Source organism: Dendrobates tinctorius, unplaced genomic scaffold, assembly GCF_039654945.1.
Source record: "Dendrobates tinctorius isolate UK_male_01 unplaced genomic scaffold, ASM3965494v1 ptg000003l, whole genome shotgun sequence".
Lineage (NCBI taxonomy): Eukaryota > Metazoa > Chordata > Amphibia > Anura > Dendrobatidae > Dendrobates > Dendrobates tinctorius.
In genome coordinates, this window is record NW_027361671.1 from 15,063,133 (window position 1) to 15,207,311 (window position 144,179).

Genomic DNA, 144,179 nt, shown 5'->3' on the forward strand with positions numbered 1-144,179 from the left:
GTTATGGTCAGGAGGATAATTCCTGGGTCTCTGCCTCTGATATTCATGCCAAAAGATTGGTGCGTGCCTTTCATCGGGCTCACCCTGATCGCCCTGGTAGCGTTGTTGAGGGTTCGGTGACCCCTCCTCAATGGGGGGGTACTGTTGTGAGTTCATTTTCCCCTCCGTCACTGAGGCCTGGTGAACTCCCTATTCTAGTGAAGGAAGGTAGTGAGCCTGATTATCAGGCACCTGGGACTAATGAAGACGATTGGCTGAGTGGAGTCACTGACTGGATTTAAGGCAGCCTACGCCCTTTCTGCCCTGCGGGTGATTTCTCTGTGGACTCTTGGACACCAGTCTGATTCCTGCTCTCCTAAAGCTAAGTTGTCTGTTTTGCCTTTTTGCATTTAAGATTTGTTTTTGTTTTTCTTGCTTTTTGGATTCTGCCACTCCCTGCTGGAGTGTGCAGTGTTCCGTGAGCTCTGTCTTCTGAAAGTACCTGAGTGCTGATTTAGTTTTTGAAGCTTAGTTGCTTCAGGGCCATTTTTTATATCAGCTTGTTGGCTTTTGTCTCTGATAGGGTTTTTACTAAGGAATAAATTCTTGGACTTTCAAGTGCGCTGCCAGACAAATTCCATAACCACACCAGGTTAAAAAAGTTAACCCTTTAATCCCTATGCGTTTTGAAGCATAACACTTCTTCTTCAGGGGTTGACATATCTGATATGTCAACCCCTGAAGAAGAAGTGTTATGCTTCGAAACGCGTAGGGATTAAAGGGTTAACTTTTTTAACCTGGTGTGGTTATGGAATTTGTCTGGCAGCGCACTTGAAAGTCCAAGAATTTATTCCTTAGTAACTGCGTTGCGGTTCCTTTGTGGACCGTTGGACGTGCAGCAGGCTGACATACTATACAGGCTTTACTTTTTCTTTGAAAAGGTGAGTATAAATACTTTAATTATTTATACGTTATACCCAGATAAGACCCTATTGCGCTCTTGTCTCAACCTTTTAGTTATACGATTTCTGATAGGGTTTTGGCAGATTGCAGACAGCAGCCTTCCTATCCGTTCCTATCTAGGTAGTTTTTGGGCCCCGTCTTTGCTCAGCCTGTCTTTCTGTCTGTGTAAGTGTTTTCATCTTGCTTCACCGTCATTATATGTGGGGGGCTGCCTATTGCTTTGGGGTCTGCTCTGGGGCAGTTAGATTTCCCCTTTCCTTCTTTAGGCCTATGTATCTCTCCGGCTGTGATCGAGGGGTCTAGGTCATCGTAGGAACCCCCCATGGCTACTGCTAGTTGTGTTGACAGGTTCAGGGGTCTGCAATCTGATAGTTGCCAACTTCTCTGGCTTTCTGGACTTAGCTAGCATTTCTGTTTTGCCTCCTACGGTGACTCAATCATAACAGTTAGCGGCACAGTTTTGGTCGAGGGATGGTTTTTTAAGTAGTGGATGTATGATGGCATACTTACATGAGGAGGGAAAAATACCAGAAGAGAGAGAGGTTAAATATTTTAGTTAGGTGAGGGGTGACTGCAGGGGAAAAGGACTGGAGGAGATGTGACGGAAATGGGTCACTGGTGCAAGTAGTTGGGCGAGAAGATGCAAGGAGCCTGCTTACTTCTTCTGTGACTGGTTCAAAATCAGAGAGTGAGCTAGATGCAGTGGGGGAGGGAGGACAGTGCATGGTATGAGGTGATTGGGAGATAATTTCCTGTAGGATCTGGTCAATTTTTTCTTTGAAGTAATTGGCCAGATCGTCAGCTCGGAGCTCCGTGGTTGGGGCCTGTACTCTTGGATTGAGTAGAGAATGAAAAGTGTCAAAGAGATGTTTCGGGTTATTGGACAGTGAGGTGATGAGGGTGTTGAAATAGGCTTGTTTGGAGAGGTGAAGGGCAGTGTTGTATGTTCTAAGCATAAACTTAAAATGGATGAAATCTTCGTGTAGATTGGATTTTCTCCACAGACGTTCGGCGCACCTGGAGCACCGCTACAGGAAACGTGTTTGCACCATGTGCCAGGGTTGTCGCCGTCTGCGTTGAGGTGTTCTATTTATAGGGGGTGCAAATTCATCCAGGGCACTTTGAAGTGTTTCATTGTAATGCTTCAATGCAGAATCAGGACATGAGAGGGAGGAGATAGGGGCCAATGAAGACTGCAAGTTCTTCATAAGTTTCTGGGTGTTAATGGCCTGTATGTTTCTATAAGTCTGGACAGTGGGGGTGACCTGAGCAGCCTGGCAGTTCTTTATAGAGAATGAAAGAAGATTGTGGTCAGAGAGCGGGAGAGGGGAGTTTGCAAAATAATCCACTGCACAAAGCCGAGAGAAGACCAAGTCGAGGGAGTTTCCGTCTTCATGCATTGGAGAATTAGTAAGCTGCAAAAGGCCAAATGAGGAGGTTAGAGATAAAAGGTGAGTAGCAGATGGTGAGAGGGGAAGAGCAATGGGGATATTGAAATCTCCCATGATGAGGGTAGGGATGTCACAGGAGAGAAAATGTGGAAGCCAAGTGGCAAAATGATCCAGGAACTGATGGGAGGGGCCGGGAGGACGATATACCACCGCCACTTGCATGGAGAAGGGGGTGTAGAGTCTGAGGGCATGGACCTCAAAAGAAGGGAAGACTAGTGAGGGTAGTTGAGGGATAACCTGAAAGGTACATTTTGGTGATAGGAGCAGACCAACGCCTCCACCTGCTCTATTGTCTGATCTTGGGGTATGAGAGAAGTGTAGCCCCCCGTATGAAAGAGCAGCAGCGGTAGTGTTTGACTGCTGGATCCAGGTTTCAGTAAGAGCCAGGAGGTTAAGAGAATTAGAAAGGAAAAAGTCATGGATGAAGGAGAGTTTGTTACACACTGAGCGAGAGTTCCAAAGTGCACAAGTAAGAGAGACAGATGGCATGCAGGAAATATTAATAAGATTAGAGGGGTTTCTAAGTGTAGCAGTCGGGGGATTTGACTTTCTATAACATGGGGGACCAGGGTTGGGAGCAATGTCTCCTGCGACTAGGAGAAGGAGGATAGAAAGAGTGAGCAGATGGTTAAATGATTTGTGAGAGCGTCTCTTATGTTGAATGGGGGGACTGACTGGATCTGTGCAATTTAACAATGTGAAAAGAGCGTGAGTGCTATACATAGGAGAGGAAAGGAGCGAGGGGCCGATATGGATGGAGTGTAGAGAGTTAATGCCAGGGCGGTGGATGTGTGTGAATGCAGCGGCCAGAATAAAAATTACACAAATGCATATGGTATATATTTGTTGTACTCCAAATGTACAGGGAGTAGATGTATATAAATGTCTTACCTGTCTCCTGCCCTGTCTAACTGCCATGTTATAACTGCCAGTAGTACTTTGATACATGTACTTCGATTACATGTGCATAAATGCCCCCTGCATAAATGCTCCCCCTACCTAGGTCTGAATATATTGAATATATAGGAGGTTAAGGCTAAGATTTTTTTTTTTTTTTTGCTCTCTCTCTTCTCGTTAATCAATCACACTAAATTGAGACACCAGGACCCAATAAAGTGTTGTGGTCAAATAAACACATGTCCAGCACTACATGGATCATAAAGCACTTTGAAAAGTTTCTTGACCTCACAACATAAGGGGACAAGCAGAGTAAGTTGAAAAAAAAACTATATACCAGATATAAGCTTGCATAGTTGAAACACATAGATAGCATTCAGGATTAACTGCTTGCTGACATTGAATGGAGACACAGGAGTGGATTCAGAGCAGGGATTGGAAAAGCTGGTTACCAGATATAAGCTTGCATAGTTGAAACACATAGATAGCATTCAGGATTAACTGCTTGCTGACATTGAATGGAGACACAGGAGTGGATTCAGAGCAGAGATTGGAAAAGCTGGTTACCTGTATGAAGAGAATAGAGATGCGTGTCACATTCATCCATGTTATAACTGCCAGTAGTACTTTGATACATGTACTTCGATTACATGTGCATAAATGCCACCCCTGCATTATAACGCCCCTGGTGTTATAAAGTATTCTAATTTACTGAGATAATGACTTTTGGGATTTCATTGGCTGTAAGCCATAATAATCAACATTAACAGAAACAAACACTTGAAATAGATCACTCTGTTTGTAATGACTCTATATAATGTATATAAATTTCACTTTTTGTATTGAAGAACTGAAATAAATGAACCTTTTAATGATTTTCTAATTTTGTGAGATGCAGCTGTAGTTGATAAGACAATGTTTAATTGATTTAGTAGTTTTACAAAATAATGGCTAAATTTGGCTGCACCTGTGTGCATGTTATGAATAAAGTCTTAGGCTACTTTCACACATCAGGTTTTCGGCGTCAGGCGCGATCCGGCGTCGTGCCGGAGCGCCGGATCCGGCAAATATTTCATAAAACCGGATGTGACGGATCCGTTTTTCTGCCGGATCCGTCTTGTTCTTCACAGACAAAACCGGATCCGTCTCATCCGGTTCATCCGGTTTTTGTTCCGTTTTTTGACGGACTACGCCGGATCCGGTTTTTAAAATTGACCCTTGTGGCCTTCTGAACGGGATTGGCTACTGAAAAACTATATATAGCGTGTTCCTACAGCCCTTCTTTGACAGGATGGAGAGGAGAAAGTGCAGGTTGGAGAGAAGAGCAAGTGACTAGCGAAGATGGATGTTGTCATTGGAAATACTTTGAAGAATTTGGCGGATTTTACAGCGGAGGCGAATCGTTTGAGGGTGATTGTTCTGGATTAGGAGAGAGCGAGACAGCAGCGCATCAGGCATCGTAGACGACGTTTGTGGATCCACCCCATCACAGCCAAGAGAATGACGCGTGGGGTCTATTCTACACTCTGCATGGACCTTAGACGAAACCCGGAGAAATTTTTTGGATATGTTAGGATGAAAATGGAGAATTTTGATTACTTGGTGGAGCGCATTGCACACCTCATAACAAAAGCGGACACCTATTGCCGCTTCTCCGTTTCACCCGCAGAGCGTCTGATGGTGACTTTAAGGTAAAGCCACATTTATTGGATGTGCTCGCATCAGAGCACAGTTTCACTGCAATCTTGTTGGTGGTAGTTTGTATCTCCAAGTGTTATAGCTGAGTTTTGGTATGTAATGCTGTGATTTTAAACTAATTGATTGTTTTTTAATTCCCCACAGATTTCTTGCAACTGGAGAATCCCTTTCGTCACTGCATTTCCAGTACAGACTCGGGATTTCCACCATATCTGGAATAGTGAAGTACACATGCCGTGCACTGTGGGACTCCTTAGCTGAAGAGTTTTTACCAGAGCCCACAACAGAGAGGTGGATTGAAATTTCAGAAAAGTTTCAACAGATATGTCAGTTTCCCAACTGCTTGGGCGCTGTGGACGGGAAACATATCCGCATTGTAAAGCCAGCCGGATCGGGATCGGAATATTTCAATTACAAGAAATATTTTTCCATTGTCCTCATGGCCATCGCTGACGCGGAATACAAATTTATTGCTGTTGATATTGGGGCCTATGGCCGCTCCAATGACTCTCAAGTTTTCAAACTGTCTGCCATGGGGCGTAAACTGTATGGAAACACCTTCCAGTTCCCACCCCTTAGACCGCTGCCGCAAACATCTGGTCCACCTATGCCATTTGTCTGTGTAGGGGATGAAGCCTTCCAGCTGTCAGAACACCTTTTGAAACCGTACTCTAGCAGAGGATTGTCAAGAACAAAACGCATTTTTAATTACCGCCTCACAAGAGCAAGAAGAATGGTTGAATGTACCTTTGGTATTCTGACAGCCAAATGGCAGGTCCTATTGACTGCGATCAACCTCAAGACAGAAACTGTGGACGAGGTGATCAAAGCTTGCGTGGTACTCCACAATTTTGTTATCTGCAAGGAACCCATTTCCATTGAGGACACCTCTGAAGAAACCACCTTGCAAGATTACCATGACCTTACCACTTGAAGTTCTGTGACGGTTTCAGTAATGAGGGACAATTTTGCACTATACTTTATGTCACCTCAAGGCAGAGTACACTGGCAGGATGACAGAGTGTGAAAGATTTGTGCCCTTAACCAAACTTGTGTACGAACAGTATATACCTTTGCCAACCAAAGTTGGTTATCTTGTCATGGTCTTACTATTTTTACCTTTAGGCCACAGGTGTGTACCTGGTTGTGTTTTATGCAAAGTATTTCACCTTTTAACAAAAGTTGTGTACATTGTTAGGAAATCACCAACAATAAACACAACTTTTTAGGTGAAATACTTTGCTTCCAACACAACCAGGAACACAACTGTGGCAAAAAGGTAAAATTTACCCACAGTTATATACCAGGTTTTGAATACCTTTTGACCTTTGAAATTATTTAACCTTTTTTTGTAAACATATTTCGCCGCAGAAAGAAATGAGAGACAACCATTGTAAAAGTAATTTAACTTTTATTTGAAATTTTTTTTTTTTTTGTAAAATGTTTTTAAAGTTAGTTAAAAAAACTTTTTGAATAAATGTTTGAAAACAAACAAATGGGCATTTTTATTAAAAAAAAACATTACAACTCGGTGTAGTGTGGGGTGGAAATACTGCTGGAGGGGCTGCGGGACACTTCGACACTGGGAGTGTGGAGAGAGGACTGGGATCGTGGTGGGGAAGGAACAGTTAGAGGTGAAGGTGTGGAAAAAGCTACAGAATGGGTGGACATGTGGGAGGCAGAAGAGGTGGTGGGCGGTGGAGTGGAGGGTTGGGCAGGGACTGTAGGAACAGATGATGTTGATGGCAAGTTGTATGGGGAAGGAGTTTGGTACGGGGAAGGAGTTTGGTACGGGGCAGGTTGCTGGAAGTGGGGAGATGTCTGGTACTGGGGATGTTGCTGGTACTGGGGAGGTTGCTGGTACTGGGGAGGTTGCTGGTACTGGGGAGGTGGCTGGTGCTGGGGAGGTGGATGGTATGTAATAGGAGGGGGAGGATGGAAAGTGGCTGGAGGGGGTGCAGGTGGAGGAACTACTGTGGTGGGAGGAGGAGGTTGGGAGGTAACTTGCTGGAGAGCACCGTGGCATGAATGCATTACATGCATCTGCTGGGTAGGAGAGAGAGTTTCCATGCGCTCCACAACAGACCTGAAAAAGGTGTGGTTTGGCGAAGATCTTGCTTCTGAATGCATGGTTTGCAGAAGTGTCTTCACCTCCAGAATGCTGGAGTTGATCTGCTGAAAGCCTGCGGAGATTTGCTCTGACAAGACTTTTAAACAGTTCTGGAAAGATGCATTCAGATGCAAGAACTCTGGCGCATAAGTCTTTTCCTGACCCCTCTGCCGCTGCCGCCCAGTACCCGCAGGTGTACTAGAGGTGGCAGGGGCAGAAGGGTGGGGTAAAGGGAAAGCGATCTCCTCACCAGCAGCTTCATGTAATGTAGGCGGCCACGATGCTCCTGTGCTGGTGGATGGGACAGATGGGTCGAATGTGTGGGAAGGCTGGGAAGGTGCAGATGTACCGGGGCGGTCGAAGTGTCCCTCGGTGCCGGTCTCCTCAGGGATCGCCTCAGAAGGGTCCAACCGTGCAGGCTCCCGAGTGCTGCTCACCGTGCTGTGGAATAAAGAGAAAAAAAAACAATTAAAATAGTGACATGGTATGGCCCTGGCTGAAAAAAAAAAGTTACATCTAAACTTTTTTTGTCACGTGGTGTGTAATATTTACCTTCTGGTGACCATTGTATCCCGGAGGAACGACAGGGCTCGTGCGTACTTGTACTTGCTCCTGCGTCCTCCAGATCCACTCGGGGCCCGCATCTCTTTATTGAACTCCTTCTTGAAACGATCCCTCACAGACCGCCACCGCTTCACAATTCTCTCCCCTGAAACGAGAAGGGACAAAGTGGTTAGTATACAACATCAGTGTTTCCCAAACTCCAGTCCTCATGGTCCACAGGGGTCATGTTTTCAGGATTTCCAAAGTAAATAGAAATCCTGAACACATGATCCGTGGGGACCACGAGGACTGGAGTTCGGGAAACACTGGTTTAAATCAAGCAACCGGTACTGTATATACTTACGCTCTTTAATCTGGGCCCGAGCATCGAGGTCCTCCCAGCGGTCCACAAGGAGCGAACAGATTTCCTCCCAGAGTCGTCGGGTAACGATAAGGTCAGCATGGCGGCGGTCAGCCATATTCCAGAGCGGCTCCCTTTCTCTGACGAGATCGATGAGGTGGTCCACATCGATTCCTCCATCCTCACCGTCAGAGTCGGGAGCACGCTGTGAAGGCTGTTAAAGAAAAAGACAAAAATAACATAATTAGCCTCCACAAAAGAAATGAAATAAAAAGTGCAAAAAAACAAAGCAAAAATATTTATACTTACACGCTGGTGACCGCCGCGTTGCTGTCGCCGACGACCCTGGGAGGCACTGCGAGGACCTCTTGGCCGAGCACCAGATTGGGAAGACAAGAGAAGAAAACAAAAAATGTTACTGTATGTCTTTGCATGTAGGCATTTGTTTGCTGTGTGTGGTCTGCAGAACATTGTTTTCTATGTGTTGTGTGTAGTGTGATGTTGTGTTTCTGCGTTTGATGCAAAAATCTTACCAATTGTGAGCCCACTCCAAGTGTCTGTCCACCCCTTCCTTCTTCTTCTGGGAGCTCCTCTTCATCTTGTGATTCCTGTTTTGAAATAAAAGGCAATGAATAGACATATATTACAGAGATGATGGATTTTGGAAATAAAAACTTACCGTCAAACGCTGACGATGCGAGGGAGGGCTCCCAGAAGAAGATGTGCTGTCTTCCTGCTGGCCAGACTCCATGGCTGTGGGTGGTGTTGCTGCTGCCAGTGCTGCCATTGCTGCTGCTGCTGCTGCATCTCTTGGGCGGCTGTTGAATAAAGAGAAACAAAGGGGCAATGAATATCTTGATATTCCATGGCCCTAGTTTGGAGGAATGGGGGATTTAATAATTACCGTCTCTCATCTGCTGCTGGACTCCCCTCCCGTTGTTCAGCATGCTGCTCCATTTGGGGTGGTGGTGGTGGTGCTGATGGTGCTGCTGCAGATGTCGCCTGCCTTCTCCTGCACCTGGTTCTTGTCTTGGGTGGCATGTTGGGTGTGGCTGAGGGTCCCACTGTCTTGCTTTTATATATGTGTCTTGTGGGCAGAGCTACTGAGCATGCTCAGACCAAAAAAAACGGATCCGGCGCATTGCGACGCTCATAGGCTTTCATTGTGTGAAAAAGCCAGACGCGCCGGATCCGGCGTGTCCGGCTTTTTCGCCGGAGACAAAAAACGTTACAGTAGCCGTTTTTTCTAGACGCCGGATCGCGACACATTGCCGGATCCGGCGAAAACCGGATGAAATGCATGGCCATCCGGCTCGATCCGGCTCTAATGCAAGTCAATGGTGGGGAAACCGGATCCGGCATTGCATTTCGCCAGATCCGGTTTTTGTCAAAAGCGCCGGATCGCGCCTGACGGCGAAAACCTGATGTGTGAAAGAGGCCTTATATAAAATTCCACAGCTTGAAAAAAAGACTGTATTACAATGCCAGGCAAATTTGCACACCTCAGATAGACATATCAGACTGCAGTATATATGTTTATATATAATATATAAAGCTCAATGTGGGTGTGTGTGTGTGTGTGTGTGTGTGTGTGTGTATGTCCGGGATTGGCATCCGCACCGTCACAGCTACAGCCACAAAATTTGGCACAGTCACACGTCTGGACCCCAAGAGCGTCATAGGCTATGTTGTGAGGCAAAATTTTAACCCTGCGCGTTCCAATTCACTAAACAATTTTGCCCCTATCTATATAATGGGGAAAAAGTGAAAGGAAAAGTGTTGGAGGCAAATTGACAGCTGCCAGATGTGAACAAGGGGAACTTAAAGAATGAGAGCGATGGCGCCAAAGAGTATATACTGTACAGTTGCTAAGGTGGGGCCCTGACATGGGATACTCACAACACACAGGGATATGAACACACACACAAAATGCGCCACACACTACCACGTGCTTCAACACATATACCACCCTCAGCACACATTTCACCACACATACACCAACCTCGCCACATAAAAGTCGAAACACAAAAGTCGCCACTCAAAACTCACCACGCTGTCCCAGAGCTGTTTAAAAGATGAAAAATGAGCTGTGATTGGTTGCTATCAGCAAGTTTTCTTTGTAGACAGTTGTAACTGAGGCCTATTATTCTTATCATTTCCATGGTGTTATCGTGCTTCTGTAAAGCTGGGAATAACACAATTTAATACCGTGCCAACACAGACCACCCTGTGACACAGACTGCAGGGGGAGCCCAGTATCACACAGGATAGGATTAGATACACGGCTCAGCAGTCAGTATCACACAGGATAGGATAAGATACACAGCTCAGCAGTGAGTATCACACAGGAGAGCATTAGATACACAGCTCAGCAGTCAGTATCACACAGGATAGGAATAGATACACGGCTCAGCAGACAGTATCACACAGGATAGGATTAGATACACAGCTCAGCACACAGTATCACACAGAATAGTATTAGATACACAGCTAAGCAGACAGTATCACATAGAATAGGATTAGATACACGGCTCAGCAGTCAGTATCACACAGGATAGGAATAGATGCACGGTTTTTATGTGCAATATAATCATTATAATTTGTTATAGCTAACCACAGTTGGTTACTATACCCAGGCAACGCTGGGCTCTTCAGCTAATATATATATATACATATGTATATATAATCTAGATAGTATAATAATAATACGTTTTGAGTGGGATGCTGACTTTTATGCCATTGTGCTTTCATGTTGACACAAGAGGCTGCTCCGGGGGGCTTCTGAATGTACATAGGCCACTAACTGATTAATAGTGACCATGAATATTCATTGCTTTTCTGGAGATGAGTAACTGCATGCACGTATGTAATGAGAACATGTGGAAGAAGCAGTATGTTTTTGTATACATTATTCAGATATGTACCTAATGTTCAGTCTCGTTCCGGTGACTCAATACAAAAATGACTCATTTTATTTGTCCTCGTTACCACATTATGTCACCCAGAAATGTGACAGCTGTGGAAGGTCAAATATGCAAACATGCTATTACAGTCCAATTGTGCAATTTTTCTAATTTTCCGAGCAGTTTTCCAATACCTGTTTACCTGGCTTGAGCTGCACTGTTATATGTCTTTGTATTGGTCTAATACTAATGAGCCAAAAAAAGAGCATGAGATTCTACTTTAACTATCTCATTCACTCTGTGACTATATTTATGGATTGTAGTGTTGAGTACATAAATATTCTGTAAAAATTGCCCTTACACTGGAGGCACAATGCAAACTCTCAATTAATCCTATTACAATTTGTTTTTATATATATAGTCTGAGAACAGGCAGTAGAGAAAAAATGCCTATCAGCTCTCTCAAGGTCAGGTATAGATTCCGGATCCACAAATTCAAGGAGGGATGCACGGATGATGAACTGCCAGTTGGTTGGTCACATGCTTAAAACAAAATGAAAATCCAGCAATCGCAATGAAAGTCTAAAAATTAACATTTATTCCAAAAACTTTAAAAACATACTAGAAGTGAAAAAGGGAGTGAATAAAATCGAACAACTCTGGTTCCTATTCATAGCCTTTTTCATTTCTACTGGTAGGCCATGATTACGAACCAGTGTGGTCTGCAACTTGTCATCTATGTGATTTTACCCCTTATTCATTTCTAGTATGTTTTTAGGGTTTTTGGAATAAATGTGAATTTTTAAGCGTTCATTGCGATTGCTGGATTTCTATTTTTGCTTTAAATCTTGTCATATGAGCAGAGAGGCCTAGGGAAGTGATAATTTACACATCATGAGATGACTAGATGCATCTTAAACCTCTAACCTAAATGGATAAAAAAAGGAGGAGGTGCTTACCTCTAACATATAGCAAAGAGGAACTCTATACCTGGCATTTGACTTCTGAACTTTCGTCTGCCATGGTTTGGAAAACTTTGAGTCTTCCTAAAGTTTGTAGAGGTTTCATATTCCTATTGTAACTTTGGTTTTGTAAATATTCATGTAAAATATTTCTAAATATTTGTATGAAAATGTTTTTCACTATAAACATAGCATTTCCTCTTCTTGCCTGTTGCCTTGAAGAACCGACTCTCTATTTGTATCATTTTGTACTCACGCAGTGTTCTCTGTTCATGCCCCAATGAGAGACTCTACAAAATATGGAAACCATCACAAGAATTAATACACAAAAAGAAATAACATGTATTTGGATACAAGGCGCAAAACCGAGTTTAAGCAAAGCTGCAATCACAACCTCTCCAATCGCCTTTTAATTGTTATTCCGTTGGCATTAAAGACAAATAAATTGCCGAGCATATGATTATTTGTGGACGTGAAAGCTTCTAGTTATAGAAAAGGAAAAATACATATTTTTGTGAAAGTGGAGAGATAATTTGTACTAAAAGAATGCATATCCAGCCAGAACCCTCCCATTGGAGAAGGGAAAATTTAATGAGCTTTTAATGGAATGCAATGCTTGGAGTGGTAAATTATTTGTTAGTTCACGATGCAATCAGCATGCTGATTAAGGCTGCTTGTTTTTTTTTTTTTTAACTAAACTTAACTGAATGAAGACAGTTAGTCCTTGTACTTCTGCTTGGGGGGCTTTTGTGAAACAAATGGACTTCAGAATCCTGACTGTCAATAAAGGTGAGTGCACTTCAAATGTCATTAAATTACTAGTGATAAATATTTAAAATCATATTTATTTTTGCCCGGTGCTTTTCTTAAACCACATTTAAAGGAGCATTCCTCCCGGAGGAGGCCTTCATATAATGCATGTCATTTTAGCTCTCTCCTCTTAGCCCTTTTATTGTGATTTATAGCCGTTGCTTACATATAGAATACAATTTTACTCCATTGCATCAGTATTTGTTTGAGCCTCCGAATCTTACGTTTTACTCCCATTAAGACAATCATGGGCAACCTGCAGAAAGTAGTCAGCTATTAACATTTCTCCTCGTCTGATTTATCTACCGATAAGGGCTGGAAAAAAAAGAAATGGCAAACAACTTCTTTATACGTTGCCCAAGCATATATCAAATCCTTTTTAAAACACTCCACGGGAAAAAAAAAAGAAGCTGCATTAACATTAGAAAGGGAAGGAAAAATCTGCGGGCAGCTTATTGTTCACTCCTGTCTGTTGACTGTAAATAGCAAATCTTTACATGTTGCTTATTGTTACTCGGAAATACAAAGACGAGAATCTTAATAAAGGGTGTTGTCTCCTCTAAGATCTGTTTTTACTTTGTGTTTTCTTGCAAATATTTAAACGCACATACCCCTAATTCCCAAGGCATGGGGGTGATCATGATCACTGCTGTGTAGTCGTTAGTAAGGACAGTAAATAGGCACCCTTTATAACCCAATGAATAACTCACTTTCCTTTTACTACATGTTCCTGTTTATGACCCAGGAGGTTAAAAGCCGTTGACTGGCATTTGACTTCTGACCTCCTATAAATGTTATGTTATCAGTTCCTGCTTGTTAACTTGCATTCACTGCATCTCCCCGATGGCTGTCAGTTAGAGGATTTGATTATATTTCCTAATGGAGCTCCTCAGTCTCTTTGCTTTTGTTTTAGGGTGTGAAGTGTCATCTTGCTTGTTAACCTGAGATTTTTTTTTTCACCTTCTTGAAATAGACAGTTCATTTGAATCTTATCAGATTTATCTTAAGTATAGTATGTTTTTATCCTTTTATACATATAAATATATATTTACAATTAATTGCATGTTCATCTAACTGCATTATATTAATAATAATTTCTATTTCTATAGCGCCATCGTATTCTGCAGATTTTTACATCTACACTACTATTAATAAATATATTTGTATATGTGTGTATATATATAATTTTATTTCTATAGCGCCAACATATTCTGCAGCACTTTACATTTTAGATATACATACTTATTTAGATATATATACAGTATATATATGTATGTGTGTGTATATATATATATATATATATATATGCATTTCATGTCTAATATATATCCAATTGTACATGTGTGAATATGTGTGTATATGACTTTATATATATATATATATATTTATAGTTAAAATATATTTTATTGTACATGTACTTATGTGTATATATACATATATGTGTGTATATATATATATATATATACATATTATATTTATATTTAATATATATCTAATTGTAGGTGTGTGTGTATGTGTATATATATAAGGGCTTCTCACTAAATTAGAATATCATCAAAAAGCTAATTTATTTCAGCTCTTCAATACAAAAAGTGAAACTCCTATATTCTATAGCGTCATTACTGACAGAGTGATTTATTTCAAGTGTTTTTTTCTGTTTATGTTGATGAATATTGCTTAGAGCCAATGAAAACCCAAAAGTCATTAACTCAGTAAATTAGAATAATTAACAAAAAACACCTGCAAAGGCTTCCATAGCGTATAAAAAGGTCCCTTAGTCTGTTTCAGTAGGCTCCACAATCATGGGGAAGACGGCTGACTTGACCGATGTCCAGAAGGCAGTCATTGACACACTCCACAAGGAGGGTAAGCCACAAAAGTTCATCGCTAAAGAAGCTGGCTGTTCACAGAGTGCTGTATCCAAGCATGTTAATGGAAACTTGAGCGGAAGGAAAAATTGTGGTAGAAAAAGGTGCACAAGCAACCAGGAGAACCGCAGCCTTGAAAGGATTGTTAAGAAAAGGCCATTCAAAAATTTGGGTGAGATTCACAAGGAGTGGACTGCTGCTGGAGTCATTGCTTCAAGAGCCACCACACACAGACGTATCCAGGACATGGGCTACAAGTGTCGCATTCCTTGTGTCAAGCCTCTTATGACCAATATACAACGCCAGAAACGTCTTACCTGGGCCAAGGAGAAAAAGAACTGGACTGTTGCTCAGTGGTCCAAGGTGTTGTTTTCATATGAAAGTAAATTTAGCATTTCATTTGGGAATCAAGGTACCAGAGTCTGGAGGAAGAGTGAAGAGGCACACAATCCAAGCTGCTTGAGGTCTAGTGTGGAGTTTCCACAATCAGTGATGGTTTGGGGAGCCATGTCATCTGCTGGTGTAGGTCCACTGTATTTTATCAAGACCAAAGTCAGTGCAGCGGTCTACCAGGAAATTTTAGAGCGCTTCATGCTTCCCTCTGCTGACAAGCTTTTCGGAGATGGAAATTTCATTCTCCAGCAGGACTTGGTACCTGTCCACACTGCCAAAAGTACCAATACCTGGTTTACAAACAACAGTATCACTGTGCTTTATTGGCCAGCAAACTCGCCTGACCTTAACCCCGTAGAGAATCTATGGGGTATTGTCAAGAGGAAGATGAGAGACACCAGACCCAAAAATGCAGATGAGCTGAAGGCTGCAATCAAAGCAACCTGGGCTTCCATAACACCTCAGCTATGCCGCAGGCTGATCACCTCCATGCCACGCCGCATTGATGCAGTAATTGATGCAAAAGGAGCCCCGACCAAGTATTGAGTGCATTTACTGAACATACATTTCAGTAGGCCAACATTTCTGATTTTAATATCATGTTTTAAGCTGGAGTTATAAAGTATTCTAATTTACTGAGATAATGACTTTTGGGTTTTCATTGGCTGTAAGCCATAATCATCAACATTAACAGAAATAAACACGAAATAGATCACTCTGTTTGTAATGACTCTATCTAATATATGAGTTTCACATTTTGTATTGAAGAACTGAAATAAATTAACTTTTTGATGATATTCTAATTTATTGCGAATCACTTATATATACAATATATACATATATATCACGTCCCAGTTCATCTGTGTATTATATCATTACATTACAAGTCAACAGATTAAAAAGTAAATGATAAAATGTTTCAAATATAATAAAATGCCCAAATTTCAAAAAAGTAAGATTAAAAATGATGTTTGTAATAAAAAAAGTAATTTTTTAATTTCTTTTAACTGTTAAAAGTCCATCTACCCTACAGGACACTTGATATACATATGTTGTATCATCTCTTTAGAAAGACAGGTGTACTTTAGATTAGCTGAAATGCCAATTTCTTTAATTCAGACTAAAATTGCTGCTTTAATATTAATAGGGAACAGAAACTGCACAATGGAATAGAAAATATTAGATTTTTTGGCTTTTGTTTTGTTCCGAGATACGTATTGTGATAGAGATCATTAATAAGGAAATAGTGCTTGCAGCAATTAACGCCATGATTTAAATGGTATTATGCCTAATGTTGACTTGCAGTAATGAATGTATAATTTCCGATACTTCTGTCAGTACATATTTTCTACATTTTTGCATAGATGTGAGCTCTTTTTCTGCTGTAAACAATTGGTCTTTGTTTCATCTTAAATTGTTCATTCTTATGCTGAAGTATGGAAGTAATTAAGCAGGTTCAGTCCTGCAGTAATTCAGTAAGGATGAAGGTCTCCCATGCTTAAATGTTCATTACGTGTGTTGCTTAGTTAGTTTACTTTTGTGATTTAAAGTGAGTATTAATGTAATGTGAATACTAATGTTACTGTAGCATATATGAGATCAGTCTTTGATCAGCTTCTGAAAATTCGGTAAAGTCTTTGACATCTATTAATTCATTGATTTGTATTTATACAATAATATTTCTACTGTGATATATACATTAACTTGCATGTGTATATATATATGTGTGTGTGTGTGTGTGTGTATATATATGTGGTGTGTGTGTATATACATTATATATATGTGTGTGTAAATATATATCTATATATGTACGTGTATGTATAATTCATTGAATGCATACATTTATATATTATTACTATTCTTCTCATTATTATTATAGTAGTCCTCCTCTTCTTTACTGCTGAAATTGCATGCACATTATTGTTATTTCTCTCTGATGTCAGTGTTGGGGATTAATTAGTATGCCTCATCCTTTCATCTTTTCTTTTACTTACCCAGAATGAAAACAGCACTTTCTAATAGAGCAATTTATTTCTAGAACTGTCTTTAACTCTTTGCTGCCGTTTTTCTCCCTATCTCTTTGCATTATTCACTTTCTAAGATTTCATTGCATTCCTGTTTATCCTAAAACAAGGAAAATGCAACACAGGCATTGGCTAATATCCCCTTGATAAAAGAACATTATTTTATTGGTTGTATTGGAGTTTCTGTTTTATTTTTATTTTTTTATTAGCATTTTGTTTATGGCTTTTGAAAGTTTCGTGGACCTCTTTCTTCAATATGCAAATTTTGTAAATAGGAGGCATGGGAAAAAAATATATAGTCTAGACCTAGACAGGGTGCTGTCTAGATTTTGACTGACATTTTATGACCTCTCTTCCTCAAAGAAGGGGCAGAATGTTCCTTCTAAAACAAGAGCTCCCCATTCACAAAAAAAAAATAATTAAACCTTATTTTTTATATATTTTTTGTAGAAGCTTGACTTTGTGGGAGTTTTTGCTGTTACGCATTTTTCCTTGAAATTACTTTTTGTAAGTAGAAATGTAATCAGCAGACTCCCAATGACAATAAAACAGGGCTTGCAATAAGTGATCAGACTGTCCTGGTATTTGGAGAGGAAAAGTGACAACTTATTGGAAGTTCTCAAGGAATCATTTATATTTTACACTCCACTTGGCAGCTGATTTGAGATTGTCTGTTAGCATAACAAAGGCTCCGAGCATGTGAACTTCTGAAACCTTTTGACCTCTTTGCTGCTAGCATGAATAGCTCCCAGTCTTGCCTATACAGATTTCCCAAAGCTCCCCTGTTCGTGGCTAAATTGTTAATCAGGGTAATTTAATATAGTTTTCAATATGCCTCATCTCCTATTAGGAACGGTATTCAGAGTTTTTCTCCCTCCCCTACCCAGAAAAACAGCCCCCCTCGCCCTATTCAAATTGTAAGAGGGGCAGCTGCAGACAAACCCCCATGAACTATATGTGAAGGCAGGGCAGGAGAGGAAATTCTCACAACTAACACTTTTTCTCCTCGTACTTCAACGTAAACTCTGGATCCCAGACTATTTACCATAGTGCAAAACAACAAAAAACTGCATCTCCATGTCAAATAGCGCAAATAATAGGCCAGACTTCCGCAAACGCTACAGCAGTATCTCCTCCTCTCCTTTACACCACACACACCACACACACACACTTTCCAGACATAAGGCCATTTTATTGCAATTTATCACACACCAAAACAACTTTGGATCAATTCATATGCACATTAGTTTGGCTGAAAAGAGACCTTTTACAAATAAATTCATTTTAATCCAGTTAATACCTAAAAGCTCTCATATGGAGACATTCCGTATGGTGAAAACATCTATAAGGTCCCGATTTCAGGAAAATATGACTGATGACAAAAACGGTCAAAAGTGCATTTTTCTTTTTTTATTTTTAATGCTGAAATTAAGACAACTCCAGGCAGGTGTTTTCGTAGATGTGGATCTTTAAGAAATGGATTTTTGGCATAAATCAGGTTTACTCTAAACACAATCAATTTAGAAAAGTCATTTTAGAAAACAAAATTTTGAAACGCCTGTTTGCATTGTAGACAAGTGGTAATCCTGGTTCCCTACTGTGTTGATGATCTAGAAACTAAACTGCATTCATAATGTTTGTTCACTTAGATGTTTTGGACGTAAGAGTTTAAGTGCCTATTTTTATACCTTTTTTCCTTTTAGCGCTGCAGTTTCCCGTTTTGTCCCTTTGGATTAATTTAAAAGCAGCTTCTAGTTTCATTGGGTTGCATTAAAACTTGTACATTTTAAGTTTGTTTTCTTTGATATCTCACCATGTATAATAATTCTTGAGATTTGCCTAAGAAGAGAAAGATCTTAAAAGCTTAGGCTTCATATTGACATAGTATTTTTTTTATGTTTGGCCTAACTTGAAATATTTTTAATTCCTTCAGGGCTAACAAAATCACTACAAAATATCCCTCTGGAGAAATATGTTGCTAGAATTTTATTTCTACATGGTTATAATCAACAGCTTTGATGCATGACCAGCCAGAAACACAAACAGTTTCTCGGAAAGTTACTACATATATTAAAATTACTATTAGCATATTTATTTGGATCCAACATTTTCCATATCCTTGTACATAGATGTGGAAACATTTATGGGTTTTGATATGAAGATTTTGCCTACTGACTTGTTTTAACTATTTTTAAAAAATGGTTATTATTCAGAGCGTCGGATATCAAAGAGATCAGTGTGCAATAAGACAATGTATAATCCTAATATTCTATAATTCTCTACACTTACAGTGGGGAAAAAAAGTATTTAGTCAGTCAGCAATAGTGCAAGTTCCACCACTTAAAAAGATGAGAGGCGTCTGTAATTTACATCATAGGTAGACCTCAACTATGGGAGACAAACTGAGAAAAAAAAATCCAGAAAATCACATTGTCTGTTTTTTTTTTCATTTTATTTGCATATTATGGTGGAAAATAAGTATTTGGTCAGAAGCAAAATTTCATCTCAATACTTTGTGATATATCCTTTGTTGGCAATGACAGAGGTCAAACGTTTTCTGTAAGTCTTCACAAGGTTGCCACACACTGTTGTTGGTATGTTGGCCCATTCCTCCATGCAGATCTCCTCTAGAGCAGTGATGTTTTTGGCTTTTCGCTTGGCAACACAGACTTTCAACTCCCTCCAAAGGTTTTCTATAGGGTTGAGATCTGGAGACTGGCTAGGCCACTCCAGGACCTTGAAATGCTTCTTACGAAGCCACTCCTTCGTTGCCCTGGCGGTGTGCTTTGGATCATTGTCATGTTGAAAGACCCAGCCACGTTTCATCTTCAATGCCCTTGCTGATGGAAGGAGGTTTGCACTCAAAATCTCACGATACTTGGCCCCATTCATTCTTTCATGTACCCGGATCAGTCGTCCTGGCCCCTTTGCAGAGAAACAGCCCCAAAGCATGATGTTTCCACCACCATGCTTTACAGTAGGTATGGTGTTTGATGGATGCAACTCAGTATTCTTTTTCCTCCAAACACGACAAGTTGTGTTTCTACCAAACAGTTCCAGTTTGGTTTCATCAGACCATAGGACATTCTCCCAAAACTCCTCTGGATCATCCAAATGCTCTCTAGCAAACTTCAGACGGGCCCGGACATGTACAGGCTTAAGCAGTGGGACACGTCTGGCACTGCAGGATCTGAGTCCATGGTGGCGTAGTGTGTTACTTATGGTAGGCCTTGTTACATTGGTCCCAGCTCTCTGCAGTTCATTCACTAGGTCCCCCCGCGTGGTTCTGGGATTTTTGCTCACCGTTCTTGTGATCATTCTGACCCCACGGGGTGGGATTTTGCGTGGAGCACCAGATCGAGGGAGATTATCAGTGGTCTTGTATGTCTTCCATTTTCTAATTATTGCTCCCACAGTTGATTTCTTCACTCCAAGCTGGTTGGCTATTGCAGATTCAGTCTTCCCAGCCTGGTGCAGGGCTACAATTTTGTTTCTGGTGTCCTTTGACAGCTCTTTGGTCTTCACCATAGTGGAGTTTGGAGTCAGACTGTTTGAGGGTGTGCACAGGTGTCTTTTTATACTGATAACAAGTTTAAACAGGTGCCATTACTACAGGTAATGAGTGGAGGAAAGAGGAGACTCTTAAAGAAGAAGTTACAGGTCTGTGAGAGCCAGAAATCTTGATTGCTTGTTTCTGACCAAATACTTATTTTCCACCATAATATGCAAATAAAATGAAAAAAAACAGACAATGTGATTTTCTGGATTTTTTTTTCTCAGTTTGTCTCCCATAGTTGAGGTCTACCTATGATGTAAATTACAGACGCCTCTCATCTTTTTAAGTGGTGGAACTTGCACTATTGCTGACTGACTAAATACTTATTTTCCCCACTGTATACCACCTTGTATGACTGACTATAAGTACAGAATATCGAACAAAAATGGAAGATATTAGGGAAAATAAGTTTAGTACATTTAAGAAAAATCTCTTCATAGCGTTTGTGTGATCCACTTATTAACAGTTTAAGTAATACTTCTATTATGTGAATATCAGACATATTCGTCAAAAACTGTAAAATGGCTCTATACAATAGGTTATATAAGTAGACAAGGCACCAGAGACCATCAACTTACAGTCTACAAGAAAAGGGGTTTGTACTATAAAAACAAGGAATTGTGGCCCTACTGAACAAGCCAATATCAGCAAACAAGATTTATTTAAAATCTATAGATAAGTGCAAACTTGGTTTAGTGGACTAGCCTCCAAAGATCCAATATTTCAGTTCTCTTAGGCTAGTTTGAGACTAGCACGGTGCCACTAAGCCACTCCCCCTCTGGTCATCTCCGCCTAGTATCGCACATCGCTGCATGCGATCTGCACACCCTACCTTTAGCATAGGGTGTGCAGACCGTGCGCTGGCTGTATGCTAGTAGGATTTTGCATGCGCTGCGCCCTTTTGATGGTGCGCCGAGCGCACCAAAATGCAACATGGTGCGTTCGGCGAACGTCAGCACACCATCAAAAGGGCGCACGCAAAATCCTGCTAGCGCACGGCCAGAGCACGGTCTGCGCACCCTATGCTAAAGATAGGGTGTGCAGATCACATGCAGCGATGTGCGATACTAGGCGGAGATGACAGGAGGGGGCGCGGCAGGGGGCGGGGCTTAGCAGTGCCGTGCGCTGCTGGCAAAAATGCTAGTCTGAAACTAGCCTTAGATTATTATTATTACTTACCATATTTTATGGTAAGGAGAGAGTGGAGACAGAAAAAAACACACAAGAATGAGCTGTAGCATTAGCCAAGCATTTTGATGAACTTCCTCTAAGAACTGATTTTTGTAGAAACCTCTTTAATTTTTGTCAGCTTGTACGGAATGAGAGCAATATAAAGAAGAGGGACAGCATGAGAGATGTCTACCAGATTGGTAGGTTACAACAGATAAAAACAGTTATTGATACTTATCAAAGCAGAGCACAATGCTAGGCTTTAGGGATGAGCAAAAATGATTAAGGCTGTGTGCACACGTTGCGTTTTTTTGCACTTTTGCGCTCTTTTCCGCTGCGGAATCGCCGTGAAAATAAAAAAATGCATCCCATGCAATCCTATGGGATTCCGCAATGCTGTGCTAATGCTGCGGATTTTTTTCGCGAGCGTGACATCATCTCAGGTCCTTCGCGCAAAGCATTACTGGGACCGGAATATACCGGGAGCGTGGTGGACAGGCGGGAAGGACTCCGGCGGCTGTCGGATGGTGAGTATATCCCTATTTTTTATTTTTTTAAAATTATTTTTAACATCCTATCTTTTACTATTCATGCCGCATAGGCAGCATCAATAGTAAAAAGTTGGTCACACTTGTCAAGCACTATGCTTGACAAGTGTGACCACCCTGTCAATCACTTTTCTAAGCGATGCTTGAAATCACTTGGAATGCGCAAGCATTCTGCAAGCGAAAAACGCTTGCAAAATGCTTTTTTTCACAGGAAAAACGGATGCGAATTCGCATGCATTTTACCCGCAGCGGGAGTTGCGGAAATGTTGCAGAAATTTCCACAGCATTTCTGCAATGTGGGTACATAGCCTTATATGACCCTGTTCCAGTGACCACATCGATGGTAAGTGGTGCCAGACCAGAGCCCCAAGAACTTCCTCCTATCTGTTGGAATCCACGGTGTCCCTTCTGCTTAGTAGTGACGCTTCCACGTTAGGCGCGCATCACTCCATATCCAAGACATTGCGTCAGACCTGCAAATCAGGTAGGAGGAGGTTTGCAGGGCTCTGGTCCAGGGACTTGAAAATTACTTTGCTCATCTCACAAAAAAAAGTAATAATTACCATGGTACACTTACATAACATTGTTTAAATTATTTGCTTTTATGCAAAAAAATAAATTTTGGTTGAATTTTCAGAAAAAAAATAGCTCATTATTTTTGGCAGAAGTGTTTGCAATGCTGTTTGTTACACAGCTGTATACATCTGCTATTGACTCCTTTCAGAAATATGTATACAGATCTGAATTTTAATACACTTGTATTAAAAGTATAGTCAACTGTACTTCTCAACTGTACTTCTTAATTCTGTAGTCTACGCTGGAAAAAGCCTAGCGTTTGACGTCAGCTTTAGCAGAAGCGTGTAATCTACCCACAGGCAGTTTAAAATGACTGCATACTCATATGCACTCTCTCTCTACGTATACATATATTATGTACTACGTATACTTATATAATTGTTACTTGGTGTTATTCTGATATTTGTTATATTATTATCATACCGTACATTACCTGTGTGTATAATATATATTTATATATATATATGTATATTTTATACACACAGGTAATATACAGTGTGTGTGTGTGTGTGTGTATATATATATATATATATATCGACCATATATTGCCTGTGTATATAAAATATATATAGATTTTATACACACAGGTAATGAACGGTATGGAAATAATATAGCATAAATATCAGCATAATATCATGTAACAATAATAATGCCAGGTTTACTTTGTATTTGGAAGTTTGGATGTTTTCTAAGATTTTTTTATTATTAATTGTTCCAATAGAGCTCATATTAATATTTCTCAATCATATATTTTAAGCAGACTAGAATAGTAGCTATTTGCATTGATATTCTATTTAATGCCCAAGTAGGGATTCTAGATCAGGCTTTGTACTTATGGGTTGGACCATTGATTGCTTTATTTGCATAAATTTTCCTTTTGATTTTTTTTTTATATTTTGCTTTCTCTGAATGTCTTTTTCTCACGTAATATTCTTTCCAAGGTCTTTAAGAACATAAAGTACACATTTTGGGTTGGGCTGAGTATATTCAAATAAAGGAATAAAGGGATGTATATTTAAAATACCATTTGACAAGGAGAATGAGCGCAGACACCAGAACAATTACACCACGAGCCCTTTGGGACTGCCAGCACCAAATTTAGCCAGACTGAGAGAGCACTGTCTAGACATTCTCTTTTGTGTATCAGCTGTGTCTTTCTTTTTTTATTGTCCCATCTGATTGTAACAGTTCAAACTGCATATGGATCCCAAACATCACTGTCCTCGAAACCATATTTTACAATAAAAATTAAAAACCTTGACAAGGTGATAATTAAAAGCTGTCACTTTCATTGTAAATTACTATGGAATTATTATAGGGAGATACAGCTAGGAAGAACCATTGGACCTTTTTTGTTGATAATTACCAAGCAGAGGACCCCTGTTTAGTTTTTTTTCATAATATACAAATTTACAACGTATCTTGCAAATTATTTAGTAAACCTATACTTTATACCACATGGGACATATTTTTCTATATTTAATATTGTCTTTTGAATATATTTTTTTCTATTATTCTAATTTCATTCATCATGGTCTTAATATCACTATCTATATATATAATTGTCTGTCTGTAACCGAAATCCTGCGTTGCTGATTGGTCGCGGCAGTTAGGCCGTGACCAATCAGCGACAGTCGCTTAGTCGTCGTGGCAACACGGCCGCATCACTTATTGTACAGGCGCATTGCAGCCGTTAAAGGCATCACTGGTGTGTCGTTCATTACACAGGCACAGTCCTGTACATATACAATACATTAGCTCTGGGTGTAGCAGGAGTATATTAGGTAACAGCAGAACAGTGACTGCAGATCTGGGTGTAACTGGAGTACAATACATTAGGTAACAGTAGAACAGTGACTGCAGCTCTGGGTGTAACTGGAGGGATAGCTAATACTAGAGAAGAGAGAGAGGATTCAAAAAGATATAAATAAACTGGAGAAGTGGGCAGCAACTAACAGAATGGTTTTTAACAGGGAGAAATGCAAAGTACTACATCTGGGCAATAAAAATGAAAAAAGCATATACAGAATGGGAGGAATAGGGCTAAGTGATAGCACATGTGAAAAAGACTTGGGTATACTAATAGATCACAGACTGAATATGAGTCAACAGTGTGATGCAGCAGCAAAAAAGGCAAATGCAATTCTAGGATGTATTAACAGAAGCATACAGTCTAGATCACGTGAAGTTATTATTTCCCTCTACTCCTCTTTGGTCAGACCTCATCTGGAATATTGTGTCCAGTTTTGGGCACCACATTTTAAAAAAGACATCAACAAACTGGAGCAAGTTCAGAAAAGAGAGACCAGAATGGTGACCAGTCTGCAAACCCTGTCTTATGAGGAAAGGTTGCAGGATTTGGGAATGTTTAGTTTGCAAAAGAGAAGACTGAGAGGAGACTTAATAGCTGTCTACAAATATCTAAAGGGCTGTCACATTGTAGAAGGATCAACTTTATTCTCATTTGCACAAGGAAAGACTAGAAGCAATGGGATGAAACTGAATGGGAAGAGACACAGATTAGATATTAGAAAAAACTTTTTGACAGAGTGATCAATGAGTGGAACAGGCTGCCACGAGAAGTGGTGAGTTCTCCTTCAATGAAAGTCTTCAAACATAGGCTGGACAGACATCTGACTGGGATGATTTAGCGAATCCTGCTTTGAGCAGGGGGTTGGACCAGATGGCCCAGGAGGTCCCTTCCAACTCCACGATTCTATGATTCTATGATTCAATACATTAGGTAAGATCTTAACAGTGACTGCAGCTCTGGCTGTAACTGGACTACAATACATTAGGTAAAAGCAGAACAGTGACTGCAGCTCTGGGAGTAACTGGAGTACAATACATTAGGTACCAGCAGAACAGTGACTGCAGATCTGAGTGTAACTAGAGTACAATACATTAGGTAACAGCAGAACAGTGACTGCAGCTCTTGGTGTAACTGGAGTACACTACATTAGGTAACAGCAGAACAGAGGCTGCAGCTCTGGCTGTAACAGGAGTACATTAGGTAACAGCAGAACAGTGACTGCAGCTCTGGGTGTAACTGGAGTACACTACATTAGGTAACAGCAGAACAGTGACTGCAGCTCTGGGTGTAACAGGAGTACATTAGGTAACAGGAGAACAGTGACTGCAGATCTGGGTGTAACTGGAGTACAATACATTAGGTAACAGCCGAACAGTGACTGCAGCTCTGGGTGTAACTTGAGTACAATACATTTGGTAAGATCTGAACAGTGACTGCAGCTCTGGTTGTAACAGGAGTATAATACATTAGGTAAGAGCAGAATGGTGACTGCAGCTCTGTGTGTAACTGGACTACAATACATTAGGTAAAAGCAGAGCAGTGACTGCAGCTCTGGGAGTAACTGGAGTACAATGCATTAGATAACAGCAGAACAGTGACAGCAGCTCTGGGTGTAACTGGAGTACAATACATTAGGTAACAACAGAACAGTGACTGCAGCTCTGGCTGTAACTGGAGTACAATACATTAGGTAACAGCAGAACAGTGACAGCAGCTCCGGGTGTAACAGGAGTATAATACACTAGATGGTGGCCCGATTCTATCGCATCGGGTATTTTAGAGTCTCTGTTAAAATAAAAAATAGTTATATAATCACCTTCCGACGGCCCCCGGACTCTGTCCCTCCTCTCACCACGCGCCCGGCATCTTCCGGATCCAGTAATGCTTAGCGAGAAGGGCTGAAGAAGAGGTCACTCTTGCGAGAGCGCGATGCCATCAGCGGTGCTTCGTGCAAAGCACTACTGGAACCAGGAGATGCCGGGAGCGTGGAGAGGAGAGAAAGAGTCCGGGGGCCGTCGGAAGGTGAGTATATACAGTAACTATTTTTATTTTAACAGAGACTCTAGAATACCCGATGCGATAGAATCGGGCCACCATCTAGTAGATATATAATTCCATTTTTGAAAAAGTAAATATCTTTCATATCTTTGCTTAAGCTGCCAAGACATAATTACAAATCTTGATCTTGTATGAAAGGTACATATATTATACACAATTTATTGATTTGACAGTAGAATGGAATCTCCTTAACAATGAAAAATTCAATATCTTTAATGGAATAACAAAAGGTCATAATGACATAAAAAAGAACTGATCCTCTGCTACTCAGAGATTGCCCAGTCCCATGACTGTCTTTGCTTCTGACTGTAGTGATGGTGCCCCAACTCAAAGACGTGATCAGATGCAGCCAATATCTGCAGTTGCGGAACATTTATCCTCACAACTTCCATGTATGAGCATACCCTTAAATCTGGCCTAAATTGGGGTCCTATTTTAAAAAGATTTCCTTGTGGTTATGTGTGGAGAGGAAACTAGAAAAGCCTAAAAAGATGTAAACATGAACCACACATCTATTCAATGGCAGGATTAATCTTGGTGAATCAATCATTTATTTTTACAGAGTTAGATGATTTATAAGAGAGAATATTTATAACTACTTGTATTTTTTCCCAGACTAAAAAATTGTGCTAAACAAAGACATTAGGGACCCATATGCCTCACGCCTCATCCAGATGTCCCTTTTCACATACATGTTCTATCTGTATTGTTCACAGATAGAACATGTACCTATTTTAGTCCATGGGCCTGGTCATATAGCTGTGTATCTGCCAAAAAATCACTGAGACATATCCATTTTTTTATCCAACTCACGGATCAAAATTACCCATACATGTCTGTGGTTCAGCAAGAATGGGCAGCATGATAGATCAGTGGCTAGCACCATTTGCAGTGCTGGTGTCCTGGGTTCAAATTCAGCCATGGACAACATCTGCAAAGAGTTTGTATATTCTCCCCGTGTTTGTGTGGGTTTCTGGTACGTATATGTGAGATACTGATAGGGAATGATTGTGAGCCCCAGTGGGGATAGTGATGATGATGTCTATAAAGCACTGTGGAATAAATGGTGCTATATAAGTAGACATAAAGAAATAATAAATAATGATGCCAACTGTGCAAAGTGAAACACTGATGGTAATAACTAGCACACACCTATTACCATTAAATTGACTTGAGCTAATTTGGATTTAATGGAAAAATATCAAAGTTATATGTAAAATCAACCTTATTTTTGGACAAATAAGGCTGAATGGTGTATTACTTGGACTTTATCATTCTACAGAAATGTTTATTAGGGCTCACTTACACAAGGGTTTAAAACATCGCATTGCACTCTGACCAATGTTATTAAATGAGTCTGTGCTCATCTGCAAGTTTCTTCTCAGCTCGGATCGAACTGAGAAAAAACTTGGCTTGCTGCGATTGTCTGCAAGAATCAGATCATACTCACCAATGCAAGTCAATGTGTGCAAGACAAAAATCCCGTGACACAAGGACCATGCGTGTACCGTATCGATTTTTACTGACACATCTCAAAGGATACCCGACATTTCATCAGCTAAGAACAGCAAATTCACAACCCAAAAAAAGGATTGGAAAAGATAGAATAAATATATACCTATAGGTAGAATAGATAGATAGAAATATGTCAATGAGATATATAATCCATGCTTTACATGTGTAGGTTTCTCTACTTTTATTCAGCTAATAAATAAATGAAAAATATGGTGTGGGGTCCCCCCATTTTTAACAACCAACTAAAGGCAAGCAGAGAACAGCGGGCTGGTCTTATTATGCTTCCCAGCCTATTAATATCGGCAACCTGCTGTCTGCTTAACCTTTACTGGTTATTAAAAAGGGGACCCTAAGAAAATTGACATGGAGTCCCTCCTATTTTTGGTAACCATCAAAGGCTAAGCAGACAGCTGCAGGCTGAAATTAATAGGCTGGTAAGGACCACTGATATTGGCCCTTTTCCAGCCTAATTAGACCAACCCTTAGCCCTCACAGAAATGGTGCATCCATTTGATTCACCAATACTGGCTCTTTGCCTTGAAACTCCCCGATTGCCCTGGTACATTAGTACATTGGAAACCAGGGTAATGGTTTTGAGGTGGATGTCAGCTGTGTAATGTCTGCTGACATCAAGCCCTGGGATTAGTAATGGAGAGGCATCTACTAGCCACCTCATTACTAACCTCACAGTCAAAAGAAATAAACACACACACACAGAAAAGTCCTTTATTTTTAAAAATCACTCCTTGACAAGTTCCCTTTTTTTACCCATTTATTACCAAAGACAAAAATGGGGTAATAATAGGGGTGTCTAATAGAGCCCTCTCCATTACTAACCCCTGGGCTTAATGTAAGTGGATATTACACAGCTGACATCAACCCCAAATCCTTTACTCCTATTGACAATGCACCAGGCAATCAAGAAGAGCCGAAGCTAAGTGCCAGAATTGGTGCATCTAATGGATGCACCATTTCTGAGGCAGCTTGGAGTTGGTCCTACTATGCTGGGAAGGGGCCAATATAAATGGACCTTTCCAGCCTATTAATATCAGCTTGCAGCTGTTTGCTCAGCCTTTTCTGGTTATCAAAAATAATTTTTTAGGGTCCTCCCTTTTTAATAGCTGGTAAAATTTAAGTAGTCAGCTGTGAGCTGATATTAATAGGCTGGGAAACTCCATGGATATTGGTCCCTTTCCAGACTGAAAAGACCAGCTCACAGGTGTCTGCTTTCTCTTATTCTCTGGTTATTAAAAATAGGGGGACCCCACTTTTTTTTTACTTTTATTCCTATCTTATTCCTAATTTATTTTTTTAATGCTAGTACATTACTACATTTTATTCAACCCTTAGTTTTAGAGTCCTAAACAATTCATTCTGGAGCATTAGCCTAATAATCACTTCCAAAGATGACAAGCCTTCTTTACTATGAAACCTGGCAATCAGAGAAATAGCCTACCTCAGAAGCTGGTCACATACTTAAAAAAAAAGAAAAAAAGGTTTATGATTATTTTTTAGCAAGATAACTTAGATATGTACAGTTGTGGCCAAAAGTATTGACACCCCTGCAATTCTGTCAGATAATACTCAGTTTCTTCCTGAAAATGATTGCAAATTGTTTGGTATTATTATCTTCATTTAATTTGTCTTAAATGAAAAAACACAAAAGAGAATGAAGCAAAAAGTAAAACATTGATCATTTCACACGAAACTCCAAAAATAGACCAGGCAAAAGTATTGGCACCCTCAGCCTAATACTTGGTTGCACAACCTTTAGCCAAAATAACTGCGACCAACCGCTTCCGGTAACCATCAATGAGTTTCTTACAATGCTCTGCTGGAATTTTAGACCATTCTTCTTTGGCAAATTGCTCCAGGTCCCTGATATTTGAAGGGTGCCTTCTCCAAACTGCCATTTTTAGATCTCTCCACAGGTATTCTATGGGATTCATGTCTGGACTCATTGCTGGCCACCTTAGAAGTCTCCAGTGCTTTCTCTCAAACCATTTTCTAGTGCTTTTTGAAGTGTTTTGGGTCATTGTCCTGCTGGAAGACCCATGACCTCTGAGGGAGACCCAGCTTTCTCACACTGGGCCCTACATTATGCTGCAAAATTTGTTGGTAGTCTTCTGACTTCATAATGCCATGCACACGGTCAAGCAGTCCAGTGCCAGAGGCAGCAAAGCAACCCCAAAACATCAGGGAACCTCCGCCATGTGTGACTGTATGGACCATGTTCTTTTCTTTGAATGCTTTTTTTTTCTCCTGCAAACTCTATGTTGATGCCTTTGCCCAAAAAGCTCTACTTTTGTCTCATCTGACCAGAGAACATTCTTCCAAAACGTTTTAGGCTTTTTCAGGTAAGTTTTGGCAAACTCCAGCCTGGCTTTTTTTATGTCTCGGGGTAAGAAGTGGGATCTTCCTGGGTCTCCTACCATACAGTCCCTTTTCATTCAGACGCCGACGGATAGTACGGGTTGACACTGTTGTACCCTCGGACTGCAGGGCAGCTTGAACTTGTTTGGATGTTAGTCGAGGTTTTTTATCCAACATCCGCACAATCTTGTGTTGAAATCTCTTGTCAATTTTTCTTTTCCGTCCACATCTAGGGAGGTTAGCCACAGTGCCATGGGCTTTAAACTTCTTGATGACACTGCGCACGGTAGACACAGGAACATTCAGGTCTTTGGAGATGGACTTGTAGCCTTGAGATTGCTCATGCTTCCTCACAATTTGGTTTCTCAAGTCCTCAGTTCTTTGGTCTTCTTTCTTTTCTCCATGCTCAATGTGGTACACACAAGGACACAGGACAGAGGTTGAGTCAACTTTAATCCATGTCAACTGGCTGCAAGAGTGATTTAGTTATTGCCAACACCTGTTAGGTGCCACAGGTAAGTTACAGGTGCTGTTAATTACACAAATTAGAGAAGCATCACATGATTTTTCGAACAGTGCCAATACTTTTGTCCACCCTCTTTTTTATGTTTGGTGTGGAATTATATCCAATTTGGCTTTAGGACAATTCTTTTTGTGTTTTTTCATTTAAGACAAATTAAATGAAGATAATAATATCAAATAATTTGTGTTTGCAATCATTTTCAGGAAGAAACTGAGTATTATCTGACAAAATTGCAAGGGTGTCAATACTTTTGGCTACAACTGTATGTGAATGTACAAAATTCTTGTTCTGAAATTTATTCCAGTCTCTCAGAGAAATTTTCTTTTAGCATTCTTCTAGATTAATAGAGGGAGCAAAATACTACAATATCTACTCATACCTAGTAGAACTTTATTTAATTCATGGATATTAGTTTTTCTTTCAGACATACTATAAACTAACTATGTAACTGTTAGGGCTCCACTGGGGAAGTGAATCCACTAAGTGGCAGATTGAGTTGTACACATGGACAGATGGTGATGACAAAAGCAACAAGGACCAGGCCCATGGGCTATGATAGATGGCTTCAGAGCTAGGAAAGCTAGGAAAGCAGTTGAAGTCTCATTGGTGGTTGGTCGTCAGCTGCTCTGGTGATGTGGCATCTCCGAATTGGTCCACAGGCAAGGCCCTGTCTGACTGGACATGTGTGGAACATATAAAAGGTTCTTTGGGGTGCATGCTGGAGTGCTAATATCATTTGTGTTATGTGTGTGAGTGGACACGCTACCACTCTATGTGCATGTGTGCGGCTACTATAACGGCGATTGCGTGTCTAGGTAGGCATTGTAGGGTGGGAACTCCTGCTTGACTTAGCATCTGATTCTGGTCGTGTGTGCGGTTAGCACAGCTGAGTTTCAGAGCAAGCACAACCACCAGCCTAGACTTCCCTAGGGAGTAGCTATAGGGACCCCAACTAGCATCATATTTGCTTTACTCCTGTGTCATCTAACAGGGTATTGCTCTAAGAGCTCTGTTGTATAGTACCGCTTTGTGGAGGAACAGAACTAGGTTCTTTGCGCTCTGTTCACACTGAGTGACATTTAACTCAGTGTGTTTATAGTACTTGCACGCAGTCTCGCTCCTCCATTGTTCACTAGCTGCGGTTTAACATCACTGCATAGTGGACCCAGGGTTGCAATTGCACTTTTCATATTTTATATTTAGTGCGATCTGCAAATCCTAACAGATTTCCATGTTTAAGTAAATATTTATTTTCAATTATCAACCATTGTTTCTCTTTTATGCCTTCTCTAAGTGTATGAATAAATCAACAACTGGGTATTACCAAACTCCCATATCAAAGAGATATGGTCGTACATAGTCTGACATGTCAGCAATATTTTGCAAGTGTGTAGACACACTCCTCCCATATTTGTTAACACTAAGTTGACTATTTATTAATTTTCAGGAGGAATAACATGGAAAGAGATCAACTTTTAGTGGTATGAAAGAGAATCTAAATACATGCAAAAATAGACTTGTCAAGAGAGCTGACAGGATGTGGAGAAATTTGGTGCTTATGTGGTTTAGTGCAAAATCTCCGAAAAGTCTCTCGAATATCACGGGTCATTAAAGGAGTTATCCTTGACTTTGCTTATTTTTTACTATGAGGCTAAGAACTTACAGGGAGGTAGTTGTGAACTACATACCTGTTTGGCCCGGCACTGATCTCTCCAGGCTTAGAATGGTCACAAACTAGCAATTCTGCTGTTACATTTGACCTCACATTAGCAGAGCAGCTCTTCCTTTTCTGGTCTTTGTTGATGGGGCATCACTGCTTACGACAAATGACATTGGCAGTGGCGCCCTGTCAACAAAGCAGAGTGGAAGAGAAGAAGCTGCTATATCAAAGTGAAGTCACAGGAAGCTGCAGAATCGCTGGCAGGAGTGGTCCTTGACTACTTTGAGCTGGAGGATATCAGCACCATGCAAAACAGACAGGTAATTAGCAACTACCTGCCCATAAGTTCTTATCTACAAAGGGGAAAATATGCAAAGTCCCAGATAACCCTTTTAATCCAATTGGATTTCTCATATGGGCTAAAGGAGCCTTTTGGCCTGTCCAAGGCTCTATGGTCCTAATGAGACTGCAACTCCTGTGCCTACTATAGTTACTCCAATGATGCTCCTCTTCAACAGCTCTTGCTAAATGCTCTCAGATAATTGTTCCGAGTCCTCACTGATAAAGTTTAACTTACACAAATAAACTCAATGCTTATTAGAACATGACTAGTATTGCTTGAAGAAATAGACAGTAAAATAAGGATCATAATTTATTTCAAATATTTAATTAGGATCACACACTGAATATATGTTTAACTCATTAATAACTCAGCTCATTTGGGCCTTTAGAACGCAGCATTTTATTTTATGTTTGCTTCTTTTATCTCCACGTTTTTATCTTTTTTAAATGTTTCTGTTGATATAGCCATGTAAGGGGCTTGTTTTGGGACCTGCCCTGATATGACTTTTTTAGAGAAACACCAAGAAACAGATATTTTGCCATTAATTTGTTGATTTTGTTTTTACAGCAGCATAAATAGAACAATAACTTTATAACTCTCGGTCATTATGATTACAGCAATACCAAATATATTTAAAAACCTTACACAATTAATACTTCATCTTTTTATGTTGCAACATTCTAAAATACACAGCATAATTTTTTAGCAACATATCTCTTTGTTACAGCACAAGATGAATTTTTTTTTCGCTACCACTCAATGATATGATTTTTTGATAACTTTTATTTTGGTTTTTTTTTTAAGCAGATAAAACCAAAATGAGAAATTCTAGCATTATTCTTAATTTTTAAATTATGCAAAAAAATAACATAATTTAATACTTCACTTTATTACTGATCTGAGGATATTAATTATGTCTACATTTTATTTTTATTTTTCTCATAATGAAGCATTTTGATGGAAAAAAAATCTTAATTTTTTTTTTTACTTTCAGTTTATCTTTGTTCCCTATAAAGCTTATTGACCTTTTACTTTACAGTCTTTTAAATCCTACTCATAAGATTTGAACAATAGGTCACCTATATATAAGGTTTGATATTTGTTAGAGATTTCACGATCCGCATAAATGTGCAAAAAAAAATAAAGATGCAATTAAAACGCAAAACAAAATCATAAATACACGCATTTAAATAATTATATGAGGTATATGGAAATTATATTTTTTTCACCAGTAGTGGTAATAAACACAGTCTTTGTCAGTGCATCTTTCCTGCAACAAGTTGGTCTGCATAGTATACCCAAGATGAGCAAGAGAAACTGGAAAGACAAGAAGTTCAATAGGGTCTTACCCAAGAAGGAGCAGGGAGACAAAAGGCAGTTTTGCTCACCTGTGGAGGTTGTAAAGTCATTGTGGTTTGTCCGGATGAAGAAGTGTGTCACTTTGAAAAGCATCAACCGCTAAACCACATTTCTACATGTCTCCTCTCCTGCTCATCACTGGACTTCTGGCAGCGCAGATATTAACCCACTCGTCTCCAGCCTTAGTTGTTTTCACAAGAGACACGTCATGCGCTCATTATCATAGGCAGAGTTTCAATTTGGTGCAAATAGTCAATGGCAGCAAACTGATTTTATAGCAAATGGCCATAAAGTAGCCACATAGAGCGCCAAATGCTTCGTGTGTTGTATTGATACACCACATTATGGCATTTGAGGCAACATGGCTTTTTTGTCATATCGATGATTATAAATCTAGAGACATACGTGTGTACAGTCCGGCCACTCAGGCTTCTATGGGTACAATAGTAAGGCTCCATGCAACTTTAAGCTACTATGGATCTGTAACACGTTCATGTTTTTCCTATCTTCTTTTCATGCCATACAATACTGCATTCCATAGAAATAAGACAGAATATTTGTTACCGTTTGTTAAAAATGTTGCACCTAATGCTACATTCATACATGTGTGCCTATTTTAGATCCCTTCAAGACAAACTGTTTGTCTCTCATCTGCTATCTGTATTGCCTCTGCTTTGCATCATGGCCCTTTCTTTTTTCACAAACTGAAGCAGTGTGGCTCTGTGTGCTGTCTGCGAGAAAAACTACCAGCATACAGACATGTCACATGGATGTGAGAATGTAACCTTAAAATCAGCTTTTGACATTTCCATTTGGCATACAATTACATATGTTCCTCTATGCATTTGGCATATACATCAGGACCTACTGCCAAATGGGACCTGAGAGAACAATGTGTAAAGGACCTAAACCACACATGCAGGTTCAATTTATTAGACCCACATTGGTCTTAATTTTACACCATTAACAAATCTGCCATGAGCCAGAGTAAATGTCTAAATCATCCTTAAAGGGCCCGTTCCACATAGCGATATCGCTAGCAATATCGCTGTAACGTCACTGATTTTGTGACGCAGCAGCGATATTGCTAGCTATATCACTATGTGTGATACTTACCTCCGACCGGCTCCCCCGCTGGTTATCGCCTATCGCGCGAGAACGTCCTGGTCCATTTCACGTCGGGCACTTCCTGTGGCGCCGACGAGCGACGCGTGGATGCGGGCGGGAGGACGTCAGGATCGCCGCGTCTGACAGGTAAGTAGCGACCCCCGACCGCTGCTATGTCGCTGGTGTGATCTGCCTGTTTGACAGCTCACTAGCGACCACTTAGCGATGCACCAGCGATCCATATCATTGTCGGGATCGCTGGTGCATCGCTAAATGTAACGGTACCCTAACTCCTTAACCCCTGGAGCTTATTTTGATTTTGCATTTTCATTTTTTGCTCTCCTTCTCAGAACCATAACTTTTTTATTTTTCCGTCAATACTTCCATGTGAGGGCTTGTTTTTTGCGGGACGAGTTGTACTTTTGAATGACACCATTGGTTTTACCATTTTTATGTTCTAGAAAACTGGAAAAAAAATTCCAAGTGCGGTGAAATTGCTAAAAAAGTGCAATCCCACACTTGTTTTTTGTTTGGCTTTTTTACTTTGTTCACTAAATGCTAAAACTGACCTGCCATTATGATTCTCCAGGTCCAGGTCATTCCAAGTTCATAGACACCAAACATGTCTAGGTTCTTTTTTATCTAAGTGGTGAAAAACATTTCCAAACTTTGTTAAAAAAAAATTGCCCCATATTCCGATACCTGTAGCATCTCCATTTTTTGTGATCTCGGGTTGGGTGAGGGCTTATTTTTTGCATGCTGAGCTGACGTTTTTATTGATACCATTTTGGTGCAGATACAATCTTTTCATCGCCCATTATTGCATTCCAATGCATTGCCAAAAAATGTAATTCTGGCGTTTTGACTTTTCTCGCTACTACCTTTTAGTGATCAGTAGAGTTGAGCGATACCGTCCGATACTTCAAAGTATCGTATCGGATGGTATCGGCCGATCTTTAAAAAAAGTATCGGTATCGCCGATTCCGATACCGGAAGTCCCATTCAAGTCTATGGGACTTCCGGTATCGGAATAAGAAAAAAAGTCCCTAGTCTCACTTTATGCCATTGCTGTGTGGGAAATTCCCACACAGCAATGGCATAAAGTGAGACTAGGGACTTTTTTTTTTTAAGTGGCGGAGGAATACAGTGCGGAAGGATACCTACCTTCCGTCATTGGATTCCTGCAGCCCGTAGAGAACGGCAGCATCATCTGATGCTGCAGTTCTCTACCCAAGATCGTCGTGGGACACACTCGTGGACTGCTTCGGATCGTGGGTGAGTATTTTTGTGGTTTGTTATGTTAATATTTATCCCGGAATAGACAATGGCTTCGGGGAACAATGTGACAAGTATTGGTAAGTATGTTACTCTATGTTATATGTACTGTATGTCTATGTATGTATTGTATGAATGTATTGTATGTATGTAGTATATATGTGGTATGCATGTAGTATGTATGTAGTATGTATGTAGTATGTATGTAGTATGTATGTAGTATATATGTAGTATGTATGTAGCATGTAGTATGTAGCATGCATGTAGTATATATGTAGTATGTATGTAGCATGTAGTATGTATGTAGCATGCATGTAGTATATATGTAGTATGTATGTAGCATGTAGTATGTATGTAGCATGCGTGTAGTATATATGTAGTATGTAGCATGTAGTATGTATGTAGCATGCATGTAGTATGTAGCATGTAGTATGTATGTAGCATGCATGTAGTATATATGTAGTATGTATGTAGTATGTATGTAGCATGCAGTATGTATGTAGTATGTATGTAGCATGCAGTATGTATGTAGTATGTATGTAGTATGTATGTAGTATATATGTAGTATGTATGTAGCATGCATGTAGTATGTATGTAGTATGTATGTAGCATGCAGTATGTATGTAGCATGTATGTAGTATGTATGTAGTATATATGTAGTATGTATGTATGTAGTATGTATGTAGCATGCAGTATGTATGTAGCATGTATGTAGTATGTATGTAGTATATATGTAGTATGTATGTAGCATGCATGTAGTATGTATGTAGCATGCATGTAGTATTTTTTTTTTTTTAACATTTAACACATTAGCCGGTTGATGGGACTACTACTGTCCCATCATTGGCTAATGTGTCAATCACTGTCATGGTAGCAGGCATCGCCCGATGGGACTTGTAGTCCCATCGGACGATGCTTGCACAGACCCCCGGACATCAGCACAGCCCCCCGGCAGGCCGGCACAGCCCCCCAGCAGGCCGGCACAGCCCCCCGGCAGGCCGGTACAGACCCCCACAGGGTGCACAGACCACCGGCAGGCCGGCACAGCCCCCCGGCAGGCCGGCACAGACCCCCGGCAGGCCGGCACAGCCCCCCGGCAGGCCGGCACAGCCCCCCGGCAGGCCGGCAGAGACCCCCGGAAGGCCCGAAATGACGGCGCATCATGATGCGCACACACCGCGCATCATGATGACGTCAGGCCGTCAATCAACTGAACTTCCGATTCCGATGCCGAATTCCGATATTGAAAAAATATCGGAAGTCGGTATCGGAATTCCGATACAGCAAGTATCGGCCGATACCCGATACTTGCGGTATCGGAATGCTCAACACTAGTGATCAGGTTAATTTTTTTTTATTGATAGATCGGGCAATTCTGAATGCAGCGATACCAAATATGTGTATGTTAGATTTTTTTATTTTTATATCTTGAATAGGGCAAAGGGGGGATGATTTGAACTTTTATTTATTTTTTTTTTTAAATATTTTTAAAAACATTTTTTTTATTTTTGGCATGCTTCAATAGTCTCCATAGGAGACTAGAAGCTGTCATAACCTGATCGGCTCTGCTACATAGAGGCGATGATCAGATTGCCTCTATATAGCAGAATTGTTCACTTGCTATGACCGCCAACCACTGGGTGGCGCTCACAGCAAGCCGGTACTGATAACCATAGAGTTCACCAGAAGACCTCTGGCTGTCAGGCCAACGAATCGGTGAACCGTTATCACGAATGGGCAGGTTTCCAACCCATTGGCCAGAAACGCGAGTTAAATGCCGCTATCAGAGTTTAACTAGTTATTAGCTGCGGGTGGATCACAATTCCACCCGCGGCTAATGCTGGCTCATGTCAGCTGTTCAAAGCAGCTGACTTGTTCCAGGAAAGATGTGGGCTCACCGCTGGAGTGCACATGAAAGGGAGGGAGTCCAACATCGGCGTAAATATACGCCCAATGTTGGAAAGGAGTTAATATGGGTAATATGCCAATTGATTTATCAAATGCCTTATCTTTTGGGGCACAAATACAGGCCAAGGGTTTTTCACGCATTTCATGGTTCAAAAAATGCATAAATAAAATATAATGGATGTCCATCTAAAATAGAGTTCTCAGTGCTGATGCAATGATTGTCATATAATTTGAATCGCCAGACACAAAGTGATAGCAGTCATATATAACCCAATCGGATAAATGACACACAGTGTGGAGGGATACATACAAAATGACCATCAGTGCATATTGAGCATAAGAGCGATAGAGAGCCAAATTCACCTGAGAGATTCTTGGTGACGTCTCCTCACCCTGATGTGTGTTTCACCGCTGGCATCTTCCGGGGGCATGGTTAGGTGAGGGGCAGTGGTGTATTTAAGTGAGGTGGTAGCCAATATGAGTGCCGATGTTATCTGATCATAGAATGAGATTGTCGATGCATAACACTGGTGCCGTGCCCCTTGGTATGTCATAGCTTCCTGGAAACTGCTCAGTGACCCGCAGGCTTGGAATGCAAGCAGTCACATCATAAGCACTCCCGGAAGCTTACCAGGGTCCGGGAAACCTATGTATGCGTACTGACCACAATAGCTCAGGTACCCATATGACATGTCCTGTATTATAATGGACCAATACTAGTGCCTGGTTAGTATTAAAGTGCTAATATGCAAGAATAATATCCATTTTCATATCCATATGTACGTGTTTGGCCAAGTATTTAAAGGGCTCAGATACAGCTTTAAAGAAGGCGATTAATTTTATTACAATAATTAAATGATTACAGGAAATAGTATATATTGCATACACTTTTGCATAATATAAGTCACAAAGGTAAAGTACTTACATTGCACACTACATAAGCAAAAAGCAAAACTTCACCAGGAATAGCAATGTCATCTGTTCGGAAACATCAACCATGAGAAGCAGAATGTTAAAGACAGAGAAATTCCTGGGATATCCACACTTTAGACCCACAAGGGCGTCCCCTCCAGTCTGCAGGTTCACAGGCTTCTGTCTTAGCTGCAGTCTTCCCCAGATTATGTATTGCTTAGAAAAAACAATGCTTGCGCAACCAAGTGTTACACGAACTCCAACAAATTCTATTTGTCCAATATAATATCTCTCTTGTGAGTGGCCAGCTCTTCAGATGTTAAACTACATTGAACAAAGACATCACCAGATAAGACATGCCAGAGACTCCTGGTACTAGATATTCCACTATATTGTAAACACGACATTTCTCACCAAACATTAAACTATGCAACAATTTTAAACATACACTTTCCCACTGAAGAATATAAACATACACCGTTCTCACCAAACAGCGATGAAAGAATTATGTGGTAATTGGGTGAGTAACATAAACATGCATATTCTCATTTAACCCTCCGTCAGGCGCAATATAGATTCTCCTCAGTTCATGCGCAATGTGCCTGACAAGCACAGGTCAGAAAACCACCTATAGTAGCTACATATTTCAATTTCAGGACTATAGAAGTAGTCAGTGACCTTCATAGGAATGTATTAAAAGAGATTACACCAAATCAGATGCAAAAAAAACCATTTATTAACCATAAACTTATTAAAACTAAAAGTACCACTTTTCGGTAGTACCGCCAAATAGGCTCCAGTTATCTTTACTTAACTATTGCTTAAATATAAAATTATGGAAAAAAACTTAAAGGATATTGCACTTAGATGTTACTTAATTATTTTCTACTCATCTTCAGTGGTTTCAATTGCAGCAGAAGCAGCACAGGTACACTTAGAAAAGCAAGGCTGGCAGACGAAAGTTGCATGGGAAAGGCAGATTGATTCTTTACATATTTTGCAGTCATATTTAGAAAGCCTTCTGAAACCAGATACAAATGAGCAGGTAGTACAACTGCGTCTTTTAGAAGGTGGTAGAGTCGGTGTTTGTTCTGGAACGTCCTTGGGACGATATCTCTTCAACCGGTGTTGCAGGGCAAGGGGCATTCCAACCGTCTTTGTACTTCTTAGGCTTAGCTCTCCACTCATCAGTTCATTAGCCAATTGTTTTAGGTACATTCTTCTGCGCATTTGTTTAAGTTCATTACCGAGGTGAATTACTTGTGAGTTGATGCCACCCACATTCAGCATTGTAAAGAAGATTACCATCGGCCAGCATTTGGTATTTCGACTTACATTGAAATTGCCACACATTTGGTCAGCAGTGTCAACGCCGCTTTTGGTCAAATTATAAAAAGTTATGATTTCTGGTTTCCATAGCTCCCCAGACTCTGGATCAATGGTGTAATCATTATGTAATGAAGAGACCAAAATCACATTTTTCCTCTCGCGTGGGATGTAAGAAACTAAAATCTTTCCATTACTGAACCCAAACATAGTGCTATACTGTTGTTTGCCTTTTGTATATAGAAAATCTGGCGGCAACTGCCTTTTGTTTTTTCTAACAGTTCCCACATATGACAGCTTTTTCGTTTTTAAAAAATCAATCAGATCAAAGTCAGTAAACCAGTTGTCAGCAGTGATATTTTGACCAGATCCAAACATTGGCTCAGCAATTCTCTTTACCACATCACTAGGCTTGTTGCTCACATTGAAAGGACCTGGTGGCTGTCTTCCACAATAAACTTCCATGTTCATAGTGTACATCATCCTTGCATCAACCATGGCAAAAATTTTAATTCCATATTTGTTTGGCTTTGATGGTATATATTGCTGAAAACCACATCTTCCACGGAAACCTGGAAGCATCTCATCAATAGTGAGGTTTTGCCCCGGGCAATAGCTTTTTTGACAATTCATAATAAATTGTTGAAATATGTCCCGAATTGGTGCAAGCCGGTCATAACCTTTTCGTTCTGTCCAGGTACTTCGATCATCGAAACGGAGGCAACGGATCAGGACTTTGAATCGTTTCAGATTCATCACAAGGCTGAATTTTTCGATGCCATCACCGTCTGTCCCCCACAGCTCCTCTAAACTTTGCCTATTTGCTCTGAAAGCACCAGCTAGGTATAACAAGCCAATAAATGCCTTGAGTTCAATCACATCAGTGTTTTTGATGTCCCTCTCTCTGGAGAATTGCTCTTTGATTGTGTCAATATACTGGTTAGTGAACCGAACAATAGTTTCCAACATGCTATCTGTAATTAGATTACTCCAACATTCCACTGCAGTTTTAGCTTTTCTAGCACTTCCAATAACTCCAGGAAGGTGTGTAATAATATTGTGGGATTCTCTGCGCTGTTTGTTCTTGGGTGCCTTTTTGTTCCACTTTGTATTTTTATCTTTGCCCAAATAATAAGCTAGATCTGTGTCTGTTTCCTCTGTATCAGTGTCATCACCATCCTGCTCTGTTCCAGAATCAGTGTTACATTCTGCTACCTCATCTTCAGATGAGATGTCACTAGATTCCTCTAAATCCTCAGTTACTGCTGGTTCTTCCTCATCATCTTCTAACAAAAAAATCTTCATTTCTTCTAAATGAAGGGGTTTAGATGAATCATACTTTTTTCTGGCCATTGCAGCAGAAAATCTGAAGCAAGAGAGAAAGAGTATGTGTTAGGGCGCAATGTGCCTTAGAAGCCACCCTCCTTTTGTCTAAGAAAACAGTACTTATGTACACTAACTTAGCATTAATCCTTCATAAAACAAGCTAAATACACAATCGTGATGAATAAAAAAAGAAAATACTAACCTTTCAATTTGTGTTAAAATCAGGCGCAATGTGCCTGAGGCTGGTTTCACATTTGCGTTTTTTAGCGCTGGAAAAAAACGCTAACCTGCGCATGCGTTTTTTCCCCTATCTTTAACATGGGTGCGCATACTTGCGCGCTTGTAAGCGCATGTATGCGATTTTCATGCGCTGCGTTTTTTTGGGGTGTGCGATTGGATTTTCCAGACGCATCATGTTGCATTTTTTGGCCCTGCAAAAAAGCGCATGCGCACATATGCGCACGTTTTGCGCTAAAAAGGGCCATTATAGCCTATGGATGCGCATATGTGCGCACTGGCATGCTCATGTAAGCGTTTTTTTGCATATGCGTTTTTTTTTTTTAACCATGGAATTTAGGGGTTTGAGTTAGAGTTAGGGTTAGTTAAGGGGGTTTAGGGTTAGGGTTAGGGTCAGGGTCAGGGTTAGGGTTGGGTTTTGGGTCAGGGTTAGGGTTTAGTATGGTTTGGTTAAGGGTTAGGGTCAGGGTTAGGGTCAGGATTAGGGTTAAGTATGGTTTTGTTAAGGGTTAGGGTCAGGGTTAGGGTTAGGGTTAGGGTTAGGGTCAGGGTTAGGGTTAGGGTTAGGGTCAGGGTTAGGGTTAGGGTCAGGGTTAGGGTTAAGTATGGTTTTGTTAAGGATTAGGGTCAGGGTTAGGGTCAGGATTAGGGTTAAGTATGGTTTTGTTAAGGGTTAGGGTCAGGGTTAGGGTTAGGGTTAGGGTTAGGGTCAGGGTTAGGGTTAGGGTTAGGGTCAGGGTTAGGGTTAGGGTCAGGGTTAGGGTTAAGTATGGTTTTGTTAAGGATTAGGGTCAGGGTTAGGGTCAGGATTAGGGTTAAGTATGGTTTTGTTAAGGGTTAGGGTCAGGGTTAGGGTTAGGGTTAGGGTTAGGGTTAGGGTCAGGGTTAGGGTTAGGGTTAGGGTTAGGGTTAGGGTCAGGGTCAGGGTTAGGGTTAAGTATGGTTTTGTTAAGGGTTAGGGTCAGGGTTAGGGTTAGGGTTAGGGTCAGGGTTAGGGTTAGGGTTAGGGTTAGGGTCAGGGTTAGGGTCAGGGTTAGGGTTAGGGTCAGGGTTAGGGTTAGGGTTAGGGTTAGTTAGGGTTTAGGGTTTGGGTTAGGGTTAAGTATGATTTGGTTAAGGGTTAGGGTCAGGGTTAGGGTTAGGGTCAGGGTTAGGGTTAGGGTTAGGGTCAGGGTTAGGGTTAGTAAAGTCATGGTTTGGGTAGTGTGAGGGGCCACCTAAAAATGTTGGAAAAAAACGCAAACGCGGTAAAAACGCGCTAAAAACGCATACAAACGCATAAAAACGCTGCGTTTTTTTCATGCATGCTCATAAAAATGCTTGAAAAAAACGCAGCAGTTGTATGCTTATGTATGCGTTTTTTCAATGCGTTTTTTTGCGGGAAAAACGCGCTGCAAAAAAAAGCAAGTGTGAAACTAGCCTGAGAAGCCAAAGTGTTGATATCTGCTCACTAGAAGGTCTGCTGAGTCACTGTGATATCAGGTTTCACAGAGCCTGTAGAGTCAGGAGATAACTAGGAGGGGTGGGGTTTTCTGATAAGTGGGCAAGGAGAGAGAAGTGAAACTAATTACTGTGTGCCTGTCAGATCTATTGCGCCTGACGGAGGGTTAATATTGATAGTTATACAGTCCTCAGGTGTTAGGAAAATTACAGAAAATGCAAGGCTAATATGAGCTGAACTGTTTACTGTCTAATATCTTAAAGGGGTCTTTAAAGACAGGCTACCAATATGGGTTCCCGATGTTCCTTATAATCTTAGCACTGCAATCCACCCTCGACCATTGGGAAACCATATATCATTTATATAAAATGCCATATCCTAAGAGAACAGCTTCAGCAGATAAGCAATACATTGATATGAGAGGATGAATACATTATATACAGCAGCATAAGGTAACATAAGCACAGATTATAGCAAATATTAAATATAGTGTAAATAACCAAAATCAGGCAACCAGGAAAATAACCAATCCCACCATTTAACTGGTCTATCTGAGACTGCATGTAAGGACTGGGACTGTATACCTGTTTTGTCTGCCCTTGCCCTTAGTTCGGTTGGATTCTGCCCTTACCCAAAATGGAGTTGCTGGCTTCACGGGGGCCATCTTGTTTCCTGTCTGATACTCCTTGTTTCCTGTCTGCTGTGTATATAAAGGAGCTCTGCGCTCTATACCTTGCTTGTGTATCTTGTTCTCTACTTGCTGCCAAGCTGGAAGGACTTGCAACCTGCTTGCCTCTTCTACTCTTTGGGATACCCTGCTTGTTTCTCGATCTACGTACCATGGAAGGACTCTGTTGCTTACACCCGCTCTGCACCCACCTCTGCTACAGTCTGCCCTTCATTAGGAGCCAGCTCAGGCTCTGGGCCCTGGATCCTGCATTGCTAGACTGGTACTCGCACCCTCGGTCTGTACTACTACATCTGCACACTTTTTGAGACTGTCTTATTTGCCTGCTTATCTGTAGAGTTGCAGTTTGCATCTCTCACCTGAAGTTCATATCTCTACAATAGATATATACATATTGAACTGTGATATACCGTGTTTGTCTTCTTTTCTGACCCACGTCATCGGGCTTCATAGAACTTTAGTATAAACTTATAACACTGCAAATCCTGGCAATGATCTGACAAGTTAAAACAACACATACCCTCAAACTCTTGAAATTATAACAAATGATCTATAGTTGCTCTATTCTATAAGATACCTTTCCTGTTATATCTACTAAGGCTCTGTCATGTCCGCCATGTTTGTCATGTCTGCCATGTCTGTTTTGTCTCAAGAACTCCTGGAGCGATGTGCATATCTTGTCTGCTGTCCTGCATGTTCACTAGAGCAGTGTGCACACTCACCTCATGTCTGAGCTGCAGGATGCCTGCGTTTCTGCTCTGCCTTCTGTGATCTTCTCATCATGTCTAGGAGTCCCTGATCATGTGTCCCTGCCTGGATCCTGCACTGTCTGGTTCTGCAATCATCTCGTCATGTCTGGAACGCTTATCATGTGACGTTTCCTAAAGATCCTGCACTGTCTGGTTCGGTAATCATCTCGTCATGTCTGGAACTATGATCATGTGACCTGTCTAGGTTTCAGCACTGGATCTGCAGTCGTCTCGTCGTGTCTGGAACTCTGATCATGTGACTGTGCTCTGTTATCCTGTGGATCTGAACCCGGAAGTGCTCCCCTGGTCCTGACCTGGAAGAGGAGGTGCTATGCCCTATATCAGGCCGCCCCTTCCTTTGCTCAGAGCCTGAGTACTGTGTAGTGTCCCTGCATGGCTGCTTGGTCTGTGGGGCGCTCCCTCTATTCTGTGCCCTTGCACTCTGCCCTGTCGTGCATCTCTGCACACGCTCCGTGCTCGTACTCCATCTCTTGTCCCGTGCCTTGTCTTATGCTTGTCTGTTGTGCCATGTTCGTCCTTGTCCTGCTTGGACTTGTAGTCCTTCTGTTATTCTCTGCCTTGCCTTTGCTATGCTCTGCCTTGTTCCTCCCTATGGTCTCTGCCTTTGCTTGCTCTGCCTCTCTCTCTCCCCTATGGTGCTCTGTAGTGCTCCCTGGCACACGCACCATTCCTTCTCTCTTTCCTCTTGTGCTCTTTTCCATGTCTAGTCCCAAGGCTCTCCCTTGGCCCGGCTCTGGGCTTCGGCCTACGCTCCGCTGCTAGACTCTTTCCTATTATGCTCTCTTGCACGTTTCTAGGCTAGTCCCAAGGTTCTCCCTTGGCCCGGCTCTGGGCTTCGGCCTACGCTCCGCTGCTAGCTCTGTTCTTGCTCTGATCTGATTCCGTGTTTCTGCCTATGCTTCCGTTCCTGGTTCTTTACTCTGCATAAGCTCTGCTTTGTTTCACGTCTTGTCTTCCCTTGCTCTTTCTTTGTATGCTCTTGCATGCTCCTGGCCTTCCTAGCCTCCTGTCTGTGCCTCAGCCGTGCCCGCCCTAGCCGTGCCCGCCTGCTTGTGCCTCAGCCGTGCTCGTCGGTCAGTGACAGCTGTGTCGCCTGCCATGCCTCAGCCGGGTTCGCTGGAGTCTTGCCCGTCTGTCAGTGCCGCAGCCCGATCAGCTAGCCAGTGCCCCAGCCGTGCTCTCTGTGCTCTCTTGCACCTCACGCTGTTTCCGCACTGTGCTCTGCGTGCTCTCTAAAGCACGCGCAGGCCCTTGCCTGCTCATGGCATACCTCCCCGTGCTTCTATTATAGTAAGCGCAGATTTGGCCATGTACCCTGTCGTGCCCTCTTGCACGCACAGGTCCTAACCTGGTCCTTGAACGCTGTCCCTGGCGTGCCTCTCTGCACGCGCAGGCCTCTGTCTCGCCTGGACCCTGGTGTGCCCCTTTGCACGCTCAGGACTCTATCTCGTACCTTGTGCCTTGGCGTGTCTCTACACACGCACCCTGTCTCGTGCCTTGGCGTGTCTCTACACGCACCCTGTCTTGTGCCTTGGCGTGTCCCCTACACACGCACCTTTGTCTCGCACCTAGCCTTGGACCTCGGCATGTTCCCTAACATGCACCAAGCCTGGAGATCTGTCTTGCCTCCTTGCCTGAAACCTGGTTTGCCTGCCGGATTCCCGTAACCTGCCGACCGTTGCCAGAGGTCCGGAACCAGATGACTGCGGCCTGATGTCCAGAGCTGATGTCCGCAGCCTGATGCCTGGACCCTGTCGGTCGTTGCCAGTAGTCCGGAGTCCGATGCCATCGCACCCCGTCTTGGATCCTGGCGTGTCCTAGCATGCATTCCTTCTAGGAACTCTTGTGTGATCCCTATCACGTATCCTGTCCTGGACCCTGGTATGTTTTCATGCACGTGTTATGCCTGGAACATTTGGCGTGCCCTTGCACGTATCCTGCCGTGATTCACTGTTTGTGCCCTGCACCTGATTGCCTGTTATGCCTTGCACCTGAATAAAGTGTGAATCCACGTTTGAGGAAGAAACTGTGTGACTTCACTTTATGTTTGGTATCCAGTCCGTCTTGTTGACAGACACTCAATAGTGTCTCCTTGAGCCGGCCGTCTGGTCCAGCAGTCGTGGTGGCTCACCCCCTTGGTCTTGCCCCTGACACTCCCTGTACAGGGGGTGGATTCTCACAAGGTAAGCTCGCCCTCGGCGGGTGGGTGCCATGACCCAGAGGGTCTACTCAAAAAATGGGCTCAGCAGGAGCTGAGTCCGTCAAAGGCTCTACTAGTAGTACCAATATGGGTTCCCGATGGTCATTAATATCTTAGCACTACAGTGCGGTGATAGAACAAACCAATGCAATTGCCTGTTTAAAATAATAAAAAGATTTATTATAGGTAAAGTGTCAATGTGCAAAAATTCCTACCAGTTCAATAAGTGCTATGATCAGGTACATTATAAAGTGATACTTACTATTATGCACCACCTCCTTAATTAAAATATATAATTTAAAGATATTTAGAAGCGAAATAACAAAAGGAAAGTAACATGGTGGAATATTCTATTAGTTGCTTACAATTCTCAGAGCATGTACTTAGAAGACAATATGACCTAACTTGGTCAAATGAAATGAATGTCAATATAGATTATCAAATGATCCCTCAACCAAGTAGACTGCTGAATAAGATTGCTACTATAAAATAAAATATTTTTAAACTTCAGTGATGAGGGGTGAATATGTTCATAAAGAAGTTTCTACATTACAGAAGTTTCTACATTACCGGGCTTGAATATCAATTATTGGACATCAATATACTGTAAATATAATTATGATTACAAATTACTGGGCATGGACATCAATATAAACTAGTATATAGGAGCCAGCAGCGTCGGGGTCAGGAGACGCCACCACGAATCTATCAGGTGAATTTGGATCTCTATCTCTTGTGAGGTAGCGCTGTCATTCACATAGAGGATCACTCGCTTGCAGCCACAAAACCAGATCTGGCACGGGATTTCCAAAAAACAATCATAGTCCCTTGGGTTTATTCAGCATCATAAACCATCACAGCAACAGAAAAAAGAATATAATCAGCATAGCATCCATTACAGAGTTTCCCTCTGTTATCCTGTAGTCATATAACTAGTTATGCACTGTTCACTGGGCAGGCCCCTAGCCCAAGTTATCTCACCCACGTCAGGGTTTCCTCATGCTGCTTCACCATGCCGCGCACGTTCATTCCCTCCAGGGAACTAACAGGCACACGTCGTCATTACTCACAGCCACTTCACAGGCTGTTAGCCAGGAAGCCCCATCTCAGCGGGACCTTCCACACTGGACCAACCGGGTCCCAGCATTCACCACATGTGACCTACCCTGGCCACCAAATATGGTCCGTAGCCATGCCCACTGGGTCACATGGTTATGACCTCATCACAGGTCCTTGAACCATTCATAGACACTTTTATCACAACGTTCTCAAACACACCCCCTGGGTGGGTTTGTAGGTAACTGGGCCGCCCATCTCCCCAGTTACCTGGAGACTTCTCCCTGACACATTGAAACAACACCTCAGCAATATCATTGCTGATCAACACATGCACATAAGTCTCCATCTCAAGGCCACCCACCTTGAGACACATAACGGTTCTTCAGGATTCTGCCACTTATCCTCTCTCTTGGGACATCCACACAGCGCCCCCTAGCGGACACAATGGTCACTACACCACACATGCTAAATATGCATTGATGGTCATTTTGTATGTATCCCTCCACACTGTTGTGAATGTGGCATTTATGCCATAGGGCCATATAGGACCGATTTTACTTTGTGTCTTGCAATATAAATAGAGCTTCATACACTTTTCTTTTTTCATTGAAATTTCTAACGGGGTATTGTTATATGGCAATCACTTCATTAGCACTGTGCACCTTATTTTAGATGACAGCAATCATATTTAATTTATGTACACTTTTGTGCTCAATATGCACTGATGGTCATTTTGTGTGCATCCCTCCACACTGCTATAGGGTTATTTATGACCACTATCACTTTGTGTCTTGCGATTGAAATTATATGGTAAACATTGCATCAGCACTGAGCACCTTATTTTAGATGGACAGCCATTATATTTTATTTATGCACTTTTTGAATTCGCCATTATTTCATTATAACTATACAATCCTAGATTTTAATTAATTTTTTGTCACCTTTTTCATATTACTACTTAGCCTTTTATGGGCAATAGGAGATATTATTAATATTAATTTTATTTTTAAGGTGATATTTGTGGTCTGGTGGCGTCTCCTTTTTGAGACATTCTGCTTTTTATTTTTTTATGTATTGCAATGTTTTAACCCCTTTCTGACATTTGACATACTATCCTGTCCATGAGCCCTGGGACTTAATGCCCATGGAAGGGATAGTACATCATGTGCAATCAGCCACGCTCACGGGGGAAGTGTGGCTGATCGCAGCCGGGAGTCAGCTGATTCTCACAGCTGACCCCCGTCACTAAGTGCCAGGAGCAGTAACGGACTGCTCCTGGAACTTTAACCCCTGGAAGACTGTGATCAAACATGATCGCAGCATTCCAGAGCCAGTAGAGGGGCTGCCTTTTGATCAGAGACCCCCACGTCATGATGCAGTGTCCCAATCGCTGCCATAGAGACCCTATGCCATCATGATGACAGCTGGGTCTCCAGAGCTGAGAGACTTCCTGTCATGCACAGTACATGTCAGGAAGTCTCTTAGGTTAGTGCATACAAGCTGCAGCGCTGACAGCTTCTATAGCATGCAGATCTAAATGCCATATAAGCGATCAGCCTGTGCAAAATGAGTGTCCCATAGTGGGACAAAGTGTAAAAGTAAGAATTAAGTAAAACAAATTTTTAAAATAATTGTAAAAATATTTTTTAAAAAAATTATAATAAAAAAGTCAATATTTATTCCATCAATACATAAATATTTAAATAAAAAAAATCTAAACAATAAAATTGCACATAATTAGCATCGCGGTGTCCGTAACGACCCGACCTATAAAACTGTCCCACTGGTTAACCCCTTTAGTGAACACACATCTAGATAAGTTCCTTAAGGGGTCTAGTTTCCAAAATGGTGTTACTTGCGAGGGGTTTCCACTGTTTTGGCACATCAGGGTCTCTCCAAACGCAACATGGCGTCCGATCTTAATTCCTGCCAATTCTGCATTGAAAAAGTCAAATGGTGCTCCTTCCCTTCCAAGCTCTGCCGTGCACCCAAACAGTGGTTTACCCCCACAGATAGGGTATTGGCATAATCAGGAGAAATTGCACAACAAATTTTGTGGTTCATTTTTTCTTCTTACACTTGTGAAAAGAAAAAAACTGATTCTGGTTTAAAATGTTTGTAAAAAAAGGTTAAATGTTAATTTTTTCCTTCCACATTGCTTCAGTTCCTGTGAAGCATGTAAAGGGTTAATAAACTTCTTGAATGTGATTTTGAGCAACTTGAGGGGTGCAGTTTTTAGAATGGTGTCACTTTTTGGTATTTTCTTTTATGTACGCCCCTCAAAGTGTCTTTAAATGTGATGTGGTACCTAAAAAAATGGTTTTGTAAATTTTGCTGTAAAAATGAGAAATAGCTGGTCAACTTTTAACCCTTATAACTTCCTAACAAAAAATTTTTTTTTCCAAAATTGTGGTGATGTAAAGTAGACATGTGGAAAATGTCATTTATTAAGTATTTTGTATGACATATCTCTCTGATTTAAGGGCATAAAAATTAAAAGTTTAAAAATTGTAAAATGTTTTTTATAAGTAAATGCAAGTCATATCGAAGAAATTTTACCACTAACATGAAGTACAATATGTTGCGAAAAAACATTCTCAGAATCAGCGGGATCCGTTGAAGCGTTCCAGAGTTATAACCTCATAAATTGAAAGTGGTCAGAATTGTAAAAATTGGCCTGGTCATTAAGCTACAAATTGGCTCTGTCACTAAGGGGTTAAGGTGGCCAGGTTTTTTACAGACAAAACATTCACAAGTTTCTCTTAGACTGTTTTTATATTTAGGGAAATCCTGTGTCTTTAATGCTGTTTCTGCTCTGGATTCATTACTGCTGCTTACATGCTGCGTATTTCTCTTGAATTCATCCACAAGTTTGCCTTTAACATACTCTAGTGTCAGCTTATCATCTGGCCGTGCATCTACTGCATTCACGAGTGTGTCATAACTCATTGGAAAACCATTTAATAGAAGGGAAGAAACATAAAAATAATTAATTTCTTCCCCAATACCCCTGAGACGCTCCACAATCTCTAGGGTGTTTCTTATATAGTCCTGCATATTCTGTCCATCACTTAGCTTAGACTGATACAGCTTTCTCATGAGATAACGCTTATTGCTGAGATTTGATTTTTCATGCACTTTCTATAATTTATACCACATCTCCTTTGCAGTTGCACACTTGCATATATGCACAATGTGATTATCATCTACACTGAGGGAGATCATGCTTTGTGCTTTCTGATCCTTCTCTAGCCAATCATCTGTAATGGATAAGGCACTTGTTCCTGAGTATATTTCCATGTACCTTCTCTTATGAGCAGCATCTTCACCTTGAATTTCCAGGACTGGTAGCTCTGGTTAGTGAGGCTTGGCTTTGAGAACTTGACAGGATTGCTGCTAGTGGACATCTTCTCTGTTGCTCTTTGCTGCTTTTGCTCTGGGCTTCTGTTGTTGTGTTAATCTGGGGTTCTGTGTCACTTTGGGCCCATGACCTGTTGGCAGTGGATTATTCGGGATAATCTCCAAGCATTTGACAACAGAGCTTCTTTAGTCAGGAACAATCAAGAACAAAATATGATAAGTTTAATAGATCGGGAATAAATCACTTGTGTGTCTCTAACTTTGCAGCATCTACAGCAGGCTGCTTCTCTCATACAGACACAGGGAAACAGGAAATACAGTCACATGCTATCCCTGTGTGAGCCACTAACTTTATGAACAGCATACAACTAAACACTCATAGACAGGAATGGAGTAGTTGCACCAAACATATTCCAACACATATAGGTGAGTAGATCAGATCAGGGTCACAAATAGTCCCATATAAGGGCAGAGAATCATATATTTATCCAAGAAAAATATCTAAGGGAACAGAAAATAATCCTCCGTTTCCCTGCTGGTCAGCGAAGGTTGGCACCGTAAGGGGAACGTAATGGTGCCCCCGCTCCACATGGACTAAATCTGTCTGACCCTAGAACGGAATCTCTCACGAAGACATCACATTTAAAGTGCTTAAAAGCATTACAAAGTCTCTGAACCTGACAATATAATCTTTATATGATCAGTGGGTGCCAAAATTATGTAGTTGATGCCACAGTTGTCTTTACTGACAAATTTTGTTGCCTCTTTGGAAGACTTCAGTAGGTGACACAAATCCCTCATCAGCTACATAATATAGTGTGTTACCACTTTGCACTGCTCTTACGGACTCTTCAAAATATGCAGCATCTAAACTGAGCAGTCTGTGATGTCACACCCCACTTTTCAATTTTTGACTTTCCACAAAAATTAAAATATCCAATAAATTTCGTTCAACCTCACAATTGTGTTCCACTTGTTGTTAATTCTTCACCAAAAATTTACATTTGGTATCTTTATGTTTGGAACATGATATGTGGGAAAAGTTTGAAAAGTTCCAGGAGGCCGAATACTTTTGCAAGGCACTGTATCTCTCTTGACCTGTCATACATGTGCATGCTTAGCCAAATGCTCATGTATTTTCAACAGTGAGAGGAGAAAGCCGCTTCCAGACTTCACTGGCAGCAAATTGTCTTCCTTGAAAACAAATGGAGTTGAAATTCTCATGGTCTGAAAGCCTCCAAGTACATAAGACGGTCAGCCGGTCAAATTGAAATCAGTAGGTTTGGCCAACTTTCATCTAGTAGATATAGATAGATTCTTGTAATCTATTCTTACAAAAAAAATTCCTATACCTGGCAAACGAGTAAATATTCTGGAAAGCAAATTGCCAGGTCATAAATGATACTGTGTACAATAACATCTTAGATTTTTTGGAACTTTTAAATCAAATTCTTTAAAACTGTATTGCCTGGTTTGTGGACATTTAGGAAATTTATATTTTGTACATCATTGATACATTTTAAGTATATCTTTCATTTAATTTACATTTCCTTGTAGACATGCCATTTGTCAAAGAAGACACTTCTGAATTCATCTGTGATTGCAATAGTGCATACAATGTTAAAGCCATTTGTCAAAAATGTTATAAGCATTGGTACTTAGCATGGGTACCCACATAGAGAAGTTTCACAGAGGTTACATTACTCGAAATCAGTCATTTTCTGTAAATCCACTGTTATTATCGCCAATCTATTTAATGGTTACAGTAGGAAAGTATCCTGCAAGTAAACTGTCAAATGGTCAATTTAATTAGGTTTTAATTGTAAAATTAAAAATTAACATATAATTTATATTTAAACATAATTTCCAGAATGCTTACTTTACTTAGAACAGAGTCAAACTATTCATGTAAAATAAATGCCTACTTGTATTAAAAAAGCCACAAACAACCATGAAAATATGAAATTCATGGGGCCCAACTCATCAAGCACTTTATACCAGTCTTCTAATGTTAATTTTTTCTACATTTCAAGCAGTTTATGTGCAATTCATAGAAAAAATAGCACAAAAAGATCTGAGTAAAATAAACAGGCTACGTGCCCATGATAAGTTTTTGTTGCTGCAGCTTTTCTGCACCATTTCTGCACTTGTTATGTAAATTTTGTTACCTTTCATTTTTTCATTGCTTGTTTTAAGTGCGTTCTTTTGCATGAAGTTTTATCGCATTATTGATGCTGCAACTTTTGCCTCTTGTTGGTATGTCTTGTTTTAAATAAAACTGCTTTGATTTTGATACCTCCTGGTATTTGGCCTCAACAAAATGTTCTTGCTACGGTCATGAACGAATTACATTTGCATTTGATGTGTTTCCTCCTCTGAAACGTACTAAAACCACATATGCATTTTTTAATTGCAGATTTTTTCGCATCTAATGCAAGTCTTTGGGGAAAATTCACTAAGAAAACTCAGCCCACCCACAAGAAAAAATGACGTGCGGATTTGAATAACGTACCGCAAGTCAGTTTACAATGAGTAAAAAATAAGCAAAATGGGCATAAGATTTCTATAAATCCCATCCACTTTGCTGGAACTATAAGATGCTGAGCTTTTGACACAGCAAAAATACACAACATCAAAAGCTTATCGTGGGCACGCAGCCTAAAGGTATGCTCACATTTCATTTTTCCACGTTTTTTGAGTGACTTCTCCTGAAAAAGCGCTTAAAAGAATTCCTATTTGTTTCAATCCAAAAACAACTTTCTGTTCATATTTTCAGGCCTTTGAGCCTCTTTTAAACTTTCAAAGTCAGTCGTTTAACCCTTTAGCAACCAGGGTATTTCCATTTTTGTGTTTTCATTTTTTGCTCCTCTTCTTCCCAGAGCCATAAGGTTTTTATTTTCTGTCAAATGGCCACATGAGGGCTTGTTTTTTGCCGGACAAGTTTTTCTTTTGAACTACACCACTGGTTTTACTGTATCATGTACCGGAACATGGGGAAAAAACTATGTATGGTGAATTTGCAAATAAAGTGCAATTCCATAATAGTTTTTTTTTTTTTTACCTTGTTCGCTAAATGCTAAAACTGACCTACTATTATGATTTCCAAGGTTATTTACAAGTTTGTAGATACCAAACATGTATAGATTCTTTTTTATTTAAGTGGTGAAAAAAAAATCCAAAGTTTGTCACAAGAAAAGGACAAAAAATCTCGCCACTTTCCGAGACTCATTTTTTTGGATCTGGGACTGGGTGAAGGTTTATTTTTTGCGATCCAAGCTGACATTTTTATTGAAACCATTTTGGGACAGACACAATGTTTTGATTGCCCATTACTGCATTTTATTGCAATGTTGCAACAACAAAAAAAACGTAATTCTGGCGTTTTCATTTTTTTCTTGTTACGCTGTTTACCAATTGGATTGATTCTTTTTATATCTTGAAAGATTGGGCATTTCTGATACCAAATATTTGCCACTAAGATGCACATCCAGTTTGCACTAGTTAAGTGCCGCTTTCAGAGATTAACAGCGGCATTTAATTAGTTTACAGCAGCAGGTGGATTGTGGTTCCACAAGCGGCTATTAGGGGCACATGATAGCTGATCAGACTAGCTGTCATGTGCTGGAAAAGGTGCGGGCTCAGTGTTGGAGCCCACACCAAAGAGGGAGAGGTGACCTATGATGGATATACACGTCACAGGTCGTTAAGGGCTTAAAAGAAGTGAGGTCCATTCTTGTGGTGTTTTCCACTAGGAAGGCTTTACATTGCAATAGAAGTAAATGGGAAGATGCCTGGGCACCTTCATTGCTAATTGCATTTAAAAAATAACTTAAAAATGCCAATGCAAAATGCTGGAAAGATGTTAGCCAAAAGTAAAACACAGGGAAAATGTCAGAAAAACAAGCAATTCCTGAAGCATGTTCCACTTGAAAACTGATATTTTTTCGAGAAAAAATGGGAATTTAAAATTTCTTACATATGCACGCTACATATTTTTCAGGCAGATTTCATCTGAAAATGCCTGGAAAAGTGATCAATAAACATAATAAATTATGAACATATGCACATCAATATTGTTTTACGTAGCTGTGCATATGTTCATAAGGCTGGAGTCACACTAAAGGTATGAAAAATCCATCCTAGTCTCCTTGCTGAGAGTCGCAGGAGGGTAATGCGAGTACAATCCGATTTCTCACATTTTTAACATGAGCTTTTACATACACCAATTCTCTGTCATTTACTCATCATTTTCAAAGGAAATATTCTTTAAAACACACAAGAGATGTATTACATACTTTAAATACAATTAGAATAGTTAGATATATAGATGTCAGTGACAAATACAATTACTACCGCATGTGTGCAAGTTACTGTACATGTATTTAATTAATAAAAGATTATTTTTTAGAAAAACATGGCAGGGGCTCCCACGCAATTTTTGTAACCAGCAGAGGGAAAGCCGACAGCTCAGGCAGATGTTTATAGTCTCTAAGATGCACCAATTCTGGCACTTAGCCTCGCTCTTCCCACTTGCCCTGTAGCGGTGGCAAGTGGGGTAATATTTGTGGGGAGTTGATGACACCTTTGCATTGTCTGGTGACATCAAGCCCCGAGGTTAGTAATGGAGAGGTGTCAATTTGGGGTCCCCGTTTTAATAGCTTGTAAAGACTAAGTATACAGTTGAGAGCTGATATTAATAGCCTGGAAAGCTCCATGGATATTACCCCTTCCCAGGCTATAAACATCTGCCCCCAGCCATCAGCTTTCCATCTGCTGGTTAAGAAAATTGTGTGGGAGGCCACCCCATTTTTTTCAGAAAAATAATCTTTTAATAATTAAATACATGTACAGTAATTTTCACACACACTGTACTAATATGCTTGTCACTGACATCTATGTATCTACCTATTCTGTATGTAATCCATCTCTCCTATCCTGTTGGCTCCTGCAGTGATTTTACAGAACATGGCAGATGAATTATCGGCTTTTCTTCTATCTATCTATCTATGCAATATAAATACATATATATGGTGTGTGTCACTGACATCTATATATCTATGTAGTCTATATGCACTGTATATATCTATGCTATCTATTCTATTCTAACCTGTCAGTGTGATTTTACTGTATGTGGCACATGAATTGCTGACTTTTCAAAGGACACTGGTGCATAAAAATCGAACAGCACTCGCATGGTCCGAGTGCTGTGCAATTTTTTTCTTGCACCTATAGGCTTGCATTGGCGAGTCTCGGCAATGTCTCGGCGACAATTGCAGCTTGCTGAGATTTTACAAACATTCTGGATACGCCTGAGAAAATAAACAGTGATGTGTGCTGCCCCACATATTAGCACTGGTCCGAGTGCTTTGCAATGTTTTCTAGCACAACACTCTAGCCAGTCATGGCTCTCGTCCAGCCATGTCTCAGATATCCCCACCATATCATAATTATGTTCCAACAACATTAACTCCAATTCCTCCATTTTGCAGGTGAGGCTTCTGGCATTAGTACACATGCACTTTATGTAGCTCTCTGTATCTCTATTCTTTCTTAAATTATTAACTGTTCTAACCCAACCCCCCATGCCACCCCCACCCCCAATTTCATTATTTGTGCCAAGGTCTCCATCTGCACTGTCTTCCCCTCCTATAAAAGTAATACCCTCCCCCGTCCCTAGTTTAAACACTCCTCCAACATTCTAGCCATTTTCTCCCCCAGCACAGCTACACCCTCCCCATTGAGGTGCAGCCCGTCCCTAGCATAGAACCTGTAGCCAACTGAGAAGTTGGCCCAGTTCTGCAGGAACCCAAAACCCTCCTTCCTACACCAATTCCTGAGCCACTTATTAACCTCCCTAATCTCCCGTTGCATCTCTGGCGTGGCACGTGCTACAGGAAGTATTTCCAAAAATACCACCTTGGAGGTCCTTATTTTAAGCTTACAGCCTAATTCCCTGAAATCATCTTTAAGGACCTTCCACCTACCTCTAACTTTGTCATTTGTGCCAATGTGCACCATGACCGCTGGATCCTCACCAGCCCCTCCAAGTAATCCGTCAACCCGATCAGTGATGTGTCGGACTCGAGCGCCAGGTAGGCAGCACACTGTTCGACGATCCCTGTCTTTGTGACAGATTGCCCTATCTGTTCCCCTAATAATTGAGCCTCCCACTATCAGAACCTATCTGGCCTGCCCTGCTCTCCTATTTCCCCCCTTACTGGAGCAGACACTCCTCCGGCTTTCAGAGGACATGCCTTGCTGCAGCAGTGCTACTCCTGCACTAAAACTCCCCTCATCTGCTAACTTAGCAAACTTATTGGGGTGTGCCAGAACTGTCACCCAGCTAGCTGCTTCATTGTCCTGCAGCTACAACCTAGCATCCCCCCCATCTATCCCATTGAGCATCTGCTCAGTGAGCAGAAGACTCCTTTCCATATTGTCTATGCATCTCAGTGTTGCTAGGTGCACATTTAGATCCAGTATCTGTGCTTCCAAATGCACAACGTGCTCACATTTCGCACAGCAGTATGCACCCTCGACCGGCTGTTCAAGGATTTCATACATGCGGCAAGACGTGCACTGGATGGCATTGGCAATAGTGGAGCACATCCTAATGGGGATTGCACCAGACAAAAAGATAAGCAAAAATAAATAAAAAGTATTAATAAAATATAACAGCAATTCAGTAATACCTCCCTTGGAAACCCCCATAATCCAAAAGTGCGATAAAAAAGATGGATGTAAATAAAAATGATACTGCTGAAAACGTCATCTTGTCCGGCAAAAGACAAGCCACTATATAGCTCCATAAGCAGAAAAATAAAAAAGTTATAACTCTCAGAATAAAGGGATGGAAAAATAATTATTTTTTTTCTATAAAATAGTTTATATTGTGTAAAAGCACCAAAACATAAAAAAAGATATAAATGAGGTATCGCTGTAATCGCACTGACCTGAAGAATAAAGCGGTCTTACCAATTTTACCACACGCGCAATGGTATAAAAATTCAAAAACAAAAGCAATTCCTGAAATGCTGGTATTTGTTCGTTCTGTCTCCCAAAAATTAGAATAGAAAGCGATTAAAAAAAGGTCAGGTGCCCAATATGGTACCAATAAAAACATCAGCTCATCCCGCAAAGGCAAGCCATCATGTGACTCTGTCAGCCGAAATATGAAAAAATTATAGCTCTCAAAATATGGTGATATAAAAACTACTTTTCGCAATAAAAAGCATCTTTTAGTGTGTGACTAAAGAATCAAAGGTTAACCACACACTCTTGAGACTTGTAGTGAAAATAAATGTCATTTATTACAACTTCCAATATCAGTGGTATAAGGGAGCAAATATTTACCAGTGACCTATGAATGTGCGGTGATCCTTTGACTCTTTAGCTACTGGGGTTCTTCAACCTGTTACACCAGCACCTCGACTGCTAGGACTGAGTGCATACTAACTGTTGTACTTCTAGTGTGTAACAGTAGCCAAACATAAAAACCCAATATAAATCTGATATCATTTTTATCGCAGCAACCCAAGGAATAAAGTTGTCTAATCACTTATACTGCACGAGAAATGGTGTAAAAAATAAATACAACCAATTCTTTTTTTCATTCTGCCTCTCAAAGATCACAGTAAGGCTCAGCACACTTTTATCCTGTGCTCTGGGCTGAGCGCTTACATCGGGGTTTACATGTAACTCTCTGAAATACATGATTCAAACAGAACCCCTGGCAGAAAATTCCATATAATGAGGCAGGTGGATGCACTGTCAATGCCATAGGACCTGTGATCCGACAGTGTCCGTCATTTTAGGATTGCATAAAAGTGCCATTGGCTACAGTTTTGTGCACTTCTGAAAAGGATACCGCTGAACAGAGGCCAGATGGAGTCCAGAGTAAATCTGCTTCCTCATTATAGTGAATGGATCCCTTGGGGGTTTCATCTGTCACGTCACTCAGAGATTTAGATGGAAGCCCCAAAGTAAGTACTCAGCGTAGAGCACCAGATAACTGTGATCCCAAACGTTATGTAAAATGTTCCCAATAAAAGCTACAACTCAATCCACAAAAAAAGCAAGTCCCCACTCAGATTTGTCATCTGTTAATGGAAATATAGGGACTTCAACAATACTGGTAGCACAAAAGCGCTGGAGAAGCGAAATGGCTCCTCACTCTTCAAAAGAAATTCAGCAAATTTTCCGCTCCCAAATTCAAATGCCCCCCTCCCTTCTGAACCCCAGCATGTATAAACCACATTTAAGGCCACATGTTTGGAATTTCTGTAGTGATGAAAGCCCACCTAACTTACAGGTGCTTGTCTCCAGAAGTATGAGCTGGGCATAATGTACTGGTGACTGCAGTGTACTGGTCCATATAGCATACTGGTCACTACAACGGCAGTTTGCAATTTTCACTCAGGAACATCCACTGCTGCCTTTTTCTGGAAAACACTAATAGAGTCAAAATCGTCACTACATCTGTAGATAAATTCCCAAAGGGTTCTAATTTCCAAAAGGTGGTCACTTGAGGGGGGGATTCTGCTTTTCTAGCACTTAGGGGCTCTTTATATGGAATCCGCAAACTAGTCTAATAAAATCTGCGCTCCAGGAGGCAAAGAGTGCTCTGTCCCTCCCGAATCATTCCGTATGGCAGCCACATATGGGATATTTCTACATTCAGCAGAAATCGTGGGACAAATTCTGTTGCCATTTTTACCCATTTCCCAATGTGAAAATGTAAAACTTGGGGCTTACACACAATCTTGGTGGTAAAAATGTAAATTATTATTTTTTCGCTGCCCATTGATATAAAAGTGACATACCTGTGGTGTCAAAATAATCACTGCACCCCCAAAATTAATTAATTGAGAAGTTTAAATGGTAAAATGGGGTCATTTATGGGGGCTTATGTTGTTCTGGCACCTCAGGGGCTCTGCCAATGTAACATGGCACCCTCAAACAAGTGCACTGTAATATGGCGCTACTTCCGTTCTGAGGTTTGCACTGTGCCTCAAAAGTAGTTTTTGACCACATATGGGGTATTGGTGAACTCAGGAGAAATTGCACAACAAAATTTGGGGTCCATTGTCTCCTTTTGCCCTTGTGAAAATACAAAATTTGTAGCTAAAAAAGACTTTTGCATGAAAATGTAATTTTTTTTATTTTCACGGCTTAACATTATAAACTTCTGTGAAGCACCTGGGGTTTCAAGATGCTCAATACACATCTAGATAAGGTCCCAAAGGGGTCTAGTTTCCAAAATGGTGTCATTTGTGGGGGGTTTCCACTACTATTTAGACATATCAGGGCTCTTCAAACGCGACATGGCATCCGCTAATTATTACATCAAATTTTGCATTCAAAAAGTCAAATGGCGCTCCTTCCCTTCCAAGCACTGACGTGCACCCAAACAGTAGTATGGGGTATCTGTGTACTCAGGAGAAATTGCACAACAAATTGTATGGAGCTATTTCTCCTGTTACCCTTATAAAATTCAAAATATGAGGCTAAAAAAGATTTGTTTGGAAAAAATGTAATTTTTTTTTTTTTTTTATTTCAACGGCTCTACATTATAAACTTCTGTGAAGCACCTGTGGGTCCAAGGTGCTCAATACACAACTAGATAAATTTTACATTCAAAAAGAGAAATGGCGCTCCTTTTCTTCTGAGCACTGCTCTGTGCCCAAACAGTAGACTTAGACTCCCACATACGGGATATCGGCATGCTCAGGAGAAATTGCACAACAAAATCTATGGTCCATTTTCTCCTGTTAGCCTTGCGAAAGATAAAAAAATAGGTCTAAATGAACATTTTTGTGAAAGAAAAGTAAATGTTTATTTTTTTCTTTCACATTCCAAAAATTCCTATGAAGCACCTGAAGGGTTAATAAACTTATTGACTGTCGTTTTGAGTAGAGATGAGCAACTTTATTCGGATATTGTCCACAAATCTGATTTTGACATATTTGAGCCATTTTTGATCACTATTCATGCTGAATGTTTCTCTTATAATCGGTTCTGAAGATATTCGGTAATTTCTACTCCCAGTAACTCTATGGGTATGAGCACACATTGCGAATTTCACTGTGGAATTTTCTGCGCAGATTCTGCATCTCTTGGCAGAAAACGCAGGTAAAAATCAGCATGGATTTGATGTGTTTTTGATGCATTTTTGTTGCTGATTTGATGCAGCTTTTCATGCATGTTTTTCATGCCGATTTGTCTGCGTTTTTGTAAGCTAAATAAAGATCTATTATTTAACAAAAAAAATTGTGATGTCATTTCTTTGTCCAACCTCTTATTTTACATACTCCATTGAAGAATGATGTTTACACACACAGATATATATATATATATATATATATATATAATCTATACAGTCATATGTTAAAGTTTGGGCACCCCTATTAATGTTAACCTTTTTTCTTTATAACAATTTTGGTTTTTGCAACAGCTATTTCAGTTTCATATATCTAATAACTGATGGACTCAGTTATACTTCTGGATTTAAATGAGGTCTATTGTACTAACAGAAAATGTGCAATCTGCATTTTAACAAAATTTGACCGGTGCAAAAGTATGGGCACCCTTATCATTTTCTTGATTTGAACACTCCTAACTAATTTTTACTGACTTCCTGAAGCACTAAATTGGTTTTGTAACCTCATTGAGCTTTGAACTTCATAGCCAGGTTTATCAAATCATGAGAAAAGGTATTTAAGGTGGCCACTTGCAAGTAGTTCTCCTATTTGATTCTCCTATGAAGAGTGGCATCATGGGCTCCTCAAAACAACTCTCAAATGATCTGAAAACAAAGATTATTCAACATAGCTTTTCAGGGGAAGGATACAAAAAGTTGTCTCAGAGATTTAACCTGTCAGTTTCCACTGTGAGGAACATAGTAAGGAAATGGAAGAACACAGGTACAGTTCTTGTTAAGCCCATAAGTGGCAGGCCAAGAAAAATATCAGAAAGGCAGAGAAGAAGAATGGTGAGAACAGTCAAGGACAATCCACAGACCACCTCCAAAGACCTGCAGCATCATCTTGCTGCAGATGGTGTCACTGTGCATCGGTCAACAATACAGTGCACTTTGCACAAGGAGAAGCTGTATGGGAAAGTGATGCGAAAGAAGCCGTTTCTGCAAGCACGCCACAAACAGAGTCGCCGGAGGTATGCAAAAGCACATTTGGACAAGCCAGTTACATTTTAGAAGAAGGTCCTGTGGACTGATGAAACAAAGATTGAGTTGTTTGGTCATACAAAAAGGCGTTATGCATGGAGGCTAAAAAACACAGCATTCCAAGAAAAACACTTGCAACCCACAGTAAAATTTGGTGGAGGTTCCATCATGCTTTGGGGCTGTGTGGCCAATGCCGGAACCGGGAATCTTGTTAAAGTTGAGGGTCGCATGGATTCAACTCCGTATCAGCAGATTCTTGACAATAATGTGCAAGAATCAGTGACGAAGTTGAAGTTACGCAGGGGATGGATATTTCAGCAAGACAATGATCCAAAACACCGCTCCAAATCTACTCAGGCATTCATGCAGAGGAACAATTACAATGTTCTGGAATGGCCATCCCAGTCCCCAGACCTGAATATCATTGAACATCAGTGGGATGATTTGAAGCGGGCTGTCCATGCTCGGCGACCATCAAACTTAACTGAACTGGAATTGTTTCGTAAACAGGAATGGTCACAAATACCTTCATCCAGGATCCAGGAACTCATTACTAGCTACAGGAAGTGACTAGAGGCTGTTATTTTTGCAAAAGGAGGATCTACGAAATATTAATGTCACTTTTATGTTGAGGTGCCCATACTTTTGCACCGGTCAAATTTTGTTAAAATGCAGATTGCACATTTTCTGTTAGTACAATAAACCTCATTTGAATCCAAAAATATAACTGAGTCCATCAGTTATTGGATATATGAAACTGAAATAGCTGTTTCAAAAACCAAAATTGTTATAAAGAAAAAAGGTTAACATTAATAGGGGTGCCCAAACTTTTACATATGACGGTAGATAGATAGATTGATAAATCTATCTATTTATCTATAGCTATATCTAGCTATAGATAGATAGATAGATAGATGGATCGATAGATACAGTAGATCTATAGATGGATACACAGTTCTATAGATAGATAGATCTATAGATAGATAGATCTGTAGATACATAGATAGATGGATGGATAGATAGATACTGTATATCTAATCTATCAATCTATAGATCTATCTATCTATCTATGTATCTATCTGTCTATCTATTGATAGATATATAAATGGATAGATGGCTAGATAAATCTATAGATAGATAGATTGATAATAACAAGCCTGATGTTTAGTAATAAACATAATGAAATGGTACATAAAGAGTTAAATAAAGACACACACGACACACGCAGTGCCGGGTATTGAGGTGCGAGATTCGTGCGAGTTTCTCACAAGTGTGACCCCGGCCTTAAACGCAATATCTGTTTAATTTAAAATAAAAAATGGTGTGGGCTCCCATGCAATTCTCTGTGCCAGAGAGGGAAAGCCAGTGATTGGGTGCCAATGCTTATGGCCTGGAAAGGGGTTAATACCCATGGATCTTCCCAGGCTATGAATATCAGCCTGCAGCTGTATATTTAGCCTTTACTGGCTATTAAAATAGGGGGACCCCCAAAAAATGATGTGGGGACCCTCTATAATTAATAGCCAGAAAAGGCTATGCAGACAGCAGCAGGCTGATATTAATAGCCTAGGAAGGGACCATGGTTATAGCCCCCCAGCTACAAACACCAGCTCACAACCGCCCCAGAAATGGCGCATCTGTGAGATGTGCCAATTCCAGAACTTAGCCTCTCTCTTCCCACTGCCGTGTAGCAGTGACATATTGGTAATAGTTGGGGGTTGATGTCACCTTTGTATTGTAAGGTGACAATAAGCCCGTTTAGTAAATGAGAGGCGTCAATAAGATACCTATCCATTACTAATCCTATAGTTGTTAAAGGGTTCAAAAAAGACACAGTCAGAAGTCTTTTAATGAAATAAAACACTACACACATTTTTTGCTATATTTATTGTACACCTAATCCATTCGATGCCCTCGATCTCCTGCAAAAAATAAAAAATGAACAAACACAAATACTCCCTGTCTGACATAATCCAACTAATAACGAGTGTCCCACGATGATCTCCCCTGTAGAAAAGTGACATCAAGTGATGTTATTGCTCAACAGGGCCTTCAGTGACACACTGACAAGAGATAATGGCTCCTGTAGTGCATCACTGAAGAGGTTACCTGAGTTCAGGCTCTCACTTTACGGCAATGCTGCGTGAGAATTTTCTCACACAGCGTAGCCGGTGAGAGAATGAACTCAGGTGACCTCTCTGCCGATGGCAGAGGGATACAGCGTGGAGGATTAGTGCATCACGGGAGGCCCTGTAGAACACGGACATCCCCCGATGTCAGTATTCTACATGGGAGATCGTCATGGGACACGCATTATTAACTGGACTACGACAGAGAGTATGTATAGGTTGGTTTTTTATTTTATTTTTTTGCTACAGGAGATCGAGGGCTTCGAGGACTAGGTGACTGGTGAGTATGTAGTGTATGTTAAATGTTGTTTGTACTGTATGTGTATATGTATGTACTGTCTGTTTTTTTACCATTGAACACAGCCATCATCTGATGGGATTACTGTCCCATCATCGGCAATGCTGTCACTGTCATATGTGACAGCATTCATAGCCGGATGTGGCAGTAGTCCCATCAGACAATGGCTGCCTACACAGACACACACACCAGCACACACACAGGGACACATGCAGACACACACAGACCCGCACACAGACATACAGATACACGCACACACACATACAAACTGACGCCCGCAGACAGACACGCACACAGACTCCGCCCACACACATTTCCTCCTCCCTATCTGCAGCATTTCTCGAACCCACATCCACAGCAAATCCACAGATCTTTTTACACCTGCAGTTTTGCTGCGGATTTGCCTGACTCAATGGAAATCAATGGGTGCAGAAACGCTGCAGATCCACAAAAAGAATAGATATGCTGCAGAAAAAACCCGCTGCAAATCTGCACAGATTTTTCCACAGCATGTGCACAACAGTTTTTAATTTCACATAGATTAACATTGGCTGTGCACTGCACTGTGGATCTGATGCAATTCCGCGCATCTAAAAACGCTGCAGAAACGCATCAAAATCCGCAACATGTGCACATAGCCTAATGACGTTTGGCAGTGTTCGACAAATATTGCAAAAACAATATTTGATTCCAATCACATTCTGAACTGAATCCAAACAAATTTGCTCATCTCTAGTTTTGAGTAACTTGAGTGGTGCAGTTTTTACCCTGTGAGACCAGAGCTCAGATCGCCCCTATGTAGCAGAATTACTGCATTGCTATGAGCTCCGATGACAGGGTGGCGCTCATAGCAATCCAGCATCAATAACCATAGAGGTCTCAAGGAGACCTCTCGTTGTTATGCCGACGAACTGATGATCTGATCTGATGAACTGATGGATAAGTAACTGGCTTAGTGATAGAAAGCAGAGGGTGGTTATAAATGGTATTTTCTCTAACCGGGTCGCTGTGACCAGTGGGGTACCGCAGCGGTCGGTGTTGCGACCTATTCTCTTCAACATATTTATTAACGATCTGGTAGAAAGTTTGCACAGTAAAATATTGATATTTGCAGATGATACAAAACTATGTAAAGCAGTCAATACAAGAGAAGATAGTATTCTGCTACAGATGGATCTGGAAAAGTTGGGAACTTGGGCCGAAAGGTGGCAGATGCAGTTTAACAATGATAAATGTAAGGTTATACACATGTGAAAAAGGAATCAATATCACCATTACACACTGAACGGTAAACCACTGGGTAAATCTGACATGGAGAAGGACTTGGGGATCCTAGTTAATGATAAAATTACCTGGAGCAGCCAGTGCCAGGCAGCGTCAACCAAGGCAAACAGGATCATGGGGTGCATTAAAAGAGGTCTGGATACACATGATGAGAGCATTATACTGCCTCTGTACAAATCTCTGGTTAGACCGCACATGGAATACTGTGTACAGTATTGGGCACCGGTGCTCAGGAAGGATATAATGGAACTAGAGCGGGTACAAAGGAGGGCAACAAAATTAATAAAGGGGATGGGGGAACTACAATACCCAGAGAGATTAGCAAAATTAGGATTATTTAGTCTAGAAAAAATATGACTGAGGGGCGATCTAATAACCATGTATAAGTATATAAGGGGACAATACAAATATCTCTCCGAGGATCTGTTTATACCAAGGAAGGTGATGGTCACAAGGAGGCATTCTCTGCGTCTGGAGGAGAAAAGGTTTTTCCACCAACATAGAAGAGGATTCTTTACTGTTAGGGTAGTGAGAATCTGGAATTCCCTGCCTGAGGAGGTGGTGATGGCGAACTCAGTCGAAGGGTTCAAGAGAGACCTGGATGTCTTCATGGAGCGTAACAATATTGTATTTTACAGTTATTGTTAGGTTCTTTAGAAGGACGTAGATCTGGGGATTTATTCTGACAGAATTTTATAGGCTGAACTGGATGGACTAATGTATTTTTTCGGTCTTACTAACTATGTTACTATCACCACGTGACGGGGGTCAGCGGTGTGCGTATTTCCTGCCCGATGGCCGGAAGCGCGAGGTAAATTCCGCTGTCAGAGTTTGAAAGCGGCATTTAACTAGTTAATAGGCGCTGGTGGATCTCGCGATTCCACCTGTGCCTATTTCGGGCACATGTCAGCTGTTCAAAACAGCTGACATGTCACGGCTTTGATGCGGGCTCACCGCCGGAAGCCACATCAAAACGGGGGTACTGCCATCGGACCTACTATCCAATGGCAGTAAGGAGTTAAAAAAGCTGTTCATGATATCATCACGGCTTTACCAGAGGTAAATGTGTCATCTAAGTATGTGTAAAAATAATTTCATATGAAGATTACTATTTAGACTTTTCTATTTTAAATCAACCTCAATATTATACATAGAAGTGAGCAAATGATTTGAAGGACGAGTAAACTCTCCTTATGTGCTGTATTTTATATAATGTAGGTCATCAGATTTTCTAGCTGAGTGAAGGTGTAATCACATAACGTTAATTTATGACCTCGCTATATCATTCTGAGATCTAATCACATCCAATGGAAACTAATCCAACGTGTGGTCAGAAATATACTGTCTGTATCTAACACTGACAGAAAATTGATAAATATTAATGTATTCTTTTCTTTTTTTGTTTATTGTGTGAATTATTTTTGTCCGGACATATATTATTTCACACATATGGTATTTATTATTTGTAATCATTAACATTTAATTATTAGATTTATTTTTTATTCATTTGTAATTTAAAATAATGATAGTAATAAAGAGATCTGCACATTTTTTCTCTAATTTGAGAAAACAAATTAAAATAAAACATACATAGTTTAAAAGAATAAAAAAGACAAATTAGACCATTTATATGATAAAGAGTATAAAAGGCAATATCTAGACTGATTAGTTAGCCAGGGTATTACATTTATTTTGTTTTTTTTTTTCATTTTTTTTATTTTCTCATTGTTTTAGAGCAATGTCTTTAGTCTCATTACTATCTAGAGCAGTGAAAGTTTCAAGTCTGGTGCCTACCAGGAGTCTCAAATAATGAGGTTTTATAATATGATCTCTTTTTTTGCTCTCAGTCACATGCGCTCCGAATACAGGGGAATTGTGGAAGTGTGTGCATTGCATGACCCAATATATGGTATTCGGAAGTGACATCAAGTGACTGCAGATATCTGATATACTTCAGAGCTGGCAGTCAATTCTAATGCTGGGTCGTGCTTACAGCTGCCGCCCACAATGCTGTGAGTGGAGACTGCTGTCACGTTGACACCTGTATGACGGAAAGCTGGTGGCTTGGATGAATAAAGGTAATTTTCTCCAGGGTGCAGCACTTTCAGTATAGCAACCTGGCACTTTTCTAACCCTCTTAACTTGCAGAGTAACCCTATAACTGCAGGTTAAAAGTGTTATCTGACGGGACAGGTTTCCTTAGGTCTGAAGTTTTGTACAACAGTCTTATTGAAGGCAGCATGAGTAAGGTGCTCTAAATCATTAAAAGGTAGGTGCCTCTTAATTAATTTGGTGTATCTTATAACTGATGGACAATTTTGCTAGAAATATTACTCCAGACGGGGACAGTTGTACATTTCTGATGGAATTGTCGCATGAGCAGTGATGAATTTTGCCAAGTGGACATAGCCATGCCCTGTCCTGTCCCAACTCCTCTAAAACTCGCAAAATTTAATTTTCAGTTGTACAAACATGTTGCGATATTTCAAGTCATTTTATGCCAGAATTCTGAAAAAACACATTGATCAATTGCCCCTAAGGTGTTTACAACTGGCTGTCAGTAAATTAAACCACAGATGACGAATTATCGGTTGGGGGATTCGGTGTCAGACTCAGAGGTGTATGAGGTTTTCTGGAACCTGATGCAAGAATTCAGTTTCCCTCCACACCCCAAGCACATATGGAATTTGCACACTTAGGCCGGCGTCACACTAAAAGTATGGAAAATCAGTCCAAGTCTCCCTGTTGAGAGTCGCACGAGTGTTCTCCGTATGGTCATCCTTGTGTAATGTGTTTGCAATGCGATGATGTTTTTTCTCCCACCCATGTATTCACATGGCCCATGTATTCACATGGCATCAGTAAGGCTTCCACATGACATGCGTATGGCTTTTAATTTTTCACTGATGTTTCACATTAAATTAAATGGCTCAATGGCCTGAAATGAATAATCAGGGAGCCTATATATTGGCTCCACAACAAGTTTCCTCCTCCAGTCTTTCAAATAGAGGCCCTGCTGGTGCATTGGTGAATACAAACAGGCAATCCCCACATGTATTCAGGCTGGCTAGGAGCTGAAATTCATGCAACTACGGTGACAGAAAATAAATCTCCCAGCACATCCAAATACTCGGAGATCACCCGAGTGTGCTCGGGAAATCTCGAGTAATGAGTATACTTGCTCATCACTAATTGCTTCATCACATTTTGTCATTTTCACTCCCTGATGTTTGTGTTAATGATCTGTTCCTTAGCACTGAATAGTGTTGTCTCTTGTTGAGGCAGGGCTTAGTTTGGTATGTAGCTTACTTTTATGATGACCTATACTGCTAAGATTACGCAGGGAGATTTAAATTTCTAAATTTCTGTTTGTTTCTTATTAATTTTAGATTTCTATCCACTGGTACTCCTATGCTGCACTTCATCTGGAGTTTTTGATTGGGAAATCCACCATCTCAGGCATTGTACGTTCTACTTGTGCAGAAATATGGGCACACCTTCATAATTCTGTAATGCCTGAGCTCAAAAAAGAAGACTGGCTGTGGATAGCCTGTGGCTTTGAAGAAATGTGCCAGTTCCCCAACTGCATAGGATCCCTGGATGGGAAGCACATCCGTGTTCATAAGCCGCCAAACTCAAGGTCCCAATATTACAATTACAAACAATTTTTTTCTGTAGTGCTGTTGGCCCTGGTCGACAGCACATACAGGTTTAGAATTGTCGATATTGGGGCCTATGGGAGAACTGGAGAATCCAGAGTCTTCAATTCTTCCATAATTGGTCAGTGGCTGCAAAGTAATGATTTGGACATCCCACCCCCATGTCTCCTAGCGGGGTCAAGTTTGGAAGCGGTTCCATATATCATAGTTGCTGATGAGGCCTTTTAATTGAACTGCAATGTCATGATGCCATATCCACCAAGAGCCCTGGACCACCCATGCCGAATATTTAATTATCAGCTATCCCGCGCACGACGATTGATGGAGTACGCCTTTGGAATCCTCTGTGCAAAATGGTGGGTACTGATGTCAGCCATACAACTAAGTAAAGCAAATGTAAATGGTGTAATTAAAGCGTGTGTCATCCTTCACAACTTCACGAGGATCCATGACTGCCATCAAATGATGCTGATGATGGAGTCTACTGTATGTAAATAATGTCATGGCCACAACACATGTTCATAATCCATGTCGTCAGCCCTCTGGCCTTAAAGAGCGGGACATGTTTACCAATCATTTTATTGAAAACCAATTATTTTGTTGAAAATGGTGCATGAATCTATCACAATTTGTAGGGCACCTCTGGCAAACAGCCTCACCACACGTGGAACTGTACGCATATACCGTACAAGACTCTGTCCATATGCCTTCTCACCATTATCATTAAAAGTGCGTGATATAGTCCAAAACACCAGTGTCTTCTTGGCACCTGTTACCAGTGTTGGGAAGTTCCCTCCTTCGCTGGACCCAGTGTGGGATGGCCACAGCCTGTGATGAGGTATCCAGGGGTAGCGTAGGACTACTACTATGTCCACATTCATCTTCATCTCAATTGGACTCCTGTCCTGCAGAAGGTCGTGGTGGTAGTGGTTAATTTGCTGCTGATGGTGCAGAAGAAGGTTCAGCCACATCGTCAACTGACCTCAGAATCAGATGCTGTTTTTTGTTCAGTAATGTTGGAGTCAGTTCTGTTATTTGTCAAAATTAAAATTTACAATACAAATTAACTGAAGTACCTTAAGGCCAAGTATCAAATTTTCTATCATGCATGCACTTACGAACGTAGATCCAGAATGGAAGCAAGGAAATTCAATTGGTTATAATATATATATTTGCTCTTTTTAGTGGCTGCTGCACCACTGCTGGCCCGCTGCTGGCGCTCATGGTAGTACTGACCACAGCATCTGCGCCACCGTGTTGTGACATCAGACATTGCAAAGTAACACAATAAATTATTCTAAGTGTAATCACCTTGTTTGCATTTAGAAAGATAGGCAACAGTGTAAAGTTGCATTCAACTTGCCAAGTGTAAAGGGAAAAACAAGCCAGACATTCTAAAGAACATCACGTAGCATAATGATATCTTATTTTGTTATGGCCTTTTTACTTAATTACTATTGTGAAGTTTTTATTTTACTTACTAATTTCCTGCTGGACCTCACGAGTACTTTCCTCATAATTGGGGAACATCTGGCAGCATATGCGTCTCCAAGCTGCATCCTTTCTATTGCAATCGCGCTAGTCCCATAGTTCAGGCCTCTCCTGCACCAGAACAATCAGCATTTCACATTAATATGCCTGCCATGTTGCTGGTATCCGTGAAGTCATGTTCCTGGCTTTTTTATAGGTTGCTAGGAAAATTTGCATGCTAAGCTTCCTGTTCTTGGCTGATGCACTTTCCTGCCAGCTGGAAAATGTGTATTTGTCGCAATTTACACAGATGTTTCATGTGGCGTCTGAGTTTTTCTTGCACCCATAGGCTTGCATTGGCGAGTCTCGGACAATATATGCGCACAATCTCAGCATGCATCGAATATGCCTGAGAAAAACTACGGTGATGTGAGCTGCCTCGTAGAATATCACTGGTCCGAGTGATATGCGGTGTTTTCTCGCATAGCACTTTTCCATATTCTACTGTAGTGTTACGCCGGCCTTAGTCACATGCAGACGAGCTGCTCTTTCTAATTCATTGTTCAGTGAAAAACTGAGAGGAGCAGGAAGAGAAGTTCATTGTCAAGTTAACGTAAGTATGAAAATCGCATATGAATGAAGTGGCCATGTGATGACTGCGAGAACTGCAGGGACACCAGCTAACTCACTGCCCCGGCCTTGTGGCATAGTCTCCATCATGTTCCTGCTTCCTTCCTTAAAGCATGGGATCACAGCTGATTCCAGTATCTATCGATTAAAAACAACTTTTGTTCATGGGAAAACCCCTTTTTAATTTAGGAAGTGCTGGAATATCTTAGAAGGTGGGTTTGTTTGAGTATTTTCTGTGAATACTCTTCCTTTAAAACATTATCTAATATACAGTATACTTACCTTGTAATGTCTTCACGTCCTGTTCCATCCAGATGTGTCCGGATCCCAGAATTCCAAGCGGCGGAAGTTCACCTACTGCCATATTGGGACACCCAAGTGATGGGTTTCTTAATATGGAAACTGCTGGTGGTACCAGCCTCTTGCGCGGTACCACCAGCGGAACACCGTCGTGAACATGCCGCCTCCGGGATCAGTCAAATGATTCACTAACCGCCGCTATCTTTGTACAGGAAGAGCACATACACAGTTTTAATGTGACCCCAGCTATCTGTCTGCACAAAGATGGCGGCGGTCTGATTTACTGCGCCTGTGCGAATTCCACGCAGGCGCAGTGAATCATTCGGCTGATCCCGGTGGCAGATGCGCAACGTGTCTACAGGCAGAGGAAGCCGGTCACATTAAAGGGGTTTTCCCACGAACGAAAGTTCATTTTAAAAATTGTCTGTGTCTGACTGTGTATGGAGCATACCACATCTCCTGGGCTGGGGAGGAAGCAAAAGACAATACTGACATTACAGCAGGGGATCACAGAGGATTCATTTTGTGAGGTAAAATATTTCACTGACTGTTTTTAAACAATATTTTACCTCACAAAATATATCCTCTGCAATCTCCTGCTGTAATGTCAGTATTGTCTTTTGCTTCCTCCCCTGCCCAGGAGTTGTGGTATGTTTTGTACACGGTCAGGCACAGGGGTGAGAGAGACAGAACACAGGGGGGAGACAGATCAAATGGGACAGCACATGAGGGGAGAACACAGCACAGGAAGGAGAGAGACAGCAGACAAGGGGGATAACATATGGGGTAGACAGGTTATAGAACAAAGCACAGACAGGAGAAGTCAGCACATTGGGAAAGAGAGAGAGTGGATAGGTGGGTGAGCAGATGGGCAGGAGAGATTCTCAATGCTGCAAAGTCTACCCCCATAGTGACATTACCGCCCTCACGATGCGATAGCATCGGGCCTCCATCTAGTCACTCCATAAATATCAAAAAAACCTTACAGTATATAACTAAAGAGAGAATATCTGAAATTCACACTAAAGGAATTGTTCCAGCTAGCAAACACTTGTCCATATGTTAGGACTTGAGACCCTCTTCTAAACATAGAGCCCCTGCAAAGTGTGTGAAAATGGATGAGCACTATATGATTCTACATTTCTCCTGCATCTATTACTTTCGTAGAAATGTGAAAGTGCCTGAAGAATTTTCAGGCAATGACAACTTAACACTGACGGCTTCAGTCCCACTACTATCAAATAATCATGAGTAGGTCTTCTTCGGGGTCCTGCTACTATCGTAATTCTCTAATATAATTTATAAATCAAATTTACATGTGGAGTAATATAGCTAATAATGATTAAGGAAATGATTATTAGAAATAAAAATGCATTTTTCATATGTCGTGTGATTGGATCATCATTTTCCTGTGTGTTGCTTTTGATATCACATTTTCCAAAACAAGGGAGGACAGATTGAATTTTCAGCTTGTTCACCAAACAAAATACAAAGTGTATATTTCTTGTAGCTCTCTGCAAAAGTCTTGGTGAAAGCAATTCAGAGGAATAGTGTACAGAATTGGTTACCATACTATAAAAACACATAAAAGACCAATAAAGAGCACAGAAACGAGCAGGAAATCAATTCAAGGCTTAAAATGTAAGACATCTGGAAACAACATTTTAAGAACTTGATATTGTTTTTAGAGTAGACAATGGAGCATATGTAATCTGATGTACAAATATGTAAATAAAACAAGCAAAACAAGTGTTCAGAAAAAATAACTCAATGTAGAAGACAGCAGCAAGAAATGTGAATGTTATAACAAATACTGTAAATGTATTATATTGTCGCAATGTTTCCCTTAAAAGATATATTTTATTAGGCTATAAATACTGCATGAAATATTCAGTTTGTTCACTAGTGGTTCAATCAGCTGGGAAGAGTTAGAGCTCATTCACACTTCCAAATTTCATGTACGAGTGCTATGTGTGTTTGAGGCCATTCACATGTATGTGATTTTTCACAGACAGAGAGGTCTGTGTAAAATCATGGATACATAATGTGTAACATCCCAGTGCAGTCCGATTTTCATGGACTGTCAGGTTGGAGAAGGTGGAGAAACTTTTTTTTTTACACTTCTTAACCCCTTTCTGCCATATGACGTACTATCTGGTCAATATGCCCTGGGACTTAATTCCCAGGGACGGGATAGTACATCATAGCGATCAGCAGCGCCCACGTGGTGAGCGCCGCTGATCGCGGCCAGGTGTCAGCTGATTATCACAGCTGACACCCAGCAATATGTGTCAGGGGCGGTCACGGACCACCCCCAACACCTTTACCCCTGGCACACTGAGATCAAACACAATCGCAGTCTACCGGGGATTTAGGGAAGCATCGGCAGGGAGGGGACTCCCTCCATGCTTCCCTGCGACCCCCACAGCAGCGCTGCTCCGGGGGTCTCCTTCCCTGCAGGTCCCCGGATCCAAAATGGCGGCGGGGACCTTCGGAGACCTGCAGGGAGCCAGCTTCCTCAGTGCCTGTAAAGCGCAGGCACGAGGAAGCCTTCTGAACAGCCTTCTGTCACAGCGATCTGATGTGACAGATCAGCGATCAGCGATCTGTCACATGACAGTTATGCCCCCCCCTGGGACATTGTAATAAAGTTAAAAAAAAGTGTAAAAATAATTTATAAAAAATCGCTAAATAAATTAAAAAAAAAAAAAAATTCCCTAATAAATTCATTTTTTGGAAATAATAAAAAAAACAATAAAAGTACACATATTTGGTATCGCCGCGTCCATAACGACCCACCCTATAACACTGTCCCACTAGTTAACCCCTTTATTGAACCCCTTAAAAAATAAAAATGAAAAACGAAACAAAAAATAAAGATTTATCATCATACCGCCGAACAAAAAGTGCAATAACGCGCGATCAAAAAGACGGATATAAATAACCATGGTACCGCTGAAAACGTCATCTTGTCCCACAAAAAAAGAGCTGCCATACAGTGTCATCAACAAAAACATAAAAAAGTTATAGCTCGCAGAATAAAGCGATGCAAAAATAATTATTTTTTATATAAAATTGTTTTCATTGCATAAAAGCACCAAAACATAAAAAAGACATAAATGAGGTATTGCAGTAACCATACTGACCTGAAGAATAAAACTGCCTCAATTTTACAGCATGCGGAGTGGTGTAAGCGCACCACCCAAAAGAAATTCTTGAAATGCTGGCTTTTGTTCATTCTGCGTCCAAAAAAATCGGAATAAAATGCGATCAAAAAATGTCACATGCCCGAAAATGGTACCCATAAAAACGTCAACTCGTCCCACAAAAAATAAGACCTCAAATGACTCAGTTGGTCAAAATATGGAAAAATTATAGCTCTCAAAATGTGGTGATGCAAAAACTATTTTTACAATAAAAAGCGTCTTTCAGGGTGCGACAGCTGCCAAATATAAAAACCCGCCGTATATAGTAAATCAAACCCCCCTTTATCACCCCCTTAGTTAGGGAAAAAAATAAAATTCAAAAAATGTATTTATTTCCATTTTCCCATTAGGGTTAGGGCTAGGATTAGGGTTAGGGGTGTGTTGGGGTTAGGATTGGAGTTAGAATGGGGATGTTTCCACTGTTTAGGCACATCAGGGGCTCTCCAAACGCAACATGGCATCTGATCTCAATTCCAGCCAATTCTGCACTGAAAAAGTCAAATGGTGCTCCTTCCCTTCCAAGCTCTGCCATGTGCCCAAACAGTGTTTACCCCCACATATGGGGTATCAGCCTACTCAGGACAAATTGCAAAACAACTTTTGGGGTCCAATTTCTCCTGTTACCCTTAGAAAATAAAAAATTGGGAGCAAAAATATCATTTTTGTGGAAAAAAATATGATTTTTTTTATTTTCATGCCCGGGCATTATAAACTTCTGTGAAGCACTTGGGGGTTCAAATTGCTCACCACACATCTAGATAAGTTCCTTGGGGGGTCTAGCTTCCAAAATGGGGTCACTTGTGGGGAGTTTCAACAGTTTAGGCACATCAGAGGCTCTCCAAACACGACATGACACCCACAGACCATTCCATCAAAGTCTGCATTCCAAAACATCACTACTTCCCTTCCAAGCCCCGATGTGTCTACATACAGTAGTTTTCTCCCACATATGGGGTATCAGCATACTCAAGACAAATTGGACAACAACTTTTGGGGTCCAAGTTCTCCTGTTACCCTTGGGAAAATGGAAAAATTGGGGACTAAAAGATCATGTTTGTGGAAAAAATATGACTTTTTTTTTCACGCCCGGGCATTATAAACTTCTGTGAAGCCCCTGGGGGTTCAAAGTGCTCACCACACATCTACATAAGTTCCTTGGGGGGTCTAATTTCCATAATGGTGTCATTTGTGGGGGTTTCCACTGTTTAGGCACATCAGGGGCTTTCCAAATGCGGCATGGCGTCCAATCCCAATTCCAGCCAAAAAAGTCAAATGGCGCTGCTTCCCTTCTGAGCTCTGCCATGCGCCCAAATAGTGGTTTACCCCGACATATGGGGTATCAGCGTACTCAGGACAAATTGCACAATAACTTCTGGGGTCCTGATACCCTTGGAAAAATAAAAATTGAGGGTAAAAAGTTCATTTTTGTGGAAAAAATATGATTTTGTAATTGTACGGCTGTATGTTATAAACTTCTGTGAAGCCCTTGGGGGTTCAAAGTTCCACCACACATCTAGATAAGTTCCTTGGGGGGTCTAGTTTCCAAAATTGGGTCACTTGTGGGGGGTTTCCACTGTTTAGGCATATCAGGGGCTCTCCAAACGTGACATGGCATCCGATCTGAATTTCAGCCAATTTTTCATTGAAAAAGTCAAACGGCGCTCTTTCCCTTCTGAGCTCTGCCATGCGCCGAACAGTGGTTCCCCCCCTCATATCAGCTGTCAGTGTACTCAGGAGAAATTGCACAATAACTTTTGCAGTCTAATTTCTCCTGTAACCCTTGGTAAAATAAAAAAATTTGGACCTGAAGTAATTTTTTTGTGAAAAAAATTTAAATGTTCATTTTTTTAAACATTCAAAAAATTCCTGTGAAGCACCTGAAGGGTTAATAAACTTCTTGAATGTGGTTTTGAGCACCTTGAGGGGTGCAGTTTTTAGAATGGTGTCACTTTTGGGTATTTTCTATCATATAGAGCACTCAAAGTGACTTCAAATGTGATGTGGTCCGTAAAAATAAAATGGTGTTGCAAAAATGAGAAATCGCTGGTCAACTTTTATCCCTTATAACTTCCTAACAAAAAAAGTTTTGGTTCCAAAATTGTGCTGATGTAAAGTAAACATATGTGAAATGCTATTTATTAAGTTTTTTGTGTGCCATATCTCTGTCATTTAAGGGTATAAAAATTCAAATTTGGAAAATTGGGAAATTTTCTACATTTTTGTCAAATTTCAGTTTTTTTTCACAAGTAAATGCAAGTTATTTGAATGAAATTTTACCACTATCATGAAGTACAATATGTCACGAGAAACCAATGTCAGAATCACCGGGATCCATGGAATCGTTTCAGAGTTATTACCTCATAAAGGGACAGTGGTCAGAATTGTAAAAATTGGCCCGGTCATGAACGTGCAAACCACCCTTGGAGGTTAAGGGGTTAATTCACCCTTTCATACACCCCGGACCATTTTTCGTTTTTTCATTTCAGTTTTATGCGCCCCTTCTTCCCAGAGCCATACTTTTTTATTTTTCCGTCAATATGGCAATGTGAGGGCCTGTTTTTTGTGGTATGAGTTGACTATTTGATTTGTTTTACTATATAGTGCACTGGAAAATGGGAAAAAAATTCAAAGTGAGGTGAAATTGCAAAAAAAAGTGCAATTCCACACTTATTTATTAGATTTTTATCAAGTTCACTAAATTATAAAACTGACCTAATATTATGATTCACCAGGGCATGAATTTCTAGACACCAAACATGTACAGTTGTGGCCGAAAAGTATTGACACCCCTGCAATTTTGTCAGATAATACTCAGTTTATTCCTGAAAATGATTGCAAACACAAATTCTTTGTTATTATTATCTACATTTAATTTGTCTTAAATGAAAAAACACAAAAAGAATTGTCCTAAAGCCAAATTGGATATAATTCCACGCCAAACAAAAAAAGAGGGTGGACAAAAGTATTTGCACTGTTCGAAAAATCATGTGATGCTTCTCTAATTTATGTAATTAACAGCACCTGTAACTTACCTGTGGCACCTAACAGGTGTTGGCAATAACTAAATCACACTTGCAGCCAGTTAATATCGATTAAAGTTGACTCAACCTCTGTCCTGTGTCCTTGTGTGTACCACATTGTGCATGGAGAAAAGAAAGAAGACCAAAGAACTGTCTGAGAACTTGAGAAACCAAATTTTAAGGAAGCATGAGCAATCTCAAGGCTACAAGTCCATCTCCAAAGACCTGAATGTTCCTGTGTCTACTGTGCGCTGTGTCATCAAGAAGTTTAAAGCCCATAGCACTGTGGCTAACCTCCCTAGATGTGGACGGAAAAGAAAAATTGACAAGAGATTTCAACGCAAGATTGTGCGGATGTTGAATAACGAACCTCGACTAACATCCAAACAAGTTCAAGCTGCCCTGCAGTCCGAGGGTACAACAGTGTCAACCCTTACTATCCATCGGCATCTGAATGAAAAGGGACTGTATGGTAGGAGACCCAGGAAGACCCCACTTCTTACCCCGAGACATAAAAAAGCCAGGCTGGAGTTTGCCAAAACTTACCTGAAAAAGCCTAAAACATTTTGGAAGAATGTTCTCTGGTCAGATGAGGCAAAAGTAGAGCTTTTTGGGCAAAGGCATCAACATAGAGTTTACAGGAGAAAAAAAGAGGCATTCAAAGAAAAGAACACGGTCCCTACAGTGAAACATGGCGGAGGTTCCCTGATGTTTTGGGGTTGCTTTGCTGCCTCTGGCACTGGACTGCTTGACCGTGTGCATGGCATTATGAAGTCTGAAGACTACCAACAAATTTTGCAGCATAATGTAGGGCCCAGTGTGAGAAAGCTGGGTCTCCCTCAGAGGTCATGGTTCTTCCAGCAGTGAAGATGACCCAATGACCCAAAACACACTTCAAAAAGCACTAGAAAATGGTTTGAGAAAGCACTGGAGACTTCTAAGGTGGCCAGCAATGAGTCCAGACCTGAATCCCATAGAACACCTGTGGAGAGATCTAAAAATGGTAGTTTAGAGAAGGCACCCTTCAAATATCAGGGACCTGGAGCAGTTTGCCAAAAAAGAATGGTCTAAAATTCCAGCAGAGCATTGTAAGAAACTCATTGATGGTTACCAGAAGCGGCTGGTCACAGTTATTTTGGCTAAAGGTTGTGCAACCAAGTATTAGGCTGAGGGTGCCAATATTTTTGTCTGGCCCATTTTTGGAGTTTTGTGTGAAATGATCAATGTTTTGCTTTTTGCTTCATTCTCTTTTGTGTTTTTTCATTTAAGACAAATTAAATGAAGATAATAATACCAAAGAATTTGTGTTTGCAATCATTTTCAGGAAGAAACTGAGTATTATCTGACAGAATTGCAGGGGTGTCAATACTTTTGGCCACAACTGTAAGTAATGATAACCTTTGCTGTAAGTGCTTAATTCCTTATAGTCAAATGACGGAGATAGCCCGTCGTGGCCTGGTGTCAGTTCCTGCACTAGGACGGCCTATGTCCATCATGCATTTAAACTGTCAGTGTGGGTAAACACACAGTTACAGTTCCGTGACAGCAGCTGACTGACCGATCACAGCATGATCATGCAGTAGATGCTGAAATATCAGCACCTCCTGCCCGATCAGCGCAGCAGCTCGGCTCTGCTTTTGGCCAAGCATCTGCAATAACAGCCAGGAGAGGCAACATTCAGCGGAGAGGCAGATGGACAGGAGCTCCCTCTGCCTTTAAATCGGTACCCCCATGTTGACCGTGGTGACTTCCGGGCCACCAAGCTACGGAAAACTTCTAATACCATGCTCACAGCAGTGTCAAAAGCTGTCAGTATAGGTGTAAAAAAGTGACTAAGTAAAAAAGTAAAAATAGTTAAAAAATGTAAATAAATAAATTACAAAATAATAAAAAAATTACACTAATAAATACTACTTTTTATGTAAAAAAATTAAATAAACAAAAAAAGTACACATGTTTGGTATAGCCATGTCCGGAACACCCTTATCTCTAAAAGTGTCACACTAGTAAAGACTTTCAGTGAACACCAGTAAAAAAACATAAAAAAGTAGCAAGCTATGCATTATCATCATATGGCTTGGAAAAAGTGGAAGAAAAGTGGATCAAAAAGACGATTGTAAATAAAAATGGTACAGCTGAAAACGTCATCTCGTCCCACAAAAAACAATCTATCATGCAGTTCCATCAATGGAAAAATAAAAACGTTAAAGCTCTCAGAATAAAGTGATGGAAAAATAATTTTTTCTATTAAAGTTTTTATTGTGCAAAAGCGCCAAAACATAAAAAATTTATATAAATGTTGTTTCGCTGTAATCATACTGACCCAAAGAATAAAGCTGCCTTATCAGTATTACCACATACAGAACAGGGAGAAAAAACAAATGCTGGTTTTTGTTCATTATGCTTACATAAAAATCGGAATAGTGAGCGATCAAAAATCGTCATGTGACCGAAAATGGTACCAATAAAAACGTCAACTTGTCCTACGAAAAAACAAGCTGTCACATGACTCTGTGGGCCTAAATTTGGAAAAATTATAGCTCTCAATATATAGGGATGCAAAAACAATTTTTTTTCCAGAAATAGTATCTTTAAGTGTGTGACAGCAGCCAAACATAATAATGGATATAAATCTGGTATCGCTGTAATTGCACCGACCAGAAAAATAAAATCGCCTAATCGCTTATACCGCACGAGAACCATTGTAGAAAATAAATAAAACAAATTCTTTGCCTGCTTTTGATTTGTTCATTCTGCCTCCCAAAGATCACAGAACATGCAGCTCTAGACTTCCAACTTCCATCATGTCAATTCGTCAACGCCAAAACATTAGCAGCAGCAGCATCAGTGGTGGAAGTGGAAGAAGCAATTTCTGTGATTCCTTTGACACTATTTTTAGAGTCCAAGTCTTAAATGTGGTGAACAAATTGAGAGGATGGTGCATGAGTATCTAGAACTGAATACACATACCATCAGGGAGGGTTTGGACCCTTTCACATTTTGGTCTAGCAAAATGGATGAGTGGCCTGGGCTTGCCTCACGCGCCTTGGAGGTTTTATCGTGCCCGGCAGTCAGCGTTCTCTCAGAACGTGTCTTCAGCACTGCTGGTGGTACCCTGACAGATATGCACAGCCGGCTGTTCCCTCAAAGTGTAGACCGCCTAACTTTCATCAAGATGAACAAGTCATGGATCTCCAAGGACTTTTGCACCCCAATTGCAGACTATACAGACTAAGTGATATTGCATTTTTAGTACAATGCATTAATGTCACGTAACTTCACTCTGTGATATCTTTAGTGTGGCTTCTGTACCTGCTGTGGCTGCTGCTGCTGATGTTAACACAAATTTGTGGAAATGTGAATAGTCATGGTTGGTCTATATCTGCTGGGTTAGCTGTAGTGGAAGACTTCTCGGTCCCAATTATACTATTTCTATTTTCGAGAGTTATTCAACTTTGGTGATGTCAGTCCTCAATTTTTAAAATGTGAACACTCCTGGTTGGGTGTCTATCTGTTGGATTGGGTGTTGTGGAAGACCTGTTGGTCCCTATTATACTATCTATACTGTGGTGAAATTGATGCCACTTTGGTGATGTCTGACAATAATTTTGGGAAATGTGAACACTCCTGGTTGGGTGTCCATCTGCTGAATTGGGTTTAGTGGTAGACCTATTGGTCCCTATTATATTATTACTACTCTCGTGAAATTGATGCCACTTCTGTAGTGTAAGACCCTCATTTGTTTAAATGTGAACAATCCTGGTTGGGTGTCCATCTGCTGGATTAGGTGTAGTGAAAGATCTATCTGCCCCTATTATACTATTTCTACTGTGGTGAAATTGATGCCATTTTGATGATGTCTGACAATAATTTTTGGAAATGTGAACATTTCTGGTTGGGTCTCCTTCATGCATGTTGACTGTAGCAGTAGGCCTCCCAGACCATCAGGTCTCCACTTCCTTGGACTCAACTTCCCTTGTTATTATCCTTAAATTTTTCTGACAATGGTAGTCTACAAAACTGATATTTGTTCCACATGAGTGTGGATTAACATGAAAGCTGGTAGAGGTGTTGCATATCAGGGCTCCCAGCAAGGAAGGCCTTCACCGAACCCTCACCCACCCGGTCTTACAGTGACGTTCAATTGAAAGCTGTAAATGCTGTCCCAGACCCTGATACCTCTTGTCTGGATGATTGCTGCAGTACCATGCTGCAATTTGTACTGTGGGTGAATTGAGGCTACTTTCCTGGTGTCTGTCCCTCGTTTGATGTGTTTTGGCAGCATTCGAGGCCATTATAAGGTGTTTGGCATGCGTTTGTTTTTGCCTCCCATTGAGATGAATGGCGTTCAGTTATGTTCGCCAAATATTGCAAATTCAGCAATCTTAATCCGAACCAAACATTGAAATGTTCGCTCATCTCTACTTAAGGCGTTAAAGGGGTGTTCTCATGTTATTAAGATGTTTTAGTTTGTTAGACAGAATGAAAATAAACAAGTTAGGATTTTACTTTATTTTGTATTTGCTTTAGTTCTCCTGCAATTACAACTTTTATCCTACTTAGTGTACAGCTGGTTTCCATGAAGCTCTACCCTAATGCCTGCCCAGACTGCATGCTCAGTGTGCACAATACTTACATTCGAGTAAAGAGCTTAACTCTTAACATACCAGTCACCTCTCTTCAGCCCATTTATTTCTTTAAAACATTTAGCTGCTGATCGCCCTTCATTTCACCCTCAGCTCCTAACAAGCTGCTGTTACAAATTTTACAAAATCACCACCCTACATCATTGGCAGCTTTTAGAGCATGTCTCCTAATTATCGTTCTCACTGAGCAATTTGTTTATTAAAATACCCTGTCATTTTTAAGTGTAAATTAATAAAATTATAAATTATAATTCAATGATAGCAGTGCAGACTCCAGAACTCACCAATGATATGATATATGATATGAATGTGTTACAGCAGAACGTTTGCTGAGCTTTATAGTTCCATTAATAGTACAACTCTGCGACTCGGCTAGATCTGTAACTCAAGGTGGAGAGCCCGCTCCCCAAGAAACCAATAAGAAAATGAACTATAGGAATACTGCAGAGTTGTGAGCTGTGCAGGGACAATTTGAGAATATACCTTTAAGGGTTTTTTCCCGGTTTAGGTTTCTCCTCAGTATTGCCCAGAGTTGTGTTTCACTTCATTTAGAATTCAGTTATTTATCACGCATGTAAAAATATGATACAAGTGTCATCAATCTTTAGTCAGTGTGTAATTTTTTCCATCAGTTTCATCAGTGATTTTCATGAATGAGAAAATAAATAAGTAAATTGCAAAGCTTCTTCTATTCATTGCATGTTCATCACTGACAGTACACAGCATATGTATGCCATCCATGTGCTTTCCCTGCTTATTATGGACACTTAGACTTGTATGGGAGATTTTCATCCGTGAAGCTGATAAAAAAAAATACATGTCTGTGCTTTTTTTGTGGACACACAATCAGCAAAAAAATACAAATATGTGAGCAGCCCCACGTATTATAATGGGTATGTAATGTATCTGCAATGCCCGCTAGAGCCGATGGTACTCGGTCTGGGACGGTCAGTTCTTCAGCGGATGTCACGGCAGCAGTGACCCGGTCTGTGTCCCTGGGCATCCAATAAAATGTAAGGGGGAAATTTATAGTGGATTAAGTCGTGACGCCACCCATGGTGTCCGGCAATAGATGGCTGACGCTGCGATTCAGGTCCACTGGGGTGATTGGTGATGCAGCAGAGATTTTACAGCTCTCCAAGGGCAGAACTAGGCCCCAGGGCAGTTATACGGTTAATTTGATGTTGGTGACTGTTGTAGTACAGGGCAGGTGATGCAGTAAATTAATCTGAGGACACATCAAGGTGCAGTCTTCACACTTTACTCACAGTCTTTAGATTACAATCACCGGCCAGGTGGCTGTCACACATACAGCTACTACAGCCTGTGGTTAGCTAGTTGAGTCCTACAGTCTCTCCACTAGTCTGGGGCCGATCCCCACTGCGACCTGGTCCCTCCACCCGACTACAGTTGGCATGGATTCGGGTGCCACAGGTTGATTCTTCACTTCCCTGGCCCCTAGGACCCCTTCACTTTCTCTGGAGCCCCTCTTCACCCCTCTATCACTCCTCTCTTGACACTTGCTCCAACCGACTCCCGTTTCCTTGACAACTCTCCAGACCAACTGTCAACTGTCATTCTACCTCCAGGTATCCTACGCTTATCTACTTCATCCACCCACAAACTCTAGCTAGTTCCCCCTCCAGCCAGAGATGGGGCCCCTTAAATAGGGTCTGCCTAGATCCTCTGGTCTGGAGTAGTGTGGTGTTGGATGCTAGTGTACGGGTACCGTGTAGTGCTCCATCCTTACCCGAGAGTGAGGTACCACACCTCTGGCTGAGGTGCAGTACCTCTGTAGCAATTGGACCCTCAGGGGCACCACATATCCATGAAAACCACAGATTGAACGCACATGTGAAAAACAGACATCTGAATGAGCCCTTAAAGTATCAAAATACCATGGTACTTACCGTATTCTGATATAATGCCAGTTCTCCACCATTGCTCCCGTCTCTGTCTCCTGACACATCTACATTGATAGGGCTACTGAGCTCAATGACTAGCCATGGCAGTGATATGCACTGTATTTGTGACATCTCAGCTTAAGTCAATACACTAAGACTGGAGCAGTGGAAGAGTGCCGGAACTGGACCTGGGCCAGGTGAGTACTATGTGATTTCAATATTTTAACACAGTCCTGGCTAATAAAGACCTAAAACCTAAAAGTTTAAAACTCATAAAGGGAAATGTTATCTTAATGTTCTTAGTATTCCAGTAAAGAAAGAAAGAAAGATGCAATGAACAGATAAATGCAGTATTAAAAGAATATATAAAAGAGAATAAGCAATAACTGTGTGCAATAAAGTGCCATGTGCAGAGTTATACAGGAAAATAGAAAAAGCATCATATGCGAATGAAGACCCGAACCGTATCACCACATGAGGTGGCTTCCTCAAGAGTTACCTTAGGTTATACATAGAAGAGAAAATACTGGTGGAAAAGCCAACACAAGATTGGTTGTCAAAATTGACTATTATAATAAAGTATACAATTATATCCATCAATCAACATCCTGAGCTTGGGAAACTTATGTGATTCAAATATTGCCATTTTTACCTTATGTTGATGTAGTGTAAGATTTAACTATTGGAATTGAATGCATCCAATATGTCTTTAAGGAAGCTACATGAAGGTAGGCACATACAAAAAGTGCATCAGCCCCAGGGGGAAATATTTCTGTCAGTGTACAAAATGAAACAGTGCATTCAAACCTGTGCAAATGCATTTTCAAAAGTTTTACATTTTCCTTGTCACAACAGTGTACCCACCAATTGTGCATGGAGCTACAAATGGCACCATACACCTGAATAGGGCCATACTGCCATTTTTCACATACCAGAGTTGCTTGGAGCTTATCTACACCAGCACTGCAGCCGATTTATGATTGATGGAATTTCAAGAGGTTGTATTCCCACTATTCAGTAAATATGCTAGCACTATGCCATAACTATATCAGATGGATAAATCGTTTTAAATAAATGAGGTGTCTCTCTTCCCTCTATGACAGTGATACATCCTTACAAGGCATAGACAAAGGAGTAGACAAGAAACTTCATACTATTTCTTTAACTTTAGAAAGAAAAAACAATATCCCCTTTTTCATTAAGAGTGGAGGGACTGGAGTAACATTTCTATCCTCCTCCCCAACTTTGCCTTTTTTAGTGGGGCTGCTTGAAAGTGCACAACTCCACTTTGGTCAAAAATGTTACAACTATGCAAAGTGTTTTACAACAGATTTCTTGGCAAACACGTTGATGTGTCATCCTCATTGACTTTTGGTTCTAACCTTCCAAATTAGCCAGTTTCTCAGTTGAGTTTAGTAATATATATGATCCTCCAGTTTAAAAAGGTATCACATATAAGTATAAACAATTGCTTAACACTGGTTTCTAGTGATGAGCGAGTGTGCTTGTTACTCGAGTTTTCCGAGCATGCTCGGGTATTCTTTGAGTATCTTGGGCATACTCGTAAATTATGTCTGAGTCCCCGTAGCTGCATGATTTGCGGCTGCTAGACAGCCTGAATACTTGCAGGGATTGCCTGTTTTTTAGGGAATTCCCACATGTATTCAGGCTGTCTAACAACCGCAAATCATGCAGCTACGCGGACTCAGACATAATTTAAGAGCACGCCCAAGATGCTCGGAGAACACCCGAGCATGCTCGGAAAACTGGAATAACGATGCTACTCACCCATCACTACGTGACACAGTGTTAATATCCATTTTGAATGTATACTATTAGCCTTTAAAGCCAAATGTAGAATACTTTTTCTATTTGGGGCATATTGCCCACCTATAACAATCGTTATTATATAGCACAAACATGTTCTAGAGCTCCATAAAAGTGACATTTTTGGTGACTGGCAGAAGGCAACAGATAATTATTCTGTTTTTCTTAATGCATCTTGTCTGCAGATTCCAATTCATGAGCTTTAGTTTGTTGGACATAGCCCATGGTGTTAATGGATTGGCATTCCCCCAAGGGATGTGTGAGAAGACTATTAAAGATTGGTAACTACTTTTTTTTCAGGGGAAGTTGTTAAAATGTCACATTAATCTTAAAGGTTTAACATGAGATTTCACATAAAAAGCTTTTTGCATGATAAGAAAACACCTTCCACTCCTTTGATTACCAACATAGAACAACTGATACTATGGATGAAGTCAGATAAGCACTATATTTCTAATAATTCCCATTAACATATCTTTCACACATCAGACATGTTGTTTAGCGATCCATAAATGGTACTGGTCTGGATCTGTGTAAATCCATTAGTTATGGCTCTTGTCATTCAGCGATCATGATAATCTCTGTAAGAGACTGTTTACATTATGTTCCCTAATACCTTGGCATTTCCTAAAGTAAAAACATATCCACACAATGTCACTAAGGCAGCGTTTTTAGATTATGTATTAGAAAAATCACTCTGATGATGATGGTGAGCCGCAAATAAAAGCCTCTGTTTCAGGAGAATTTGCATCTATTTGTCTGTGTGCTTTCAGATAAGATGCTAAATATTGTACAATAATATTTCATTAACTCTCCCTTAGCTTATGATACTTAATAAATTCATATGAAGAGGACAAAATCATCTGGACAGTGACAGGAGTTATATAAAACAATGGATCCACAAATATGATTATGATTATTATTGTTAATGTGAGGTCTGTTGTTGTTACCACTAATATTGTGGTAAATGTTAATTTCAGTTTAGTTATGAAAGAAAATTGTAAAATATTATTTGAATCATTTTAGAATAATAATATTCATATAAAAAGTCAAATGGAGATCTATTGTTATTGATTACTAATAATACATATTAGCAATATTAATAAATACATACAGTCGAAGTTGTTCCAGAAAATGAAGTATTTCTCCCAGAAAATTATTGCAATTACATATGTTTTGTTATATACATGTTTATTTCCTTTGTGCGTATTGGAAAAACACAAAAAAATAAAAAAATGGCAAATTGAAAATAATTTTACACAAAGCCCCCAAAATGGTCCAGACAAAATTGGTGGCACCCACAGCTTAATATTTAGTTGCACCCCTTTTGGAATTAATAACTGCAATCAATTGCTTCCCATAACCATTAACAAGCTTCTTACACCTCTCAACTGGAATCTTGGACCACTCTTCTTTTACAAACTGCTCCAGGTCTCTCATACTGTATTTGAAGGGTGCCATCTCCCTATAGCAATTTTAAGATTTCTTCACAGATGTTGAATGGGATTTAGATTCGGACTCATTGCTGGCCACTTTGATACATCCATTTCTTGGTACTTCTTGAAGTATGTTTGGAGTCACTGTCCAGCTGGAAAACCCATGACCTGGGACGCAAACCCAGCTTTCTGACAACAAGCACTACATTGCTATCTAAAATCCTTTGGCAGTCTTCAGATTTCATGATGCCTTGCACTCAGTCAAGGCACCCAGTGCCAGAGGCAGCAAAACAATTGCAAAACATCCTTGAACATCCACCATATTTGACAGTAGGTACTGTGTTTTTTCTTTATAGGTGTCATTCTGTTTTCGCTAAACAGTAAAATTAAGCATTTTACCAAAAACCTCTATCTTGGTCTCATCTGTCCTCAAGAGGCTGGAAGACCTATGATGCAGGAAGCAAACCCAGATTTCTGGCATTGAGCATTACATTATGATCCCAAATCCTTTGGTAATCTTTAGATTTCATGATTATTTACACGCAGTCAAGGCACCCAGTGCCAGAGTCAGCAAAAAACATCTTTGAATCTCCATCATATTTGACTGTAGGTATTGTGTTCTTTTCTTCCATTTTCGGTAAACAGTAGAATGATGTGCTTTACCAAAAAGCTCTATCTTGGTCTCATCTGTCCACAAGAGGCTTTCTCAGAAGGATTTTGGCTTACTCCCATCATTTTGGCACACTGTAGTCTAGCTTTTTTATGTCTCTGTGGGAGCAGTGGGGTCTACCTGGGTCTCTTAACATTGCATTTCATTTCATTCAAATGTTGGCAGATAGTTTGTGCTGACACTGATGCACCTGGAGCCTACAGGACAGCTTGAATTTCTTTGGAACTTGATTGGGGCTGCCTAGCCACCATCCAAACTATCCTGAATTGCCACCTTTCATTAATGTTTCTCTGCCATCCACGTCCAGGGATATTAGCTACAGTGCCATGGATTATAAACTCCTTGATTATGTTGCACACCATGGACAAAGGAACATCAAGATCTCTGTAGATGGACTTGTAACCTTGAGATTGTTGATATTTTTCTACTATTTTGATTTCAAGTCCTCAGACAGTTCTCTTTTCCTCTTTATGTTCTCTATGCTTAGTGTGGCACACACAGACACACAGTGCAAAGATTGAGTCAACTTCTCCCCTTTTTAATCTGATCTTAAGTATGATTTTCATATTACCTACACCTGTTACTTACCATGGGTGAGTTTGAAGGAGCATCACAGGCATGAAACAAAGTTGTTTACCCACAATTTTAGAAAGGTGCCAACAATTTTGTTCAAACCATTTTGGGGGATTTGTGTGACATAACGTCCAATTTGCCTTTTTCTCTCTGTTTTTTTTGTTAGCAAAATGTGTAAATGCAATAATTTTCTGGGAGAAATACTTTTTCTGGAACAATTTCAAGGGTGCCAACATTTTTGGCTATGACTGTGTATGTGAATATGCTATGTGAATTATATGTTAAATATATATAAATATTATGTTATATGTTATATTATGTTAATAATATAATATTTATATCTATAATTATATACTAAATACACATGTGGTCAAAATTGTTGGTAAACATTGAACTATTCTGAAGTGGTCTTCTATGAGCCCTGACCTAAATCCTATTGAGCATCTTTGGAAAGAGCTGAAAAATGCTGTCTGGAAAAGGCAACCTTCAAGCACGAGATAATTGGAGCAGTTTGCTCTTGAGGAGTGGGCCAAAATATCTGTCAAGAGGTGCAGAAGCATCACTTACAGATGCTTTAGAATCGTTTGATTGCAGTGACTGCCTCAAAAGGTTGTGCAACAAAATATTAAGTTAAGGGTACCATCATTTCTGTCCAGGCCCATTTCATGAGTTTTATTTTTTTTTAAATTTCTCTGGAATCATGGTTGAAAAGCAATGTCTGAATTTCATTTGTTCATTTTCATAGATTTTTTATTTATTATTACTTTTGTCAGATTCAAGTTATTTCTGTCACCATTGTGGGTTTTTCTGCCATTAAATGAGGGGTACCAACAATTTTGACCACGTGTGTATATATTTATAGATATAAAAGTTATATCAATAATTAACATAATTTATAATATAATAATTATGATCAATAGAATTGTTATACATATATTTTATATTATATATTATTATTATATATATATATATACTGCTCAAAAAAATAAAGGGAACACTATTCCATTTGCAACAGGCTGTTTGTGTTCACTTTATTTTTTTGAGCACTATATATTTGACTCGCCCCCGGAGGCCATGGAGTACTCGGTGCCGGGCCCATTGATTTGGAGGCCCATTGCCGGGCCCATTGATTGATGGGAGATGTCACAGTGGCAGTGACCCGGTCTGTGGCCTCAGGCAGTCAATGTAAGAGGGGTAGAGTGATGGGGATAAAGTTATTGAGATAATTCGTGCCGCCACCTGTGGTTTCTGGTCAGTTTGACCAGCGCTGCAGGGTTGCTTCCCTGGGACAGATGGTGTGGTGCAGCAATGATGTTGAAGCTCCCCACAGGTGGAGCTGTAGTCCCAGGGCAGTAGGAATAGGTGTTGAGGTAGATGGTGTAGTGTTAGGCACAAAGACGTAGCAGTGCTGGATGAGTGGCGCAGGAATAAGTGGAGGACACAAGAGCTTGTAGTTCCAAGGCTTTGCTCACAGTCTGGTGCACACAGATGCCCGCGTCAGTGCTGGGTCCTCCAGGTCAGGGGCTCAGCCAACTCCCAGGCAAGATAGAGTACACCTTTCCAGCACTCCTCCAAGATACGCCTTTCCTGAACGTCTCCTCACTAGCGCCTAAACTGAGGTACTTGCAGTCGTGAATTAGACTCAAGTTCCTCCTTCCAGATGTTACTAGGATCTCCACTCGTACGGCAAACAGCTGTAGCCCACTTCGGGGACTTCCTACTATCAGGTCCTGGCTCACACACGTTGCTATTGTGCCCCCGAGTCTTAGGTGGAAATAAAGTGGTGACAACTTCTATTCCTCCGGTTTCTGCTGCAGGACCATCAGCATCCATACAACTTTGGATACCGGACTCCGAACCATGCACTTTAACTTAAGAAAGGGCTCTGCGCTCACCCTTGTTCTCAGTTCTCTTCTCCCCACGTTCCGTACTAATCTATCTCTCTTCTGAAGAATCAGGCTTTCTCTTGCTCTTTCCCGTGCCAACAGCTCTGACTCACAACAGTCTGCTGCTGCACTTCCTTCCACTCCATCCCTCTCTGGGGATCTTCTCTCACTCCCTGACCCCTTCCTAATCTTCTTTTGCTCTCTTGTGCAGTCTAAGCTCCACCCGCTTCCCCAGCACCCTTCGTGAACCAAAGCAGCCAATTTACAGGGTGCTCCACTATTCTAAAGTGTCTGTGCTGGGTGCAGGTGTTGGAGTGTGGTCAGGTGTCTCCACCCTACCTGGATAGTGGGGTACCACACCTCAGGATATGACGTATAGAAAAACACTTTTATTAGACATGAATAAACTGCACAAAAAACATTAAAAACATTTAAAAGTCACACATGTGACATGAAAACAACAATCATCAATGGCTCATGGTAGAGCCAACACCCTGTAAAGTTACTCCAAAATAAATGGTGACTAAGTTCCTGGTTGTATAAACAGCATACCCGAAGTAAATGGAAGTATCAAAAACAATGATCACAGAAGATAAATATATATGAGCAGTGATACCCACAATGGTAATAAATGTACCTGGTACACACAGAGCAAAGTCACCAATTGTCATAAGAACCTGAAGACAAATGTACATAGAAAAAACCTCCAATAAATTGAAAAGTGCCTAATGAAGGTCCTAGAAATAATCCATGTGGCCTTCAATGCCTCCTTAATAGAGGCTGAACAGCACAGAGGATGGAAAATGCATCATTCCTCACAACTTATAACCATAAGATGGATGAAAAAGCAGTAGTACATTAAGCAAATCACCCATATGGAAAGGCATAAAAAAGTCATATCAGGAGAGAGGACCCATGTGGAGTAGACCCAGGGGAGGGAAATGCATTTCCCTCCTCTGTGCTGTTCAGCCTCTATTAAGGAGGCATTGAAGGCCACATGGATTATTTCTAGGACCTTCATGTACCAGGTACATTTATTACCATTGTGGTAATATATATACTGTATATACCAAAGACACAAGGTTACAATTCAAATGTTTCCTTCCAGTATCTCAGTATGTGGATTTCCTTTCTAGTTTTGTGGATGTATCTTGGTTAAAAAATGATGACATTTATCAAGTTGAGTATACATGAAAGGGGTATAGTTTTATTATGCTTCAGGGAGTAAAACATTTAATTCATATTGAATAATTTTGATGCAGATTTTATTTTTGTGCCAAATTTGAGAAAATTTCCAAAGTCAAATTTCGGCAGGTTGGCTACTATTACTGCAAAGTACATTACTACTTTTACATTGACTATGTGCTGAAAGTATACATGAACATTTCTTATGTCGCAAGAAGACCTTCTTGTGTTTGTAAAATACAATGGTGAGTAAATGTCTATTGTCTTTAGAACAGAAAAAAGCTAAATGTAGACATAATAAAGCATTTTTTTTTTCACTAGCAACATTCAGCCCAGTAGAGCCTAGACATGGAGCCTGCACAGCTCCATAGTTCCTACAGGAAACCATATATAACCGTCACTGCCTCCTCATAAATGCAGATAATGTCACCAATGTGTGTGAATATTAGAGATGAGCGGATCGGGCAAAATGCAAGTTCACCTGTTTGAACGGATTTTGCCAGCAAATTTGATAAGCAGAGAAGTTATTCTCTACAAAAATAATGTCTGTTATTATACTCATGGGTCTTTCCAGACCCCAGAGCACAAACTTGCGATGTAAAAATATACTTAATTACCGTCACTGGTATGGTTGTCGCTTCATCTTCTTATCACTGTCGTGAGTGCTGAGATTCCGTGGCTTCTCACACAAGGCAGGCACTTCTGTGTCAGATGAGACCCATGCACCTCGGCTTGAGCATGCTTTTGTAGTAGAACCGTCTCAGGCTTTATCAGAGCGAGAAGCACCAACCTAACATGAGAGTCCAAGAGATTTAAGTGCACATGGTGACATTCAGAAGATGCAAACAGGACCAGATGGGGGACAGTGAGGAGCTGAGGGGTCGAAGAGGTGAGTAGTAAGGTGACCATAAGTATTTTTTTAACCTTGTGATGGCCCATTTCGGTTCAAGAAATGATGGCCAATTTCGGTTCAGGAAAATGACGGCTAGTGGCCAATTTAAATTCTTCTGGGATATATTTGCTCATCTCTTGTGAACATGCTTGTCGCAGATTGTTGTAATTTAGCGAGTCCAGAGCCTATAGGTGAATTATTGTAATTGATGCTTAGCTGGTCTTGTAAAATATTCTACAACTTGTAACTCTGCAAATGAAATATTGACTCACAGATTAAGTTTTTCATTTTTTAATGCATTATTTTAATTTAAATTTAATTTAAACATTTTTTTGCTAGAAAGAAACCAAAAATGGATTATGCTTATGATGAAATATCTTTGAATTATTGACTTCCCTGTGTTTTTCTTAATTAAATATATTATTACTGACTTTTTCAAGATTCTAATTACTGTATAAATAAGGCTGGTATTTTCACTGACTTCACATTTCTCTCTTTTCTTTTGTAGGCTGTTGACGTTAATGATCTTTATTTGGATTATGTCAGCATTTCATAATGTTGCCAAAGCTACATTTCTCAGCTAGAAGAATTTGTTGTATTGTACAATTTGATTCAATATGATGAATCCAATATTTTATGCAACAAATGAAAAAAAAACAAAGCAACAATGCAGACTGCTTCAATATTTCTTTAAGTTAGTTATTTTAGACTGTTTTTAACAAGTTACGTTTTTGGTCTTACTGGTAAAGTTTTTGATTAAATAGAAACTGATGGACACATTTGTGGAGATCTCTTTCATCTAAACTGATCCAATGCTATTACAAAATATTGAATGGAAAGTATGACAGTCACTTACTTCCTGCTGAAATTTCTGCCTTTGGACCCTTTTATATCACAATCATGAGATTCTTCTCCCACACATCTTTTTAGATGAAAAAGTGGATTGGATTATATCGCAAAGAAGAGGAAAAAAAGCTCTAAAGTTTCATTGGAAGTGTTTTGGTCTCTCATAATCTGTGTTCAATTTCCCTTTTTTTAGGCTAAAATGATGTATGTAAGGAGGAAATTCGTAAACACATTGTAAAAGTGGTAGAACAGTAAAAATCTTAAACAGACAAATATAATCCTATAGATACTGAAGACACAAGTTTCTCCTCCTCCTTCTCCTGGACCTGGCATCTGTCTTTGACACAATGACGTGGACCAATCCCTCTTACTACAGACTTTCTGATCTGTTGACATTACAGACTTGGCCCTTGTTTAGATCTCCTTGTACCTAACAGACAGGACATTCCATGTCTTCCACTCACACACCAACTCCTCATCTCACCCCCTATGAGTCAGTGTCCAGCAAGGTTCAGTTGTAGGACAGGGACCTATGCTTAGCGGGTGCACTTGCGCGCTCCCTCCCTCTTAAAGGCACCACCCTCATCAACCTAAGGTATTCCCAACCTATAGCTGGGTGACACCTTCTATTTAACGCTTCTCCTCCAATATGGAGGTGCCTGAGCTACTTTGCTAGTTTGCCTTACATGCTTGCTAGTTGTCAGGTTCCCCAGGTTCGCTTGTCTGCTTGTCTACCCTGTACCCATGAGCTCTTACCTGTCTGTGCCCATCTGCTCATACTTGTCTGTGCTCTTCTGTCCATCAGCCGGTCCAGAACGCACCTGCCAGTGCTCATTTGTCTAACACCCACTCCAACCCACACCTGCCAGTGCTTTTATGTTCCTCAGCCGGTCCCATCTGCACCCGTAGTTTAGTTCCAGAGTCCCTACAGTGCCTGCCTGCTTTTTTCATCCCTCCTTTGGGTTGTAGCACTTTACCCACTGTAGGGGGTCAGCTGCCACATTCTGTAGGTCAGCCATGGAGTAGTACCTGGTGCCACCTCATTGTACTTCCTTGGGTCGCAGTTTTCGCCTGCTGCCACTTGTCCGAGTAGGGATTTGGTAGGCCACCTAGTTACGCAACTTCCAGGCTTTCAGAGGGATACGGAACAGTGAATCCATCATCTTGCCCATTGCAGTCTCTATCTGCTGGGTTGGCTGCAGTGGAAGAGGTGTCGGTTCCCGCTATACTAATTCTACTTTATTGCAATTGATGACACTATGTTGATGTTTACCACTCATTTTTGCAAATGTGTAGACTCATGGTTGGGTCTTCTTCATGCATGTTGCTGTAGCAGTAGGCCTCAAAGACCATAAGGCCTCCACTTCATTGGACTAAACTACCCATGTTACTATCCTTAAATGTTTCATAGAATCATAGAATCGTAGAGTTGGAAGGGACCTCCTGGGCCATCTGGTCCAACCCCCTGCTCAAAGCAGGATTCGCTAAATCATCCCAGTCAGATGTCTGTCCAGCCTCTGTTTGAAGACTTCCATTGAAGGAGAACTCACCACTTCTCGTGGCAGCCTGTTCCACTCATTGATCACTCTAACTGTCAAAAAGTTTTTTCTAATATCTAATCTGTGTCTCCTCCCATTCAGTTTCATCCCATTGCTTCTAGTCTTTCCTTGTGCAAATGAGAATAAAGTTGATCCTTCTACAATGTGACAGCCCTTTAGATATTTGTAGACAGCTATTAAGTCTCCTCTCAGTCTTCTCTTTTGCAAACTAAACATTCCCAAATCCTGCAACCTTTCCTCATAAGACAGGGTTTGCAGACCGGTCACCATTCTGGTCGCTCTTTTCGTTTCTGACAATGGTAGTCTGCAAAACTGATATTTGTACCACCTGAGTTTGGCTCAGCATGAAAGCAGGGTAGAGGTGTTGCATGTGGTATCAGGGCTCCCAGCAAAGGGGCTCTACACTAATCCCTCACTCACCTCATCTTACTGTGACATGCAATTGAAAGCTGTAAATGCTGTCCCAGACCCCGATACCTCATGTCTGGCTGATTGCTGTAGTGCCATGCCAAAATCTGTAATGTGGGTGAATTGAGGCCACTTTCCTGGTGTCTATCCCTCATTTGATGTGTTTTGCAGCATTTGGGGCCATTATAAGGTGTTGTGCATTCGTTTGTTTTTGCCTCACATTGACGTGAATGGTATTCAGTTATTTTCGGCGAATATTTGATGAATTAATCAGTGAATATTGCAAATTCGGTGAACGTAATTCCAACTGAACATTGAAACATTTGCTCATCTCTAGTGGAGATCCCAGTGGTGCTGAGGTAAGAAGAGGCTTTTCATACTGCTGAAGCAAAACTCTACTGTCCATTTAAGTCAAGTGCAACTTGAGGACCAGAATATATATAAAACGCCATGCTTATTTACTTACACAGTTTAGATGGCAACAAGTATGTGAAGGAAACAATATACAGCTCTGGCAAAAATTAAGAGACCACTTTCAGTTGTTCAGTTTGTCTGATTTTTCTCTTTATAGATATATTTTTGAGTAAAATGTAAATTGTTCTTTTAATCTATAAACTTCTGACAACATGACACCGAATTTCCAAGCAATAAATTTTGTATTTTTTTTTCTGACAAAGAAAAATGGTCAAAATTAAAAAAACAGTGTTTTCAGACCTCAAATAATGCAAAGAAAACACATTCATAATCATTTAGAAACAACAATTCTAATTTTTTAACTCAGGAAGAGTTCTGAAATCAATATTTTGTGGAATAACCATGATTTTTAAAAACAGCTTTCATGCATCTGGGCATGCTTGCCACCAGTCTTTCACACTGCTTCTGGCACAACAATTTAAGCAGTTCTTCTTTGTTTGATGGCTTGTGTCTATCCATCATCCTCTTGATTATATTCCAGAGGTTTTCAATGAGGTTCAGGTCTGGAGAATGGGCTGCCCATGGCAGGGCTTTGATGTGGTGGATTTTTGAATTTTTTTCCAGAGCTGTATTAGTTAGCCATATAAAACAAATCAGAATTAATTCATGCTTACACGACGGTTTGACTGAGAGTCAGTAGCTTAAGCAATGAGATTTATTTGTATTTATTGTTACATTTCATATCTTTAGTAACTAACCCCTGTCAGCAGGATCACTATTACATCCTATCACTTGCTAATAAGCATTTGAAAATGGAATTAAATAATATGAATAATAATTTATTCTACAAGTTTTCTTTATTTTTTTGAGAATAGTGTGAACCTCAGTGATTTTCCTTTCACTACACGTTTCTAAAGGATATTGTTTTAGATTAGAGGTATTTATATTACTGATTCTTTTTGTCACTATATTAAACTGCTATTGTATGAAAATGGAAAAAGATAATGTATGTTATTAAAATTGATTCTTACTAAGACATTTAATATTTTTCCCACAAAATATATGTTTGTAAGGCAAAGGAAACATTATGATTCAAAATTTTTTGTAAATTTGCAAAATTATAAATTAATTGCCTTAATCAACATGGTTGTGTGTGTAGATATCTGTCTCTCACACTCTTTCTCCATCATCCACATCCGCATGCAGTTATCTTCGACAGGCACCCACTTTATGACTCCATGCAAGTTCAAATTGGTAATGAACCTGTTTATATGACCCCTACATAGGAAAAACAAGGTTGAAGAAGTGTGTCAAAAGAATGGTGTGTGAGCAAGACCTCATGTAAATCCATATAAATTAGATGTTTTTTCACAGACATCCACCAAGTCTAACATTCCATTAAGGAAAGATAAAGCGTTTGTTGGCGGGTATAACAATGGGGGTTCATAATAATAAATTACCCAAAAGGTAAATGGACCCTGTTTAAAGAATACCTGTCAGCAGGATTTTGCTAAGAAAACTACAGACACTGTCAGATTGACGACTCTGTTATACTGATTAAAATGAAACCTTGGTTGATGAAATCCATCTTGTGGCTGTTGTTTAATCTGTATTTGCAGTTTTCAGTTAATGAGATTCTCGTGCTCTGGGGCGGACCTGTGGGGGGACGTTCTGTGTTGCTCTGTTCACATATTCATCCTTATGGGCTTATGACAGGTCACTAATCCTTCAGTATCCTGCCTCCTATTTTACATAATGGATATAATATTGCTGGCCTAGAAATAAAAATTACTTCAGCTTTCTGATAGATGCTCCTGCGCATGCGCCACTGGGACCATTTTGCTGCAGCCAAATATTTTTCCTTCAGCTAAATGGTGCCAGCACATGCACAGTAGTATTTATCACATAATGCATGCAAAATTGTTGGCGTAGAAAAAAATTAACTTCTGCAAAATGGTGCCAGAGCATGTGGAGTAGCATCTATTGCTTGCTGATAGATGCTACTGCACAAGCACTGACAACATTTTGCTGCAGCCAAATATTAATTTTTTTTTTCTAAAAAAAAAATTTACTCTAGTACGATAAATGCCACATAAAATGTCATAGCTCAAAAAAAAAATACTGTATTTCAAAGGCAGGCAAATTTGCACAATTCAGACAGATGTGTCAGACTGCAGTATAAATATAGAAATGCAATTTTTTTTAACAATTTCTTTTTTGGGGGTTTTGAGGCCCAACTGTAGCACGCTAGATGGTACAGTATATAAAATTCCACAGCTTGAAAAAAAGACTGTATTACAATGCCAGGCAAATTTGCACAACCCAGATAGACATATCAGACTGCAGTATATATATATATAGATATATAGATATATATATATATATATATATATAATATATAAAGCTCAATGTGGGTGTGTATGTATGTGTGTGTGTGTGTGTGTGTATGTCCGGGATTGGCAACCGCACCGTCGCAGCTACAGCCACAAAATTTTGCACAGTCACACGTCTGGACCCCGAGAGCATCATAGGCTATGTTGTGAGGCGAAATTTTAACCCCGCGCATTCCAATTCACCAAACAATTTTGCCCCTATCTACATAATGGGGAAAAAGTGTATGCATGTATGTGTGCATGTCCGAGATTGGCATCTGCACCGTCGTAGCTACAGCCACCAAATTTTGCACAGTCACACGTCTGGACCCTGAGAGAGTCATAGGCTATGTTGTGAGGTGAAATTTTAACCCCGCACGTTCCAATTCACCAAACAATTTTGCCCCTATTTACACAATAGGGAAAAATTGAAAGGAAAAGATTTGGAGGCAAATTGACAGCTGCCAGATATGAACAAGAGGGACTGAAAGAATGAGAGCGATGGCGCCAAGGAGATACCATACACTTGCTGAGGTGGGGCACTGACATGGGATACTCACCACACACGGGGATATGAACACACACACAAAATGTGCCACACACTACCACGTGCTTCAACACATATACCACCCTCAGCACACATTTCACCACACATACACCAACCTCGCCACATAAAAGTCGAAACACAAAAGTCGCCACTAGTGTTGAGCGATACCGTTCGATACCCAAAAATATCGTATCGGATGGTATCGCCCAATACGAAAAAAATATCGGGTATCGCCGATTCCGATACCGGAAGTCCCATTCAAGTCAATGGGACTTCCGGTATCGGAATTTAAAAAAGCCCTTTATTTCCTTGTTGGCTAACTCTATGTAATTGAAAACAAATAAGAGTCATGTAGAATGTATTGTGGGAGGTGGAGGAGACATTAAAGGCATAGTGGTTTATTCAAATCACATGGCATAGCATTAATTCCAATTTTTTTTTTCAAGACGTTCGGAGTTAAAAAGATATTGACTATGTTAACTTTTTTATATTTTGTCAGATATGTATGTTTCACAACTTCCATGCTCTTCACCTTCTTTTGTACTTCTCCAACACTTTCTTCTTCATGATCCGCAGCAGTAGCATTTTTTTCATCAACTTTTTCTTCACCTTATTCATCTTCTTCTTCTTCTTCACCTTCTTCCCATTAATTTTTTTTTTCCATTCTTCATATTCTTCTTATTCAACTATTATTACTATAAAAGTTATAAGATTACACCTTACGTTCTGCCTGTCACAAAAGATTTACAACAGGATTTGTCCGCGTTCAGTTTGGCCTGCAGCAGCAGGCATTTTCCAGGGGCACCACGAGGAGGAACGGACTCACCCCCATTTACTGCTTAGTCTTCTTCTGCTTATAATTTTGATTTCTTCTATGCTGATTTTTAGTCTTATGCTTAATGTTCTTCTGCTTTCTGTTCTTCTGCTTTTGCTTCTTCTGCTTCTTGTTCTTCTGTCTTTTGTTCTGTATCTTGGTGGTTGTCTTCGTGTTCTTTGTCCTCATGGTCTTATTATTTAGGGTCATATTTCTGGTCTTCTTTGGTGTGGTCTTCAGGGTCGTCGTCATCAGGGTCGTCGTCATGGAGATCAATAAGGATTACCAAAGACAATTTCAAAAAGCTTGATCTTGGAAATGTAGCAGAAGGTACAAGAAGGCTGAGAAACTGGCGAGAACCAGCTGACAGTACTGGAACCCCTAGTGGCAGCAGAAGGAACAATAGCCAATGGCACTACTGAGGAACAGCTGACGGTGCTGGACCCCGGTTACTATGCAGGAGGTACCTGTGCTAGAAACCACTACCAAGGACCAGCTGACGGTGCTGGACTTCGAATACCGAGATGGAGGCACCTAGGCCAAAGGCTCTGGCGAGAACCAGCTGACAGTGCTGGCAACCGGATGGGTAGCAGAAGGAACAATAGCCAATGGCACTACCGAGGACCAACTGACGGTGCTGGACCATGGTTTCTAAGCAGAAGGTACCTGTGCTAAAAAGCACTACCAAGGACCAGCTGACGGTGCTGGACCTCGGATACCGAGATGGAGGCACCTAGGCCAAAGGCTCTGGCGAGAACCAGCTGACAGTGCTGGAACCCGGGTGGGTAGCAGAAGGTACCCATCCAAAGCAAAGTAGCCAGGCCGCAAGCCGGCCACAGTTACCGAAACCCACAGTCCTACAGGGGGTCCATGTCCCATTGGCACTACGGATCCAGCCTTCAGTGCCAGTTCCCGCAGCCCACATAGGAGTCACCTAAACTGCAGGCACCGTAGAGTCGGCAAACCCGGCCGCAAGATGACAGGACAACGGATTGGTGGCATAGTGACCTTGACACTACCCGGAAACAGCTGGCGTGCTGGAACCAGGCTGGGCAACAGGGAGTACCCGTGCCAAAGACACTGCCGAGAACCAGCTGACGGTACTGGAACCCAGATGAGTAGCAAAAGCTACAAGAGCCAATGGCACTACCGAGGAACAGCTGACGTTGCTGAACCACGGTTACTAGGCAGGAGGTACCTGTGCTAGAAAGCACTACCAAGGACCAGCTGACGGTGCTGGACCTTCGGATACCGAGATGGAGGCACCTAGACCAAAGGCTCTGGCGAGAACCAGCTGACAGTGCTGGAATCCGGGTGGGTAGCAGAAGGTACCCATCCAAAGCAAAGTAGCCAGGCCGCAAGCCGGCCGCAGTTGCCGAAACCCACAGTCCTACAGGGGGTCCATGTCCCATTGGCACTACGGATCCAGCCTTCAGTGCCAGTTCCCGCAGCCCACATAGGAGTCACCTAAACTGCAGGCACCGTAGAGTCGGCTAACCCGGCCGCAAGACGACAGGACAACGGATTGGTGGCATAGTGACCTTGACACTACCCGGAAACAGCTGGCGTGCTGGAACCAGGCTGGGCAACAGGGAGTACCCGTGCCAAAGACACTGCCGAGCACCAACTGGCGTTGTTGGAACCCAGGGACAATCATGGTGAAGGCCAAGGCCTACTTGGTGGTAGTTTTAGATTGTTTGTAGGCTACAACAGACTGTCAACGTGCTCCAATTAGGCATCTGTCTCCACTCTGTTTCCAGGATTTCACATGACCACCAACACCGCCAGTTTATGCGTACAGTAGCCGTCTGCCCAATCCACACGTGTTCCTTTGTTAGTGGGGTTCTGTAATGTCAGCAGATCCCCTGATGTGTGTCTGCCACTGTCTCCTGCTCTGTCCACGTTCCCACCACTTGCAGTGGGAAGGTGGACAGCGCAGGAGACAGTGCCGGACACACATTGGGGGGATCTGCTCACGTAACAGAACACCAGGAACACAGGAACAAGTGTGGAATGCGTGGACGGCAACTGTGAGCAGGAACTGGCGGTGTTGGAGGACAGGGGAAATACTAGAGACAGAGTGGAGACAGAGGCCAAATCAGAGAATGTTTAGATCTGAAGTAATTACAATTTGGAGGCAGCAGCAGTTTGCCCTCCACACAGCAGGGGATCAGCTGACGTTACCGAACCCCACTTTCACATGATCGAGTGTTTTTTTCTGTGTGGACAGCACTTCCGAGCAACAACTGACGATGTTGGAGCCCAGGGATAGTCATTTTGTAGGCTGAGGCCTACTTGGAGGCAGCTTAAGATAAGACGTTGTTTGAATTTGGAGGCAGCAGGAGAGTTTGCCGTACACACAGCAGGGGATCAGCTGACGCTACCGAACCCCACTTACACATGAGCGAGTGTTTTGTCTGTGCGTACAGCACTTCTGAGCACCAACTGGCGGTGTCGGAGCCCAGGGAAAATCAGGTAGTAGGCCGAGGCCTACTTGGAGCCAGGTGTAAATCTGAGGTTGTTTGACTGTGGAGGGAGCAGGACACTTTGCCATACACACAGCAGGGGATCAGCTGACATTACCGAACCCCACTTACACATGAGCGAGTGTTTTGTCTGTGTGGACAGCACTTCTGAGCACCAACTGGCGGTGTCGGAGCCCAGGGAAAATCAGGTAGTAGGCTGAGGCCTACTTGGTGGCAGTTTTCGATTGTTTCTAGACTACTACTAACTGTCAACGTACTCCAATTAGGCCTCTGTCTTCACTCTGTTTCGAGTATTTCCTCTGGCTTCCAACCACGCCAGTTGCTGCTCTGAAATGCCGTCTGCACAACCCACACTTGTTCCTGTGTTACTGGGGTTCTGTAACAGCAGCTTCTCCCTAGAGGTGAGTCAGGCAATGTCTCCTGCTCTGTCCACTTTTCCACTACAAGTAGTGGGAATGTAGACAAAGCAGGAGACATTGCCGGACTCACCTCTGGAGATGAGCAGATGTTACAGGACCCAGGTAACACAGGACCAAGTGTTGATTGTGCAGACGGCACTTGAGAGCAGAAACAGGTGGTGTTGTAGGCCGGAGGAAATACTCAAAACAGAGTGGAGACAGAGGGCAAATCAGAGAACATATTAAATCAGAGGTAGTCAGAAGTTGTAGGCAGCAGGAGAGTTTGCCGTACACACAGCAGGGGATCAGCTGACGTTACCGAACCCCACTTACACATGAGCGAGTGTTTTGTCTGTGCGTACAGCACTTCTGAGCACCAACTGGCGGTGTCGGAGCCCAGGGAAAATCAGGTAGTAGGCCGAGGCCTACTTGGAGCCAGGTGTAAATCTTAGGTTGTTTGACTGTGGAGGGAGCAGGACACTTTGCCATACACACAGCAGGGGATCAGCTGACGTTACCGAACCCCACTTACACATGAGCAAGTGTTTTGTCTGTGTGGACAGCACTTCTGAGCACCAACTGGCGGTGTCGGAGCCCAGGGAAAATCAGGTAGTAGGCTGAGGCCTACTTGGTGGCAGTTTTCGATTGTTTCTAGACTACTACTAACTGTCAACGTACTCCAATTAGGCCTCTGTCTTCACTCTGTTTCGAGTATTTCCTCTGGCTTCCAACCACGCCAGTTGCTGCTCTGAAATGCCGTCTGCACAACCCACACTTGTTCCTGTGTTACTGGGGTTCTGTAACAGCAGCTTCTCCCTAGAGGTGAGTCAGGCAATGTCTCCTGCTCTGTCCACTTTTCCACTACAAGTAGTGGGAATGTAAACAAAGCAGGAGACATTGCCGGACTCACCTCTGGAGATGAGCAGATGTTACAGGACCCAGGTAACACAGGAACAAGTGTTGATTGTGCAGACGGCACTTGAGAGCAGAAACAGGCGGTGTTGTAGGCCGGAGGAAATACTCAAAACAGAGTGGAGACAGAAGGAAAATCAGAGAACATATTAAATCAGAGGTAGACAGAAGTTGTAGGCAGCAGGAGAGTTTGCCGTACAAACAGCAGGGGATCAGCTGACGTTACCGAACCCCACTTACACATGAGCGAGTGTTTTGTCTGTGCGTACAGCACTTCTGAGCACCAACTGGCGGTGTCGGAGCCCAGGGAAAATCAGGTAGTAGGCCGAGGCCTACTTGGAGCCAGGTGTAAATCTTAGGTTGTTTGACTGTGGAGGGAGCAGGACACTTTGCCATACACACAGCAGGGGATCAGCTGACGTTACCGAACCCCACTTACACATGAGCAAGTGTTTTGTCTGTGTGGACAGCACTTCTGAGCACCAACTGGCGGTGTCGGAGCCCAGGGAAAATCAGGTAGTAGGCTGAGGCCTACTTGGTGGCAGTTTTCGATTGTTTCTAGACTACTACTAACTGTCAACGTACTCCAATTAGGCCTCTGTCTTCACTCTGTTTCGAGTATTTCCTCTGGCTTCCAACCACGCCAGTTGCTGCTCTGAAATGCCGTCTGCACAACCCACACTTGTTCCTGTGTTACTGGGGTTCTGTAACAGCAGCTTCTCCCTAGAGGTGAGTCAGGCAATGTCTCCTGCTCTGTCCACTTTTCCACTACAAGTAGTGGGAATGTAGACAAAGCAGGAGACATTGCCGGACTCACCTCTGGAGATGAGCAGATGTTACAGGACCCAGGTAACACAGGAACAAGTGTTGATTGTGCAGACGGCACTTGAGAGCAGAAACAGGTGGTGTTGTAGGCCGGAGGAAATACTCAAAACAGAGTGGAGACAGCACTTCTGAGCAACAACGGGCGTTGCTGTAGCCCAGGAAATAAAGTTCAGGTCATAGAAACATGAACACAACAGGAGACCTGGATCCTGTTGCCAGCCAATTATTTTTTCTGGAAGAGGACTGGCAAATTCAGGTGAGATCCAGGCCTTGTTCATTTTCAGAAAAGTAAGCCGGTCAACATTATCGGCGGATAGTCGCTTGCGACGGTCTGTTACCACACCACCTGCAGCACTAAAGACACGTTCCGATAATACACTAGCAGCAGGGCAAGCCAGCACCTCCAATGCATACTGGCTAAGCTCTGGCCATGTATCCAGCTTAGAGACCCAATACTTGAATGGGGAAGAGCCGTCTGGGAGTACACTAACAGGGCAAGACAAGTAGTCTGTCACCATCTGACGGAAACGTTGCCTCCTGCTGACTGGAGCCGTCTGTGATGGTGTAGCCGTTTGTGGCGGTCCCACAAAACTTTTCCACATTTGGGCCATACTGGCCTTGCCTTGTCCTGCGGCACTGCCTCTGCTACCTCTTTGTGCAGAGCTTCCTCCACTGCCTCTACCCACATGGCTGCTTTGAAAAGCACTACCAGCAACACTTGCGGGGGGAATGGAGAACATGATGGCCTGCACAAGTGTTTCTTGGTACTCCCGCATTTTACGCTCCCGGTTTAACTGTGGTATGAGGCTTTGTAAGTTGTCCCGGTAGCGAGGATCTAGGAGGGTGTACACCCAATAATCAGCCGTGTGGAGAATGTTGGCGATGCGGCGATCATTTAACAAGCACTGCAGCATGAAATCAACCATGTGCTGCAGACTGCCAACTGGACCGGAAACGCTGTCCCCAGCTTGAGGCAGCATCTCAGCCTGCTCAGCATCACCCCACCCTCGCTGTACACACTGACTACTAGAGCCTTGTGTACCTCCCTCCTCTGGAGAGATGTGTTCCTCCTCCATTGACTTCTCGTCATCCTCCTCACTAAGTGTCCCCTGCCTGGGCCTTTGTGTGGAAGCACGTTGCGCAGACTTGCCAGAAGTAGATGGCATTTCTGACTCCTCATCCTCGACCTCTTCAAAAACCTCCTCACTTAGTGCTTGTAAGGTTTTTTGAAGCAGACAGATAAGGGGGACAGTCATGCTGACTAGTGCATCATCTGCACTGGCCATCCGCGTGGAGTCATCGAAGGCACGCAAAACTTGGCAGATGTCGCTCATAGTGGCCCACTCAGTGGTGGTGAAGTGTGTCCGGCGCACAGTGCGACTTGTTTGCGCCTGATGCAGCTGGTACTCCATTACTGCTGCCTGCTGCTCACACAATCGCTCCAACATATGTAACATTGAATTCCACCTGGTGGGGAGGTCACATATGATGCGATGTCCTGGCAGGCGGAATCGGCGTTGCAGAGATGCAATGCGTGATCTTGCCATGCTGGAACGCCGCAAGTGAGCACACTCTAGGCGAACCTTGTGCAGCAGTGCATCAAGATCCGGATAGTCCTTCAGAAAGCTCTGCACGACCAAATTGAGCACGTGTGCCAGACATGGTATGTGAGTGAGGTTGCCTAGGCCCAGAGCTGCCACTAGATTTCGGCCATTGTCACTCACTACCAAACCTGGCTGGAGATTCGCTGGCACAAACCACACATCGCTCTCCTGCTTGATGGCATTCCAGAGCTCCTGTGCTGTGTGGCTCCGATTCCCCAAAGAAATTAATTTAAGGACAGCCTGTTGTCGTTTGGCCACACTTGTGCTCATATCTGGCCTAACAGACTCATGCAGTGCTGATTCCGAGGAACTAGAGTAGGAGGAGGACTCAATATGTACAGACTGCATTCCTGCAATCCTTGGAGTTGGCAGAATACGTACAGAGCCACTCTCCAGATCTGTACCCGGCTCCACAACATTGACCCAATGGGCAGTGAGGGAAAGGTATCGTCCCTGTCCATGGCTGCTGGTCCACACATCGGTGGTCAGGTGGACCTTGCTACTGATGGCGTTTAGTAGCGCATTTTTAATTTTTCCCTCCACATGCTTTTGCAGGGCAGGGACGGCTTGCCTGTTGAAATAAAAGCAGCTGGGCACATTGTATTGTGGAACTACCAATGACATCAAGTTCCGGAAGGTGTCAGTCTCCACCAGCCTGAATGACAGCATCTCAAGGGCCAGTAGTTTGGCAGTGCCGGCATTCAGAGCCAGTGCTCGGGGATGGTTTGCCGAGTATGGCCGCTTTTTCTCCCATGCCTGTGCTACCGATTGCTGGTGAGTGGCTTGGGAGTGTGCTGATGACATGGTTCAGTGAGTGGAATTTCACTGGGTCTCTGGACAACAGTGGCAGAGGTTCTTCCATGGCGTTCCAGTGAGGAAGCCGAACCAGCTGTGTGTGAGCTGGAGGAAGAGGCCCCAACACGAGCTGAAGAGGTGGTAGGTGCTGCTGAAGGTTGGCCTACATCTTCAGTGTGTCTGTGTAACTCCACCTCGTGCTTGGTACGCACATGTTTCCACATATTTGTAGTATTGAGGTTGCTCACATTTTTCCCTCGTTTAACTTTCTGATGACACAGCTTGCATTTGACAAAGCAAATGTCATCTGCAACTGTGTCAAAAAAAGACCACGCACTGCAAGTCCTGGGAGCGCCCGTTTTCTGTTTTGGAAGAGGATTGCTCCTCACGGGTGCCAAAGTGGAGGCTACAGGCAACCAAGTCTGCCCCCGCCCTCTCCCTCCTCTTTTGGCCGTTCGGGGAATCTCTTCCTCAGAGCTGCTCCCACCACCTTCCTGTGGCTGACGCCATGATGGGTCAAGGACCTCATCATCTCCACTCCCCTCTTCAAGCACCGGCTGGTCCTGGGTTGTCTCGCCAGCACCATGCGCACCAGAAATTGGCAACTGAGTCTCATCATCATCAGATGAGCACTGAGGTGTGCTGACAATAGGCACTGGCCCACCCGCCTCTTCAGATTCAGAGGGACAAAGCAGTTGCGCATCACTGCATACTCCCTCTTCTTCACGCTCTAGAATGCTGCTTGGCTGGCCGCCTCTTTCCAAGCCAACAGATTCTGAGAACAGAAGTATAGATTGAGATGGCTCCTGTCCAGGGCTCTCAGACTGCCTGGGCAATTTGGCAGGTGGTGAAGAGACAGATGGTTGCTCTTCAGTGCTCTGGCCCTGGGAGGATGCGGAAGTCATTGAAGTGGATGCGTTAGCTGCCATCCATCCGACAACAGCTTCAATTTGTTCGTCACGCAGCAGTGGGGTACGGCGAGGTCCTACAAAGCTGCGCATGAAGGACTGTTGCCTGGTAAAAGTGGGGGATGCTGGGTCACTGGTGGCTGCAGCAGACACCGAATCCCCACGTCCTCTCCCTGCTGAATCCCCCCGTCCTCTCCCTGCTGAAACTCCACGGCCACGACCACATGCCTTACTCCCTGCCTTCTTCATCTTGGTAGACTGATAAAGATATGCAGAAAAGTAAAAAAGGGGTGGCTTAGTGTTCTTATTCCTGAACACCTGCTAACCAGTATAAGAAACACTAATTTGGCTAAGAGTGTGTGTACTACACTTTAATATGATCTAATGCGGCCTACACAACTCTAAAGTGGAGTGTTTGGTGAACTTTATTTCCTTTTTATTTTTGGGGGGGGAAAAAGAAAAGGATGTGACCAAAATTTGAAAGCTATAGTATCACAAACTTTTTGGAGCGATTACAATGCAGGAAGCTAACCTACAATGCAATTGATAAGGATCCAAAAATAGGGTGATACTAGTCTGGCTGGCCCTGAAGGGCACAAGCCAGCAAAAAGGCTCCTCTATCTAATCCTATATAGTGTTTGCAACCAACCAATGACAATGGATGCGGATGGAAGCACACTAATATAGGAGCAAAAATCTGGACAAATTAGCTGCAAAAAAAGGACTATGTAGAGGCAGTGACGCACGCTGAGCGGACTACAACCATCGGTGGCTGTAGAACACACTGCAACGTGAGCTGTACTCACACACAGAGAGACCTATCAGACAGCCAAAAACAGTGCAGAGAAATGGGCTATAGCACTGAAAGGCTGCTGAAAGGCTCCGCTGTCCACTCCTTTAGTGTTTGCAACCAACGTATATGGATACGTATGGAAGCACACTATTCAGGAGAAAAAAAAAGCAGCAATAAAAGAAAAATGTGTATAAGGCAGAGACACACGCTGGGCGGCCTACAAACAGACGTGCCTGCAGGACACACTACACAGCGTGGGTCTGCACTCACACAGCCCTTGCAGACAGCTATTAAAACAGCGCTGCTGGGCTACAAAAATGCTACAGTGGTGGATTATGTAGCCTGGGTAGAGCAATAGATATGTTTGATGATCGCTATTTCTAACTGTCCCTCACAGTCTTCAACAACAGCCTGTCCCTAACTAAATTCACAGCAGAGTAAACCCGAAATAGCGGCTGCTGCGGTTTTTATAGTGCATCATGACATCATTTCAGCAGCCAATCACAGGCATGCCAGTAGTTAACATGCCTACATGCCTAACAGGATGTGCCCACACTTCTGAGGATCCCCACTGGCTGAATCAAATCGAGCAGGCTCCTAGCATTATGGGAACTTCCGATTCCGGTATTCGATATGAAAAAAGTATCGGAACTAAGTATCGGAATTCCGATACAGCGAATATCGGCCGATACCCGATACTTGCGGTATCGGAATGCTCAACACTAGTCGCCACTCAAAACTCACCACAAGAGTTGAGCGACTTTTGTTTTTTTAGGGTCGAGTTTCGTTTCGTGAAACCCGACTTTTCCAAAAGTCGGGTCGAGCAAGATCGTCCGATTATAGGGAAAAGTCGGCGTCGTCCCGAAACACGAAACCCAATGTAAGTCAATGGGGAATAAAAGTCGGCAGTGAGAGGAGGACAGGAAACACACCTACAGTGCCCATTTGAATGCCAAAAGCATCAATTCTTCTTACTTAAGCTTGTCAACCTTAATTAACTTCATAATACAAGTTACGCACTGAAAAATGGGGGTTATTTGGCTACAGACTGTGGGGGGGGAGGGCTGGCTCCAGGTTTTCATGTGCCCTAGGCGAAAGAGCACCCCTTTAACACATACCACAACTCATCATGCTCCGATACGGCAGAGAAATAGCGGTATAGTACAATGAAAAATACTTCACTTTTTACATCTCATGACGAGGCCCATCTATTTCTCCATACAGAATCATTGGTCCCATATAATGTTTGAAACAGTATATGATGAGCTCCACATAATGCTACAGTATATGTTGGTCCCAATGGATGAAGCTCCACTGTCTTATGGGCCCAAATAATGCTCCAAACATAATGGGCCCCATTTCTAATGCTCTAGTGTATAATGGGCCCTGTAAATGCTGTTCCAGTGTCTGATGTCCACCTTTGGAATGTTCCAGTGTATGGTGGGCCCCATCTATCATTCTCCAGAGTATAGTGCTCCCCGAACATTGCTGTCCCAACATTGAAAACAATCAAATAAGTCTCCTCGCTAGGGAATCCCTGTACTTGTCTGGACTCCTCGTCGTCCCCATCTTCCATCTCACTGCACAGTATTTCAACTTTGCAAGTGCTGTGATCCTGAGCATGCAGGGGGGACCCACTCGTTGGCGACGGCACTGGCACAGGGCCCCTAATAGTACTGTGGTGTGTCTGATGGCGGGTGGGCCGAACCTGCACTTTCATCTACAGCTTCCTCTTTGTCACCGTGTAAGATGGAACTGTATATGGGAAGGGTAACCTGAGTTTCATCAGGGTCAGATTCAGGCCGTGTAGCGTGCGAGGGGAATGTAGTGGTCTGGGTCAATGTACCAGCAGATTCATCGAGCAGTGGCTGGGCATCAGTGCACTTGTGTCGTCCCCAGGAGTACGGTCGCCACAGTGGCATTACCTTCTTCCTAGGGAGTGTGATGTCATGCTTGGGAGCAACGAACGATCTCTCTAGCAGGTTAACTGATTGGGCGGCGTTATTCCCACGAGTCATGACTAGAGTTGAGCGATACCGTCCGATACTTCAAAGTATCGTATCGGATGGTATCGGCCGATCTTTAAAAAAAGTATCGGTATCGCCGATTCCGATACCGGAAGTCCCATTCAAGTCTATGGGACTTCCGGTATCGGAATAAGAAAAACCCTTTCCTGCCCTTGTACAGCCTCTCTGGGGTCTGTACGGGCCATTCGGGGGGCTGTGCCGGCCTGCCAGGGGGTCTGTGCAGGCTCCGGTGGTCTGTGCCGGCCTGCCGGTGGTCTGTGCAGGCTCCGGGGGGCTGTGCCGGCCTGCCGGGGGGCTGTGCCGGCCTGCCGGGGGGCTGTGCAGGCTCCGGGGGGCTGTGCCGGCCTGCCGGGGGGCTGTGCCGGCCTGCCGGTGGTCTGTGCAGGCTCCGGGGGTCTGTGCAGGCATCGTCCGATGGGACTACAAGTCCCATCGGGCGATGCCTGCTACCATGACAGTGATTGACACATTAGCCAATGATGGGACAGTAGTAGTCCCATCATCCGGCTAATGTGTTAAATGTAAAAAAAAAAAAATAAAATAAAAAATTACATGCTACATACATACAACATGCATACTACATACATGCTACATTCATACTACATACTACATACATGCTACATTCATACTACATAAATACTACATGCAACATACATACTACATATATACTACATGCATGCTACATACATACTGCATGCTACATACATACCACATATATACTACATACATACTACATGCATGCTACATGCATGCTACATGCTACATACATAACACATATATACTACATGCATGCTACATACATACTACATGCTACATACTACATATATACTACATGCATGCTACATACTACATGCTACATACATACTACATATATACTACATGCATGCTACATACATACTACATACATACTACATGCTACATACATACTACATATATACTACATACATACTACATACATACTACATGCATGCTACATACATACCACATACATAACACATATATACTACATGCATGCTACATACATACTACATGCTACATACATACCATATACATACTACATGCATGCTACATACATACTACATGCATGCTACATACATACTACATGCTACATACATACTACATATATACTACATGCATGCTACATACATACTACATGCTACATACATACTACATATATACTACATACATACTACATACATACTACATGCTACATACATACTACATGCTACATACATACTACATATATACTACATGCATGCTACATACTACATGCTACATACATACTACATATATACTACATGCATGCTACATAGATACTACATGCATGCTACATACATACTACATGCTACATACATACCACATACATACTACATATATACTACATGCTACATACATACCACATACATACTACATATATACTACATGCATGCTACATACATACTGCATGCTACATGCATGCTACATACATACTACATACATACTACATGCTACATACATACCACATATATACTACATACATACAATACATTCATACAATACATACATAGACATACAGTACATATAACATAGAGTAACATACTTACCAATACTTGTCACATTGTTCCCCGAAGCCATTGTCTTTTCCGGAATAAATATTAACATAACAAACCACAAAAATACTCACCCACGATCCGAAGCAGTCCACGAGTGTGTCCCACGACGATCTTGGGTAGAGAACTGCAGCATCAGCTGTTGCTGCCGTTCTCTACGGGCTGCAGGAATCCAATGACGGAAGGTAGGTATCCTTCCGCACTGTATTCCTCCGCCACTTAAAAAAAAAAAAAAAGTCCCTAGTCTCACTTTATGCCATTGCTGTGTGGGAAATTCCCACGCAGCAATGGCATAAAGTGAGACTAGGGACTTTTTTTTTTTTAAGTGGCGGAGGAATACAGTGCGGAAGGATACCTACCTTCCGTCATTGGATTCCTGCAGCCCGTAGAGAACGGCAGCAACAGCTGATGCTGCAGTTCTCTACCCAAGATCATCGTGGGACACACTCGTGGACTGCTTCGGATCGTGGGTGAGTATTTTTGTGGTTTGTTATGTTAATATTTATTCCGGAAAAGACAATGGCTTCGGGGAACAATGTGACAAGTATTGGTAAGTATGTTACTCTATGTTATATGTACTGTATGTCTATGTATGTATTGTATGAATGTATTGTATGTATGTAGTATATATGTGGTATGTATGTAGCATGTAGTATGTATGTAGTATGTATGTAGCATGCATGTAGTATGTATGTAGCATGCATGTAGTATGTATGTAGTATGTATGTAGTATGTATGTAGCATGCATGTAGTATGTATGTAGTATGTATGTAGTATGTATGTAGCATGTATGTAGTATGTATGTGGTATGTATGTAGCATGTAGTATGTATGTAGCATGCATGTAGTATGTATGTAGCATGCATGTAGTATATATGTAGTATGTATGTAGTATGTATGTGGTATGTATGTAGCATGTAGTATGTATGTAGCATGCATGTAGCATGCATGTAGTATGTATGTAGCATGCATGTAGTATGTATGTAGCATGCATGTAGTATGTATGTAGTATGTATGTAGCATGTATGTAGCATGCAGTATGTATGTAGTATGTATGTAGTATATATGTAGTATGTATGTAGCATGTAGTATGTATGTAGCATGCATGTAGTATATATGTAGTATGTATGTAGCATGCATGTAGTATGTATGTAGAATGTATGTAGTATGTATGTAGCATGCAGTATGTATGTAGCATGTATGTAGTATGTATGTAGTATATATGTAGTATGTATGTAGCATGCATGTAGTATGTATGTAGCATGTAGTATGTATGTAGCATGCATGTAGTATGTATGTAGCATGTATGTAGTATGTATGTAGTATATATGTAGTATGTATGTAGCATGTAGTATGTATGTAGCATGCATGTAGTATGTATGTAGTATTTTTTTTTTTTTTTTAACATTTAACACATTAGCCGGATGATGGGACTACTACTGTCCCATCATTGGCTAATGTGTCAATCACTGTCATGGTAGCAGGCATCGCCCGATGGGACTTGTAGTCCCATCGGACGATGCTTGCACAGACCCCCGGACATCAGCACAGCCCCCCGGCAGGCCGGCACAGCCCCCCGGCAGGCCGGTACAGACCCCCACAGGGTGCACAGACCACCGGCAGGCCGGCACAGCCCCCCGGCAGGCCGGTACAGACCCCGGGCAGTCCACACAGCCCCCCGGCAGGCCGGCACAGCCCCCCGGCAGGCCGGCAGAGACCCCCGGAAGGCCCGAAATGACGGCGCATCATGATGCGCACACACCGCGCATCATGATGACGTCAGGCCGTCAATCAACTGAACTTCCGATTCCGATGCCGAATTCCGATATTGAAAAAATATCGGAAGTCGGTATCGGAATTCCGATACAGCAAGTATCGGCCGATACCCGATACTTGCGGTATCGGAATGCTCAACACTAGTCATGACCCTCCAAACAGCGTTCATGAAGGCAAAGTGTTTGTTTTACATGGGCAGTATGGTTGCAAAGCTGAACCTTAAAGGAATGTCCAGAAGGGCACCACCAGGAGTGGAGCCTACGGTTAAATTCGACTCCACCTGGGAAACCTCAACCATGCCAGCTACAGAACAGATGCACACATTGCAAGCTTAATTCCGTTAACGAACGAGACTATGTCATGCCCCGCGGTCCGAGTCCGGCTTACTAGAGGGACACGTGAGGCTCTGGCACATGAGATTGGCCAATAACTGGTGTGTCATGCCCTTACATGTCCGTGGCTGCATGTGCGCTACATTGAAAAGGCCAGCGTTTGTCACTTACAGGTGCAGATAACCCGCTGAACAACGTTAGTGATGGGGATCACTGATTACAATTATTACCCGCGAACAATGATTTCCCAGTAAGTGCAGGTCAACCGCAGTTCCGGAATAAGGCCTAACCGTCATTCCTGAAAAAATGAAAAACTTACGTGTGCAAACCACAGGTGCTGTAGCTTGCTTAACAGCTCGCCAGCCGTTCTCACGCCCAGTATGGATTACACGTGATTGCACAAAGGTGAGAAAGGGTACCGTATCCCCAGATAACATGTATGGATAGTGTACACATTCAAAATATATGTCTATACATCAGGAGGCAGGCTCAGACGGTGTTAGGCCCAGTATGGATTGCACGTGATTGCACAAAGGTTAGAAAGGGAACCGTATCCCCAGATAACATGTATGGATAGCGTACACATTCAAAATATATGTCTATATACATCAGGAGGCAGGCTCAGACGGTGTTAGGCCCAGTATGGATTGCACGTGATTGCACAAAGGTTAGAAAGGGAACCGTATCCCCAGATAACATGTATGGATAGCGTACACATTCAAAATATATGTCTATATACATCAGGAGGCAGGCTCAGACGGTGTTAGGCCCAGTATGGATTGCACGTGATTGCACAAAGGTTAGAAAGGGAACCGTATCCCCAGATAACATGTATGGATAGCGTACACATTCAAAATATATGTCTATACATCAGGAGGCAGGCTCAGACGGTGTTAGGCCCAGTATGGATTGCACGTGATTGCACAAAGGTTAGAAAGGGAACCGTATCCCCAGATAACATGTATGGATAGAGTACACATTCAAAATATATGTCTATACATCAGGAGGCAGGCTCAGACGGTGTTAGGCCCAGTATGGATTGCACGTGATTGCACAAAGGTTAGAAAGGGTACCGTATCCCCAGATAACATGTATGGATAGCGTATACATTCAAAATATATGTCTATACATCAGGAGGCAGGCTCAAACGGTGTCAGGCACAGTATGGATTTGACGGCCCAGACTACACAGCGGAGGAGCAGGGAGAGGTAAAGATTGCAAATGCTGGGGCCCTGCCCAAGCAAGGGGGGCCCACTCGTGGGCGTCGGTACTGGCACTGGGCCCCTCATAGTACGGCGGTGTGTCTGACGGCGGGTGTGCACCACCACCATCAGAGACACTTGATTGCACTATGAGGGACCCTGTGCCAGTGCCCGCACCCAAGAGTCGGCCTACCCACCTGTTCAGGGCAACGGCACTCGCACGGTGTCGTGCGCTAGGTGGTGACCCCGGCCATGGGGGGGGAGGCAGCACAGTTAGGGAGTTTTAGAAAGTGGCATATGTTGATGTTGGACATTCAGCTGATGCAAAAGGTGAAATAGGTCAAGTCCCAGGAAGAGGTGGACCAAAGCAAGCCATTTTTCTGTCACCCTATGTGTCTTCAGGGGAAGGTGGGACAAAATCATTCGAAACCCATGCGTGGTTCATTTTAATGAAGGTTAGATCATCCACATTTTGGGTTGATAGACGGGTCCTTTTTTCTGTCAGGATTGATCCAGCTGTACTGACGACTCTTTCCGATAGCACACTTGCAGCTGGGCAAGCGAGCTCCTGTAAGGCATATTGTGCCAATTCAGGCCAGCTGTCCAGTTTAGCGGCCCAATAGTCAAAGGGGAATTGTCATGATCTGACAGTTTTAAATTGCACTGGGTGAACTTTTTTTACTTTGGAAAGTTCCATGGTGTCTTGACTGTCCCCGGTGGTGGTTAGCAGTATTGCACTTTAGGTTTTTGTGCACTTAATTAGGGATCAGGTGTGACACCCTATAAAGGTGTGCTAGGGGGTGCAATCACTGCCGGTGATATTGTGAGAGTGTGTTCACTCTGTTTTTGGAGAGCCTGGATGAAGGATGGAGCTGGTGAGGAGTCCTGCGCAGCTTAGCCAGGGGGGATGTGTTTCAGCTATGGTGTCTGGACGAAGGGCTGGCATGGCGTCATGGAGTCGCAGTGATGGTGTCAGCGGGAAGTGTCTGCATGGGCTGGTGGAGTGGCGACTATGGAGAGTGGCACTCACCATGTGGGACTTGGCCGCTGAGCTGGACTCAAGCATGCTCGACTTCGTGTCAGCAGCTGAACTCATCCTTGGGACTCTGGTTCTAAGCTGCTGCAACTGGTGGTGGACTCTGCTCCAAGGCTGCACTAAGGTGAAGGATCCTGTTATGGTGATGGATCCAGGTGGAGGAGAAGATGCACTCAGGTGGAGGGCTCTGTTGCTAGGAGCGCACGCAACAGAGCAAAGCTAAGTGGTGTTTCCCCTGTATTGTCTCTTTCCTCATGTGTGTTATTAGTGCAGTGGTGGGATTAGTCTCCGCACCGACCCATTCCCTAGTGAGGGTTTAGGGTCAGGGTGAGCAAGGGCATTAAGGTACGCGTGCGGCGACAGGTGCGGAGCCTGTTTAGGGAATGTAAGGAGTGCAGGGACACTGGCTCAGGGGAGCTTAGGAGTTCTCCATTTCCCCACTCCCTATCGCAGGGCCCACCATTGTTATAGTTTCCCAGGTTCCCCCTTTATTATTTGATTATTGTATGTATAATGTGTAATACCCAAATTCGCCAGGTGGAGGCGGCGTATCCACCTGCACGTTTTATTATTTAAATTCGCCCCACTGGAGGCGGTGTATCCAGGGTCACGTGTGTCACATGGGTTCGCCTTGCAGAAACATCTGCGTCCTGACACATGTGACCATGACAGGAATGACCTGTGTGGGAGAACATCGATATGGGAGGAAAAGTAGTTTGTAACCATAGTTGACAACTGCTGTCTCCTGTCACTTTCCATCGATGCAGTATTACCAGTTGTGTGAGCGGTACTTGAAAAATCAGTCCACAACATTGTCATGAAACACCTGTCTCCAACGCCACTTCTGCTGTGTGCACCACGAACACCTCTGCCAAGCTGACCCCAGCCCGTACGGCTCGTGTGAGAACCATCACCGCTGCTGTGTGCTGGGAATGCCTCAAGCAACCGATTTACCAGAGTTGCTTGTTTATTAGCCATTATTAGGTCAAGGTTCTCCTGTGGCATGATGTTTTGTAATTTGCCTTTATAGCGTGGATCCAGGATGCTGGCCAACCAGTAGTCGTCATCGTTCATCATTTTGGCAATGCGAGGGTCCCTTTTTAGGATCTGCAAGGCATAATCTGACATGTGGGTCAATGTTCCCGGTGTCAATGATGCACTGCGAGTGCTGGTTGGAGGAGCACTTTCTGGAAAATCCACATCCCTCCAGTCACGCACAAACCCTGTACCAGACCTTGCCACGCCAACATTTTCACTTGCCCCACGAGATGCATCCTCCTCCCCTAAGTAATCATCCCCATCATCCTCCTCCTCCTCCTCTTCCTCCACCTCGTCCAGGTGAGGTCCCTGAGCAGACAATGGCTGAATGTCATCAAGGATTCCCTCCTCCTCTTCCTCCTCATCAACTTTGGCTGCAGAAGCCTGCTCCTTAAGGTGCGTCAAAGTTTGCATGAGCAGACGCATAAGTGGGATGCTCATGCTTAGGATGGCATCGTCTGCGCTTACCAGCCGTGTGCATTCCTCAAAACACTGAAGGACTTTACAGAGGTCTTTCAGCTTCGACCACTGCACACCTGTCAACTCCATGTCTGCTCTCAAAGTGCCTGGCCGTGTATCCTCCCACAAATGCATTATGGCCTGCCTCTGCTCGCACAGCCGCTCCACCATGTGCAGGGTGGAGTTCCACCTTGTTGCAATGTCGATAATGAGGCGGTGGTTGGGAAGGTGGAGCAATCGCTGCAGCTTCTGCATACGAACGGAGTGTACAGGCGACAGGCGGATGTGCGCGCACAGTCTTCGCACCTTCTGGAGCAGGGCTGTTAACTCCGGATAATTTTTGAGGAAGCACTGCACCACCAGGTTCAAGGTATGAGCCAAGCAAGGTATGTGGCTGAGTTCTGAAAGGACTATGGCTGCCACAAAATTACGGCCATTATCACTAACTACCTTGCCTGCCTCAAGATGTACACTGCCCAGTCATGACTCAGTTTGTCGCTTCAAGTACTCGGCCAGCACCTCGGCGGTGTGTCTGTCACCCAAACACATCATCTGCAACACAGCCTGCTGATGCTTTCCACTAGCTGCTCGATAGGGGGACACCTCGTGTGCAACAGTGGCAGCTGCAGATGGAGTGCTCGTACGACTGCGCTCTGTGGACGAGCTTTCGCTTCTGGAGGAGGAGGAGGGTCGAACGCCTACAGCCAACTGTTTCCTATACCGTGGGCTAGGCAGCACTGTCCCACCACCGCTGTCCCCTGTGGACCCTGCATCCACCACATTAACCCAGTGCGCAGTGATGGACACGTAACGGCCCTGGCCATGCCGACTGGACCATGCATCAGTTGTGAGGTGCACCTTTCCGCTCACTGACTGCTTGAGTGCATGGACAATGCGGTCTTTCACATGATGGTGGAGGGCTGGGATGGCTTTGCAAGAGAAGAAGTGGCGACTGGGTAGGTCATAGCGTGGTACTGCATAGGCCATGAGTTCGCGGAAAGCTGCGCTTTCCACCAACCGAAAGGGCATCATCTCAAACGAGATTAGTTTGGCAATGTGGGCGTTCAAACCCAGTGTACGCGGATGAGAGACTGAGTACTTTCTTGACCTACTCATAGTGTCTGGGAGGGTGAGCTGGACTTGAGAGCTGCATATGGTGGAAGTAGCGGTGGACAGGGCGGACTGAGAGAGGGTTGATGATGGTGATGGAGTTGGTGTTCTTTCTGATGGCCTAGAATCAGTCTTTCGTTGATATAACAGTGGGATTCCCTGACTGCTGTGGCCTTGCAACGACACCTCAACATTTGCTGCTGTGCTAACCGGTGGGCTTACAGTGGGGGAAACAATGTAGCGTTGCTGACTACCTTCTTTGTGATCAGTTGCACATGTGGCACTTGAGGTTTGGTGTTGTGTCCATGCTTGCAAGTGCATGCTGGTTAAATGTCTAAGCATGCAACTGGTATTCAAATTTTTCAGATTTTTCCCTCGGCTAAAGGTCTTTGCGCACTTCTTACAGATAACCTTGGCCTGATCATGAGGATTTTGTTCAAAAAAGTGCCACACTGCACTCTTCCTACTTTGGCAGACATTTTGCGGCCTAGCACGCTGTGATGTTTTGACCCTCTGGATAAGCTGTCCAGCAACTCTTTTGATTTTTGGAACCTGTCTTTGGAGTGCTCTGGGCCTGCCAGATAACAGCTGTTGTGATGTCGATGTCTGCTGTGGATGCTCCTCATCTGAGCTATTGGAAGCAGCACCCTCTTCCCCCAATGGATGCCAATCTGGTTCAACAACTGGGTCATCCATCACCTCCTCTTCAATGTCATGTGCACCTTCCTCTGTGTCACCGTGTATGGTGGTATAGTGTGCGGGAAGGGGCACCTGAGTCTCATCAGGGTCAGAATCTGGCTCTGTACACTGCGAGGACAATGTAGTGCTCTGAGTGAATGTACCAGCAGAATCATCCATCAGCGGCTGTGCATCAGTGCACTCCATGTCAGATTCATCTTGGCCTGGGTAATTCACCATTTCACTTGATAATCCAGGCATGGTATGTGAAAACAGCTCCATGGAGTAATCAGTAGTATGGCCTGCGTCATCCTTCAATCTTGGTTGGGGTGAAGGACACAAGGAAAGGTGTGGTTCATGAACATGAGCCTCCAATGACGACTCAGTGCTTTTACTTTTTACAACTGAAGAAGAGGAGGCGATAGAGCTGGAGGCTGAGTCAGCAATGTAAGACAAAACTTTTTCCTGATGCTCTGGCTTTAAAAGCGGTTTGCCAATTCCTAGAAAACTAAGCCTTCAAAGCCTTATGGAGCTAGACGATGACGCAGGCTCAACACCTGCATTCGGTCCTATTTTGCTCTTGCCACTACCATCAGATCCACCACCAACACCATCATTACCAGCTGCCAACCCCCGCCCAATTCCATGGCCTCTTCCACCAGCCTTTCTCATTTTTGGTAGAAATGTAGGCAAAATCCAACAAACTATATAGTAATGTAAAACAAGGTACAAGGTGTCTATAGGACAGGGGAGATTTTGAATTTCTGCTCACACTAGTGGACACTGGACACTTTTGGATTGTGTGAGGCCCACTGAATATCTGAGCGCTATGTCACAGGCTCGATGGCACAGCTTTGACCAAAGTGACTAGAGTATAAGTGAGATTTTGAATTTCTGCAGACACTGGACACTTTTGGATTGTGTGAGACCCACTGAATATCTGAGCGCTATGTCACAGGCTCGATGGCACAGCTGTGACCAAAGTGACTAGAGGATAAGTGAGATTTTGAATTTCTGCTCACACTAGTGGACACTGGACACTTTTGGATTGTGTGAGGCCCACTGAATATCTGAGCGCTATGTCACAGGCTTGATGGCACAGCTGTGACCAAAGTGACTAGAGGATAAGGGAGATTTTGAATTTCTGCAGACACTTGTGGACACTGGACACTTTTGGATTGTGTGAGGCCCACTGAATATCTGAGCGCTATGTCACAGTCTCGATGGCACAGCTGTGACCAAAGTGACTAGAGGATAAGGGAGATTTTGAATTTCTGCAGACACTTGTGGACACTGGACACATTTGGATTGTGTGAGGCCCACTGAATATCTGAGCGCTATGTCACAGGATCGATGGCACAGCTGTGACCAAAGTGACTAGAGGATAAGTGAGATTTTGAATTTCTGCTCACACTAGTGGACACTGGACACTTTTGGATTGTGTGAGGCCCACTGAATATCTGAGCGCTATGTCACAGGCTCGATGGCACAGCTGTGACCAAAGTGACTAGAGGATAAGGGAGATTTTGAATTTCTGCAGACACTTGTGGACACTGGACACTTTTGGATTGTGTGAGGCCCACTGAATATCTGAGCGCTATGTCACAGGCTCGATGGCACAGCTTTGACCAAAGTGACTAGAGGATAAGTGAGATTTTGAATTTCTGCAGACACTGGACACTTTTGGATTGTGTGAGGCCCACTGAATATCTGAGCGCTATGTCACAGACTCGATGGCACAGCTGTGACCAAAGTGACTAGAGGATAAGGGAGATTTTGAATTTCTGCAGACACTTGTGGACACTGGACACTTTTGGATTGTGTGAGGCCCACTGAATATCTGAGCGCTATGTCACAGGCTCGATGGCACAGCTGTGACCAAAGTGACTAGAGGATAAGTGAGATTTTGAATTTCTGCTCACACTAGTGGACACTGGACACTTTTGGATTGTGTGAGGCCCACTGAATATCTGAGCGCTATGTCACAGGCTCGATGGCACAGCTGTGACCAAAGTGACTAGAGGATAAGGGAGATTTTGAATTTCTGCAGACACTTGTGGACACTGGACACTTTTGGATTGTGTGAGGCCCACTGAATATCTGAGCGCTATGTCACAGGCTCGATGGCACAGCTGTGACCAAAGTGACTAGAGGATAAGTGAGATTTTGAATTTCTGCAGACACTGGACACTTTTGGATTGTGTGAGGCCCACTGAATATCTGAGCGCTATGTCACAGGCTCGATGGCACAGCTGTGACCAAAGTGACTAGAGGATAAGGGAGATTTTGAATTTCTGCAGACACTTGTGGACACTGGACACTTTTGGATTGTGTGAGGCCCACTGAATATCACAGCGCTATGTCACAGGCAGAAATTGGCTAGTGTATCACAAACTACAAGGTGTATGTAGAATTGGGCAGAGTAGGAATCTCCCTAGAGTGCAGGTCTGTAAGAACGGAACATGTCCTCGACTTATTCTCACAGAGTGACACAGATAGCTTCACTGTGGCTGTGATAACAGCCGTTACACGGTACTGTGTGAGGAGCGTACACCGCTGTATGGTGTTAAAAAATGCACGCTCAGTACCTCAGCAGGACAAAAAAAAAAAATTGGGATTGCTTTTAAAAAAGCAGTTTGCGGAGCAGTGGGTAAACAGCAATGCAGGAATGTCAGGAAGCCTTAGAAGGCAGCCCAACAACCAACACCACTGATACACCACTATATAGCCTCCCCTTGCACTGCACACACAGTGACTGGTGTGTTGTACAGGCAAAATCGCTAGCAGCAGAAGCAGTTTTTTTTTCTTCTCAGCAGGACAAAAAAAAAAATTGGGATTGCTTTTAAAAAAGCAGTTTGCGGAGCAGTGGGTAAACAGCAATGCAGGAATGTCAGGAAGCCTTAGAAGGCAGCCCAACAACCAACACCACTGATACACCACTATATAGCCTCCCCTTGCACTGCACACACAGTGACTGGTGTGTTGTACAGGCAAAATCGCTAGCAGCAGAAGCAGTTTTTTTTTCTTCTCAGCAGGACAAAAAAAATAAAATTGGGATTGCTTTTAAAAAAGCAGTTTGCGGAGCAGTGGGTAAACAGCAATGCAGGAATGTCAGGAAGCCTTAGAAGGCAGCCCAACAACCAACACCACTGATACACCACTATATAGCCTCCCCTTGCACTGCACACACAGTGACTGGTGTGTTGTACAGGCAAAATCGCTAGCAGCAGAAGCAGTTTTTGGTGTTTTCTTCCCTGCCTAACGCTCTCCCTACAAAATCAGCAGCAGCAGCAGCTCTCTCTATTCTGAGATCAGCATGAGTAACATGGCGGTCGGCGTGCACGCCCTTTTATACCCCCTGTGACGCCCCCCAAAGCAAGCCAATCACTTGCATGCCCTTCTGAAAGATGGTGGTGACCTGTGCCTATGTCATCACGTTGCCCACAGTGTCCGTGGATCCTGATTGGCTGAAAAAGAGCGCAAAACAAACTTTTGAAACGCGACTTTGGCGCGTAAGTCGCCGACCTCGTGGCCGACCTCATCCTAGGGTCGGGTTTCGTTTCACGAAACCTGACTTTGCCAAAAGTCGGCGACTTTTGAAATTTTTCGACCCGTTTCGCTCAACTCTACTCACCACACTGTCCCAGAGCTGTTTAAAAGATGAAAAATGAGCTGTGATTGGTTGCTATCAGCAACAGTTTTCTTTGTAGATAGTTGTGGTAACTGAGGCCTATTATTCTTATCATTTCTATGGTGTTATCGTCCTTCTGTAAATCTGGAAATAACACAATTTATTACCGTGCCAACACAGACCACCCTCTGACACAGACTGCAGGGGGAGTCCAGTATCACACAGGTTAGGATTAGATACACGGCTCAGCAGTCAGTATCACACAGGATAGGATTAGATACGCAGCTCAGCAGTCAGTATCACACAGGATAGGATTAGATACGCAGCTCAGCAGTCAGTATCACACAGGATAGGATTAGATACACAGCTCAGCAGTCAGTATCACACAGGATAGGATTAGATACACACCTCAGCAGTCAGTATCACACAGGAGAGGATTAGATACGCAGCTCAGCAGTCAGTATCACACAGGGGAGGATTAGATACGCAGCTCAGCAGTCAGTATCACATAGGATAGGATTAGATACATGGCTCAGCAGTCAGTATCACACAGGATAGGAATAGTTACACGGGTCAGCAGACAGTATCACACACGATAGGATTAGATACGCAACTCAGCACACAGTATCACACAGAATAGTATTAGATACACGGCTCAGCTGACAGTATCACACAGAATAGTATTAGATACACGGCTCAGCAGCCAGTATCACACAGGATAGGATTAGATGCACGGTTTTTATGTGCAATATAATCATTATAATTTGTTATAACTAACCACAGTTGGTTACTATGCCCAGGCAACGTCGGGCTCTTCAGCTAGTATATATATAGCAATTCCTATTCATTTTTTTAAACAAATGCAAATGGCATCAGAATTTCATTATTTTTTTTTTACAAATTTCCAAATTTTCATTACTTAAATATAAATATTAGAGTTGAGCGAAACGGGTCGAAAAATTTCAAAATTCGCCGACTTTTGGCAAAGTCAGGTTTCATGAAACGAAACCCGACCCTAGGATGAGGTCGGCCACGAGGTCAGCGACTTAAGCGCCAAAGTCGCGTTTCAAAAGTTTGCTTTGCGCTCTTTTTCAGCCAATCAGGATCCACGGACACTGTGGGCAACGTGATGACATAGGCAGGGGTCACCACCATCTTTCAGAAGGGCATGCAAGTGATTGGCTTGCTTTGGTGGGCGTCACAGGGGGTATAAAAGGGCGTGCACGCCGACAGCCATGATACTCATGCTGATCTCAGAATAGGGAGAGCTGCTGGTGATGATGATTTTGTAGGGAGAGCGTTAGGCAGGGAAGAAGACACCAAAAACTGCTTCTGCTGCTAGCGATTTTGCCTGTACAACACACCAGTCACTGTGTGTGCAGTGCAAGTGGAGGTTATAGTTTGCTGGATCAGCGGTGTTGGTTGTTAAGCTGCCTTCTAAGGCTTCCTGACGGCTGCATTGCTGTTTACCCACTGCAAACTGCTTTTTTAAAAGCAATCCCAATTTTTTTTTTGTCCTGGTGAGGTACTGAGCGTGCATTTTTTCACACCATACAGCGGTGCACACTCCTCACACAGTACCGTGTAACGGCTGTTATCACAGCCACAGTGAAGCTATCTGTGTGTCACTCTGTAAGAATAAGTCGAGGACATGTTTCGTTCTTACAGACCTGCACCTTCTAGTTTTGTCTAGCTTTCAAACAGTTAAATATATTTGTTGTTTGATCACATTCAAAACTATAGAGAGACAGCGTGTGTCAGTCCGTATACTTAAAAAACACGGAGCTTGACAATTTTACGTACACCGGACAGCCATGTACGTGCACGCTCCTCTCTCAGTACCGTGTAACGGCTGTTATCACGGCCACAGTGAAGCTATCTGTGTGTCGCTCTGTAAGGATAAGTCGAGGACATGTTCCGTTCTTACAGACCTGCACCTTCTAGTTTTGTCTAGTTTTCAAACAGTTAACTATATTTGCTGTTTGATCACATTCAAAACTATAGAGAGACAGCGTGTGTCAGTCCGTATACTTAAAAAACACGGAGCTTGACAATTTTACGTACACCGGACAGTCGTGTATGTGCATGCTCCTCTCTCAGTACCGTGTAACGGCTGTTATCACGGCCACAGTGAAGCTATCTGTGTGTCGCTCTGTAAGGATAAGTCGAGGACATGTTCCGTTCTTACAGACCTACACTCTAGGGAGATTCCTATTCTGCCCAATTCTATATACACCTTGTAGTTTGTCATACACTAGTCAATTTCTGCCTGTGACATAGTGCTGTGATATTCACTGGGCCTCACACAATCCAAAAGTGTCCAGTGTCCACAAGTGTGTGCTGAAATTCAAAATCTCCGTTATCCTCTAGTGACATTTTTCACACCTGCGACATCGAACCTGTGACATAGCGCTGTGATATTCAGTGGGCCTCACACAATCCAAAAGTGTCCAGTGTCCACAAGTGTGTGCAGAAATTCAAAATCTCCGTTATCCTCTAGTGACATTTTTCACACCTGCGACATCGAGCCTGTGACATAGCGCTGTGATATTCAGTGGGCCTCACACAATCCAAAAGTGTCCAGTGTCCACAAGTGTGTGCAGAAATTCAAAATCTCCCCTGTCCTATAGACACCTTGTACCTTGTTTTACATTACTATATAGTTTGTTGGATTTTGTCTACATTTCTACCAAAAATGAGGAAGGCTGGTGGAAGAAGCCGTGGAATTGGGCGGGGGTTGGCAGCTGGTAATGATGTTGTTGGTGGTGGATCTGATGGTAGTGGCAAAAGCAAAATAGGACCGAATGCAGGAGGTGTTGAGCCTGCGTCATCGTCTGGCTCCACAAGGCCTCGAAGGCTTAGTTTTCTAGGAGTTGGCAAACCGCTTTTAAAGCCAGAGCTTCAGGAAAATGTTTTGTCTTACATTGCTGACTCAGCCTCCAGCTCTATCGCCTCCTCTTCTGAAGTTGTAAAAAATAAAAGCACTGAGTCATCATTGGAGGCTCATGTTCATGAACCACACCTTTCCTTGTATCCTTCACCCCAACCAAGATTGAAGGATGACGCAGGCCATACTACTGATTACTCCATGGAGCTGTTTTCACATACCATGCCTGGATTATCAAGTGAAATGGTGAATTACCCAGGCCAAGATGAATCTGACATGGAGTGCACTGATGCACAGCCACTGATAGATGAATCTGCTGGTACATTCACTCAGAGCACTACATTGTCCTCGCAGTGTACAGAGCCAGATTCTGACCCTGATGAGACTCAGGTGCCCCTTCCCGCACACTATACCACCATACACGGTGACACAGAGGAAGGTGCACATGACATTGAAGAGGAGGTGATGGATGACCCAGTTGTTGACCCAGATTAGCATCCATTGGGGGAAGAGGGTGCTGCTTCCAATAGCTCAGATGAGGAGGAGGAGCATCCACAGCAGACATCGACATCGCAACAGCTGTTATCTGGCAGGTCCGGAGCACTCCAAAGACAGGTTCCAAAAATCAAAAAAGTTGCTGGACAGCTTGTCCAGAGGGTCAAAATATCACAGCGTGCTAGGCCGCAAAATGTCTGCCAAAGTAGGAAGAGTGCAGTGTGGCACTTTTTTTAACAAAATCCTCATGATCAGGCCAAGGTTATCTGTAAGAAGTGCACAAAGACCTTTAGCCGAACGAAAAATCTGAAAAATTTGAATACCAGTTGCATGCTTAGACATTTAACCAGCATGCACTTGCAAACATGGACACAACACCAAACCTCAAGTACCACATGCGCAACTGATCACAAAGAAGGTAGTCAGCAACGCTACATTGTTTCCCCCAATGTAAGCCCACCGGTTAGCACAGCAGCAAATGTTGAGGTGTCGTTGCAAGGCCACAGCAGTCAGGGAATCCCACTGTTATATCAACGAAAGACTGAATCTAGGCCATCAGAAAGAACACCAACTCCATCACCATCATCAACCCTCTCTCAGTCCGCCCTGTCCACCGCTACTTCCACCATATGCAGCTCTCAAGTCCAGCTCACCCTCCCAGACACTATGAGTAGGTCAAGAAAGTACTCAGTCTCTCATCCGCGTACACTGGGTTTGAACGCCCACATTGCCAAACTAATCTCGTTAGAGGTGATGCCCTACCGGTTGGTGGAAAGCGCAGCTTTCCGCAAACTCATGGCCTATGCAGTACCACACTATGACCTACCCAGTCGCCACTTCTTCTCTCGCAAAGCCATCCCAGCCCTCCAGCACCATGTAAAAGACCGCATTGTCCATGCACTCAAGCAGTCAGTCAGTGGAAAGGTGCACCTCACAACTGATGCATGGTCCAGTCGGCATGGCCAGGGCCGTTACGTGTCCATCACTGTGCACTGGGTTAATGTGGTGGATGCAGGGTCCACAGGGGACAGCGGTGGTGGGACAGTACTGCCTAGCCCACGGTATAGGAAACAGTTGGCTGTAGGCGTTCGACCCTCCTCCTCCTTCTCCTCCTCCAGAAGCGAAAGCTCGTCCACAGAGCGCAGTCGTATGAGCACTCCATCTGCAGCTGCCACTGTTGCACACGAGGTGTCCCCCCTATCGAGCAGCTAGTGGAAAGCGTCAGCTGGCTGTGTTGCAGATGATGTGTTTGGGCGACAGACACACCGCCGAGGTGCTGGCCGAGTACTTTCAGCGACAAACTGAGTCATGGCTGGGCAGTGTACATCTTGAGGCAGGCAAGGTAGTTAGTGATAACGGCCGTAATTTTGTGGCAGCCATAGCCCTTTCAAAACTCAGCCACATACCTTGCTTGGCTCACACCTTGAACCTGGTGGTGCAGTGCTTCCTCAATAATTATCAGGAGTTAACAGCCCTGCTCCAGAAGGTGCGAAGACTGTGCGCGCACATCCGCCGGTCACCTGTACACTCCATTCATATACAGAAGCTGCAGCGATTGCTCCACCTTCCCAACCACCGCCTCATTATCGACATTGCAACAAGGTGGAACTCCACCCTGCACATGGTTGAGCGGCTGTGCAAGCAGAGGCAGGCCATAATGCATTTGTGGGAGGATACACGGCCAGGCACTTTGAGAGCAGACATGGAGTTGACAGGTGTGCAGTGGTCGAAGCTGAAAGACCTCTGTAAAGTCCTTCAGTGTTTTGAGGAATGCACATGGCTGGTAAGCGCAGACAACGCCATCCTAAGCATGAGCATCCCACTTATGCGTCTGCTCATGCAAACTTTGACGCACCTTAAGGAGCAGGCATCTGCAGCCAATGTTGACGAGGAGGAAGAGGTGGAGGGAATCCTTGATGACATTCAGCCATTGTCTGCTCAGGGACCTCTCCTGGATGAGGTGGAGGAAGAAGAGGAGGAGGAGGATGATGATGGGGATGATTACTTAGGGGAGGAGGATGCATCTCGTGGGGCAAGTGAAAATGTTGGCGTGGCAAGGTCTGGTACAGGGTTTGTGCGTGACTGGAGGGATGTGGATTTGCCAGAAAGTGCTCCTCCACCCAGCACTCGCAGTGCATCATTGACACCGGGAACATTGGCCCACATGTCAGATTATGCCTTGCAGATCCTAAAAAGGGACCCCCGCATTGCCAAAATGATGAACGATGACGACTACTGGTTGGCCAGCATCCTGGATCCACGCTATAAAGGCAAATTACAAAACATCATGCCACAGGAGAACCTTGACCTAATTAATATTGGCTACTAAACAAGCAACTCTAGTTAGCCGGTTGGTTGAGGCTTTCCCAGCACACAGCAGCGGTGATGGTTCTCACACGAGCCATACGGGCCGGGGGCAGCTTGGCAGAGGTGTCCGTGGTGCACACAGCAGAAGTGGCGTTGGAGACAGGGGTTTCATGACAATGTTGTGGACTGATTTTTCAAGTACCGCTCACACAACTGGTAATACTGCATCGATGGAAAGTGACAGGAGACAGCAGTTGTCAACTATGGTTAACAACTACTTTTCCTCCCATATCGATGTTCTCCCACACAGGTCATTCCCCTTTGACTATTGGGCCGCTAAACTGGACACCTGGCCTGAATTGGCACAATATGCCTTACAGGAGCTCGCTTGCCCAGCTGCAAGTGTGCTATCGGAAAGAGTCTTCAGTGCAGCTGGATCAATCCTGACAGAAAAAAGGACCCGTCTGTCAACCCAAAATGTGGATGATCTAACCTTCATTAAAATGAACCATGCATGGGTTTCCAAGGATTTTGTCCCACCTTCCCTTGATGACACATAGGTTGCCATAAAAATGGCTTGCTTTGGTCCTCCTCCTATTCCGCGAACTTGACCTATTTCGCCTTTTGCAGCAGCTGAATGACCCACATCTACATATGCCACTTTGTAAACCTCCCTAAATGGGCAGCCCCCCCCATGGCTGGGGTCACCACCTAGCACACAAAACCGTGCGAGTGCCGTTGCCCTGGACAGGTGGGTAGGCCGACTCTTGGGCGCGGGCACTGGCATAGGGTCCCTCATAGTGCAATCAAGTGTCTCTGACAGTGGTGGTGCACACCCGCCGTCAGACACACCGCCGTTCTATGAGGGGCCCAGTGCCAGTACCGACGCCCACGAGTGTGCCCCCTTGCTTGGGCAGGGCCCCAGCATTTGCAATGTTTACCTCTCCCTGCTCCTCCGCTGTGTAGTCTGGGCTGTCAAATCCTTCACTGGGACTGCCACTACAAATTGATTGAACTGAAAGATGATGGCTGAGTTCACACGTTGCATTTTTTTCGCGTTTCCGCGGCGGTTTTAACCGCGCGATTTTGCCGCGAAAACGCGAAAAATAAGCATCCCATGCATTCCTATGGGATTCCGCAATGCTGTGCTAATGCTGCGGTTTTTACCGCGGCAGAATCGCTTCGCGGTAAAAACCGCAGCATGCTCATTAATTTGTAGAATCGCGGCGATCCCGCACCCATAGGAATGCATTGTTCCGCTTACTTTCCGCATGTGGCTGTGCCCACCATGCGGAAAGTAAGCAGAACAATTGCGGATGGTACCCACGGTCCGGAGGAGAGGAGACTGTCCTCCGGGCTTTGGGTACCATATCCCTGTAAAAAATAGAATTAAATAAAAAATATTGTTATTCTCACCCTCCGACGTCCCGCGCAGCCTTCCCGCTTCTCTTCACGCTCCGGTCCCAGTAGTCCTTTGCGAAAATGCTCTCGATGACGTCTGTTCTCGCGGGATCGCGAAGTCTCACGGTCATTCGCGCGACGTCATCGCGAATAACCGCGAGACGTCGCGATCCCGCGAGAACTGACGTCATCGCGGGCATTTTCGCAAAGGATTACTGGGAACGGATGCGCGGGATGTCGGAGGGTGAGAATAAGACCATTTTTTATTTTTTTTTACATTCTATATTTTACTACTGATGCTGCATAGGCAGCCTCAGTAGTAAAAAGTTGGTCACATTTGTCAAACACTATGTTTGACGAGTGTGACCAACCTGTCAATCAGTTCTCCAAGCGATGCTACAGATCGCTTGGAGAACGCTAGCATTCTGCAAGCTTATTACGCTTGCAAAATGCTAGTTTTTCCGCGGGAAAATCGCGGGAATTTAAAATGCGATTTTGCCGCGGACTGGAATTCCGGAATTCTCGCGGTAATTTCCGCGAGAATTCCGGTACGTGTGCACTTAGCCTTAAGATTTCCTGCTGGCCAGGCTCTAGCTCCAGATGATCAGTGGCTTCCATTTCTTATTGACGTCGACTCACAATTACATGCAGTGGTGGTTTATCATCAGCTTTCACAGTTTTCCTACTCACAAACGTGTGACATTCCGGCGCACATTTCAAAATGTGCCCTCTCATGCCAATCAAATAGAATCGCCTACGGCCTGTGGCTTCTGTCTTTTGCACTCCAAAGTTACTTGACAGATCATGATAGCCAGTGAGCACCATGTTTACATCGCTCCCTGTGATAAAAAATGGATTGAGATGAGTAACAGCAAGACTTTATTCACAAAAAAAGTTTTCACTGTCTCAACACACAAATTAATTGAGGGTCAGCATCGCGTATGAGAATTGTGACGGAAGTTTTTCCCGTGAATAATAATTCCTAGATTTCTGCAATCAATAGCCTTTATGTCACTAATTGTATGCATCTCATTTCCTATTGCGGAAAGGCTGGACTGTATTACTGAGACAGAAATATATATGAAGATTTAAAAATAACACCAAAAGTATATAGTTGTGTACGCCTCAAATGCATTTCCGTTTTTCCACTTTTTAGATTGCTGTGTAATCCATACTGAGAACACGGAGATTTTACATGTTTAAACTATGCTATATATACCTGCTATCCAGTGATAAAGTACCCTTTCTCAACTTTGTACAATCTGGTCAAATCCATACTGGGCCTGAGAACATCTGAGTCTGCCTTCTGATCTATAGACATATATTTTTAATGTGTAAACTAGGCTACATATATACGTGTTATCCGGTGAAACTGTACCCTTTATCAACTTTCTACAATGTTGTTGAATCCATACTGGGCCTGAGAATGCCTGCCGAGCTGTTAAGCAAGGTACAGCACCTGTGGTTTGGACACGTAATTTTTTCATTAATAACGGTTAGGCCTAACTCTGGAATTGCGGTTGACCTGAACTTACTGGGAAATCATCGTTCGCGGGGAATAATCTGAATCCCAGATCCCCATCACTAACGGAGTTCAGCAGGTTATCTGCACCTATAAGCGACAAAAGCTGGTCCTTTCAGTGTAGCGTGCATGCAGCCCCGGACATGTACTGGAATGCTAGACCTGTTATTGCTCGATCTCACGTGCCACAGCCCCGTGTATCCCTCTAGTAAGCTTGACGCGTACTGCGGGGCCATGCCGGAGTCTCGGTCGTTAACGGAATAAAGCTGAGAAATCGCTAGCACAACTACAAACGGACATACCACACCACACACAGAATCGACAAAGCTTGCAATCTGTCCATCTTTTCTGTAGCTTGTATAGTAGTGGTTTCCCGGGTGCAGTCCAATTAAGCCACAGGCTCCACTCCTGGTGGTGCCCTTTTGGACATTCCTTTAAGGTTCAGCTTTGCAATCATACTGCCCCCGGAAACCAAAAACTTTGCCTTCAGGGACGCTGTTTGGAGGTTCGTGGGAATAACGCCGCCCGATCAGCAGTCGGCATATGTGTCGCCCTCCCAGGGCTGTGGGGTACTCGGTACCGGGCCGGTGTCAGTGGGATGTGTCACAGCAGCGGTGACCCGGACGGTGGCCCTGGGCGCCCATGTAAATGGCGTGGTATAATGGTAAAGAGTTTATATAGATAGTTTGACGCCACCTGTGGTGTTCGGCAACATAGATGTTAGGCCGACGCTGCATGCAAATCCTCTGGGACTGATGGTGTTGTGCAGCAAAGATGGTGAAGCTCCCCACAGGTGGAGCTGGAGTCCCAGGGAAGTGTAGATGTAGTGATGGGGGAAAGGCACAGGCGGTGTAGGTGCTGGTACCCAGATGTAGCGGTGCTGGAATAACTGTAGGACACCAGAGCGTGCAGTTCCAAAGCTTTACTCACAGTCTGCAGGTTACACAGATGCCTGCCTCCGTGCTGTGTCCTCCGGGTCAGGACCTCTGCCAACCTCCGGGACCAGAATGGAAAGCTCCCTTCCAACACTCCGCCAACATGTACCTTCCTGAACGTCTCCTTTCTAGCGCTTGTGGGGGAAGTACTCACAGGACCGTGGTTCACTGAAACGCCTCCTGTCTAACATATGTTCCTCAGACTTTACTTGTATGGCAGACAGCTGTAGCCTTTTCCTTCTGTCTCGCACATGTCGATGCTGGGGCCTCCGAGCCTTAGTTGGGTACAGAGCATTTATAGCTGCTACTTCCCCCGGTTTCTCCTGCAGGAACGTCAGTGTCCCTACAAACTCGGAGACCGGAATCCGGACCATGCGCTCCAGCTAGGAGTGAGCCTTAACTCTGCTCATTCTCCAGCTCCCCTTCTCATGTCCACACACTTCCCCTTCCCTGCACAGAGTGCCCTAACTTACCTCCTCCCGACCACAGAGAGCAGCTCCTCAGCAGTCAGGTTCAGAGTTCTCCCTGCTAGCCTGGAGTGGGAAATGTGTTGTGTGTTGGTTTCACTGCTAGAGAGATCCTTCGTTGCTCCTAAGTTTGACAACACACTCCCTAGGAGGAAGGCAATGCCACAGTGGCGACCGTACTCTTGGGGACGCCACAAGTGCACTGAGGCCCAGCCACTGCTGGATGATGCTGCTGGTACATTGACCCAGACCACTACATTCCCCTCGCACTCTACACAGCCAGAATCTGACCCAGAGGAAACTTAGGTTCCCCTTCCCGCATACTATACCACCTTACACGGTGACAAAGAGGAAGGTGCAGATGAAAGTGCAGGTTCCTTGAGCAGGTGGGGGGGCATACTCATGGGCGATGGCACTGGCACAGGGCACCGCATAGTACGCAAAAGTGTCTCTGCCGGTGGGAGGGCCTAAACAGCCAAGTGCAGTGAGATGGAAGATGGGGACGACAAGGAGTTCAGAGTAGTGCAGGGATTCCCTAGCAAGGAGACTTATGTAATTGTTTTCAATGTTGGGACAGCAATTTTTGGGGAGCACTATACTCTGGTGAATGATATATGGGGCCCACCATACACTGGAGCATTCCAAAGGTGGACATCAGACACTGGAGCAGCATTTACAGGGCCCATTATACACTAGAGCAGTAGAAATGGGGCCCAGTAGAAATGGAGCATTATTTGGGCCCATAAAACAGTGGAGCTTCATCCATTGGGACCAACATATACTGTAGCATTATGTGGAGCTCATCATATACGGTTTGAAACATTATATGGGAATAATGAATCCGTGTGGAGAAATATATGGGCCTCATTACTCTGTATAGCGCACTCAGCGCTGGCCATAATACTGTATGGAGTTATATACTGTCCGTTTTTGGAGGTATTGGAGAATTTAAAATGGATATCAGTCATGAGATGTAAGAAGTGAAGTATTTTTCATTTTACTATACCGCTATTTCTCTGCCGTATCGGAGCATCATGAGTTGTGGTATGTGTTAAAGGGGCGCTCTTTGGCCCTGGGCCCACGAAAACCTGGAGCCAGCCCTCCCCCCCACAACTGTAGCCAAATAACCCCCATTTTTCAGTGCGTAACTAGTATTATGAAGTTAATTAAGGTTGACAAGCTTCAGTAACAAGAATTTATGCTTTTGGCATTCAAATGAGCACTGTTGGTGTGTTTCATGTCCTCCTCTCACTGCCGACTTTAATTCTCCATTGACTTACATTGGGTTTCGTGTTTCGGGACGACCCCGACTTTTCCCTATAGTTGACCGATTTTGCTCGACCCGACTTTTGGAAAAGTCAGGTTTTATGAAACGAAACTCGACCCTAAAAAAGCAATAGTCGCTCAACACTAATAAATATTATATGCAAGTTTGGTATCTGCATAATCATACTAACCTGGAGAATCATATTGGCAGATCAGTTTTACTGTATATTGAATATGGAAAATAAAAAAAAACAAAATAACAATCGTAGAATTACACTTTTTTGCAATTTCAATGCACTAGGATTATTTTTCTGGTTTTCCAGTGCATCAAATACTGTAATAAAATAAATGGTGTCATTCAAAAGTACAACTTATCCTGCAAAAAACAAGGGGAGGGAAAAAACAGAAATTCCCAGCAGAGAGAACTGGTTAAAAGACTTAATTATTTATTTTGCATTCAGTTTCTGGAGCTTTAAGTTACAATTCTATCTATCCTGGTGCTTTACATTCTATCCTCGCCAACTAGCATTTCTTGTCATCCTGATCCCATCACTCGGACCCCAGATCTGTGTGCAGGTTACCTATTCTGCTATAACCTTTTGAACATGGGCCATTTTTATCTAACAGTCTGGCACTTGGACTTGGCTGACATTTTTCCACATAAAAAAAATATAGGGGCAGATAGCGCTAAGAAAAACTAAAAGAATCCTCAAAATGAAATGGATATTGGTGAAAAGCATAGTGTGGATAGAAAACTGATAATTTAGTATCAAGCCTAAATTGGATGGCAAACTGACGCACTCTAAACTCTGTGGATATATTAAAAATGTAAATCCCCCCCTTCGTGTGTGTGTTCATGTGCTTTACGGCTTTCCTATTGAGTTTAGACTTAGCGGTGACAGTGCACCAAGCAATATTAACATCATATGCATTGTTGTCTGAGCTGTGTTCCTACTTTGCCTATATGTTAAAGCGCCCTGCCTAATACACAACTGGCGCTACAACGGAAAGTAATGCTACACAAAGTGCATGAAGACTAAAGTGTGTTTTTGATTGTAGAGGCGTATGCCATTTGTACTAATAGTGCCATTATACACATCAACCACTACCTAAAATGTTGCATTTTCATTTATTGAGCAGCTTGATGTGCAATTATATTAGTTTGAGATTCATACTTTGAATATCGCATTGAACTAGCAAGAAAAGGTCTGCTAACTCCCGGGCATGCTGTTGTGTTGTCATGGGAACATAAGTGCAGCACATCCTGTATCGGCGGACTAAACGTCTCACAGTGACTGTTGGAATTTAGCCTTGGTATATTTGGAACCATTACTCTGATGGACCGGATTGGTTAAAAGTGCCAAACATGTCACGCTGACATGTTATACACGTCATCAATGGTCTCCTTTTCATGGCACATAAAAGAATTATTTTGCTTCCATTGCTTGAGACAGCTAAGCTCATATATTTTGATTCAATATGATGCAAGTAGTGGAAAAGCTTTTATAAGGCTGGTATTTTGCCAAACCATATTATTAGCTTCATAAATAAATGTCAAGTTTTTAAGGTAAAGGGAACCTGTCACCAGGTTTCTCCCACATAAAGTAGGGCCAGAACCTGTAAGCCCTCATCTAGTATGCTGTTTGTCTGTACCCAATGCACTCTGCATAACACAAAAAATAGAATTTATTATACTCATAAACTGCATGGTCTGGTCCGATGTTATCTACCTCTGGTCTTGATCTGGCATCTCCTCTCTTCCTGTGATCAACATCCTCCTTTTTTCATACGGATTACACATCCTTTGTCATCCACACAGTGTCCTCCATCATGCTCCTGCGCAGGCATACTTCTCTGCCCTGCCAAGGGAAGAGCAAAGTACTGTTCTGTACAAACTCAATGATCCGCCAAAGAGAGGTGGTGCATGCATGCAACAAAATTTTGCTCCTGCGATGGAGCACGATGTAGGACACTGTGATGTAGGATGCATCATCTGCATGAAGTAAAAAGGAGGACGTTGATCGCGAGAGAAGGTGCCGGAACAAGACCAGGCATACAGTGGCATATAAAAGTATGGGCACCTCTGGTCAAAATTATTGGTATTGTGAACAGGATTCTCAAACTTTTGAATAAACCCATTTTCTGTTTTTTTTATAATATTTTGAATGTAAAAAATTATTTTTTTTTGCTTCGCCAAAATACAAAGGAAATATGTCATCTTTAAACCTTTTAAGTAATAACAGTAATTTTGACTAAAGGGTGACCAAACTTTTACATGCCACTGCAGCTACCCATCAGAATGGCACGCCCCACAAGTGAGTATGATAAAAGATATTTTTTGTGCTATGCAGAGCACATTGGGGACATATAAACATCATTCTAGAATGCTGTATATGAGGGCTTACAGGTGCTGGCGCAGTGTATCACTTTAAATGGAGATTTATGTGTATTTTTTTGAGTGGTGAGTTTCTTAAAAAAAATCATAGTCATATTTTTATTAAAGTAAAACAGCAAACACATTTTGAAAAGCATAATCTTTTATGAAAAATGCTCAAAAATCATGTATGTAGAAAAGTCTGACCTAAGCAGAATCAGAGACACAAGACACTTTTATATAAAATTTTAAGTTAATGCCACACTCCTACATGCACATATTTTTACATATTCACTAAAACTAAACCAGAAATCTCCATGTTTTAATGGTGAATTAGAATGTGACCTAAGTAGACATCTTTGTACTGTACTAGAGAAAAAAAACTCCCAACAGACAATACTGTATACTGGGCTCTCTGTTCAGAGAGGGATAGGACAGGTTCACTTCTCCCACCTGTACATTACAAAGTCAGAACCAGGAAATAACCTTTATAAGTTGCTCCGTTTTAAATTACTGGACCTCAAAGTTTGCACTTTGAGCCTGGTATTAAAAGTTGAGTTTGTGGGGTAGCAAAATGCAAGTTGTAGCCCTAATAAGTGCACATCATTTGTTATATAGAATTACATTGCACCCTAATACAGAAATTAGAAGCATTTCCTAACACATGAAGCAGTTGGTGATTTCAACCCCAGTCTTAATGTTGCTTCTGATTGTCAAACTGCAAAGTCAGAGAAGTTGTAACATCTCTTAGTTGAAAGGTCTAGAAATGGTTGGAGTGTAACCCTTGGACCGGAGTCACACTTGCTGTATGAAAAATCGGTCCGATTTTCTGGGGCGAGAATCGCACCAATGTTCTCCGTATGGTGATCCGTGTGTAATCCGTTTGCAATGCGATGATGCGATTTCCTCACATCTATGTATCCCTGTGACATCCGTATGGCATCCGTATGTCATGCATATGCCGTAATTTTATCGCAGACTGCAAAATGAACATATAATGGATCCATGGCCTGAAATGAATTAAAAACCTATTCATCAACCATATTTACTGGCTCAACAACAGGTTACACCCTCCAATCTTTGCAATAGAGTCCGTGCTTGTATTTTGGTATTGCCACTTTGTGTCAAACATGTCAGACAGGCTTCGTTTCAACACTACTGAGGGGTTCTTTTCCACTGGGTTTTGTCCTGACGTTTTGGGGAGCCTTACCCAGTGATTGTGGATCCGAGGAGGCGGAGAAGAATGTGGGTACATCCGCTTATGAGGCGATGGCTGACTAAAGGGCATTTCCACCATCTGTATGCTTCTCTATGCAGCCATCCTGACAAGTTCTGCCAGTATTGTCGGATGAGCGTGTCCACATTTGACATTCTGCTGGAAACTGTGCACCCTTGGATCACTTTAAAAGACACCAAGATGCACAAGTGTATTTCCAAAGAGGAGCGCCTTTTACTTACTTTACGGTATGTATTCATCCTCTATGTTGATGATGTTTTTTACTTGTGTTTTAGCTAAATGCACTGATCCATTCCTTTTGTTGCAGTGGTTTGTTTCCCTTTTTTTAAAATATTTTTTTGGATAACATTTTGCCTTTGACATTCAATGATATTTGTAATAATTGTGATGTGTTTTGTTTAGTCAGGGCTTAGTGTACACTGCCCATAACTTTTAGGAAGTCTGAAACTGTTTAGTTGAGGCATGGATATGTCAATTTATATTTTTTTTTTCTATTCACTTATAGATTCCTCTCCACTGGGCTTTCCTATGTGGCTCTTCATCTTGAATTTTTAATTGGGAAATCCACCATCTCTGGCATTGTCCTTTCTACATGCTCAGAAATATGGTCCCGACTGCATCAATCAGTAATGCCTGAGCCAAAAAAAACAAGACTGGCTGCAGATAGCCCATGGCTTTGAGGAAACGTGCCAGTTTCCAAACTGCATTGAATCCCTGGATGGGATGCACATCAATGTGCGTAAGCCGCCAAACTCAGGGTCCCAATATTATAATTATGAACAGTTTTTTCTGTAGTGCTGTTGGCCCTGGTTTATAATTTCAGATATTGGGGCCTATGGAAGAACTGGAGACTCCTAATATCCCACACAAGGATGGATTAAATGCCTGCAAATTCTTCATGGAAAACACAGGGACTCATGCTGATTCTGTGGTGAAACTTATAAAATTCATCCTCACCCACAAATACATTGAATTTGACAACAAGATATATCTACAGGAGACTGGCACACCTAAGGGAAGTAAAATGACTCTACAATATGCAAATCTTTTCATGGCCAAGCTTGAAAGCAACTTTTTGCCCTCATGTCCCATCAGGCCTCTGACCTACTACAGCTACATTGATGATATTTTAATCAACTTTGTTTTAACCTGCGAGACTCGGCCGTATTACGCTGTGTGTGATCCCGGCCAAAGTGTCAGGTTGGCGCCGTTATACCGATAAAATGATACTTTTAGTTGATGATATCCATCTTGTGGTCATTGTTTAATCTTTATTTTCAGTTAAAAATATGCTTTCTCTGGAGCGGCTTTTGGGGGGGTCTTCATGTGGTGCTCTGCTTAGCTTTTCATACTGATGGCTTCTGAGAGGTCACTGATCCCTCACTAACGTACCCCCTAGTTTACATACTGAATATTATATATATTAAAAAAAATTTCATTCAACAAGCAGGCGCCAGCCCCAGCGCCTGCACTGAGGCATGACTGCATTAATAATGAGCATTTATTTTATTTGCTGGTATAAATAAATTCAGAATAAAAAAATTCTGTCTCCAAATGGCGCAGGCCGCGTCTGCGCAGAAGCATCTATCGTTGATCTGAGAGATAAAGCTGTAATGTTGTTTTTCAAGTGTTTACCTCTAGGCCTTTAATTCTAGTGAAGGGACATTTTAACGCTTCAGTACACCAGGAAAGATATATATCTTTGTACCGTGTTAGTCAGTAGATAGAAGAATAATGTTGTATTAGTCTAGCCTGATGAAGAGACGTGAGTAGTCTCGAAAGCTTGCAATGTGTTACCATCTTTTCAGTTAGCCATTAAAAGGGATCAACCACTGAGGACTCTCAATTCTAAATATTCTTCAGTACACCAGGACATTTTGAACAATTGTAGCTTCCAGCTTTGACGTAATTGCTTGGGGAAAGTCCTTTTCTGTTCCAGCATGATTGTGTCCCAGTGCACAAAGCAGGGCCTGGACAAAGTATTTTGATGCCCTAGGCAGATGAAGCCAATGGCGCCTGCCTCCCGCACCCGAAAGCAAAGGAATGACTCAAAGACTAACATAACAGGGCCTCTAATGCACATCACCCCTTCCCCTTTTATGGGTTAGGTAGTAAAGTCTGATGACCACTTCCACTAGAATTGTTACCTTTTTCACAAAAAAAGTTATCAAAAGTAAAAAAAAAGTGGTGTACTTTAGGGATGTGACTTAACAAGGAGTGCAATCACTAGATGAATGTTACCAGAACCACCATCAATACATGAATATGTCACCAAAACTACTGTCAGTACATGAATGTGTCACCAGAACCATTTTTAGTATATGAATGTATCACTGGATCCACCATCAGTACATGAATATATAAACAGATCCACTCAGATCCCTCTGTTTATTTCCCTCATCTGTCAGTTTTTTTTACTCATTTGCACAGCCCTCCAGTATTTCCCCATCTGCACAGCCCCTCATTTTATTCCGTCCATCTGTACAGCATTTCATTTTATTTTGCCCATCTGCACAGCATTTAATTTTATTCCACCTATCTGCACAGCATCTCATTTTAGTCCCCATATGCACAGCACTTTATTTTATCCCCCCTTTGCACAGCCCCTCACTTTATTCCCCATCTACACAGCCCCTCAGCTTATTCCCCATCTGCACAGTCTGTCAGTTTATTCCCTCATCTTCACAAGCCCTCTGTTTATTCACCTCATCTGCATATCCCCTCATTTTATTCCCCCTACCTGCGCAGCACCTTATTTTATCTGCTCTCTACACAGCCCCTCAGCTTATTCCCCCATTTGCACAGCCTCTTAGCTTATTCCCCCATTTGCACAGCTTGTCAGTTTATTTTCCCCCATCTACAAATACCCTCTGTTTATTAACTCGTATCTGCACAGTTCCAAATTTTATCCCCCCTCTACTCAGCCCCTCAGGTTATTGCCCCATCAGCAAAGCCCCTAATTTTCTTCCCTCTCATCTGCACAGCCCCTCATTTTATCCCCTTCTGCACAGTCCTTCAACTTATTCCCCCCTATCTGCACAGACTGCTAGTTTATTTCCCCCATCTGCATAGCTCCTCTGTTTATTCCCTCATCTGCATAGCCCGCCAGTTTATTACCCCATTTACACAGCCCCTCAGATTAGTCTCCCATCAGTGCGGCCCCTTATCTTATTTTATTCCCCCATCAGCACAGCCCCTTACCTTATTTTACCCCCCTCCATCAGCACAACTCCTCACCTCATTTAATTCCCTTCATCAGCACATCCCCTCCCCTCCTTTTAAGCCACCCTGCACAGTAATATAAGAATTAAAAAAAAGGTCATACTCACCTAATACCGGCTCCCGTCCACCATCTCCTCTGTGTAGCAGTGATGATGTCACTGCACCATGCAATCCAACATCCCTTGAGTGCGCCTTCTCCATCAAGACACAGGCCGGACGTGGTCTGCATCTTGCTAGAGATTCCAGCAGAGCAGGGGAAATGACAGCTCCTCTGATCCTGTGCTGGTGACACACACATCAATTGCATTCGCGTCTCATGCATTATTGGCATTTCTCTTGATAAGAACCTAGGTCCAAAGCATTGATTTCATCAAGGGATTACTTTATATGATACTGCCTAATCATTATTTTCTGTTTGCCAATGATTTTTTTATTCAACAACATTAACAGTGAAGGGTGTCTGCTTATGCAAATTTAATGATGACCATGCTGGAAGAGGACCTATATATTGCACTACTTTGCCTATGTGCCTAGTTGGTGCAGGTACATAGACGATGTCTTCCTCATATGGACAGGGACTGCCCTTGAACTAAATATTTTTCATGACTTTTGTCTCAAATTGACAATGATATAAAATTTACCTTGTTTCAGTCTGAAAGTGAAAATCAATACATCAAGGAATTGGCTAAGATAAAAGATGGGAAACTTATTAGAACTCTATAAACGAAACCACAGATAAAATAATATACTTAAACATGAGAGTCACCATCCAAGAAAAATGAGTGTTTGGCTGGTTTCACACTAGCATTTGATCGCGCAGCGCATCGTGCGCTATCGGGCGCACGCGCAATGTTCCCTTATCTTTAACATGGTGATCGCAGGGTCTTGCGAATGTACGTGCTCATCAGCGTTTAGCGTGCGCTGCGCATTTTACAGGTGTGTGCCCAGATGCGCCGAACGCTACATGTTGCATTTTTTGCTCCGCCTATATACTTAAAATAATCGTGCGCGCACGTGTGCGCTCGGTGTGCACCCAAAAATAGCATTACAGTCTATGTGATCTCTGATGAGCGCTTGGCACCGCGCACACGTCAGTGCCTTGTGCGCGCGCGCGCTTTGAGTAAACAATGTCTAGACACTTGTCTAAAACTCCCCCTAAACAAGCAACATTGTTTGGGAGGAGTGTAGATAAAAGAAGGTGTCTTCAGGGTCAGACAATTACTCTACAGACAGCCTTGCAGGGAGC

The 144,179-nt window shown here is 42.5% G+C and overlaps 1 long non-coding RNA gene across 1 annotated transcript; it reads left to right on the plus strand.

Moving 5' to 3' along the window:
- The first annotated feature begins 11,729 nt into the window (after nt 1-11,729).
- Nucleotides 11,730-99,076, plus strand: LOC141097711 (uncharacterized). Its single transcript, XR_012234035.1, has 3 exons — nt 11,730-12,656; nt 70,348-70,973; nt 94,771-99,076. It is a non-coding gene; the product is annotated as an uncharacterized lncRNA (long non-coding RNA).
- Nucleotides 99,077-144,179: the final 45,103 nt, after the last annotated feature.